Source organism: Crotalus tigris, unplaced genomic scaffold, assembly GCF_016545835.1.
Source record: "Crotalus tigris isolate CLP2741 ecotype Arizona unplaced genomic scaffold, ASM1654583v1 scf7180000017987.690289119674:8195010, whole genome shotgun sequence".
Classification (NCBI taxonomy): domain Eukaryota; kingdom Metazoa; phylum Chordata; class Lepidosauria; order Squamata; family Viperidae; genus Crotalus; species Crotalus tigris.
This window is the reverse complement of record NW_024096758.1, coordinates 5307748-5431115: the sequence shown is the minus strand read 5'-3', so window position 1 is coordinate 5431115 and position 123368 is coordinate 5307748. Positions and strand designations below refer to the sequence as shown.

The following is a 123368-nucleotide window of genomic DNA, read 5'->3' as shown; positions in this document are numbered from 1 at the left end:
AAGAACATCGCCGCGTATCTTAGAGGGATGTTGCCGATGGCGACGAGGTGGGAAAAGTCGCTATACCGGGGGCCGCCGTCTTCCCTAGAAAGGGCGGAGAAGATGAGGAATACCGGCTGGACAGGATTAGCTGTTAAGCTACGCGTCTTCTCACTTCCATGGGAACCGCAATCGGGAGCCACAAAAGGTCGCTGCCCGAAGGAAAAGCCAACGGAAGGGCTAGACGAGCTTTGGATCGCTGTGGGAGTGAGAGGTAGATCGCTTTTTATATAAATAAGAGATAAATCAAGGGGATCGGGAGTTCTTCAAGTTGAGCCAAAAAGGAATTCGCCGGAGGTGCCCTGTGGCACAGGAAGATCCAACTTCTCTTGTCTCTAAGCGTTCCGGATGTCAGCCCTGCGAGGTAGACCAAGACACCGTCTGCACAAGTTTGACTAGAACTATAGGCTACGCAGGGGTTCTCAACCTTGGCAACTTTAAGACTTGTGGACTTCAACTCCCAGAATTCCTCAGCCAGCTTTGCTGGCTGAGGAATTCTGGGAGTTGAAGTCCACAAGTCTTAAAGTTGCCAAGGTTGAGAACCCCTGGGCTACAGTAACAGAATTATGAAAGCTTGACTGCGTTTGCCTTTCCTACCTCTGATGCTCCAGTGAATTAGAGTGAAAGTTCTATTTCCGGGGCTTAAATCTGCCTTTGTTTTTGTCACACCTCTGCATATTTACAGTACTTCAGGATCGTCTCTGCGGTTCTCTACACCAGGCGGCTGGGGCAGTAGCCCTTCCCCTCCAGGACAGAGCTGCCAGGCCGGGCTTCCCTTCCTGATGGGCCCCCTTGGGTCCTCTACTTCTAGCTTAGTAGATCCAGAAGCCCCCCAGCGTGGTCGGTTACAGTGGGACGCGGGAAGGACAGGCGGTGGATGAGCAAGGCTTCATTTGCTCTCTGGAGGAAGGCTGAGACGTGGGAGCATTTTGGCACTGGGGGGGGGGTGCTGGCAGATGCAAAGTTGCTTTGTGGTCTCCCTTGACAGCTGCGAACAAGAGACGCGGATCGTCGGGCACCCGAGAGCAGGATTTCCATAAATCGGCCCCTTCTTCCAGGACTCGGAGCATCGGGTAGCCGACCAGGAACGGCAAGCGCTGAAAGGAGAGCCGAGCATCCGAGGTGAGTTAAAGGCTTCTTGCCGCAAAAAATAGAGCGGTCGATCTTGCTGGGAAGCTGCTGAGCGATTGCCGGCACTTGGGGCCGAGATGCTTTGACGAGCCGGTTCTGAAACTATCGGACTCGGGCGGGGACCAGGCGGGCGAAGCCATTGGAAGCAGCAGGGCTGGGGCGGTGGGGAGGGTCTGGTCATCGGAGGACTGTTATGCTTTGCTTAAGATAAGATAAGATAAGATAAGACCTTTGCACAAGTTCGCCTGTTGCACCAGTTGTGACCCTACCTGGACCGGGAGGCTCTCCTTACAGTTACTCATGCCCTTGTCACCTCACGTCTGGACTACTGCAACGCACTCTACATGGGGCTACCCTTGAAAAGTATTCGGAGACTACAGTTGGTCCAGAATGCAGCCGCATCGAGTGATAGTGGGTGCTCCTCGATACACCCACGTTACACCTATCCTCCGTGAGCTGCACTGGTTGCCTATTGGTCTCCGGGTCCAATTCAAGGTGTTGGTTATTACCTTTAAAGCCCTATATGGCTCAGGGCCAGGCTATTTGCGAGACCGCCTACTACCTCATAGTTCCCTACATCAGGTTAGATCCCACAGGCTGGGCCTCCTTCAGGCCCCGTCGGCCAAGCAGTGCCATTTGGTCGGGCCGCGGAGGAGGGCCTTCTCTGTGATGGCGCCCACGCTTTGGAACCAGCTCCCCCCGGAGATTAGGACCGCTCCCACCCTGTTGGTCTTCCGTAAGCTACTTAAGACCTGGCTTTTCCGGCAGGCCTGGGGTTTATAAAACCTGACCCCTGGATGACTGTCTTTGTACTGTTTGTTATGTTTTATGTGTTTTTTATTGTTAGCCGCCCAGAATCCTTCGGGAGTGGGGCGGCTTATAAATTTTAAAAATAAAATAAATAAAAATAAATAAGATAACCTTTATTATCATTTTTTTACTGTGGGCACAACGGCACACATCAAAAACGAAATTTAGTTGCCCAAAGTGAAACACATACATGACACACACCTAAACATACTATGTACCAGATATGTATAGACCCACACCCCATACATATACATAACAAATAAATCTTAAATACTGTCCATCTTGAATATATGACGGAAGGAGGAAGCTTGAGAGTTCACAAGGTTAATGCTGTATGGAATGAAACTATGGCCGAATCTGGATGTTCTGCTACGGATACCACGAAGCCTCCTCCCAGCCGTGGGAGAAGGCATTGCTCCGTTAATTGGTTGAGTTAATGGACCAAGAAATCTTCCACTGACCGGAGCCCTCCTTCGGCGAGGCGGCCGCGCTGGATGAAGCTGAGCAACCGACGCCTCCAGGGTGGCTGTATTCCCACAGCAGGCTCGTCTCAGTCTAGGAAAGACTTACCAGCCTTACTGGCATAATATGGTGAACTTGATTGGTATAAGCCATGATTATTATTATTTATCACCCTCGTCGTCATCGGTGCTTAGCATGTGGTGCGAATCCAGTGTGTGGAATTTGTAACGGTCGAGTAAATCCAGAGGTTGAATTGGTGCAATCACCAGGAAAATCGCCTTATGCCACCGCACCCCAAGAGGCTGTGAATAGCGCGCAGGCAGGACCGCTCCCTCTTTCTAAGGCAACCCTTAAGGCAACCCGGACTCGCGTCTCTCTACGCCCCGCAAGAGAACCGGAGGCCGACCCGCCGGGAAGGATCGGACTCAAAGGGGACCAGCCGGTGAAAATTTAACCCAGCTTGGCAGACAGAAACCTTGGGACAACTCCGGGCAGCGGTGCCCAAGCCCCAGGCTTCGGGCTTTCAGCTGACTCCTCTTGGACTCTACAACCTCTCGGTCCGATTGCACTTCGGGCGGAGTCAAGCCGGCCGGCGCGGCTCCGCCGGGCGAGCGCCAGGAAGATTCGGGCAATCAGGTGCTTACTCGGGCCGTCTGTCCAAAAGAGGCTTCGCAGTGGAGAGAGAGCCAAAGCCCGCCGGGGACTAGGAGCACAGCCGCAATCGAGGAAGCCCGAGCGCCTGGAGACCTGGCCGCCCGGGACCGGAAGGCATTTCCAGAGCCTTTCGTGGCGCGAACGATCCGGCCCACCTCTGCTGCGGTCACGGGCGACTGGGCTGCAGAAGCGCCTCGGAGAAGGAGCGCATTGCATTGTCTTTGGCACGAAAGCCATTGTGGCTCCCTGCGCCGGCGAGGGCGAAGGAGCCGGGCTCTGGATTGCAACCGCCGGGGCTCGGTGCCTTTGTCCTCTTCCTTACCTGGTGAAACCCGATGTCCGTCGCCATTGGATAATAATTCTTTATCAATGAGGAAAAGAACGAAAAGCTATTTCTCCAAAGAGGAACGACTTGCCCTTCTAAAGCGGGTTTTTTTTCTTGTGACCGAATAACGTAGGGTTTTTTTTATAATACCTTTTTCTTAACGAATAAAACCCCACACGCACAAACTATTATATTCCATCTGTAAAAGAATAATTTAACCCAGCTTCTTCCAAAGGGGTGACAAAAATCATACCTTTAGTTAAATAATCTGTTTAAACAGTTTTAGTTTAATTCTTCTTTTCCGTAAATGTTTCTAGACAACAGATCTTGTTCTTTACAAGCGAGTTTCAGATAATCTTTTTTATTAATTTAAAATATTAGAAAAGTGTATGACATAATGCAATTTTAATTTTTATCCTAACATTTGTTAGGGTTATTAAATTAATTCAAGAACTATTGTTCAGCTTGGGAATACTTTTAGCAGGGAAATGTACCTCTTTTTGTTTCTGAATACTTTTGAATATTTTTATGTGTAATGGGGAGCAGCTCCCTGGAGAACCTCCTTTGGTTCTATATTTATTTTATATATTGATATTATTACTAGTTTACATTTACCTAGATATGCAATCTTTTCAAAAATTATCAGTGATCAATTAGTATTTATACTTCATGCAACATTTTCATATAATATCTATTTTTTACATTGAGTAATAAATGGATATATGCTCTGGTTGTATGACAAAATTATATCTTAGAATGTGACCTTCCTAAAAGAAATAATGACAATTCTTTTCTACAATTATTGAAACCTCTTTGGTCTCTTATTCTTTGAATTTCTTTTCCATTTAGAGTATTAGTGACCCAAGGGGAATGCCTGGCAGTTATATTCTTTGTGCTTGTAGCAAATTGGTTGCAATTATATTTTTCACCTCATTAATTTGAAGTCTTTAAATATCTGACAATTCTACTGTATCTAGTCCTTTTTGTTCTGTAGTGATATAGCCTGATGTAGGTAAGCTATTCCACCAAATTTAAAGACCATATGATATTTGGTATTTTTCTCTTATCCCTGGATATTTCCTGTCGGTGATTTTGGAACTGGAATTCAGGATTTAAAAGTTCAGTACCTAAGCAATATTTGACTGGTCTTCATTCAATGTCTCTGTGAAAAGTACTGTAAGAGAAATAGAAATATTATTTTCAGGAGCACTTTCATTGGGATTCAATGAGATCCTAGTTATGAAACCAGCAATAGCCCATTTTAAAATAACGTAGAAGTCTTTACTCTAATGATAGACGAAGCTAGGAAAAACGTCAAATAAACCCATTCTAAATACCTGCATTTATGGTGCCAATGTTCAGGATTGCTCTAAGACAAACACTGATCTTAATAAGTGATTTTTTAGATTTTCCAATTTATATCCAGAAAGCTTGCTGAATATAACTGTTTTCTCTATTAGGTTTGTAATCAAGGATACTATCCAAGTAGACAGTTTATTTTTTTACATCTTTAAATATGAAAATACTAAAGCAAAATGTATTTAAAATATCCCTTAAAATTACCCACTTTAAATATTCCCCCGATTTGGAGTATGCATTCATTTGAACACCAAAATCAGGAAGGAAGAATAAAAGGACCAAACAGTGAATTCTATTATGAATGAAGGGCAAAACATATATCCATTACATCAGTTATACAGGATTTTGGAGGAGTATTGGACTGCCAAATCAATTTATGTTGATGCAAGCTCCTTCTTATTACATGATGCCTGCTCTTTTAATGAATGATAGAATTGCTTTGTCTTGCTCCAAACAATAGTCAGAATACTGTACAGACAAAATAAGCATAAAGCAAAGGAGGAGGCCATTTCACATCAAAATTATAATTCACACCAGTTCATGGCTGGCTGCCTAACCTTATTGGAGAAAGGCTTTCAAAATGCTATGGATAATAATTCATTTGGAAAAGGTCAGTGCAGGATAGCAGAAGGCATCCAGCTGGGAACAGAGTCCAAACTTTGGACAGTAGTGACAGATCTACCCAGGCAATGGAACTCAGTCAGTTCTCAACTCTACAGAAAGATCTACTGACATACTTAAAGTTATTTTTCCTTCTGCAGGGATAAAACTTGTCAGATACCAGATAGATATCATGAGATTTTATATCTTTAAAATAAATTTTAACAATTATGTATTTAAAATAAATGTCAGGATGGGTGAGCGTTTTCTAAGTAAACAACTGACAAATGACAGAAATATAGATCCAGAGATAATCAAACAAGAGCCAAAGTAAATTAATAATAATGTTTGCAAGAAGAATCAAAATATGAATGAATTAGTTAAAATAAAAAAGTCTAGGAAGTAGGAAAAAAGATAGGTTAGAAATATATACAATATATAGGGGACCGGAGGCTAAAACATATGAAGAATGGTTGCAGGAATTGAGTATGTCTAGTTTAAAGAAAACAAGGACTGGGGTGACAATAACAATATTCCAATATCTAAGGGGCTGTCACAAAAAGGAGGGGGTCAACTTATTCTCCAAAGTACCTGAAGGCAAGACAAGAACTAAGGAGACATTTCCTGTCAGTTAGAACAATCAGTGGAATGTCTTGCTTCCAGAAGTTGTGGGTGCTCTTACATTCGAGGTTTTTAAGAAGAGATTGGACAACTATTTGTCTGAAAAGGTATAGGGTGTCCTGCTTGAGCAGGGGGTTGGACTAGAAGACCTCCAAGATCCCTTCCAACTCTGTTATAAGTTAAATTAAAAACATCACAATTCACTTAGTGGTTTCATTGTGTCCTGTCTGCTAGGGCACAAAGACACTTTACTTTACTAAACATTTCTGAAGGACCCATCTTTGTGCTGTTGTCTTCTTCTCATTCTTAGCCAGCTGCAGAGTCAGTCAAAACTGTATTTAGTTTTTCCACTTTGGATCCCTATTTTCCTTCTTCTCCCAACACAAAATCTTCCATGCATCATCTTCTGAAACAGGGATGAACTTGACAATGTTGCAGCCATGGACAGAGATGTGCTCAGCTCTTATTTATGCATTTATTCATTATATTTATATAGTTGCCTATCTCGCAAGTGTGATTCTGGGTGGCATACAATAAAAGCAAATCAAAGAAAAGAACAGCCTTTTAAAAAAAATACACAATTAAAAAAATCATCAACATTATTAAAAAGCTAGCAGAGAACATATTAAATGTTACAGGCAATGTAACCACCTCACCAATTCACCACTCCTTTGAGACTCTCAAACCCTTTTGAGACAGCAATGTTCTGAGGGACTTCTGGAAGGTTCCTAAGGATGGTAGTAGAATATAGTAGACGGGGACAATGACGTTTTACAGGGCAGGTGCCATGGCAGAGAAGCCCATCTCCAGAGTCCCATCAGAGGTAACTCTTTAACAGGTGGGACCTACAACATACCTTTTCTGCTAGACCTAAGGCAGTGTTTCTCAACCTTGACAATTTTAAGGCATGTGGACTTCAACTCCCAGAATTCCACAGCCAGCATTGCTGGCTGTGGAATTCTGGGAGTTGAAGTCCATATGCCTTAAAATTGTCAAGGTTGAGAAACACTGACCTAAGGGGATGGGCAAATGTAACTGGAAAGAGGCAATCTCTCAAATATAATTGGCCAAGAAGACTGTGGCAGAAATGCCTTCAACCTGTCTAGTTGCTGAACACTAAAGCTGGGGAAAGTATAAAGTGTGAAGAGTGTTTGAGGCATACAGTCAGATGCAAAATGTGGGTGGATGGGGGAGGGGGAGAAGAGGCTTTTTTCCCTGACCATAAAACAAAGATCCCGGAGAGCTTCCTGTTCTGGGCTTCTATGCTTTACATTTTAAATCAGGCAGGTTTTTGGGGCGGCGGGGTGGCATTCAAAACAAATATATTAATCTTCTATTTTTCTGACTGGACTATCATATGAATCAAGCCAGCAGGAATCTATCATTGGCAGCAGTCAGCTGGGTGATTTTGGGTCAGTCATGCTTTTCACAGCCCAACCTATCTCACAAGATTGTTGTGGGCAAAATAAGAGGTGGGAACATTTTATTATTTATAATTTATATGGCCACCCATCTCAAAATTTATTATAATGCATTAAGTATGTATAGTATGCCTTGAATTGGCCAAAACCAACAAAGAAAATAAAATACAGTGCTTTATGAAATCTCAGGAGTCCTATCAGAAGCAGCAGACAGTAACTACTTTCTTAAAGCTAGATAATTTTTTTAAAAAAAGTTGAACCCTCAATCTTACTCTATCACACACTGAAGGGAACAATTAATGACTGGTTTTCCCTTTGGCAATTAATGCTGGGTTGGAGGGTAGAGGACAACAGTGACTCCATCAATTGCTACTGTGAAATTAAATTGGATGAGTTTAGATCATTGGTTCTCAACCTGTGGGTCGGGACCTCATTTGGGGTCGAACGACCATTTCATGGGGGTCGCCAAACAATGCAGTCCACCATTTTTTCCCCCTTTTCCTTAGCTGTGCTACTCCCTTTTATTCTATTGGCTTTTGAAAACCAATAGAATAGACTCTCTTGAATAGAGTCTAATTCTATTGGCTTTCAAAAGCCAATAGGAATTGTCCAGGCTGTCTCTGCCCTGCTGAGCCCGTCAAAAGTCCCATTCTGCAAACGGTGCTGCACCAGTTGAGTAGTCCACGACTTACGACCGGTTGAGTAGTCCTCGACTTATGACCGGTTGGGGGGGTCATGGCATTAAAAAGGTTGAGAACCACTGGTTTAGAAACACTACTTGGCTTGATGCTAAGGTGCAATAAAGATTCTGGGGTGCAGTAATTTATGCCAATATAGTTTTTTCTTGAATGAAAGATGGAAAAAAACACATTAATCTGACTACGAGGAAAACCCCACTGTCTTGTTTCATTCATGCTCAGATGAAATACTGTTACTTATTTCTTTTTTAAGTTCATTATACAGTGACAGACAAAGTGAACCTTTAGAATAGCATCCCCCATCCCCAGGCATTAAAGATCAAGTTTTTTTCCCCCAGGCATTGTACCTGACCTTGACATGACCTGTTATGGTTTTTTCCTGATACTTTATGTATTCATAGGTAAATACTTAATAGAATACCATTAATAACAATAGCACCCAATTGTTAGAAAAAAGGATTTGAATATGTATGATATGGTAAAGATTTTTGTCCAGAATTACTTTTTTAATACAGAATTCAAAAAATGTTGCCAATCAGTGTTTATTACTCTTGTTTAGCCCTCAAAAAACCATATCTAGTGACGCTTAAAGTGTCAAATTTAGCAGAAATGGCGAAAATTTCTGCTTACTTGAAGAATCATTCACAAGAAAGATACATTTCGGTCTGGAGAAGATGGATAGATTATATTCAGAATAAATATGGGACTAAAAAGTTCCATCTAATTTATGAGTAAATTTTAGAGTATTATTATTATTATTATTATTATAGTAGAATTTTTATTAGTTTTATTATTAGTAGTAGTATTGTTAACAATTTGGATATTGTATTGTTTAATAATATCGACGTGTTTATGTTATGTTTATTTTTAATTTGTTTATACCTATGTTAAAGGGGAGTTAAAGCGCATTATGGACTTGGTTATTTATATAGTTGGTTAATGTTAATTAGAGTTTGATTATTATATTTGTAACCCTGTACTCAGCTCTGGGAAGTGGGGGAGGGAGAGGGGGGGTTTAGGGTAGGTGGGTTTTGGGGTGTATACTGTAATTTTTATAAAACCTTTCAATAAAAAAACCATATCTAGCGACTAGCTTCAGATAATACACTTAATCAGATCGATACAAAACCTAATAATTGTGTTTGCATTGTATCTTCACTTGGTTTTAGCCTTCTCATAACAGTATCCCCAAATTTTTTACTAGACAGGCAAGTCACTATTCAATTATAGACCCACTGATCTGCCTCTGTATGTTGCTGATGATCAAATCACTCACAACAAAAGTTCTTCGCTCCATTCTGAGTATGTATAACTGCAAATGGATTCATCCTCCAAAGCTCAATTCCTTCTATAGGAACCTCTGAAATGATTTCTTCTCTGGATCTCACCCCCACTCCTATTATTCTTAGTCAATAAACATGTGGCTGCTAGTTTACCAACCTTGAAGACTTTTTCCTGTACCATCTGCCCCTTGTTTACAAAATGGTTGTCACTGTTGTGAAAATTAAAGACTTCTACCTAATCAGCTTCAACATTAGAGGAATAATAACTTCTTTCAATATATTCAAAGCATAAAACTAGGCAGAAAAATGGGTTAGATACCAGATGCTGCCTGTGCCTTCAGGTCAGTGCTGAATCCTGGTGACTGCCTATACTAGTCGCTGCAGTTTTGTTGCAAGATTTCAGAAGTGGTTTGTCACTACCTCCTTCCTAGGCCTGAGAGAGAGAGTAACAGGCCCAAGATTACCCAGCTGGCTTTGTGCCTAAGGCAGGACTAAAGGACAACAGCAGTTGAAACAGGTATTTCCATCGCTAAACAACCCCTTCTAAAGTGTGATATCCTGTGATTGCATTGCTTACAAATAACAATCCCTGCAGTTCCTGTTGCTACCATTAAGCGAATTAAGTGAGGATCATGGTTCATTAAGTAATAAGCACCTCACAACTTTTTGCCATTTGCAGGAAGTTGCTGGTCCGAACAGTTTGCAAGCATTTACCAAGAAGTTCATTATCTTAGTAAATTCCAGCCAAGCCTCTTTCTGGATTGGCACCTACAAGAAATCTTTGGAAGATTATTATTCATAACATGTAGGAAAAGCCACTTGTTCTAGTAACAAATCCCCAATCCCTTTAGAGATTTGTATGTCAAAGCAAGCACCTTGAATTTAATTTGGAAAAACACGTGTAAGCAATATAGCTTTGCCAAAATAAATGAAAATGTTGAGAAGTATCCAACAGATCATGACTGTCCCAAAGGTGCTTTTCAGAAGGCAACTTGGCTTTCCCCCCCCCTTGAAAATGAAGAGAAGCAAAACATTTTCAAGGAAATACACAAAAAAGTCCAGTTGTCATTAAGATCCCAATCAAGCCTAACAACTTCATTTCACTATTAAAAAATACAGAGGATAGAAATTAATCTTGTGACACTTAACAGCTCAATGGATGGAAGACAGCCATAATATTCAAGATGATCAGGAAACAACTTTTGATACAAGAGTAGAACAATAACAAAGCTGTGCCTTCAATCTCCAACTCCTCAATGAGAATACTATGGTTAATGATATAATATGGTAGCTAGACATCTTCTAGAGAAATAAGCTTTGCTGAAAGAAAATTGGAATTGTATCCAGGAAGGAAAAAATCTTGTCTCACCAACTTTTAGAACATTTTGAAACTGTTCCCAGGAATATAGATGAAATGATTATTGCTATTGAGAATTCAATTTGCCTCCAGTTTGATGCCAGCAGGCCTCCCAAACAATTAATTGCAAGGGAACACTGGTGGATAGGGCTATATCTCAGTCTGCTGCTTGCAGGTACTCCAGAGATCATTTGGTTGGCCAATGTGAGAATCAAACCACTGGACTTAAATGGGTCTTGCCCATGTTCATCAGGGATAGCATGTAAGCATATGGAAACTCAAGTCTTGCTTAAGAAGAATGAACATTTTCCAAAAGTATCCTTTCTTGTAATCAATTATTAAAATATCAAAAAACCTGATTGAGATGATCCAGTAAATATTGGATGGGATTATATACTGTGCTATGCCATAATGCAGTGCTGGCTGAGGGATTCTGGGAGAGATTCTGGGAGATGATGCTGAGGTAGAGAAACAACACCCTAATATATTTGCTTGGTGTTAGTTTAAATGTTGTGTAACTTAGGACTTCAGTGATTCAGTGTTTGAAATAGTGCTTTGTCGTTGAGCCAAAATGAGGGTAGACTTTGTAACACTTTAACTATGACTGGATGGTGCTATAAAACACCATAAGTTTCTGGCAGAGAAGTAACCTTAGTTACGTTGTTAGAAATTTATATAATTATGGGATGAAGTTGATGATTAGAAGCTACAGTTAGTTCAAAATGCAGAAGCCTGGTTGTTGCTGGGTGTAAACCACTGCTGTTCAGATTACTATAACATCAATGCTGCAGGCTCTGGTGACCAATACACAGCTGCATACAATTCAAAATATTGATTTTGATTTAAAACTCTATCTAGTTTAGCATCTGGGACTATCTGCCTCAAATAGATCAGGGGAGAGTAGACATTAATACTGTCCCCTAATAGCAACTACCATATGTAACATTTTTCCAATGTAGATTTGGATGGCATAATCCCGCCTTTCAGGAAAGCAGTTAAAATGAAGAGAATGGTGAACATTACTTACTTATACTGATAACGACTTACTTTAGATCACTTATGGCTGTCACTACAGATAATTTTCCCTTCCCTTTTTCACCCTGTCTTCCCCTTCCCTTTTAATACCTACCTATGACATTACACTTTCTTTTAAAAATTACATTCCATGAATTGGACGAAGCGGACGGTGATCCACGAAAGTTACACCATATTTTAATTTGCTACATTTTGGCTGTTACTCGGCAGAAAAAAAAGGGCCAGTTTCAATTCCATCCATAACGATCGACATCCAATTCTGCACGGATCTAAAAATGGCTTCCCCAAGGGAAAGTTCGGAGTCTCGACAATAAGATCTCTCTCTCTCTCTCTCTCTCTCTCTCTCCTTTTATTCTCTATGGTCTTCCTAGAACTTGACGGAACTTGCTGTTTCGCAGTGCAGGGGCGGTGTCGACAATGCCAAAACGTGGTCCTAAGCGCGCCACGCCTCGACGTTCTCCCGGCAAGCTGTGCGGCTGCAGGCAGAGGACTGGCGGGAGCATGTTCGAGATGGCGTCTGCGGACGGCGTGGTCGAGGAAGCTGTCCCGGCTGCGCGGCGTAGCAGGTGAGGAATCGGAGCCGGTTAGAGCGAGCCGGGGCATCGCAGGCGGAGCCTGAGCGAGTTGGCTGGCGTCCCTTGTCCGCCTCACCTTGGAAAGTTCCCCCGGTTTAAAATTTCCTGCCCACAGTCGCGGCCACGTACTTCTTCCGCCTCCCATTGCATTGCTTAGTTCTTCCTAAGCTCGGAGACAACGTTGGAAGCCGAGCCCCGGATGCCTCCGGAGACGGGGCATGAAGGGTGGTGTGGATTGTAGGTGGCTGGGATGACGTGCAGAAGGAGCTGCACCGTGCATGACTTTCTTTGTTGGGCGGGGCGAGTTAGTCTTCCCTAATGTGTTGGTTTCCCTCCGGCTCAGCGGGAGCAGAGGAGCCGCCTTGAACAGCCTTGTCAACCGCTTGCCGCTCACGCCGTCGCTTTCCCCAAGGAAAAGGACCACCAGCCAGTCGAAAACGGAGCCGCCGCTGCTTCGGACTAGCAAGCGCACCATCTACACGGCTGGACGGCCGCCCTGGTACAACGAGACGGGCACTCCCTTCAAGGAAGCCTTTGTCATTGGTAGGAGAATCAGGGCTACTCCTTTGTCCTGTAGATGGGAGGGCCTGTTTGAGTCCTTATGAAATTTATCCAGCAACTGGGAGCTTATGGTCACTCTTTCACTGCCTTTGGATATCTATTTGTTTCTAATTTTCTTTACCATATCCCCCCCCCTCCTTTAAATTACAGCTATTTGCATAGAATGAGATTAATATGCTGAAATAAGGTTTTTTTTAAAATCAGGTATTCTGCTGTTGGCCGTATTAGTAGTACCACGCCTGCTGGGTTTGGTTGTAATGTGTTATGTGAGCCACATCTATGCTTACCACTCTGAGTAATGCTGCTGGTGACATCTGCATGCTGGCTTCTTTCCCACTAGGGAGATTGAAGTGGAGATCATTGGAAATCAAGGCACACTAGACAGTAAAGAATAAGAGGAGAGGGAACATCTTAGGGCTGTTCCTCCAGATTATCCTCTTTTCATTAGCTTGTGTTAGTGGTGTTTTCGTCTTTCCCAGGCTTGTGTGGTGGCAGTGCATCTGGCAAGACTACAGTGGCCAACAAAATCATTGAAGCACTAGATGTGCCTTGGGTGGTGCTGCTCTCCATGGATAGCTTCTACAAGGTGGGCTGGTTAAAATATCTTGGCCCAACTCCCTCAACTCAACCCCTCTCAAAGGTAGAGATGGGAAGAAGTGAGAAAGCAGCATCTAGAAAATCACCTCTACAGTACTGATCCAGTCTGTCCTCTTCCCTGTTTTCTGATGTCTTTGGTGCTCTTCCAGGTACTGAACAAAGAACAGCAAGAGCAAGCTGCCCGTAATGAATACAATTTTGACCATCCTGATGCCTTTGATTTTGACCTGCTCATCAGTGTCCTACGAAAGCTGAAAGAGGGCAAGAGCGTTAAAGTTCCTGTTTATGATTTTACCACACATAGCCGGCGCAAGGAGTGGGTATGTTGGTGTATGAGAATGTTGCGCTATTCATAGCAATTAAATAGAATTTAAATTAAATGGAAATTAAAATGCTTCCCTTCTACCCTTTTCTGTGAGGCTGTATTATCTCCATAAGGTATTCATGATCTGGTATTCTGCAATTGGCTAAAACTGCACAAATACATAGACTTTGTTGGCTGGAGGGGTTGTTATAGGCCAGGTTGAAAGCCACCCAAGCTTCTCTAGAGAGTGCAGAATCAGCTCCAAGCATGTAGCAAACATGGCCAATAGTGTAAATTTCTGGGAATGGTTCACATGTGGAAGCCTTAGATTCCTCATTCCTGAGGTAGGTTTTCTATTCTAATGTGAAGCTGAAACATTTCCCTAAAATGATTGTATATTTTCTACATAAAGACATTAAATTGACCTACCTTAATTTTCTCAACTGTGTGGATTTCAGCTCCTAGAATTCCCCATTCATTCCACACATCTTCAAACTGCTGAGGTTGATTCTAGCCCTGTTTTTATAAAAAGCACTATTCGTGCACATTCATTTATTTGGTTACAACTTCTTTCAATTGGTGAAAACAATGCTGCAATATTTAAATTAAAAAGATTTTCTTTATCTTACCTACTATGTTTGCCTGAATTGGCAGGGATTTCTTCTTTTGGAACCAGATGAGGTTCAGATGCTGCAGGATCTTTGGAAAGAAAACTGCATTTGACTAACAGTATAAATGGTCTTCACAGAATGTCTCATTTTGTATTTTCTGTCCTAGTTCATGTAATGAATTCCATTTTGCTTTTTGAAATGCAAATTTTTCTAAAGCAGTTTCTAAGTAAAATCAAATAAAAGAACAGAATTGTGATATGATCTGAAAAGAAAGGTCACCAATATTTTTCTGATGTTATTAGTTGATTTTTTGATGTCAGCGAGAGTCCGTCTGGGGTAGGCTGTGCTGTTTTTGCTACGGTACTATAGTATTCATTGAATGCCTGATTGGTTTCATTTTGGGGACTGAAGACAGGTAATAAAATTATAGTTCTGCTCATTAGGTGTCTTTTTTCACCTGCTTGCTAGTGTAGGGGTCTGTAACTATTTTTTTAGATGGATGTAGTTAGGAGACTGAGGATGAGTATAAGAAAATGAGTATATTCACTACAAGAAAATGGCAAATAAAGTCAATAAATAAATATTTCTGGAATACAATGGACTCTTCCTTTTTTTTTTAAGGAGAAATGACTATCACTTTTTCCTGAAAGCTGATGGTCACAGGTTGAAAATGGTGCTGCTAGAGGCTTGTTTGTCTCCATAAGTGATTTGAGGGCTATATCGCTACTCCATTGGCAATTATTTCATTTGAAAGCTTTGTTAGATTGTGGAGTCTTATAATACGAGAAAGAACTTAATGTGAAAGAGAGGGCATCATATTGGAATTGACCTTGGTTACTTGTTAATGTACCCAGGAAGAACGTCTTAGATTTGAGTTTCTGGTGGGTCCTGACTTCTCTCCCCAGCTTTAATTGACACATTATTTCTCCTTTCTTTGCAGAAAACTATCTATGGGGCCAATGTAATTATATTTGAAGGTATCCTGTCATTTGCCAATAAGGAGCTTCTACAGGTATTGAATAGAACAAAGGTAACAAACATGAGTAGATGGGCTCCCTATTTAATCTGTGTCACAAATGCTTTGTGGGAAGTAACTTGTAAATGAGCCCCTCAAAGATGCAGACATTTGAATAAGTTCTAAGATAAGACTTTGGCCAGATGCCTTTGTCTCTAGTTTTTCCCTTCCTTGTGACTTCTGCAGCTCCTGGACATGAAAGTTTTTGTGGACACAGACTCAGATATCCGGCTTGTGCGGCGGTTGAAGCGGGACATCATGGAACGAGGGCGGGACGTGGCAGGTGTCATCAAGCAGTACAGCAAGTTTGTGAAGCCATCCTTTGAGCAGTACATTGAACCTACAATGCAGGCAGCAGACATTGTGGTGCCTCGAGGTGAGAGGAGGAGGAAAGGCTGTAGGTTTGTTCAAGGTGCAACTTTGGGCTGTGTTATGTGTCAGTACTCATTATAGGATACTCAGGAATTTTGAGTATGACCACTGAGACAGAATGCCTGCTTCATGTCTAAATATGACTACAATTTAGTCTCCTGGTTTCTAGTCCAGCTCCTTAGCCACCACACTAAAAATGGTTCTCATAAAAGATCTGAAAACTAACTAGATATTTAAAACAAAGATTAACCTCTATGACCAAGAGAACCATTTGCACCAAGATCTTTAAGGAACATTTAAAAAAACAGACTGATTGATTTATGGGATATAGAAAATTTAAAAACGCTGAGTCCTGCCACTGAGCTATGAATGGGAATGATGAAATATTACCTGAGATGCAGACATCCCTATTTCAGAATCTCTTTGACTTTTGAACCTACTCCCTAATTCAAATGACTTTTTTAAAATAGTGATCTGTTAATACAGTTAACAGAGATGGAAGGGACCTTGGTGGTCTTCTAGTCTAGCCCCCTAACCAAGCAGGAGATCCTATATCATTTTGGACAAATGGCTGTCTCGTGTCTTCTTAAAAACCTCCAGTGATGGAGCACCTACAACTTCTGGATGCAAGCTGTTCAACTGATTAATTGTTCTCACTATCAGGAAATTTCTCTTTAGATCTAGGTTGGATCTGTCCTTGATAGTTTCCATCCGTTACTTCTTGCTCTGCCCTTGGGTGCTTTGGAGTAGAGGTCCCCAACCTATGGTCTGCGGCCTGGGAAAGGGCTGTGGGCTCTTGGCCAGCATGCCGCGGAAATGGCTGGTTGGTGCATACACACATGGGTGCGCATTTTCCCCCACTCGCTGTAGCACCCGCGGGCCTCTTTGCACATGCGTGTAGACACAAACGGAAATGCTAGTGCGGGGCGGGTGTCCACAGTCCATTTGCGCATGTGCTGCTAGCCCGGGCGGTTTGCGCAGCCCATTTGCACATGCGTGAACAGACTGCTAGCTGCCGAGGGGGTACGTGGCTGTTTGTGTATGCACAGCATCAGCGTATACGCAAATGGGGCTGTTAGTGCCACGCCAGTGTACATGGCCCCATGCGTGCGCGGACTCACACACCAATTTTGAAGCTGTTCCTTCCCTTTGGACCTCGAGCCCGGAAAGAATGGAGACCTCTGCTTTGGAGAATAGGTTGTCCTCCTCTACTTTGTGATGGTCTGTCAAATATTTGAAGACCTCTGCCTGGTCATTCTATCCCCCTATCTATTGTGATGGCCACCCAGGGACATTATATTCAAATCAAGTACCATCTTGGTACAGTATTTAGAATTAAAACAAAAATTATGTCTTTCAGTTATAGGCAAAACTGCTTTTATTTATAGGGCAAGATTAAAGGAGCTTTCCTCATCTCAATCCACCATATTCCACAGTGCATGTCTGGCTTTTGAAAGAAAAAAAGTATGCTTAATTGCTTTGACTAGCCTGGATCTTTCTGATATGGTTGTGTAATGTAAATGAAATTCCCCATTTGCTGTGATGGGCAAGAAAATAAAATTAGATCTAACCAACACTATCTACATTTTGGTAAAGTTTTAAAACATTGAGTTTTACCAGTTACATAGCATTGTATAGGTAGGTATGAAAAATTATTCATAATTGCTTTACTATAAATCAAGTATTGGATTTCCTCTTGATGGTTTGACAGTCCCTTATGTCCCTATGCCAAATAGGCAGCAAGATGAAATAATTATTCATAGAATACATTTGAGATCTGGAGTTTGTATTGCCTTGGCATAATTCCCCCAGTTCTTGTGTCACAGTTGATGTGGCACACAGCTCTTACATATGCACAACATAGCAACGTCATAAATCACATTCTCCAATCAGTTTGAAGGGCAAAGTTTCCCTTCCTTCTGTAGCCTTTCTTATCTTAACTAATCCCCACATACATTCTTTCTCCTCCCCTCCCAACATCATCTAATTTAACTGTAAAAGTACCACACAGCTTATACAGAGAGAGTGGCTGCCTCTTCATATTTTGTCAGAGCAAGAACATTCAATGTTAGCAGCGTTGACAACTAAAACATTGCTAGGAGTGGAGAGAATTTATTCTCCCACTTCTTAAATTGCCCCCATGTTACAAGTATAGTTTAGTAATTATAAATCTGGTTAACACAGGCCAAAAAACCCGGACCCATTTTTAGGGGCCTCTTCTCCAAAGACCAAGAGCTAAATAAGTAGCAGAGATAAGTATGTGCAGCATAACAAGGTTAGTCTACTTTGGGAAAAAGCCTTAGAAGTGAAATGCTTAAAACACTCTGGAAACATGTAATAGTTATTGCTGTTGCTGCTGCAATGATAATTACTCTTAGCGTGGTTTTTCTTAACCTCGGCAACTTGGAAGATATGTGGACTGACTCCCAGAATTCCCCAGCCAGCCATTTTGGGATTTGAAGTTTACACATATTCAAATTGCCTAGGTTGAGAAACGCTGCTCTAGCAGTTGGATCCGGCTCCCATGGCTTGTTGGAGTGAATGACCAAATCTGTGACTGAAAAACATTTTTTTTCCCAGGTGGAGAGAACTTTGTGGCTCTGGACTTGATTGTTCAGCATGTTCATAGCCAATTGGAAAAGGTGAGGAGAAGTAGTTTTGGGGAGGGAGAAAACATCACTGCTGCAGAAAGCCCCATTCCCACATGATTACCCCTTCTCATTGCCCAGTATCTGCTTCTTGTTATAGCCCTGCCAAGAATTTACCCCTTTCCCATATCCTGAAAAGGCATCCAATTCCTGGCCATTGCTCCCCTATATAAGCCACAAAGTAAAGATTACAGTTCATGGGTGTTCCAAGAATCCTTCCACTCCCGATGGCCCCATCTACCACATTATTTTTGTCCCCAAATTAGTAAGCAATAGGGAGATGGGGAAGAATGGCGCCACCATTATATTATTTTAGGCTTGGCCTCGGGGCAAATGTTGCTGTGTACAGTGACCGGCTGTTCTGTTTTGTTTCACTTCCCACTACTCCCTGCCTTGTAACACTGCCTCCCGGTGTGGGTTCCTCCTCCTACCGCCCAGCGTGAAATCACAGTCAGGTATGGTGGCACCCTTAAAGAAATAGAGCTAGATCCTCCCTCCTCTTCTCTTCTCTCCCCCACCTTCTGCATCTTAGTATTGTTCTCTGACACACCCATCAAGCCAGCCAGTGGGAGAGCAGCTGGGTGTTGGGGAAGATTTGCTCGTACTATCTGGGGGGAAATAGGCAAGGAGATAAATATAGGCAGTTGCTGAGGCTGAAGATTCCTTAATGAGCACGTGCAAAATTCTGACCACTTTGGAACCTCACTAGAGCATGTTAGATTTGTGCTCTTTTTACAGAGAGTTCAGCTTTGCTGTCTTTCTTTACAATCAGATGTCTCTCTCAGGAAGGGTGCTGCTTGATAGTCTCACTTTCTCCTCCATGTCAAGGAAGTATTTATTGCCAACACTATTATTTTGTGTATAATAATATACACAATAATATACGGGACTGTACTGAATGGAGTTTCAGTACATTTTACATCCCAGCCACATTTCCACAAGTGTTATTTGCATACCAAAATGTACTTTTCAGCGAGGTTGGGATGGGGAAGTTCATTCAGTCGTTTAAGATTACTTTCAGTGAGCTACTGGGATCCCAGCTGCTCTCCCTGTTTTGGTACTGTGGGAGCATTCTGCTGTTCCTCTGCCCCATGTCTCAGGCAGGAAGCTGCTGCCTTGTTGCCCTCCTAACGCACTCTGTCTATCTGTCTCTCTTCTGTCCTGCTGGGCCTGGGCACCTGCATCAGAGGAAGCTACGCTGGCATATGTGAGGACACTTGGTCTCCTTTGGCTATTTCCTGCTGCACCTTCCTCTCCCTGTGTACTGTGTTCCATTTTGAGGGGATAATGGGAACGGAGCAAGGCTGGGGGGGTCTTCCTGCTGATATCCTGTGCTCCTGTTTTTTTAATCCAATAGTAGAAAAATAACTTACCTGTGCCTGATTTTCATGGGTGGGCACTGGAGACTTTGGTGTGCTGTAGTTGCTGGGCAAAATTAGAGCAATTTATAATTGCTCATAAGAGGTTTCGTGTCCTAGGTTACACTATTTGCCTTTTTAGAAGCAGGGAGAGGAGCTTGAATTTCCAGAATTTACTTTGGATCTAGTTTTCTTTCTTTGTGCACAAATGTTGGGGGGGAGGGACCATATGAGCAGAAATGATGTTTTGCATGCAGAGCTGCTATTGTAGGGCCAACATATACATTGCTTCTTTCTTCCATGTGACTCATCATTCTTATTTTTGCACAGAGCAGCCTTGGCTTCTGCTCATCAGGGACAACCATTGCCAACAACCTTAAGTGTCTTGGAGAGCACACCGCAGGTTCGGGGGATGCACACTATTATCAGGTACTAGGCAAGATATGTCAGTGGGGGTATGCTTGTCTCTGAGACAGCCTATAAGCCTTTGGAGAGGAAAAGTCCAGCAGTTTGTGTTTTAGCAGCTACAGAGGAACATCAGAGCTGCTTAAGGAAAAGATGAAGGGCTTGGGTTTTATAGGCAAATTCAACGCTGTCAGGTTGCTTTCGATATACATTTTCTGGGATGGAATCCTAGCATGGAATAACATTTCTTTTGCTTTTGCAGGAACAAGGACACCAGCAGGGATGAATTCATATTCTATTCCAAGCGTCTCATGCGACTGCTGATTGAATATGCCCTTTCCTTTCTACCACTCAAGGTATGTGCTTCTCCCATCATTTAACACCACACACAAACACACTCCACTTATCTTACAATGCCAGCAGAGATGCTACAGGCTGTCTAGCCTTCTATCTGCATATGGAGTTATTCTTAGGTTTTTTGGTTCAAGCATGCCTCAGCAAATAGCCTTGCATGATTGCTGATTTGGCCTTGTCAGCTCTTTCTATTCCAACCTGCAATTGTCTTAACTTTTTCAGCCAGTTACTGTAGAGACACCACAGGGAACAATTTATGATGGGAAGAGATTCCATAGGCAGCGGGTGAGTGATTTTTTTTAATTGCCTCAGAGGGGTTTGTGGGATAGTATCTTTGTAGGACAGAGAATAGGGGAAAGGTGGTGAATAGACTAATAATAGTAATAATAATAATAGTAATAATAATAATAATAATAATAATAATAATAATAATAATAATAATAATAATAATAGAATAACAGAGTTGGAAGGGACTTCAAGGTCTTCTAGTCCAACCCCCTGCTCAAGCAGGAAACCCTATACAATTTCAGACAAAATAGTTGTCCAATCTCTTCTTTAAAACCTTCTGAAGGCAAGCCATTCCACTGATTAATTGTTCTCACTGACATAAAATTTCTCCTTAGGTCTAGGTTGGTTCTCTCGATTAGTTTCAAGGAATTGCTTCTTGTCCTGCCTTCAGTTGCTCTGGAGAATAGGTTGACCCCCTTTCTTCGTGGCAGCCCCTTAGATATTGGAGCACCACTATCATATCACCCCAATACTTCTTTTCATTAAATTGGTGAAGATCAGTCTTGTTTTCTACAGAATAGGCCTTTCAGCAGTCTTGTTGAGAAAGGTCTACTTTGCTTAGTAGCTGCTGGAGATGCAGCTGGGATTTTCTTCATGCAGTCAAGCCCTCTGTCACTGTTACAAATACAGAGCAATAGATTTAAATGATTGCGTATTGACAAGGATCTTGGAAGAAAACTGTTTTCCCCTTTTATAGATCACTGGAGTCTCCATCCTGAGAGCAGGCGAGACCATGGAGCAGGCTCTTATAGCTGTCTGCAAAGATATCCGCTTAGGAAAGATTCTCATCCAAACCAATCATGACACAGGCGAACCTGAGGTGAAAAGGGGAATTGGATCTTTTGGAAGGGAGGGAGTTAATTTTGAGATGGGGCTGAGTTGTGGATAAGATTATTTTTCTTACATCTTTTCTGCTCTTGCCAGCTGCATTATCTCCGGCTGCCCAAAGAGATCAGTGAAGACTACGTCATCCTGATGGACAGCACTGTGTCCACTGGAGCTGCTGCCATGATGGCTATTCGGGTGTTGCTGGTATGTTGAAGCCCAGTAATATGAGATGAGTGGTTGTTTGGTTGGAATTTTTCTGTTGTTGATGTTGGTAAGCCAAGGCAGACTGATGAATACAGCTAATATGGAATGGGGTTGCAATCCATGACAGGAATTGATGGTTAAAGTTGTCATTGAAAATAGTTCGGAGAACTCAGAATAATTTTACCTGCAGTCTGGATGGAGTCTCAGGATCATATAGAGACTGCTCACAAGTGCTGTATCCCATAGGATCATGATGTACAAGAGGATAGGATCTTCTTACTGTCTCTGCTGATGGCAGAGATGGGAGTCCATTCTGTGGCTTATGCTTTTCCCCGTGTACATATCATCACCACTGCTGTGGACAAGAGAGTCAATGAGGAATTCCACATCATTCCTGGCATTGGTAAGCAGTTGTTGTTTTCTGACATTTTGTTTTGCTTTGGCCTATTTGGTGAGCCTGAGTGGTACAGATCAGGCATTTTCTACCTGTAGCATTCATTTTCTGATAAGAGATTTTGACCAGCTGATTTAACAATATTTTTTTTGTCTTAGGTGAGGACATTGTAGTTTGTAAGATTAACACTTATTGTTTGATGCAATGTTGTGGGTATTTCCATGGGCCGGAAAGAAGTTCCTGAGCTGCATCTATTACAAGCATGTAATTCATGTTTTACTAGGTAACTTTGGAGACCGTTATTTTGGCACAGATGGCACTATCCCCTGGTATGAGAATGACGACATGGATTGCTGACCTGATTCTGCTGGACAAGGCTATGTTTCTTGAATATTGGGCGTTTCTTCTTGGCTTGACTATGGGCATAATGCTATTGCCTTGGTCCTTTCTTTTCATAATTACAAGCTCTACTAGACTGCTCAGCAATGGTGCAATTTTGATAGCACTTCCTGCTATAATACACCAACTGGGATGGAAACATTTCTGCTGCTGCTACCTTCCCATTCACAGTCTCCATATTTATTGGTATTTATTGGGGCACACATAGAACTGTAGTACTGCTTCCCATCCTTTCAGTGCTGATTAGCTTCAGCAGCATCTTGTCCCCTATCAAGGATGCTGTAAGAAAGTGTATCCCTGCAAATCCATTGGATTTTTCACTCACCTAGTGACCTATTGTGCCCTTTTATATGTGTTTCCTGACTGACTGAGTGCAATGCAAGCAGGCTTCTGCACTTTGGCCTGGGGTTCCTCTATAAAAAAATTTGATGCTGACTTATTCAGGATCCTGTGATCTTGATAGCTGTGTGTAAATTGCACTTGTCCTCCCTAATTTGTGACTGCACAAGCATTTGGGACCATAGCGTTGCAATAAGAGACCTCATACTAGAAGTAAGTGCTCTACGCCCCCAAAGTCAGTACTACTATTAGGGAAAGCCAGAGCTACATTTGCCTTCCAAACTAAAAGTAACTATTGGCCTAACATTAAGCCCCCAGCCTGCATTCCCTTGTCCTGATATGTTTTTCAGTACTGTACTCAGCTGACTTGTTTTTTTTTAATGCCATAATAAAAAATTACAGTGCTAGTTGGCTTTATCTTTTTGTAATGGGGAATGTCTTAGTTGGATGTCTTTCAGATGAAGAGAGGGAAATATGGAGATGTCATTTGCATCTTATTTGCTCAGTGGTTTAATTTCAGGAAAAAATTGAATCATAGTATCAGAATAAAAATTAAACCACGCAATACAACTGAATTATAGAATATCTTGGAAAAACTACAAATTATAATTAGCGCCTAGGTGAAGTGTTGTACTATTGTCCAGTGACAAGGCGTTGAGCTCAGCTCTATGGCATCTAACATTGCTGCCTATATCCAAGGTTTGGTAAACTGAGGAGGATAAGCACCTGGTTACTAGATTGGAATTGGCAGGATCTGTTGTTCAGTAGGAGCAAAACCATTGCAAAACTATGTCCCCAGTCCCTACCTTCTTGGTCTAGAAGGAAGTCATTGTATGAAGTGCCATTGAATTGTGCCAGAAAGGCAACATCCTCTATTCAAGTCCAGACAGGGGTAATTCATTGGAGCAACAAATATTTTCAATTCCCTATCCAAATCAGGAAAGGACCAAGACAGTCCACTTCAGGATTATTTACAGATGCAATTTCTATGACTTCAAAAAAAAGAGACTTTCAAAGCAAAAGGTAGTGTCTTCGAGAGGGGGTGAGGGATTCACCACTGTTGTTCTCAAGACAAGTAAATTCTCTGAGGTATTTAAGGTAAAAAAAGGTAAAGGTTTCCCTTGTCCAGTTGTGTCTGACTCTAGAGGAATCTCCATTTCCTAGCTGAGGGAGCCAGCATTGTCTGAAGACGAATCCATGGTCATGTGGCTGGCATGACTACTATACACCAAGGTACATGAAATGCTGTTACTTTCCCACTAAAGTGGTATCTATTTGTTTACTTGCATTTGCTTCCTTTCAAACTAAGGTATTTACCACCTCAAATTCAATACACAGCTGCCTGAAAAAGCCAACAGAAGCACAGGTCCATGCCACAGTAGCAAAGCTGTTACTGCTAAGAATCTTGTCCATAAGATCTAAAGAAGCCAAAGTAACTCTACAAGGTGTCCCAGTTATGCCACTTGTTCCTGCCAAAACAAGTGATTTTGACAGCAAATAGCATGCAAAAATGTCAAAGCATCTTGAAGAGAGATTGGTCACCACCCATTCTTTTCTAGTAAAGCACGGGATATCTTGATGTGATCAGATGGCATTCTACCAGAGCAGTAAATGGAGAAGTACTGGCATTTCACAAACATACCTATATGTATGTTTAATCAAATTCCAGTTTCTGCCAGCAATGTTCAATGCATCATCTTTCAATATATCCCAGAGCTGCTCAGTAAAACGGAACCTTCCAGGATCTGCAGTTAGAAAGGCCGCTTGGGGGCAGTTGTATTCACCTTCTTCATAACCACATTATAGAGACTGATAAATCTTGTGATGGAACTACCCAAAACTCAGCAGCACTTTTTCGTGCGGCTGCTGATAAAAACAGGATCGCCAACGTCCGATAATGGATATGGCACAAGAAGAAGATATTAAAAAAAAGAGATCCATAAAGTGACTAGAACAAATTATCCATCCTTTGTCCTTGTGAACTCAGTGATACTGGTAAGATGGATAAGACAAAAGTCAAACCCGATTCTGCCCAATTCCATCAGATGCAAATTGACCCACCTTGCCCAAGATAAAAGCTCCCTGCAATCCCATCTAACCAAAGAATAGAAGCCTCCTCGCCAACTCGCAGTACAGCCGAGGAATAACCCTTAACAAGGGAATTGCAAGGTAAAGAAATCCCAACTGTTAATGACCTCAGCATTCCATCTCCTTCCCAATGGACTTCCCTGGGTGTGTTGCCCTCCCAAAAGGCCCGCTTTGTCTAATAGAAGACCTAACTCCATGGACAGGATAAGAATCTACCCAGTTTTCCAAACTGGCCAGCCAAGCAGATCTCAAGGATTTCCCTACTTTCTTTAATACCAAGCAATATACTTACAGTTATAATTTATTGCAGATAATTGTTTCCTTTGGGTTGTGACTGATCTATTTTGCTTATAAGAGATCTCTAACATAAAGTAAAAATGTTGGTGCAGGCAATCCTCGATTTATGACTGCAATTGAACCCAAAATTTCTGTTGCTAACTGAAAAATTGGTTAAGTGAGTTTTGCCCCAATTTACAACCTTTTTTGCCACAGTTGTTAAGTGAATCACTGCAGTTAAGTTAGCAATCCAGTTTTTAAGTAAATCTGGCTTTCCCATTGACTGCTTGTCAGAAGGTCACAAAAGGGACTCACATGACTCTGGGACACTGCAGCCCACATAAATATGAACCAGTTGCCAAGTGGCTGAATTTTGATCACGTGACCACAGGGATGCTGCAACAGTTGTAAGTGTGAAAAACGGTCATAAGTCATTTTCTGTGCCTTGTACCTTCAAACAGCCACTAAATGAACTGTTGTAAGACTACCTATATTCTGCAGTATTACAAATAGGCCCACAAAGTTATAATCTAGAGAAGCTGCTCTCTGGAGTAAATTGAAACTTTACCCCGTTTGGATTGCAATTTGTCAAATCCGAATAGTTTTGATTGTTCACATTATGCTAAACCAGGATTTTAATCACGACTGAATAAACCACAATTGGTTGAATTCATACACCTCGATCAGTCAAAATCAAATACCTATGATACCTCATAACAGTGCAAAAGCCACCAAAAGCAGTCTCAGCTGTCTCTCTCTCTTTCTCCCTCTCCATTTCAGGAAGGAAGAAAGATCTCAAAAGACCTCAGATATTCGTGGACTGTCAAAGCTTCTTACCGAACTCTTCGATATGAACTCCAGCGGATTCTTCCCGCCGCGCAAACTCACAAGTTGCAGTTCTCTAATCTAAACACTTCCGCGTTTGCGCAGTGAGCACCCTGGAGGCCGGTCGGCCGGTCACTTTCTGTGAGTGGAACAAACGAGCAGCGGTAGGTGGGCTTGAGGGCCGGTCTGGGGGTAAGCGGCGAGTGGCGGAGGGAGACCTTCTGCGCTTGAGCGTCCTGCGGTTTTGCTCTTTGGCCTATCTGAGTCTCCGTGAGGGAGGAGCTGTTGTTTTTTTCCTTGTCCGCCGCGAGACGCGCGCCGTGCAGTTTAGGGAGTTGCAAACTCTCATTAAATCGGTAGGATTGACGGGCGGAAATAATAGGATTTTCTGAAAGTAAACTGTTAGGCCCAAGAGATTAAGCGAGCGCTGTACGAAGGAGTGACGGCAGCGGTTTCTATACTGTAGGTAAAAGGTAACAGTGGACTTTGAAAGGACACGACTGAGGAGGGAGGAGAAACGGATCCAGGGCGAAACCGAAGAAATTCAGGTTTGTAGAAGGATGGGGAATTATGGGGATAGATTCTCAAAAAGAATGAAGGGCGGCTGGTTTTCGCACCTATGGCTGACGAAAGCAAAAATGGGGAATATATGTCTATGTATGTATGTATGTATTTGATTTCTATACCAATAATTTGGCACTAAAAGAATGTATTTAACATGTCAGATATTGTGAAAATTAAATGGTGCCATGCAAGGAAGAGAGAGACCTGTCAGAGCATAAAAACAGGAATCGGATGTGAAAAGTTAATGAAGCTGGAAACAAGGAAGTTTAAGATATCCAGGTGGCAGAAGTATAGAATCTGGTAAATCAGGGGTATTCCAAAACTCTTTTTAGGTTGGAGAACCTGTTTTGAAAAAAATTCCCAGAACTCCTGATCAAGAAACAAATAGATAGAAAATTGATAGAAAATTGGCTGTTTCAGTAAACGTTTTTTTAACCTTAGTCTTCTAATGGAATTGCCACGGAACATAAGTATGAAAAATTGTACCATAAATTATGCCCTGGACCATACTTTAAATAGTTTTTGACATGGAGAATGAGCCAAGAAGCAGGTTGTCCAGGAGGAATAGGCACCAGAGACCTTCCATTGCTGTATAATTTATTTTAAGAACAACAGTTTTATAGCTCATCTATTTTCAACTTCTTATGAGTCAAGCCATTGCCTATTTTGCTATCCAAATATTGGAGCATTCTATGGAGTCAATGTAGCAAATAGGGAACTTTGCATATTTTTATCAATATAATGGATAAACCTTTCCAGGCTGTAATTACAATTTAGAAGCTAATCACAGTTTAATTATAAAGGCTGCATAATAACTAATCAATTTGGGATATCTAGAACAAGCAGGTTAATCATGGAATGTCTGATTCCTTTGGGTAGTGCCAGCAAGAAAGGAAATAAGGATTCAGCTGGTTTGGTGCATCCTCTTTTCTTATCAGACTAAGGAGGGCTGATAACAAAATGTTTTGTTTTGTGTTAATTTGACCCTTTAAGAAATTCAGCTATGAAATGTAATAATAGTATTAGGTAAATTGGGCATTATTTAGATAATAGAAGATTGCGCTTATTTCTGTTCTTTGTAAACTTATTCAGGGAATAATGGAAGAAAATACCTTGTAGAGAGGTTGTTGTTTGTCAGTTTTGGATTTAAAAAATCTGTGATTAATATTGAGAATGGAGTGGTTTTGGGAAATGTGATATACAGAATCCCATGTAGTGAGCACTTGCTATTATTTGTTTAGATGCTAGAAACTTTAAGTTTGCAATTCAGACAATTCAGAAATCAAATTATTTTATTACCTGAATAGGCAGGGCCTTCTCCAGGAATAAATGCGAATTGTATAGCAGGAGGCAGGAAATATTTTTGGATGCAGAATGCAAAAATAAGACTCTTGAATTGTTATTGAAGTTTAGCCTTTAGAGAAATAACATATACATACATACATACATACATACATACATATATATATATAGTAGGTGGCAATAAGGTTTACTGTACATTGACTTTGCTTCTGAATTAAAGAGGAGGAGAAGGAGGGGGAGGAGGAGGGGGAGAAAAAGGAAGAAAGAAGAAAGTTCCATAACCCTATGTGGAGATCTCGTGCAGTAGGATGAGGATGATTTCATCTTGACTTTATCTTGATAATGTCATTTAAAGCCCCTGAAGTGACAGGGTTGATTGTATCTGTTCAGGACACACTAAAGCCCCCAAAACACTGCATTCCTTCTCACGTTGCTAGTTGTGTTTTTGTTTGTGGTGACGGAGCAATTTGAGTTGTGCTGTGTCTTTTGTTGTTGTGTTGTTAAGATAAAGTAAACTCTTGAAGTTGAACACACACACACACAGGATGGGCCTAAAGATGTACTTTTCCTTCTCTGTTTTGAAACTGGAGCTGTTCTGGAAAATGAAATCAACTGGAAAGTTTGTAACCTGCAGATCTTGAATTTATCTCTCCACAAGCTTTTGGAACCGAGCATCAACATTTTATAAGGTTGACTCTAACTTTGGTTTGAAGAAGAAAGGATACCTTTTTTCCAGAGCCTTTCTGTTCAGTTACCATAGTTAAATGGATTTCTGCCTATGAATAAATATTTTGTGGCCCATAAATTAAAGGAAACAAGCAGCTTACAAATAAATACTGATTAACAAGGCAACTAGCAAAATGTTTTGAAAGTTGCTAGACATATATACTGCAACCCTTGCTTGGGAAGTTAAATAATAGGATCTTACTTTCCTTAACTTCTATTCAACAAACACTCACTGTTTACTGTCCTTTTGGCCAGGAACTACTAGTAGAGTTCAGTGTTGGTTACTGCAGAAAATTCACCCAACCTCTGCCTGGTGCAGGACAGCCTCATTCCATTGGCATTTCAAATGAAATGACTCAGCCTTTGGGGGATTAATCTGACTAAGACATTCAGTCTTGCAGAGCCTGCTCAGGCTGTCTTAACTTTGCTCCCTGGTAGCACAACAGGAGGGTCTTGCTGTGTACTAAGCGGGAGGCTGGGCTTAGAGAAAAATCCTGACTTAAAATAGGTAAATCTGCAACATAGTACTTGGAGAAAAGCTGAGCCACTGACCTGCAGTGTTAACAAATAATATCCATTTTGGCTCCAAATAATAACCATTGCCATAAATCGGATCAGCTGCTTCTGTTGACCCAGATGGCCATGTCATTATTTTCTCCATTGAGCCAGTTCAACTGAGGCAGAAGACCAAGGCTAGAAGCAAAACTGAATCTTGCCCAGTTTTGTCATCTGATTCCATGAATAGGCAGCCTCAACGCACCAAGAAGAGCTGAAGCCTTATTTGAGGATTAGGCAAGGAGTTGAAGGTTTCTGTTCTTATAGCTGAATGAAATGGGACTCAACGTGCATAAGTTCTGTGGCTCAAGGCAAATTATTTACCAAAGACGGAGGGCAAAACCCGTCCTCCATCCTATTGGCCTGCATTGCTTTATACAAACAGCAGGGCAAAACCTGGCATGGTGGTGTCATTGCTTCATATTTTTCTTCACTTTCTGATGAATAAAAGGTATCTGTTTATTTGGCCCCTCCCCTGTTTTTTCTCCTCATACCAGGACAGTTTACTAAGGGCCACAGAATTAGGATCTGTTACATAAGGTTTCTTATCTCATCCTTTTAGCAGACTAAGATATAATCCTCAAGCAAAGGACACGAGCAAGAGTTTTCCACAGCACAAGATGCGTTCCCTGAATACTACCCAGATTCTGCTTCCTTCACAGTGGGATGTGGAGCAGGGGTTATCTGCACCCCTGTGTAGCAACAGACATTCTGATCTATAGGCATTTACTCTCTTCTGCAATGACTTCCTCTTCTTTTTGTGCTATAGCTCAGCCCTTTGTATTGCTGCTTAATTTAGAACAAGATGGCGGAAGGAGGCCGGCCACAGAGGAAGATGTCACGGGCTGGAGAGAGCTTATATCACATCCTGGGCTTGGAAAAGGGTGCTTCCCCAGAAGACATCAAGAAAGCATACAGGTTGGGTACCTATTCTGTCGTTCTCGGATTGGATTTTAAGTTAGCTTTCCCTATTTCCAAGATGTTTGACTTCACAGGAGTCCCCCTGCTTTGGTTCTTGTGATAGTTGGAGGCAACCAGAAACTTCATATAAAACAATAAACAGATTGTACACAAACAGAGATACAGAATGCTTTGCCTCCTTCTGTGCCCTAGAAAGAAGCCAAGCAGGGGATCATTTATCACCTAACATCAGAGGTCTCTGATAACCCCTTAGCAGGCTAGCATTGCTAAAGTTTGTGGATATATTTACAGAATTGACTAGCGTACCTTTGGTTAAGGTGTTAAAACAGAAATCAAGTTTCTGGGATTCAGAAAATGCATTTTCTGCTATTCTGTTATTAAGGATTACACTTTGGAACACGTTAAATTATTCTACAGGCTGGGCTTATGCAGAGTAGCCTTTCATCTAGCAGTCCTGGGGTATCAACTGTATGACGATGCAAAATACAGCAGCACCAGCAATTATCTGTATCCCTAGAACGGCACATTTTATATACCTTTGCTCTCCAAGCTGTGTTGGTTGCCAGTTTACTTCCGAGTCCAATTCAAGGTGCTGATTTTAACCTTTAAATCACTTCATGGCATGGGAGTGAAATATCTGAGGGACTGCCTCTCCCTGATCACCTCTGTCTATTCCAGTGATTCTCAACCTTTCTAATGCCATGACCCCATAATACAGTTCCCCATGTTGTGGTGACCCCCAAGTGGGTGTGGCCACCAATAAGAGGGAGTAAGACAGCTAGGGAAAAGGAAAAAAATGGCGGACAGCGTGGTTTGGCGACCCCCGTGAAATGGTCATTCGACCCCAAATGGGGTCCCGACCCACAGGTTGAGAACCACTGGTCTATTCCATCAGATTTGAAGAGAAGACATGCCACAGGTCCTGTCTATTAGAGAACTACAGGCCTTCTCTGCCACGGCACCCTTATGGAATCTTTCCTCATCCCTCTTAAGTATTGCACCAAAAACCACACTGGCAGCCGATGCATCTCGTAGAAAGTAGATGTTGAATGCACAGAATAACTTGTGCTGCTGCATTCTGCACCACTTGAAGCCTCCAAATGTTCTTCAAGAGCAGCCCCATGTTGAGGACATTGCAGTGGTCCAGATGGAAGATCAAGTTGCTAAAACTGAGAGACCCTGTCAAGTGATGGTATTTGAGAACTCTGCTTTTGCCCATGATGCTTTTTCCTAAGCCATTTGTCTAGAGCCTCTTTCTGTGACTGGGAGACAGAAGGAGAGACTGAGCCCAGTCAATAGCTCTTACTATAGAACAATGGTTCTCAACCTTTTTAATGCTGCGACCCCCCAACCGGTCGTAAGTCGAGGACTAAACCGGTCGTAAGTCAAGGACTACCCAACCGATTGTAAGTTGAGGACTTTCCCTGCCCAAGAACGCCACGCATGCATGGTGCTGCCCCCTGCGCTGGCCGAGACGTAGCTGGCAAGCGACAGAGATGGAGCAGGCCGACCACCAGCTGGGCCACCAGCTGGCCCAGCCCAAGGGAGGTAAGGCACCCGCTGGAAAAGGGGGAAAAAATGGCGGACAGTCTTGCTTGGCGACCCCCGTTAAATGGTCAATCGACCCCAAATGGGGTCCCGACCCATAGGTTGAGAACCGCTGCTATAGAAGGAGCTGTTGACTTCCCTGAGCTTTGAGGGCTCATAATCTATTAACACTATGGAGGATGTTTGCTGATGTGACTTAAATATGTAAACCCACACCTTTCTCCCCAGGAAACTGGCTTTGAAATATCACCCAGATAAGAATCCTGATAATCCAGAAGCAGCAGAGAAGTTCAAGGAGATCAATAACGCCAATATAATTCTCAGTGATGAGAACAAGAGGCGTCTCTATGATGAATACGGCTCCATGGGACTCTATGTGTCTGAGCAGTTTGGGGAAGAAAGTGTGAAGTATTACTTCCTCATGTCCAAGTGTTGGTTCAAGGTAGGTGGCTCACGGAAGAGGAACAGACAGGGTTTTTTTTCTTTTCTCCAGAAACCAGCTTTTGCTGTGACAGTGTTTGTTATTGACTATTCTTAAGAGGAAGCTAATTTTATCATTTGTACTGTTTCTCCAGACATTAGTAGCATGTTGTGGCATCTTTACATGTTGCTGTTGTTGCTGCTGCTGCTGTTTCTGTTGTGGGAAATGCCGCCCACCTGAAGATGATGAGTCCTACAAGTATGTCAATCCTGAAGACCTGGAGGCCCAGATCCGTGCAGAAGATAATGGTGAGATTGTTAGGGCAAACACTGGGATAAGGATGGAGTTCAGTTTTGTGCACTTGCTGACCCTCCAGAGCCAAGGGAAATGCTGGTGGAGGTTTTGGCATATGCACCTCTTTCTAGGATATGTCAGATGCACCCTGTATGTCACTTCACATGCACAGAACATGTTCACATGAGTTCTGCCCTTTTGTTCCCTCATTTCCTGTCTTCCAGAGATCTCTTGCAAGTGCTGACTTCTTGCTAGCTTCTGATCTCCAGGAGATCAAGTAATTAGCTGGCTGCTTATTAACAACAAATTATTTAGCTTCTTCAATTAATAATAGGAACAAATTAATAATCTTTTTCTGCTGGTTTTTCTGTGGTTTCTGATCTAATAGGAAAAATGGGAAATATTCCACACAGACTATGTTTCTTATGATTGAAAGTGGCATACAATGCTAACCCAAACAATTTTCCAGTGATTTGAACAGGAAATACACAAAAAAATATCTGCATTCAGACAGATGTGTAACAAATGCAGTGTAAACCCTCATGGTTTGCTCATACTTTTTACATTTCCTCAGAATGTTTTGATAAATATTATTTTTTACTTAAAGAAATCCTGGGGGCTCCTGGGGGGGATAAATCTATACAACAGTACAACAATCTGGCTACTGACATTGTGGGTTTGCCATCCCTGAAGATATTTAAGAAAAGGCTGGATAGTCATCTCTCAAATATAGTTTAATTGGTTTTCCTACACATAGCACAGGGTTGGACTAGATGATTCATGTGATCTCTTTAAAATCCACAACTGTGTGATTCAATGATTTTTGGAATTTGGAGAATTTAAGGGAGCTAAAAAAAGCAGAAGTGTGCAGCATTTCACCCTTTAAGAAATGCAAAGAATTTAGCATAGTCCTTGAGCCAATGGAACTTGCACACACTAATCTTAACATAAGCCTAATACAGTTTTTTAAAAACAGAAGAGCCTGAGGGTCCTCACAAAAACTATAATAAAATCCCATGTGCGATTTGATTGCATCCATTGCTTTAGTCAACTTGAAATCATGTAATATGGACACACTGAACCAAATGCGCACTGGCTATGATAGATGTGTGATGCCCTCTATAAGTGGAGTAAAATACCATCAACAAATTATGATTGTGATGCCAAAAAACAATCTATCCAATATAGTGACAGTGCCAAAATAAAGCCTATAACGGAGACTTTGCTGATTTCCTGGCTGTGACAAATGAAGCAGGTTTTTTTTATCTGCAATCTAGGCATATGCTTATATTTCATATTTTTATCTCTTACGGTTTTTGTATCACGTGTACAGTAATGTGAATGTTCCAGACGATAATAACCTGAAAGCTAAGACCCTCAACCCCCCCCCCCCACGACCTATTAAGTTTAGACCCTCTCCCCTCCCCCTGTAAGGCAGCCAATCTCAGGTCTAGGGCATAGACAAATAATTACTGTTTTGGAATATTGAGAGTTGTGTTTTCCCCCTGTTCCTCTGCTTCAAATAGATGAAACTGCTGCTAATGGACGTGATATACTGTGTGTCTTCTCTAGGTGGCGATGCTATCCAAATGCAGCCAACAGCAAATGCAACATTGCACACTACAGATGAGAATCAGTCCCGCAAGCCATGACCTTGTAAGCAGGGCGAGATCTCTGGTGTGTGGTGGGAAAATCACAGGGAAGCTACAGGAGACTTTTGACAGCTGGTGTCTGGATTCAGACGGGTCTAAAAGAAGCTTTGTGCTGCTGGAGTTTGTGGCCCTTTTCCTGACCATATCCTACTGTGCAGCAGTCCCTTGAATGGAATCCCCTTTGTTTTCTGAAATGTAACACACCCTTGGCTAGATCTAAGATCTTTTTCAGCAAGGACAAGGTTTTTACAGAATATTGCTGGTCTATGGAAGGGCTGGTGGGTTAAAATCTGCTGTGGAATGGAATGCTGCTGCTTTCTGTACTAATACTACAATCTGAGGATACACACTCAGAAACTTACTGTTGTAATGACTGGGCTTGCTATTACACATTCAGGGAACAAATTCCTTGCCAAGCAAAGGGCATGTGGCTAAATTGAGTTGGCTAGTTGTTGCCCAATTCACAAAGTGATAGTTACATGCCTGAGATTTATCTGGATGATTGATGCAGATGACTGAATGTGGAGATGGGCGAAGTAGAAGACAAGGGAGTCATGGCCAAGAATACCTTCAGCAGATGCAGTCATTCTGCATTAGTAGCAATATCGATACCTGCTTAGCTGAAAATGCTACTCCAGATAAATCTCTAATGCTAAGGCCACCCTGAACAATTGTCTTATTTTATGTATCTGTAGTTGCTTTGGCTTCCTCTCAGTCTCATCTATTTTAGTGATGGGTCCACTGGTTAGCACTGGAAGAGACTATTCAGAAAAAGGAGAGACATCCTTTTCTCCAGATCCTGAATGCTGTGCACAGATCAACAGTAGACATTTGCTAATACAAACATCTGTCCATTTCTAGTAGGCAAACTTGTTTTAAAGCTTTGTATCTTGCTCCTCCTTTTCTAACCTCACTTTCCCTTTCCCTCCAATAGAGTTCAGTTTCCAGGCACAGCACAGTTCCTATTCCTGCAGCCATTCCAGAGATACCCTGCCCAGGCCTGAATTACCAATCATTTGGACTCTGGACAAAGAGCTCCCTCTCCAGTTGTGATGCTGTGCAGTGACTTTGGTGAGGGTGCCTGAATGCCTGCTTCAGAGTCATAAATCTTCTCAGGGAACATGGCCACGGGCATACTCAGACCTTGCAAGGGGCTGGTTTGAAGGAAAGAGAGACACTTTAGCTCTGCCTCTTTGGGCCCAAGGAACAGCCCCTTCTCCTGCAGCAGAATGGTTCTTTCTTTCCCACAGCAGTGGAGGAAAAGAAAATGGATGAATGTTGCCAGCCCAGCAGTCTTTGCCCCAGTCATTCTTTCTCCTTCCAATCTTGGTATTTTTTTTATTTTTTTTTTAGCCAGCTATACTGTGCCCTTGTCAAAGCCCAACTCATGATGGAGGAGGGGATATTGAGCTCCCCGCCTCCCAGTGCCAGAGAGGCCAACTGCCCTGCTAGGGCTGTCCCCTAGTAACTGGAACTGCCCTTTCTGACCTATGCGTTGGTGCCAAGCTGCATTTCAGGGTGTAGTGTGAAACATGGCAGGATTTGGAATGCCTGTCTGGTAAATTGGTATCACTCATCATCTCCCGTGATGAACTGCTGCTCCAGAGAGCTTTAGTTGCTGTGTAGCATCCTGCCTCTTGAGCTGCCCCGAATCCTTTTCTATGGGGCAGTACTGGGCAAGGGCATTTTTCACACTGTGATAAAAAATATGTTAGGATTTTATCAGCACAATTAAATATTTCTGAAGGAAAGAGCTGTTTTTTTTTTTTTTTGTTCATGTTTCCTTAGGATGTATTCCTTCCTTCCTGGGAGTATTGGGATAGGTCTTATGTATTTTCCATGCAATCTCTCCTTGGCCTTTCAGAGGCATCCTAGTTTTCTCTATATGCTGAATTTTTTAGTAGAACAAGGCAAGAAATAAATTACTATTGTTTATATATTTGTGGGCTAGATTATGCTATTTAAGGCTCAATATCTGGCCTTGCAACCATACCAACAATGAATATTTAATTTGCACATTAACTTGGATGGGAATGTGTGACGTACGTCAGAGTTCTGATATAATCTATCCTATTCAGCATTTTTATAAATAACTCTAGGCCTTAGAAAGGAATAAATGTTGAGAGTACCTTGGAAAACAGAATCAATATTTAAAACCATATTTAAATATTGATATTTAAATTATCAAGAGTGCTAAATCAAATCTACAAGAAATACATATAGATCAAAATGTATATAACTGGTGGGAATGGTCATCAGCTATAAGATCAGGAAGTGATACTATAGAAATTTGCTTTTTTGCTTTTTGATCTTTTGTCATTAGACAACACAGGTTGTGAGGGCCCTTTCTCGCACACATTGGGGTGGAATAAGGTGCCCACAACAGATAAATAATGGCAGCAGGAGCTACCATATGTAAGCCAGTATCAGCATGTAAAGATTAAGGCTTCTGAGGGAAGGCTTGACTTCCAGTCTTCCATGTCTGACTTGGTTTGCTATAGTCATCTTTTATATTTTAAATACTTCAGGTTTTTAAAGGACTGTCACATAGGTGATGGAGTTAATTTGTTGTTTCGTTGCCTGAGAGCAGTGTTTCTCAACCTTGGCAACTTTAAGATATGTGAACTTCAGCTCCCAGAATTACGCACATTTTGGAACAGACAAGTTGAGAAACCCTACCCCAAAGAATGTATCTGAATGTTACAACTTCTTAATCATATGAACTGTTTGACAACAAAACAGAAGCAGAGGCTGAATATTGTCAAGAGTAATATAAGAAATGGGTATCTGTATCAATTATGAACTTTTGAAATCGTATGTTTTTAATAATTACAAAAGTTTCCTATTCTAGAACTTAACATGCTTGATCTAGCCTTGCCTAAAAACTGCATAGTCTATTCAGTCTTAATAGTATTATATGGCTTAAGAATGATTACTTTGGTACTAATTTGGCTATATCTCCTCCCTGCTTTAGCAGAAAAGTAAGTATTAAGAAGTGACTATTCTCCACAGTTGGAAGAATAATATATGGCTCAGTAAGGACTAATCAAATACATATTTTTGCTTTAAGAATCAGGTTTAGGTCCAAGCTACTGTGAAGAATGTTTCCTTTTATATATAATTTTATTAAAGATTTTTAAAGAATATAAAAAACTAATACAAAATAATATAAAGAAAAAGAAATCAAAGAAAGGTGCAAGAAAGAAAAACAGAAAAATATAAAGCAATAGCTTCCAATTTTTTTTACAACAATTAGAACTTTATTCTGTGGTTACAACTTCCCTCTCTTCTTTCTATATCCTGTTTAATCATCAAAACCATACATCATGTCCATGTTTTCTATTTCATGCAAAATGTCTGTAAGGGATTTCCAGTTAGCAATAAATGTAGATACTATTTTTTCCTTAACCAAAGAAATGAATTTAGCCTTCTCAGCAAGTTTCATCATTTTTACCAGCATTCCTCCATTGGGGATAATGCTGAATCCTTCCATCTTTATGCATACAATAATCTTTATGCATATAAAAAGTTCCATTACTTTTCCAACTCTTTGTCCAAAAGAAAAATTGCTGGGTTTAATTGTATATTAATCTTTTAAAATGATCTTAATCAGTGTGTGTATTTTAATGCAAAATTTTCTAGCTTTTTCTTGCATATCCCAAGCATATCGCAGGCTCTGTCCATTGCACCAATATGGTATATTTTTTAATAGTGATCATTGGTAATTTTTGTTTTGTCCTGGACATCAGTGATAAAATATTCTGTTTCTATTGTAAGCTAAAAGCCTTTTAGCTACTGCACTAAGTCCATACAAATCTTTTCTAAGAAGCCTTTCCAAGTATTCTGATCTCATGTAGCATTTCAATAGGGTGAATTCAGTCAGTGATGAGTGCTTTTCCTGCAGAAGCTACCAAATTCATCTTTTGGCATTTCATTTGAAAGGATAATAAGTAGCAGGGCTGGAAAACTAAAATCCTGGAGAACTGTGATCCATTTGAAGAGACAAGAATGGATGGAAATGATCTGTGTCAACCTAAGGCAGTTAACAAATATTTCTATAAGTGTTAATGATTTTTTTAAAAAAATATGCAGAAAAAAGAAAGAACCTATAAAAAAATAAAATTTCCTATACTATACATAATTACTCAAATGTTTATTCCGTCCACCCATCAGGCTATACAAGTGAAGTCAGCTTACATTTAAGCCAATTAGTAATAAAAACATTGGGAAATATAACTTGCAATATATAGCCTGAATTTCTACATAATTTTCCAGTAAAAAGTTTATTCAAATAAAGAGGCTTAAAACTATTGTGTAATTAGCAGAGAATACTTTCCTCCCAAACTACGAAGTATCCATTTTAATGAGTAAGAACACAACAATATTGATTTCTGTTTCTTTATCCCAAAGATCCCAAATATTTTTAATCAGCCTTCTCGCTCCAACCCCAGTTGGGAACCATCCAGATCTGGATTTCAACTTCCAGAAATCCTATTTAGAAGGCTCCAGGATCTGCAAGGCTGATTTAGATACTTACATTGTTAAGACTAGTTGGTGCGATTCAAAGTGGTGGCTTTTTAAGTGTCCTGGGCTAATGGCTATAAATTGGTTTAAATTTATAGTTGCAAGACTTGGTTTTTTTGCAAAGTATTTATGAAGGTTATCTTTAAGTCTATTGCAATTTTATATGTTTCCCTTTAATATTTTGTTGATTGATTTTGAATGTTGAGAAAAGTATGCTGCTTAATGTGTCAAGTACAATCAAACCAGGAGCCAACAGCTTAATTGCACTTGCAAAAAAAGAGACTGAGCATATTTTCACAGCATTCCTTAATTTCATAATTGCAAACTCAGCTTGTAGTATTTCATGAAACCTGTCTGAAGTAATGCAAATAAGAGAATTTATTTTATTCCTTAGTAGATGCTTGCAATTTGAATTATTATCTGATCCCAGTCAGTTACATAACATCCAGTTATACTTTAGTGGAAGATCTTTATTTTTATCCAAAAGATTTAATTCTTTTCCCCAGCAATACTTGAATCTTACTGTTTTGGATATAGCATAGGAGTATGCTACTGGTTGCTCCCCCCCCCTCAGTCTGCCAGCCATCTTTTGAAGGTATCATCGCTTGTTGTGGAATAGTGACTAAGTGTCACCTGATCTCGTTGACAGCTGTTGCTTTGCCCCCGCACCATTTACTGAGACAAAAATGGCAGCTGGGATTCCATTGGGGTCACGTGACCTACTAAGAATAGCCTTGTAGGCTCAGGACATGGAATGATGTCAGAAAGAATTCAAGATCTGGACAGCACACTAGAAGACAAGAAGCAAGCTTGGTGAACAGAGGGAAATTTCCCAAGTGGAAATAAAACAGGAAGAGACCAAGGTGTAAAAGCCAGAAAAGAGGCCAGCACTGCCAAAGCAGGGGAGCTGGAGCAGGCAGGCAGAACAAGGCAGAGGGAGCAAAGACTGGAAAAGCAGGCATTGGGACTTAGGGAAAGCTGAGGGGGGTCATCCATCCAGCCTATTGGAGTGTGCTGTGGGCAAGAATTGGTGCTGCGGGGATGAACTTTGCCGTGGGCTTCAAGCCGATGCTGGGGACTTCACAGAGCATGGATAGCCTGGAGAAGCAACTTATCTGCCCCATCTGTTTGGAAATGTTCACCAAACCAGTGGTCATCCTGCCCTGCCAACACAACCTCTGTCGCAAGTGTGCCAACGATATCTTTCAGGTGAGCAAGAAGCCCAATAAATGCTCTGGATAAGCATAACATGAAAGGGATTCTGGTCGTTCTAGGTGATGCCTTTCTAAAATCTGAGCCATTTCTGATTGAAGGGTAATTTTTGATAATTATGTAATATGTATTCTCTGCTTATAGATAGCCATTAATATTCATGATATTTCTTGAGTAACATCAATAAAGGGAAATATCTGCCTCCCAAAACTTAAAAATGCTAATGAGAGAAGGGGATGGAGGAGCAATAGAGAACTTGGAAGTATTGCAGTGCCAGTTACATCTTGTTTTGTGGGAAAGGACTGAGGTATCAAGGCCAGTGTGTTTATAGTTTAAGGGAGAGTTTGGAAAATGGGATAAGAAGGACATTGTGTGTTGTGTTGAGCAGGAACTCCAAAAATGGGAGGTGTACTAGATTAGCTATGAGCTTCGGGACACGATGGCGACACTTTGCATTCAGCCTGGCAAGGCCATTACAGCAGGCCTGAAAGGGGGGAAGGTCTGTTGCCTTTATATGTATCATCAGTGAGGAGAATGAAATTGATGCAATGAAATGCTTCTTTCTACAGAGCATTTTCTGTACATTGCCACCTTCTGGAGCCAGTAACAATGAGATAGTCCCATTTACCCTGTACCCACATGGCTAACATGAAAAAGAATACAGCAATAGAACTTGAGAGCTGGATTATAAAATGTAACATATATGGGGAAAAATATCCTACTGATTTAAATAGGATTTGTGTATGATGATTTTTGTGAGTTGTTTAAATAGGAGGCTGCTGTGGTTATAATTTGTTTTGTTACACAGTTTGGCTAGGATCTAAAGAAAGTGTAACACAAAGTGGGAAATGAAAGTTTTAACACAAAGAAAGCATCTTAGATCTCATTTAGTTACATGTTGATTATATTTATACAGATATGTTGAATTTATAGCCAGTTTGGTCTAGTGGTTTTAAGGTGCCAGGCTCAAAAGCAGGACGTCTTGAGTTCAAGTCACGCCTCAGCCAGGAAACCCAGCTGGGTGACTTAGAGCCAGTCATTCTCTCTCGATCCAACCCATCTCCCAGAGTTGTGGGGAATATAGAAGAAGGAAGGTGTGCTGGACAAATTTGCTGTCTTGAATTATTTGTAAAAATAATAAAGACCAGAGCCATCTGAACAGGTTCAGCTGCTGTGTATAGTAGGAGTAAAGGCATCTTGTAATCAGATTTAGGAAGTTTTATGCAATGCAGATATTCCTCAACTTACAAACATTTGTTTAGAAACTGTTCAGAGTTACAAATCACTGAAAACATACAACTAATCCTTGCACTTATGCCATAGCAACATCTCAATGGTCGTGTGATCAAAATTTGGAACTTTATTTATAACGGTTGTAGCACTCCAGGGTCATCTGATTGCCATTTCTCACCTTCTCAGTTGACGTCCAACAAGCAAAGTCAATAGGGGAAGCTGGATTTGCTTAATGACCATGCAATTCACTTAACAACTACAGTGATTTGCTTAATAACCATGGCAAAATGAGTGATAAAATTGGGTATTCTCACTTAACAATCACTGTCCCAATTGTGGTTGCAAGTCAATTGTATCCACAGTAAAACAGCCAGGACTTTTCTTCCTTACTTAAAAGGGAACACTCTACTTTAAGCAGAAAACAACAATTTAAATCTGCCTTGACTATGGGTGGTGTATGAGATGAAAGCCACATTATGGGGACACAACAGAAAAAGAGGTTACCTGGCATTGTTTATGGCCAGATCCTAATGAGGAAAAGCCACCCTTACCACCATTGCTAGGATTTTGTATCTCTATGGACAAATTCTAGAAAATCTAAATCTTGATTCTTTAAAACCTGTTGTGTACATGTCCATCAACACCACCTGAATTGTGGGATCCCTTTAAGGCTAAAGAATTAAATCCCTTTGTGAGAAAACTAAGCAATCTAGAGCCTAGACCATATCTAAAGGCAAGACACCAAGATATAGTCTTTAAATTCACTAAACAAAATGACTTTAACAAAACTAACAAAAGTGCATGTTTTGCACTTTTACAAAAATAAGAAGGAAAGAAGTGGTGTTAATTAGAATGAGAGTAAGGCTACTTCTTTGCGAGGAAGAATAATCTGTGCATGACTGGTGCCACCTAGAGGCCACAAATAAAATATATTGTGTAAAATTTTTCACTTTTGTTGAGTTCACTCCACAAATAAACCATGTAAGAATCCAGTGTGTTGCAGGAAACAGTGCTAGCTTTTTAATTTTATTTGCTTCCTGTCTCTGTTTTTAACCTATTCAAATATGCTGCCTTTTGCTTGAAATGTATCCCAAGCGACATGGATTGAGTAGTGCAGAGCAAAGTAGAACTGGTCTGTGATCTGGAGACAATAATCTTAATTTAAAGCATTTTTTTTTAAGCAGCTATGAGACTTTACTACTCATCTTTGGTACTTTTACCAAACTAAATCCCCATTTTCTTATGACTTTATTCCTTTGCATGTAAAGATCTGTCGAATTTCACTCTGTTGGTTGGGACCTTAATTCCTCGTGTATGCGATATCTCTTTGAATCAGAATTCTACTTTCTCTAGTTCCTTCTCATTTTGTGTAAAGGTCTGCTTTGATGACCGTTGTTCCTCGTTCAAACTCTAGGCCTCCTGCAAAGACTTTCTGAATGTTCCTTTTTTAATGTAACAAGGGAAAATTGAATATATGGGACACTTTTAACTACATTGTGTAGTTCTGGTATAGCATTCACAAGTAAGGAAAATCCACCCAAGATTTCCATGCACTTAAATAGGCCCTCAACACATTAATTTATAAAAAAAAGATAGAACTGCATATTGCCCAGAAGAAAGTTCTACAGCACTCTTTCAGTATCTTTCCCTCAGAAGGAAAATGTATTAATTTGTTCCTTTGAATTAAATGGTGTCTTATGTATTTTACCCAAAAGAATTTCTTTCAGACCTCAAATTGACAAATCAGTGCTTTTGTTCTGCTTCTTGGCTCAAATTTCGATGCTATTTGCTCTAGTATTGGAGCAGGAGAGTCTACTGAAGCCAACTGACCCCTGAAGGCCTTGTATGGCATCCAAGAGTTTTCAGTGTAAACAACAACAGTTGTGATTTTCAGACTAGGATTTTCTTTTTTAAAAAATACAATTTATTACATTTCTTCAAAAGCTAAAATATAAAAAACAAATAAATTAAAAATTGTATTAAAATATTTCTCAGGATGTTCTATTTTATTTTAATTTTATTATTTACTTTACTTTATTATTTTATTTTATTATTTCATTTTATTATTTTACTTATGTGCTGCCCATCTCACCAAAGATGATTTTAGGCAGCTTGCAGTCACTGAATAAAAATGCCATGTAAAACATTAAAACAATAAATAGATATCTTAAATTTAAAATTCAGCTAAAATTAAAGTGACCAGGATGAAGAGGGAGGGAGCAAAGTGCCCACAGGGAAGAGATGGGATGTTATCTAATTTAGATATTTATTTTATTTATTTATCAATCAAAGGAGCTCTCTCTTCAAGTGGCCACATCTTATACCAAATTTGTAAGACCCTGTTGGAGGAGTGAGGTTGTCCCATTTAGCTTTTGCACTTCTTAGTCACTAGACCATCATTCAACTGTCTGAATATATCCTAGAACTCACATGTGAGTTGGAGAATGAGTTACCGTGCTGTATGTATGGTGACTTACTCTGACAAGTGGGACTCAGGCCAGGGGATAGCTGAGAATAATCCTTTGCCAATGTCTGCCTATAGCAGTGATCTCTGCAGTTGCCAACTCTTGTAATAGTAGATGGTGGAGGACCTATTTGCATGACCTGTCCTGGGATCGAGGAATGTTATTGGTGTTCAGAATGCTCTCCTGGGTTTCTGTTACTGCTTCCTAGCAGAGCCACACTTTTAAGAAATGGGTAAGTAAGCCATACTGAACCTCAGCAAAACCAACTTTCTCATCGCGTCCTTGCCAGGCCTCCAACCCCCTGTGGCAGTCTCGTGGATCTACTTCAGTGTCCTCAGGAGGCCGATTCCGGTGCCCATCCTGTCGGCATGAAGTCGTGCTGGACCGGCATGGAGTTTATGGCCTGCAACGCAACCTTTTGGTGGAGAACATAATTGATATCTACAAGCAAGAATCCTCTCGGTAAGTTACGTGTAGAGTCCCGTGATTTCAACACTGGTGGTAGTCGTCCTGAACCTAAGATATGCGTGTTGTGCTCACACGTTTCTGTTGCTCCAAAATCTTCGTGTTCCAAATAAAGGACTAGAACCAGAATTTTCCTTCTGATTACTTCAACTCTCTTTCCTCCTTCAAAGCCTGTCAGAGATTGAATCCTTGGCTGGGCCTCTCAGATCATATCCTTCCTACTTCCACATCACCTTCCTTCCTAAATGCTTTTCTTGCTTTCATATGCATTTTTCTACTTAATGCATCCAGATATGGGTCAACCAGTACATCTAACACACTGTTGGCTCTGACAAGAGCAGAGTTCCTAATCTGTGAAGATTAGACAGAGCCATTTCCCCAAGCTAGAACTTGTTTTTCAGAAAGGTATGCTAATATTTTTTTTTTATTGAAAATTTTTAAGTTTTACAAAACAATTCCCTTCCCCAAACCCTCCCAACCCTCCCCTACCCTCCCCCAACCTTCCCAGAGCTGAATACAGGCTTAATTAAAAAATTTTAAAAAAATCTTAAGACACATATAAACCATAAGCAAATCTAAATACGTTAATTAAACAAATTATAAAATAGTTGACAACAATATATATATATAAAGAAAAAATACAAGAAGGAAGGAAAAAAGAAACAGAAAAAGAAGAAATCAAATGAGAAGAAAAATAAAAAGAAAATTAAAAAAAGTCTATAAAATATCTTAAATTTTAAATATAAATTATTCAAAAACTAAGTAATATTTTTTATATCCAACTTATATTGTATGAAATCTATCCATTTTTTCCATACCAAAAAATACTTCTCTTGCAATTGATCTTTCAAGAAAGCCGAAATCTTTGCCATTTCCGCCAAATAAGAAACTTTAAGAAACCACTCTTGCAAAGTAGGCAAAGATTCCTTCTTCCAACATTGCCCTACTAACAACCTAGCCGCTTACTGCTTCCTAGAAGAGCCACACTTTTAAGAAATGGGGGTCCCCAAACAACGCAGTCCACCATTTTTCCCCCCTTTTCCTTAGCTGTGCTACTCCCTTTTATTCTATTGGCTTTTGAAAGCCAATAGAATAGACTCTCTTGAATAGAGTCTAATTCTATTGGCTTTCAAAAGCCAATAGGAATTGTCCAGGCTGTCTCTGCCCTGCTGAGCCCACCAAAAGTCCCATTCTGCAAACGGTGCTGCACCAGTTGAGTAGTCCTCAACTTAAGACCGGTTGAGTAGTCCTCGACTTACGACCGGTTGGAGTCGCGGCATTAAAAATGTTGAGAACCACTGCTCTAGTGTCTGTCAAGTTTCCATTTTATTATATTTTCTTTTAAGAATTCAAAACAACAACATTTTCTCATGGGAAAGATTTTTATAATTAATTTCAAAATCTTATTTCAAATACACCTGGACCTTTAGTCCATTTACTGAGTAACATTCTAATTGCTCTTCTGCTGATCATCCTTCCCCCACACAGACATAATTTTTATGTTCTTAAGTTTATCGTAAAACTTATTTTGCTGAGGATTAAAGGGAAGTCTCCCAGTACATGTTATAAGACTTGTCAATTGGAAGGTTCTTAATAGTTGAAAAGCAGTAAAAAAGCAATTTCCATAAGTGTTTAAGAAATGAGACTTGGCAGAACTTTGTGTCCGTAATATAGGCTATATAATGGCTGTGAGCTTGGTGGATTCAATTGTCAGCTGTTCAACTTGTGAGCTAACTGAAGAAACCTTAATTGCTGCAGTTTACACATGAGGAGCAGCTGTCCAGAGTATTACTGGGTAATGTTGCAATCTCTCTTTTTCTCCAGAGATATTTTGTTGGCCAGAATTCAACCTCTGGCTGCTGATCTGCTGCAATATCATCTCTGATCCTTCAGATAGATCTAGTTTGCTATGTCCTCAATGGAACTCATCACCTACCACAAGGCTTACATAAAATGCTGGACAGGGAGGAGAAGAGAGCCCCTTTGCATGGGTGCTTCTTCAAAAAGACTTTGTGTCCACCCCACACACATTGTGATTTTCAAAACTGCTTTGGGATTTGGTTCTTCTTTATGCACTGAAAAAGAATACAATTCTTTAAATGCCAAACCCAGTGATAGCGAACCTTTTAGAGACCGAGTGCCCAAAAACTGGCCCCGCCCCTGCTCCACCTCCGTGCTCTGCTCCTGCTCTGCCCCCCATCCCCTGCCCCGCCTGCCCACAGGACCACTCACCGCCTCCAGGGCCCGCCGCAGATCGCCCAGGTAGCCCAGCAGCGCTATGGTGGCCATACCCTCTGCCCGCATCCTGCAGCATCAACTGCATGATGGGGTGTGAGGGCAGAGTCTTGTCTATGCTGCCTGGCTGCCATGTCCTTGGCTGCGCTGCTCCATATGGGCCACGCTCAAGGGCGACTCTCCTTCAGGGGGGCTGCTGGAGAGGAGGGGATTGTGGTGGGAGGCAAGGCTGGGGCAACGGCACGTGTGCCCACAGAGAGGGCTCTGAGTGCCACCTCTGGCACCCGTGCCATAGGTTCGCCACCACTGGCCTAACCTAATCTAAACACCGTACCAAGAAAATGGTTAACCTCATCAATAATTTGAATCACATAAAGCTATCAAATATGCTGATTACACTAACATTGCATTGCTATCATCAACCAGAGGAAGGATCATGGTAGCTAAGCATTGATGGTAGAACCAAAACACTGCATGTTTTTCATGGAACTAAACTGAAATCCATCTCCATCTCAGATCCTAAGGTTTCCTTGCTTCCCACCTTTACCTGAATGTCTGTTTGGGACACAAAGAGCTAAAATATTTTCCTTTGGAAATAGAAATTGGACCTCTTGGCATGTTGCACTATTTCAAAAAGGAGCACCTCTGTTCTTATCTGACATGATGACCTTAAGAAAAATAGAAAGGTTTTTGAGCTAAGGTAGATCATTCAACATCTCTCTCAATCTCTGTTTATGCTATGGCCAGGCCTCTCCATGCCAAGGCAGAGCAGCAGCTGATGTGTGAAGAACATGAAGATGAAAAGATCAACATATACTGCTTGAACTGTGAGGTTCCAACCTGCTCTATGTGCAAAGTCTTTGGAGCCCATAAAGACTGTGAAGTGGCTCCTCTGACCAACATTTATAAGCGCCAAAAGGTACAAGGAGTGGTGATGGGGAGAGAAAGAGGGGAAATGAAAGGAGAAGATCCTGTCTTCTTTCTACTCATTGTTTGCTAAATTGGGCACCAGCATCTAACATGTGTAACAGTTTCTCCCCCGCAAGACTCAGACTATTTTTGCTCTTGTCCAAAAGAGCAAAAATAGTCTGAGTCTTGTGGGAGAGAAACTGTTACACATATTAGATGCTGGTGCCCAATTTAGCAATTAACAGCACTGTGATCCTGGGCTGATATTATGTCTTAAAACGTTGGTTTCCAAGTCAGCTGTCACATAGAGGAATTTCCAGGACCACAAATAACCTATTCAAGTATCAAGGTATGTTTATGGATATGGAAGAAAATACCTGGATCATGAGCACCCAGGTAGTGTTGATTGGGGTTTTTCCTCTTCTCTGCCGCTTCCCTTCCATACTACTTCCTTGTTTTCCTAGACAAGAGCCCATCCAGGATGGGGCTTTCAGTTGCCTTATGACTTGCATCATCCTCTTCCTTGATCTCAAGAGGGAAGATTCCCTAGAATTACTCCATCTGACCTGTTACTCATTATGTTGGCCGCACAGTCATGCAACAGAAGCAGAAACATGTCCACAGGCCCTGCACTGTAATCTTCCTGTCTTCTTGAAGATATACGTAGAGCTAGACTTTGGGAGAAATGGACTCTGAGACTAAGCCCTGATGAGCCATAATCTACGTTCATGCAGCATATTAGTCTATGGCTCATCAAGGCATAGTCTCAGAATGTAGCTTCTATGCATATCTTCAAGTGAGACATTTCAAGTCTCAAATGAATTTGAGTAATTTGTGGTTTGGAGTATTGCCTTAATGAGCAATATGAACTAGGCCATTACAATATGTCTATTACAGTAAGCTTGTATATTTGCTAGGGCGTGACAGGATTTATGAATACCTGTTTTATTCCTTGCATTTCATTGAGTAGTGTGAGCCAAGCCATTAAGCTTCCCCTTCCTATGTCTGCAGGGAGAGTTGAGTGATGGCATTGCCATGTTAGTGGCAGGGAATGACCGTATCCAAGCCATCATCACCCAAATGGAAGAGATCTGTAAAACTATTGAGGTGAGCATAAAATCATTCAATTTACTTTTTGGATGCTCTCTAGAGATATTTATTTCTGCACGACATGCCAATACAGGTAATCCTTGACTTACAACTATTCATTTAGTGACTGTTCAAAGTTACAATGGCACGGGAAAAAATGACTTATGACTGTTGCAGCATCCCCATGGTGACATGATCAAAATTCAGGAGCTTGGCAACTGATATTATTATTCACTTAACAACTGCAATGATTCACTTAACAACTTGCCAAAAAAAATGCAGTGCAACTTACTTAACAACTGCTTTGCTTAGCAATGGACATGTTGGACTCAGTTGTGGTCGTAAGTTGAGGACTACCTGTAAGCTTCCTTCTTTCTCCCATATGAAAGTTGGAGAAAAGTTGGAGCCTTTTGGGAGCAAATAAGAGGAAAAACAGGGAGATGTACACTTGTAGTATTTATTGACCTCATTATACCATTTAGTTAACTTTAACATGTGGAAATAGAATTTTTAAAATAATACCTCATGCATTCCATCCCTGGTAGGATAATGCTCGGCGACAGAAGCAGCATCTTGGTCTGCGCTTTGACTCTTTGTACAGCATCCTGGAGGAACGCAAAAAAGAGCTGTTGCAAGAAATTGGACGAGAGCAAGAGGAAAAAGTCCAAAGGGTGCGGGGGCTCATCCGGCAATATGGCGACCACCTTGAGGTCTCCTCTAAGCTGGTTGAGTCAGCCATCCAGTCCATGGAGGAACCCCAGATGGCCCTCTACCTGCAGGTGCATACAGGTGTGGCAGGACGGGGGGGGGGGACCAGGGCAAGCCTGGAGCCAGTTTAGGTCAATCAGCAAGAAGCAGGATATACTGTCAGCTTTCTCAAGAATGAACAGGTAAGGGAAGGGGAGAAGCAGGACCGTACTTGCAACTTGGAAGATTCATTGGTTTAAAACTTGGGGATATAGTTGTTTTCTGCTTCATTGATGCTGAAGATTCTCTCTTTCTTCCTGCAGCAGTCAAAGGAGCTGATCAAAAAGTGAGTAGAAGCAACAGGAGCAAAGATCCAGGCCCTGAGCTTTAATATCATCCTTCAGTGGCCCAACTGGCACTCAACAGTAACACTCAAGATATTAGAAATTCACTTTTTTTGCGTACTTTTTTATTTTATTCAGAAGATTAAAATACAAAATTAAAAAAAAAGATTAACAAGGACAAAACAAAACTAGACAATTAAAAATCGGAGTTAAATGGACAAAAAACAAAACCACATATTATTCCCCCCTAGTATTACAGTGACAAATGTATTGTAACAATAATAGCTTTCCCGCTTACGAAACAGTTCCAAGATTTATAAACTGCTGCATCTAATTGCAACCCTGTCTGATATGTCATACATTATATACATGAAGAAAAAATAGTTAACAGGTTAATCAACAGCAAAGTTAAACATTCTTCTGTTCTTTGATCCAGTTAGGCTGGTGTCTGTCTCTCCGAAGCCCACAAATTTGTGATTTGTTATTTTAGGCTCACTGGAATCTTCCTCTCCTCCTTAAACAACCCCAGCAGTGGGATTCCTTCTGGATTCAGGATTAGTCAGTGCTATAGATTTTGCAGGTTGATATGTTAACTTTATTCTGAATCATATCAAAGCTTACAATGCTGGAGACAGCTTCTGAGTCACACAGGAATCTTTCTCAACATAGATTTTGGTAACTAAGTATTATGTCTAAGGCTGAAGAAACTTTGTCAACTAAATATTAAGCCCAAAACTGAAGAAACAACTTTGCCTTCTGTTCGCTTTCAGTAAGATGCTGCTGTATGTTAGTATTAACAGTAGATCAAACCACACAATTTCTCTTTAGGACAGAGCAATGAAAACAATAGCAGAAAACATATTTTCTTATAGCTTTCAAATATTTGTTTCCTACACAAAGACATAAATGTATACTTCATATGTTTTGAAATAATAGAGAGCTCTTCCTCGTGCTTCTCCCCTACCTAAGTATAACTTTACTTAGATTTACAGAGCATTTTGATAGAAGTTACAATTGGCAGCAGTAAGCCATGATACCTGGCCTTAGAAAAATGCTATGCGCAGCTGGAAACATACTTTCCAGGGTCTTGGTGGGGACAGTTTTGAAGCCATTTCAGCTCATGTCGTTAGTTCATTATTTGCTGGAAGCAGAATAGAGAAAGAAAGTAGGAGTCAAAAATAGCCAAACACATTCACACTGTTGTGTCATTTTGGAGAGAAAGGAATCTTCTGCTGCCCACTGCCAGTTCCTATCTCTACTCTTTTGGTGGAAGGAGATATGCATCAGATAGACTTCACCATGCCTCTTTTCTACAGGATCACAGATATGTCCAAGGTATCCATGAGCAGCCGACCTGAGCCTGGCTATGAAAACATGGACCATTTCTCTATCAATGTAGATCATGTTGCTGAAATGCTGAGAACTATTGAATTTCAGACAGGTGAGAGTGGCTGGACTGAAACATCTTGCTGCTGTCCCTCCATTTGAGTGCCATTCTATTTAGTTTTTCATTAAGTTACATGTTTCCTGTCTAAGAAGTGATTTGTCACGGAGGAACTGAAACCTTAACTCTAACTCTCTAGGGTGAAAAAGCCTGTATATAAGGAAGGGGCATTGCAACGATCAGTGATTTGAAGAATGGAGAAGAAGGAGCCATGGGATTATTGATGTGTGTGTGTGTGGGGGGGTATAGATGGAATTTTTAGATTATTTCAAAGAGAACCACCCAAGCCATTTTGAACTTGACTTAACAAAATTCCTGAGGCTTCTAAACAGAAATAGCATAAAATGACAAGTCATTGTCTGCAGCACTCAGTAGTTCAACAGCAGACATTTGAAAGCAAGACTGATGTGTACGGTAATCAGGTAATTCTGCAGACCCACAACATCATTTATATGGTTTTGTGGTTTGAAGGAAATAGATATTTGGCTCATGGTGCAAAAATCAACATCAACATCAACCCAATAAAAAATTTTGTGGCTGGTTCAGACAACATACCTGAGTCAGCTAAAAGCCTAATGTCTATATATGCACAACATATAAAGCTAGCATATTATGTGAATCCAGAAAATGGATCAGTAACCAGGTGATACACGCAGTTTAAAGCCTTAGTGCTGGTGTATTTGGGAAAAATATACAAAAAAGTTATTTTTCTTTAACCCTTTTCTTTTGTAAATCTGCATCACAACTCTTTTAAAAGTGAATTCCTGCATGTCATGAAAGGATATTATTGAGCTAGACAGGATATTAATTTGGCCAACAAATTTATACTAGAACTAAAGGACTTTCAGAAATATTAAAATATTTGATCTCCCTTTTGCTTTTGTTTGTGGTTGTCTTCTGAAAAATGTATTTAGAACAAGTACGATTTAGGAAGGAAATTATACAAAACCTATGTAGTAATTATGCATCATGTGTGCGGAATTGCATATTTTTGAAAGGCCTGTCTACATAATGTTAGCATTCAGAAAGCATGCTGGAAAATCTATGTTTAGAGATTCAAGGTAGATGAATAATAGAAAGTTGTTATTTTCATATATGCCTTCTTTACACCCCCACCCTGCTTCCCTCTCAGATGTTTCTGGGGAGGAAACTGAGTCTGAAGGAATTATTCCAGAAGGAGGTGGTGAAGCTGGAGAGGAAGACCATCCAGAAGGATCAGAGGCTCCTGAAGGAGCAGAAGGTGAGTTGAAAGGCTGAAATGAGAGATGGGTAGAGAGTAATGAGTAGCTCTGACTGGGGCTGCATTCAGATTTTACCCCTCGCAAGACCTTTATCAGAAAATCTAAATGATTCTTTCTTCCTACCTGTCCTGTTTGAGCCACAGTTTTCTTAGAAATGTCCTCATTATAATCAATATTAAGAACTTGAAGAGGAAAGGAATTATTTTAATATATTTAGCTCACAAGCATAGGTGAGATAATAGATTAAAATAATTCTGAGTGACGGAGTCACATATAATGGAAATGGGGCTGTTTCTGCCTGTGATTTTATAATCAGAGGTCTGAGTACTTCTGTCCTTTCCTGTTGAGCTAACCTCAACCTTAGCTATGAAATGCGGAATCCTAATTTCATGCATCTCTTTCTCTCTCTAGATGGAGAGAATCTGTCTCGATTCAGACCAAAGCCACCTAGTGTACCACCTCGGGGTAAGTCTCCTCTCGGACAGCTTCCTTAATTAGCAGAGAATAAGAGGACCAGGAGGGGTATGAAAAGGAATCTTCAGGAATGAGCCCCAACAACCAGATGTTCTCTTGATGGGATGCTTACATAGGAAGTTTCTAGGGATGCTCTGAATGGAATTTTCTGCCATGTTGTTGATTCCCTTGCATACTTGCCTGGCACTGTGCTATAGAGAAGACAATAGCCAATAGCCTTTTATCACAATCTTTTTCAATGACATGTAAACACAATGAAAAGAAATACACCATCAGCCAGAATTGGAGGAAGGGAACAGAGTAGGTTCTACTGTTTCCAAAGCAGTGGGAAACATGTTTGCTTCCTAACCCAGAAAAAGTGGGTAGAATTCTGGCAACTTATGGCTGTTGGTCTTTGGCTATTTTGGATCTTCTTTCCTGCTCTTTTGGCTTTGGGTTTTTCTTGGCAAAGTTTCTCCCAGCATTCACCCTCTGGTTCCTTCCCCCAACTCTTAGCTTTCTGAGTGAATAAAGGAATTGAAAGAAGAGGATTTGTTACCAGGAAAGGATAGTGTGCCCATCAGTGAGCTTTCCTGCTTTGACTTGGACATTCATAAGGCCTGGATCAGCTGGGAAGCACTCTGGCACATTTTATTTCCCACTGGATGTGTACCTTGTTTCTTCCATCAGGCCAACACTGAAAAGTCACTTTGAAGACAGAAGCAGCTGGAGAAGTGTTCCGTTCAGCCCCATCCCATACTTATCCCTCCTCACCACCAGACGTTTTTATTGCTTCCCACTAAGTTTTCTTTCTCCATGCATCTTTTTCTTTCTTCCTTCTATGCTCCTCTTCTCCCTATACCATTTGGCTTTTTAATTTATGAAGACAATAAAGTTGAGACTTTATTTGCTAACAGCAATTCTGGCAAGTTTAATTGGGTGAGAGATTCTGTTCGACTCCTTTCTTTGGAGAAAGAAAATGAGATTCATAGGCATAGATGGTGAAATTTTTTCAAAGGGTGCTCATTCATACATTTCTGCATTTATCATTCACAGAGGCTATCTGCAGTAGTTCCTCACCCCCTCTCCTACCAGAAGTGGTTCTTTCTTAAACCATAACAGATTTTTCCCAACTCATCAAGGGCTGTCTAAAACGTTTTCTTGTGCTGGGAAAAAGAGGGTCAGCCATAGGCATGGTTTTAGCCTGGTTTAGAAACACTTTACTCTCAATCCTTCCATCCTATTTCTGGGTTAAGGAAGGGGTAACTTGTTCCATCCTTTGAACATGGATGAATCTAAATGTTACTTTGACCAGTTTCAAATTTACACTGAGGAATAGTGGCATCTCTATATTTGAAGTATGTTGGAGCAGGAGGACATCAAAAGTGAAACTCCATCTTCTGTAAGATACAACTTTAGTGAGATGAGTGGCCATTTACATTATTTACAATTTTTAAAAAATTACGAAGGAAGTCTAATCTGCCTTCCTGACCTGCTGTTTTCGACTGATCGGAGCACCCTCCAGTTGGGGAAAAGGCAAAACGCTGCTCATTGTTAGCATCAGCAACCAGCTCCAGTGAAAAGATTGGTGTGGAAGGAGCTTGTGCTTTTTAGGGGGTCTAGTCAGTGCCGCTGTCCATGGTGCTACTCTTGAAGTTGGAGAACAGCAGGGAGTGCTCCAAGGCAAAGGAGTCATGAGCATTTGAGAAGGGCGTTTGTGGAGGGGGAGGACCAATGGGGAATTGAGACACCCCCTATAGCTGGCATACATAGTGCTTCTATCTCCCAGTCTAGTTGACATGAAAATGCTCAATTCTCGCCTGTATTTTGGGCTGCAATACAGCGGTTCCTAGATGGAAAGAGTACCCTTTTTTTGAAAGCATTTGGATTTTACTTGAGTTTAGCTTTGCATAGCGTCTGACCAAGGCTGACCTGGAGAATCAATGATCCAATTCAGGCTTCCTTTGGCCTCAAAACCCAAGTTCTGCCTGTATTAGCAGATCAAAAAGAGGCACATCTGAATTTGTAGATCTGGGAAGTTTCATTATCAAGGCTAACATTTTACTTTCTTCCATCAGCATTACTTTATCCCTCCAAAGGTGATTAACTTTTAGTAGAGTTGACCTACAGAAACAGGAGATCTGTTAAACTTCATAATGCATGCCCAGAATGGCTCATTTAATTTTGGTTTGATTGGTGGGTTTGCCATATTCGAACCCAGATGATTCGTTAACATCAGTTATATAATGTGTGGCCTCAGAAAGTAAGTTTTCAATAAATAAGTGTGAAGTAATATGATGTAAACCCTTCTACTGAACTGAAGAAGCTTCTTGGATGAGAAGCGAAACATTTTCAAGGAAAAGAACCAAGAAAGTCTAGTTGTTTTTTTGGAAAAGCCCCTTTGGGACCTTCTACTGAACTCAACAGTTTATATCAGGATAGCAAACCTTGACACCTCACAACTCAGGTAGGACCACCAGTGCAGCCCAGGAAGCAACCTCACTCTCCTCCCCCCCCCACCTCCAAATCACCAGCCCGCACTCGGAAATCGTTTGACGCCGAAGAAGTTTTATTTTATAAACAAATGTCTTCTGCGAAGGCGCCGGAGTTGGGGCAAGCGATGCCTAAGGAAGTGGGGGCGATTCAGTTGCTGGATCGGCTCACAAAGGCGAGGATCTCTGGCGCGCCCTCGCCGACGGCTTCACTTGCCTACCGAGTCCAAGAGTTGACGGTTCAACTCTGCCTGGGCTTGCTGGCTCTGCGCCCGGGAGATCTCCATCATGTGGCGGAGGAGGTGGAAGGTGAGGTCGATCGAGAGCGGCGGCTCGTGGCGTTTGAGTCGGTCGCTCAGTTCGGCAAGGCGTCGACGCAGTTCTTCTCCCTCCGGAGATAGACGGTGCAGAGATCGCAGCCACAGGCTCGCCCCGTCTGGCTCGGGAACAGGTTGCAGCGGCTGGCGGGATCCGGCGCGATTTTCCTCGGGCAGCCGCAGCCGCAGGGTCAGGTCGCTTTCTGCACTGCCCTCGAGGTCGGCCGCTGGTCTGGCTCCGAGGGACACTTGCGAGACCAGAAGGAGCAGCGAGGCCAGGAGGCTGGGCAGCTGCGCCCGCCTCATGCTGAGGCGCTCCGGGCCTGATAAAGGAGACAGGGAGGTCTTGGAGAGAGCGAGACCCGGGTGACCCAGCACAGGGAGCAACGCCGCCGACCTGCTCCCTAAAGTTGAGGAGAATCTGGGGAACCTGGCTAAAGTCTACTTGAGATGCTCTCCTAAGCAATCGGACGGAGGACAACGTCCCGAGGACTTCTCCAGCCCTCTCTTGGCGATCCAGTGCCAGTAGGGGGCGGCACTGAGCTACTAGTCGCAGCACCCGAGGGCGGAGGGGGTTGCCTGGAGGATCGTCTAGCCTCCGCTTCTTTTTCTCTCCCCCCCCGCCCCTCCCCCAGCCTCAGCCTCAGGTGGAAGGGAAGCAACTTACCGCGATGTGTCCTTGCGGAGCCGGGAAAAGGGTGCTCGGAGCCGCTGGCGGGTTCTTTATATATAGCAAGCCGGGAGATCCATTGACGTCAGTGAGGAACCTGGACTGATTGCTGATGGTGCGGGCGGTGTCCCCCGATAGACCCTTTTGGGACCTGAACTGGTGTCTGAGTGGGAGAAGGTGTCCTTGTGCTTTGTTACTGGATGCCTGCTTCCCCCCCCCCCCGGATTATTTCAGCACTCCCGCAAGTCGCCTCAGAGTAAATTCACTCTTTGCAGACCTAGTTTTTCTTACCTACTTCCGAGGTCCGAACAGACTCGGGTCCTACGAATGCTGAAGCGACTCTCAAGGCACTAATGCCAGGGAGACCAGCTGAGCCCCCTGAAAGTCTTTGTGATTCTCTACCCCACTCTGTGTGTGAACTCTGTCATATAGACCAGCTTTTTGATGTTTTCATGTTTCTTCATATAATCAGTCTTGATTCAAAGCCTCTACTTTCAAACAGCCACGAATCTCAATCTTGGAAGATGCAGCCTCTATCACTTAAAGAAATTAATATAAACAGAAGCTATGATGAACTTCAAAGCTGGTTGACAGACAGGTAATTCTGATTAGTCTGAGAAAATTCCGTAGGAAAGGATCAGGAAGCAATGAGTAGGAATGGAGGTAAATATGCCAGCTTTAGCTGGTAAACAGCATCTTCAAATAGGAAAATAATAGCATCTTAATAGACCAGCCACAGCCCATACAAGATAGGAAGATGTTGTGACTGGTAAGCAGATTTGAAGTAATGGGCAGATTTGGTTAGCCAGTTGAGGGGCAGTAAGGTAGGAGAGGGCAACAGGTGAAAGAGGACAAACACCAAAAAAGACACCAAACTATGTCTGGAATTTTAATTATTTAATAAATGTATTATTTAATAAATGTATATGACTATCCACTTGCCAGCGTGACTCTAGGTAGCTAATAAAAAATAGACATACAATCCAGTTGTCAAAACCACATCTTGCCTCTTCAAAATAGGCACATCTAACATCCCATCCCAAATTTATAGAGAAAAAAACAGTTAATACCTTACGGAAGGTAACAAGAAGGGGAGGGAGGAGAGGAGATTACTCCAGTAGAAAAGACTGTTATGGAAAATACACAACCGTGACCTTGCATTGCATCTTGAAGCTTATTAAGAGATAGTGCAGTGCACAAAATAGTAATGTTTAAATGGGCATATTGTTGTACATACATCTGCCCCACTGCATTTTGAACCAGTTAGTTTCTGGATATTCTTCAAGGGCAACCCCATTTAAAGTTCATTGCAGTAATTCAACCAGAAGATACTAAAATCTGAATGATCAGGAGCAGAGACATCTGATCCGAGGGCAGAAACAATTGACACATCAATTGAAAGTCAAAGACAAAAACCCTCCTGACCATAGCTGTCACCCATTTCTTGATCAGGATCTGGAAATGCAAGAACAATTGTCCCGTGAGTTTATCCGAACAAGCTAACAGTAAACAATCAGCCAATCAAGGAACCACCGAGACCATTTCCACCAACATCGACAGGACAAGTCACTAGTATAGAAAATGAGAACAAATCCCGCTGTCTATTACTGATGATGCTACCTAGTTTGCTAATGAAATGTCTGCAAGAAAACAACCAAGCTCAGAAAGCACGTAGGACAGGGGTAGGCAACCTTGGCTCTTTTATGACTCGTGGACTTTAACTCCCAGAATTCCTGAGCCAGAATTCTGGGAGTTGAAGTCCACGAGTCATAAAAGAGCCAAGGTTGCCTACCCCTGTCCTAGAATGCCATCTAGATATAGGTCCAGAAACCACTATATGGATAAGACATGGTGAAACAAATTGGCTCCAGGTTCAATCTATGTACCCTCTTCCATTGGCTGGGGCACCCAGACGGCTGATTTGGGACTGCGGCACTGATCCCGACGATCCGAGCTTAATTAACTTCTTTCCACGTCCCCCTCCCCGCTTCCCATTCATCTCCTCGGGCTACTTGGCCCCAATAGGAAGACAAACATCCGCTATCGAATGCCATCCTTTGGGCAAATACCAGCCAGGTCCGCCGCGAAGCGAGGAAGCCGTGATGATTGGCTGGCGGGGAGGCCGTACAGAGGCTGGACGGCGGGAGCGCGAGCGAGCCCTTTCAGCGTCCAGTGTGCCCTGGGCCTGCGTCAAGAGCGGAGGATGAGAAAGAGCGCGCTCTTGACAAACTTCAGCTCTGTGAGGAGAGGCGCGGCTCTACGGAGCAGCTTCTCTCCTCAGCCTCGGAGGGGAAAGCGGCTCTGGAAAAGCGGCGCAGCCTGCCACCTCCCCAGCAAAAAAAGGGAGAAGCGCTACTTTCTTCTGGACGCTAAAGCAGAAGAAAGCGGTTATTTCATCCCGAGTTGCTGTGGAAGCAGAGGGGAACTATTTACTAACTGAAGGACCTGGCGACAGCCTATTCCTCTCTTGCCGCAGTCAGGCAAGCAGGGGGCTGCACGAGAGATTGACTGGGTCGCCTCGGTGCTGGGCTGGGCGATTTCGTTTTAACTGCAGGCCCTCTGGAATTTTGGCCTGTTCAAGCACCATGTATTAGCTGGCAGTGAGGCAGTGTTCTACTAGCAGCACTGATATGGCTCTCCATTATTAACCCCAAATAGAACCATCAGTGTTTCTCAATTTCAAAATCTGTGGGCTTCAACTCCCAGAATCCCCCAGCCTTTTTTTGAAATCGCTGAGGTTGAGAAATACCCATCTATCAGAATGAAAAGTGAATGGCCATTCGCCATATGGTTTCCTCCATGCATTTGTTGCATTCTTTTTAAAAGTCTGTTTTGTCAGCAGGATAGTACCTTCCACACCAACAGTACATTAATTCATTCTGAATCAATTTTGAGTCTGTCACATTGGATAATTAGAAGTGCAATTGTCATTATGCTACCAGTGCAGATGCACCAATTTGGCCTTGTAACTGGGTGCTCCAGAGTTTGCAAACATCCCTTGCTTCTTCAGGAACAGCAATATCCAGGATTTACTAGATCTGACTTCATTGAAGTTCGAAGTGAAAACATTTATTTTGATTTATATATCACTTTTGATTATATATATTTATTCATTTGATATATATATCACTATACAGAAGCTCATGATAGCACACATAGTTCTCCCTCCTATTTTTCTCCCATAACCACATCCCTGATCAGTAGATTGGCTTGAATGAAAGCAACCCGACTCAAAAATCACTCAATGAGCTTCCATGGCTGATGGCAGACTAGAACTGGGTCTCCTTGATCCTAGTCCAAAACCTTAACCACTGTACCATATATGTGTTCTATATGTTCGCCTACTTTGTAAGAACTGATTCCAATTGGATTGGACTAAGCATCCTATTTTTTGTAGTAGTCATTTTAATTCCTTAGAATCAACCAGAACCTAAAAATCAATCATTCTTATATGATACTCATTAACAATGGATGTTTTATTGGCTACAATTGTGGACCCTGGATCTTCCCTCAAGCTTTAATCTGTTCCTTGTCAGCCAAATGAGTCTCTTGTAGTGTTATAACATCTATCCTATTATCTATGGCCAGTCTGCTTAAGTACTCACATTTACTTCTACTTAAGCCTTCTATGTTCAGTTGCAAAATATGGATCTGGGGTCCAATATATTGCTGATCCTTTAAACTAAATGTGTACATCAGTGATTGTATGATCTCTGTGGATGCCATACGCATCTACATACAAATAAATCAACAATGGAAGCTTCCTGAGAGACTGGTTCAATATATGGAGATACCCTCTAGTTATCATGGCAAATTGCCACTAATATATCTCTCCTTGATCAATTTTCCAAATTTGTTCCAAAAATTAACTTAGCTATCAATTGGACCCTCCAGTATCCCACTATTTCAATGGTGAATTCAGCAAACGATCCCATGCTTCGCATTCAGGTGGCCTCAAATCTAGTTTTTGATATGCCAAAGCAAGGGCAGAAAAGTAGCCTTAAAACACTAAAAAACCGCTACAGTAATTACTTACAGTTAATAGGCAAAATGGAGCAAATGTCTTATTCCATGGCTCAGTTACACAGAATGCTTGGTCTGGTTACTGAATTCTCACTGGGTTAAAATAATGCATTAAACCATAAACTAATTGAAGATTGGGTTACATGACACAATAAGATACCAAAGGGAGTTCTCATTTGGTCCACACTTGGGACTGGCCACTTGATTAAGCAAAGCAAATGGTAGTGAAACCGCAACTGTAGTTATGATCTTACTTCAGCTTTCCTTTGTTTTATAGACCTGTGAAGTTCATAAATGCAAGGACTGGTTGCAAAGTTACTTTTTCATCATTGTTATAACTGCTAATGGTTACTGTATAAGGCAGTAGTTAAATGTGAACAGAGAACATTAATCAAGCTTATTTATGCTAATTGTATCCATTAGTACAGGGGTATCAAACTGCTGGCCCACAGGCCGGATACATCATAGGAAACTGCGCTCATCCCGTTGCTGGCAATGGCAAAAAAGTTGTGATACGTTGCAACACATGTGACGTTGCGAGGTTGACACCTCTACATTAGAGCCAAGTGTATCCTGGCCTGCAGGTGTAAAAGAGCTTTTTACATTCCTAGAGAATAGTAATCACAGCTCAGAGAAATTAGTTTTCCTACAAACACCCTACAGTCAAGTACCTAGATGATTGCAGCAGTTCCTGTGTTCCAAAACACAGTATATCTTCAGTTTCTTCGGGCAGCTGTGATAGCTGGTCTGATTCTTTAACTGCTAATAGTATGCAGATCAGGGGTTTATTTTGTCCAATTCTCCTCTTCAGGGAATACTTGGGGCTTTTTCATGAATATATCTTTGTGCAGTTGCATATGCTGGTTTACTGGGCTGGTGGCTGGTTTATGGTATGCATCCTGGGTTGGTCATCTGTTTGCAATGCATGAAGAACAGTGAGTAAAGAAAATCTGCAGGTGTTCTAATAGCATTAAGCATAGTTCTCATGTCTTCCCATGCCAGATTATAGTTTATTGGCTTTCCAGGAAAGATAACTGTTCCAGATAATGGCAACACACTGAACCACAGGAAGTCTGGAGACAGAAAAAGAAGAAAAAGTCAAGGACAACAACATAGCTAATTATGGATTTGAGTGTTGGTGCATGTGCATGTAGGCAGTGTCAGAAGTAAAGGAATTTAGGCAAGAAAGGCAGCTTATACCTGTAGTTCAAGGGGATGAAGTAGAAGTTGGCAACCTGCACTGCTGGCCAAATCTGAAAGACAGAGGCAGCACCATTGGAAGAGTTTGATGAAGAGCAGCCACCATATCTGCTTCATCCCTCCCACCCAATAGGAAAGGAGAAGCTGAAGTTTGAAGCAGCCACAACAGGGCTGGATCAACTGAATAGCCAAGCAATTCTACAGGGTCTCTGGAAAATATGGAGGAAGTCTCTTCTTCCACCAATCCACCTAGACAATCCCTCTGCAAGGCTATCCAGAGGAAGACTGCCAAGTCCAAGCAATGGTATCTTAAGGCCACTCACATAATAGTTGGTGATCAGGGCATCAGGGTAGTCCTGCAAAAGGAAAGACAGGTAGATAGAATTGCTGTATGTGTCCAATTTTGAGGGACTTATACTAATAGTCCTAAAAAAGGAGGGGGAAATCCCAGGGAGGAGTTTTCTGAGGCTCTAAGATCAGATGATAGTTCTTCCTAAACTCAAGTCTAAATCTGTCACCCTGAACAGTTTCGCACTGCCTGGGTTCATACACTGCATTACCTTCACACACTGTGTTAAACTGGGGTTTGTTTTACCTGTGATTTAAGGAATAACTGGCCTTACTCATACAACATACTGACAAGGCATGCTTTGGGTCCCATCAATAAAACTGTATCATCTGATGGGTCCCAGGAATGTGCCTTCTCTTGTCATGGTGCCTGCTCCCTGGAAAAAACATTTACATGGTTTCCACCCTAACCTTACTTAAATAAGCCTTTAGAACTTGATTCTACTGCAGACTTTGGGCCAGAACAAGTAATGCCCCTTCATGGGATGTTTGGTGCCTTAAATATATTGTTCTTTTTCTGGACTTTTTTATTCTCAGGTTATGTATAAACTATTTTTATTTTAGAAAATGAAGTGGTTTGTAAATGTCTTGAAGAAACAATCACTAATCCAAGCAAATGTGTTCATAACAAAACCCCATCCACATGTTCACAAACCACAATGGTTGGGGTTTCTTTCTATCACTTTTCCACCATCATCCAAAACATCTCAGATAGATTCCTATGTGATTGGGAATGAATTCAGGAAAATAGAAATAAGAGATGTATCTGGGGTAATTACTTCTTTTAGATCCTGCCTTGATTCAATATTTCTAAGCTACAGGCGGTCTTTCTCAATCAGCTCTTTCCTTTATCTCTAAGAATGGGTTCCATCAAACTTTTTGGCAATATATTCTTCATGACTCATCATTGCTTAGCAAACAAAGTGTTATAGTACATGCAAACATAAGACATGAGAATTCTTTGCTGAACAAGGAAGAGCAAACAAAAAGCATCTTGCTAAGACATTGTACTGTTTTCATAACATGCTGGAGATGCGTGGCCCCTTAACCAAACCTGCACTATGTGACTCAGTCACCCTGAGAGGGATAGGCAGGCATCTCACGGCAGAATATGACAAACCACTAACCAAGGAACAAAAACAGACATAAAAAAAGCCATTCAAGTGTGTGACTGAAGTTGGCATAGTTCAAAAGACAGAATCTTGTCTCTGAGGCAGCTTTGTGGGAATAAAGGTGCTAGAGAAGCTGTGCATCTCTGTCTTTTTTGAATTTCTTTCCATTGGACACAAAGAATGTGTACATAACTGATTTTTTTTTGTAGCTGTTAGTACATAGTGATTACTGGCAACAGTATTTTCTTAAGTTGTCCAGAAAGCTTTTCAATGTAAGAATAGCATTGATTAAAAAAATATTTGTCTAACTTTTTGCTTCTACACCTAATGAATTAAACCATTTTGAATGAGAGGATAAAGATCAGGACATGAATATGTCACTATAGTCTACTAACAATTTGGAAATTCATAAAAGAGAAAGCAATTCCATGGCTGTAGAGGAAAATTAAACTGCTTGCTCTTCTATGAATTGAATTCCACAATTTAATATGCTCCGTCTTCATTAGTAGCTTCTTTTGTCTATTTGAAATCTCCCCCATTCAATGTCACAGGATGATAAAGTACTATGAGAGAGAAAAACAGCCTATCTGATGGCCCAGTTTTCCTCTTCTTGCTACATTTCTGTTTGTGACTACTCTGCAGTAAGTTGGGTGGTGCTGTCTTTGAAAAGGTGATTGGCCTAGAGCAGTTTTTTTTTAAACTTGACAACTTCTAGCTGGGAAATTCTGGGAGTTGAAATTCACACATCTTAAAGTTGCCAAGTTTGAAAAAGCACCGTCCTAGAGAACTTCTTCTATATTCCAGATGAAGGATAGCTTACCTACTCTTGTAGCAAATTTAAGAGCAGCAACTTTCTTTACTAACTCTGACCATGACTGATCATTTGCATGGATGGGCAATCAATTCAGTCAGCCAGAGTGAATACAGAACTACAGGAGGATTAGTTTGTTACATGTTCTTGGAAAGCTGTTTGGCAGAAGCCTAATCAAAAGAGTATGAAAAGTGACAATGAGACAATGTTGGGGAACTGCAAAGTAGCTCTGCAACAGGGACACTATAAAAAACAGATTTTTGCTCTTCAGAAAGTCACTAAAAGATGTATGAATGTGACAAAGATATGCTGATTTAGAGAAACTAAATAGGCTTGTAGAATGTTTTGCACAAAAACATAAGATGGTTGCTTGCTAAATACATAAGATTAGTATATGATGTGAATAAACCATGCATAAACGTAAATAAGTTGTCTGGATATGTTTTGTTTATTCCTTTACCATATTGTATTGCTATTTATTTTGTTGTATTAGCATTTCTTGTGTTTTATATTGTGACTCTTCCAGAGTTGGCCTGGAGTCAGGTTGCACCAAAGTATGTATGTATGCCTTGAACTGTGAGATGGGAGGCAAATAACTTTGATACTGTAGGTATGAATAAATACATAAAACTCTTCACCAAATACATTTAGCATAAGATAAAGATGTGTGATAACCCCTTGGCTGGAATGTATTTATAGATACAGATAAATGCATAAGGAATGTTTGTATCAAGGTTAGATTTAATTACAGTATATTTTCTTTGCTTTCCTCTCAACTCCAATCTTTAGTTTATTTTGCAAACTACCTCTTACTCTTTTCCTGCACTTCGTCTAATGTTGTTTATTGGCAGTGGAACAGTCTGATGGATAAACATGCATGTTTTTGCACTGATTCTTTAAGGCAAATTGGCCGAAGAAATGGTAGAGGTTTTAAACCCAGTAAGCAACGCTTCTTCTGTTTTTTTTTAAAATCTCTGTACCCACACATCTAACTTGATGCTTAATTTGGAATTTACCTTCTTGAGTTTGCTCCAGTTCTCTTTCAAGGATAGGCCATTGAGTGTTCCCGCCACAGTCAGAAAACAGGCCAGGAAGCAGGGTGCAAATCCAACCTGTGTGAAATATAGATAGGAATACAAGAGAGATTTAGGGAAATAAGATGAAGTATTCTTGGTCTATGAAACGGAAAGGAGTAGAGAAAAGATCTCTCAAGGTGGAAGATATAGCTATCATGGGACTCCAATAGATCTTGCTCTTCCCCATCAAGTACAACAAAACCAGACCCAGAATGGTGATGATGGTGGAGAACCGCAGCTTTAATACTTGACATACAGCGTTTAGTAAACAACACTCTAATGTAGGAGATGGAGCTATGTGTGTATGTATCAAGCAAGAAGGGAAATTGTGCAAAAGGTAGGTTACAAAAATGTAGAGACTGTAATTCAGGCATGGTTTAATTCTCAAACTCTACAGCAAAAGAATTAACAAGCAGTTAGGCAGCCATTTTTGGGAAGGATGCTTATGTGCTCCCTTCCCACCACTTGAATTCATGAGGATTTCCCTAACCTGATCCAGCAGCATCTTCTGGAGTGCAGCCACTCTGGTTTTGCCGAGCACTAGACGATCCAGGACTTGATACCATTTTCCAATGACTGGGCCCTGAAAAAGTTTGATGGATAGCCATCAGAGATGATATTTAAGCAGCTTCTGCTCCCATGCTGAGCTTAAGTATCCTACTCCTGTTTTCCATATGTCTCAGAAGAATCAACTTTATTAGCTCAAGGAATAGGTCTGGTCATTGCACTTATATCAAGACAGCTGGAGCTGATGTGTCCAACTGAGCTATGGGATGAGTTCCCTTCCCTCTCAGTACTCACAATTTTCACTTACCACAAAGCAAAATCCAATGCTCATCATTTTTAGGGTCCGCCAGCCACTGTGCCCAGACAGCCCTCTTCTTTCAATCATCTGCTGTGAAATCACATCTCCAGCACCCATGAGGGTCCCTGTAATACAACATTAATTCAGTATTGATCCAATCAATATTCTGAATGCCAGAGGAGTTTAAAGCTTAAAGTAATATCTGATTTCATTTGTTGTGTATGTGTGTGTTTGTGTGCGCGCGCATGCGTGTGCATATGCATGTGTGTGTATGCTTTTGATTCCTTGCAACTACCTGGCCAAGTTCCTGCAGTTTTCTTGGCTAGATTTTGGACGTGGTTTATCATTGCCTCATTCCTAGAGTTGAGAAGAAGTGACTGGCCCAGAGTCACCCAACTGGCCCTGTATTTAAGGCAGACTAGAACTCATAGTCTCCTGGTTTTCAGCCTGGTGCCTTTAGTATACCAAACTGGGTCACTGCACCAAATTGACTCTGACCTTTCCTTTACTTATATTATCTCTGCTGTCTTCTCATTTCATGTACTTTAATTCAATTAGTTGCTTCTTGCTTTGGGCAAACCAGAATGTGCCAGTACCTTTCAATTTTCCAACCTGAATCCTAACAGAAGATTCCTAATCGTACTTTTGTGAGTTCCTAACTATATTTTACTCTTCATGTTTCCAAGTCCCAGACACTGCAGTCTTCTAGACACTGCTGAATTCTTATGCCTAAATAAGAAAATGGGAATGTGTAGCTCAAGCATTTTCTTCTTGCTCTCAAAAAAGACATTCAGTTTGTACAGTTGTAGATTAATAGACGGGGGACGGGGTGGGTGTTCAAGATCCTACCACAAAAATTGTTCAAGACTATCTGATTAAAGCAACTTTCCTTTTGCTTTACCTAAGAGAAATTAAAAAGTTCTTGCTAACACCAGGACTAAATATGGGAAGCTACTCATTGCAAAAGTTGAGACAATAGGCAACACGGGTCCAAATCACGTCTTATATTTTTTTTTTACTGAAGTCTGGTCTGGGGGAGGGGGCAGAGCATTTGGTCCACTGACTTCCAAAAGTCTCTGCCAACAACTCTTGACGTCAAGCCTCCTTCCTTCAGTGAGACCTAGCCAGCTGGCAGAGAAATAAGCCACAATGCTTGGAAGAGCTGTCAGTCTCTCCTGCCCTTGGAACTGAATGAAAAGGTGCAGCCAGTGCTAAGAGTCAAGGGCAGAAGAGGAGATCCAACTAGAGTAAGTACCACTTGTACAGAAGCTGTCTCAGTTTCTTCTATGAGTTTCCAGACTCTCAGGAATCTGCCAAAAATACAAAGTAATTTATTGGCTTTCCAGATGAATGTATCTGTTTTAGTTACTGATCAGCTCCATTAAATGAGAGCCATCACATTGCAGAAAAACAAACCCAGAGAAAAATTGTTGGGTAATACTTCAGAAAACCTTGTCCAGAGGAAGTAACACCATGCACAATTTATACCACACAGGGAAATGACACCATGCGTAACTATAACTGAGTACTATGAAACCATTAGAGACAGTCAGGGCAAGTTTCCTCCTACACAGTAGAAACATACAAGGAAGTGGAGTTAAGTTGAGGAAGAAATCATACACTGTTGGGTGAAAAAAATGAAGACAAGACAGATACTGTGGAATTTGATTGTTGATAGGAAACTAACAATCAGTCTTTCAAATACTGCCCACACGAAGGACTAATTCTTGTTCAGATGCGCAAATTTCCTTGGTCGAGATATTCCTCCCCAAAAAATAGGAACCACTATCTTTAGCTGAAGTATCAGAAACATCATAGCACTGGTTCAGCTTCCAACTCATTGATAAATACACAGGAAGCAAATGCACTTTCCCTGATCCATCCGTCCATTCATTCATCTATATAGGCTGGGGGGTAGCACCTGAATGATGCAGTTGGCAAGCCTGCTAAGTGTAATGGGATGAGTCTCTCTCAATGCCAGGTACATCACAGAGATTGACGACTCTCTGGGCGATGACTTCACCTACATGAAACTTTGGAGAGCTGCCAACTCTGCTTGCTAGTTTGCCTACGACAAACAGGCAGATTCCATTACACCTGATGGATGGCCCTGGGATGGAGTTGTCAGCAAGAAAAATTAGGGAGGGGAAAGATGCAGGGACAAGTACACAAGCATTAGCACAATGGTTCCAGAACTTGTTTAGTAACAGCAAATCCACAATAGCTGTGTATGTTCACATTTAATGAAATTAAATGTAGTAAATTAAATGTGCAAATTCAAAGCTAATCAGATCAGGAAAACATCTAATTTAATGAAATTAAATGTAGTAAATTAAATGTGCAAATTCAGAGCTAATCAGATCAGGAAAAGACCAAACACATTGCTCTATAAAATGCTAATTTTTTAGTTAATTTAACCTTGGTTACTTGTTTTTGCTTAGCATACTGTGGGAAATCAGTTCACTGGTTAGTTTAGAGTTTAGTGAATCATACAGCTCAGAAGTCATTAACCAAGTTTGCATGTATATAGCCACTGAGGAACCAACAAGTGCAATAAACTAGAGTTGAGGACTGACCCTACTGTGTAACAAACTCCGTATCTGTCCCAAAGGTGCTTTTCTTCAAAAGGCAACTGGACTGACTTTTTTTTTCTTTGAAAACATTTCACTTCTCATCCAAGAAGCTTCTTTATTCTAACTGGTGGGGAATGGAATGGATTTACATTTTTTGCAGTCATCCAGTTATTAGCACTTTGAGAATTGTTGAGGCCACATGGGGGTTCAGGGTTTCCAGAATCAGAATGTAAACAAGTGTGAAACTTTCTTGGGACTGCTGAAAGGACTGCATTGTAAACAGGAGATAGGTGGTATTGTATCACTCCCTCTCTGTTGAGGGAGGGCTGTCCAGTTTTAATATAGGTGGCCTCTATGATCCCTCTTTTAAATCAGTGGTCTTCTCTGTCCTGAATGTGAACCTTGAGCTTGGTCTTTAGATGCTGAATTAGAAAATTCTCTAAAAAAATATCCATACTGGGGATATTTCTTTCAATCCCAGTTTTCTGCCAGGAGCAAAGAGGGCTTTTGCAAGGGGAATATGAAGAACGGCATCCTTGACATAGGTCAAAGCCATTTATGCAATGTACTATAGAAATGTGGTCCCAACAAAAGACATCAGAAGCTCTCTCAAGAGACAAATCCTAAGGATTCAGTAATTTTCATTTTGTTTTCATACAATACACTCAGCCATAAACTAATAAAGAATGATGAGCCTACAAAGCACGGCATGTGAAAGAATGAAAGAGTATTAAACTAACCAAGCCTTCCATAATATTTACAAAAAGCTGCTAGGATTTAAATGACCACATTAAGTATATTCTTAAACACAACTAGCAAAAACCTAACATCAATTTTGCAGAAGCCATAATCAATTTCTCTTGGGTTAACTTAGTTTGCAAGATTGTAGGATAAACCAACACATATTGCCTTGACTCCTCAGAGGAATGGCAGGAAATCAATGTAATAATTAGAAAACCCTCCTCAATTTCAAGATCCTAATTTTCAAGTTTCAAGTCCTGCCAACCTTTAAGCTCTGGATAAGCAGTGAAGTGAGATCCCATCCTGAGAAAAGAACATTTAGGTTTTTGCAACAGCAATGTCTTTTTATTGGCTCTCCACAATTTGGTAGTCATCATTAGATGAATTTTGAAAATTGTTCATTTTATTGGCTTACTATTTTAAGGACTGTATTTGCCTATTATGACAGCATTGTGATCTCCAGTTACTGACATAATGATTAAATATATGATGTGATTACATGCCTTTCTTATGCTTTTTTTCAAAAGGCAACTGGACTTTGTTTTTTCCTTGAAGACATTTCACTGAAGAAGCTTCTTGGATGAGAATTGAAACCTCTTCAAGGAAAAAAACAAAATCTGGTTGCCTTTTCAAAAAAGGCACTTTTGGAACAACCATGACCTGGATGACTGAAAATCTCCATAGACATTATTTGTCTTCTGTAACTCAGTTAGTAAGAAAGACATTCCAAAACTGAATATAAATGTAAAAACTAACAAAGGTATTGTTTGTGCTGCTGCCACTCTCTAGAAGACAGAAGTATATGAATCTTTAAGTTGATACACTGGAGGGACATTTATGTATGTTAGATTCTTGCTATGAGAACTGCCACGAAAGGAAGTGGCTGTGATCAACACGCAGTAGTGAATAACCAGAGGAACAAAGGAAGACAGCAAGCAGCCAGAGAAGTAGGGAAGTGCCCTGTTCCTTTCCCAGGGCTAATGTGCCTTAGCTCCTCTTACCAGCTGTGATGATTTGCACCTTCCAGGGGTGCTGGGCCATCAATCTCTGGTAGGCTCTCCAAAAGGTTGCCATGTCACCTAACACAGCTTCTATAGTATAGAGAAGTGAAAAATATATTGGAGCACAAGTTCTGCCCAACAGTGCATTATGAGTACCATTCTCTACAGTGCTGCAGTGAAGAAATATTAGATGATCCAAATATCATAATGGCCTGTAAAAAGCTGTCTCTCTTTTTTTCAGAAGGCCATATATTACTTCATATAGGTTGTTGGAATATACTATTGTTGGAATAGTAAAAATGACAGTGGACAGTGGAACTAATGAGCACAACCAACGAGGACCCAAGCAAAGGTCAAACAGTTCAGTCCGGATTCTTCACTGAGTACGTCATTTGTTACAATGACTCAAATCTCCTTCCAACTCTAGGATTTTATGAAATACTTCTATCTGTAACTCCATGCTGTGCGGTTTACATTTATCTAATAGTTACACTAGTGCAAATATTCCGAGTGTCTGCACTTTCCATACATTAAATGTACTTAAACAGCACTATTATCATGACTCCATACATAAAGAGAAAGTGTTATTCTTGTTCTCAGGAAGTGAGTTGATGGTATGTGTATTTACTTGGGAATATTTATGTGTTTATTAGAAAATAAATTACCATAAGAAAAGACAACTATGATATGAATTATCTGACCGACCCGGTCACTGATGCTCCATCGGCTTGCCTCAGTAAGTCAGCTCTGCTTTGCATGCTCTCAAACAAGCTTTACTAAGAGAAGAGACTATTTGTAACTTAGAGTAGAACTACTGGGGTCCTTGGTGCTCTAGGTCTAGGAGTTTGGTTATTAATTAGGTAATTAATTAAGTACCTAGCTGGGTAGTGAAACATCAGGAAGAAAATAGCCAAGCCCCGACAGCACCAAGGACCCACAAACAGGCCTTTAAAAAAAAAAAAGAAGCATCTCACGTTATTCTTATTTTAATACATTTCACCGGAACATACCAACTAGAATGCCTTTTTATGCGCACACTCGCCTTTTCTAAGCAAAGGAAAACATCCAATCCCTGCCCGCACCTCACAAAATCTGCCGCCGGAGGCACCACAGATACCGGGTATATACTTCCCAACTTCACGTATACTTAAACTTTTGTCCCGGCTTCCTGGCTTTGAATGATCCCAGTTCGGGCAGGCACGTGGCTCTACCGACCTCAAGGCAGCAAGAGATGACGCGCAATATTTCTGAAGCGTCTATTGGTAGAAAGAAACGGAGGGGCGGAGGAAAGAATTTACGCACCTCACAACCCGAGTAGAACTACGAATGAATAGAGTGTTCGTTATGGGGTTTCGCTGCAATTGTTTCAAGAGGACCGATCATGAAGTTAGAAAAAAATACAAAAGACGCTTTAAACGCCCCAGGCTGTAAATATCAGCGATTTTTGTATTCCCCTTACTAAAAATAAGTTGTTTGCGTTTGCATGGGTTGATAGTGCAGGCAATCTCCATGTTCTGTTTTAATGGCAAGCACAGTATAAGAACGTTCTAAATTGGAAGAGATCAATCAATCAATCAATCAATCAGACTAAAGCTGGAAGAGACCTTGAAGGTCTTCTAGTCCAACCCCCTGGTGAAGCAGGAGATCCTATATCCTTTCAGACAGTGCTTTTTTTCTAAAAAAAAAAAAAAAGTGCCGGAACTCACACATGTCATACAACCTGCCTTGCCTACCCTACAAGGTTCCATCCAAAAAATGGTACCGGAACTCCATTCTGGCCATTCTATGAGAAAAAAAGCCCTGCTTTCAGATAGGTGGCTGTCCAATCTTTTTTTTAAAAAAACTTCAGTGATGAAGCACCCACAACTTCTGAAAGCAAGCTGTTTCACTGGTTAATTGTCCTCACTATTAAGAAATTTCTCCTTAGTTCTAGGTTACTTCTCTTCCATCGTTTCTTGTCCTGCCTTTTGGTGCTTTGGAAATAAGTTGACCCCATCTTCTTTGCAACAGCCCCTCAAATACTGGAATACTGCGATCATGTCACTTCTAGTCCTTTTCTCTAGACTAACCATGCCCAATTCCTGTAACTATTCATATGTTTTTTAACTCCAGGTCCTTAATCATCTTAGTTGCTCTTCTTTGCACTTTTTCCAAAGTCTCAATGTCTTTTTTTGTAATGTAAACTGGATGCAATATTTTGTAAACTGGATGCAATATTCCAGGAGTGGTTTTACTAAGGCTTTATAAAGTGGTACTAATACTTCATGTGATTTTAATTCTATGCCTCTGTTTATGCAACCAAGGATTGTATTAACTTTTTTGGCTGCTGCCACGCATGCTGGCTCATGTTTAAGTGATCATCCAGTAGAACTCCAAGGTCCCTCTCACAGTTACGGTTTTGAGCCAGGTTTTGCCTAATCTTTACTTGTACCTTTGGTTTTTCCTGCCTATGTGTAAAACCGTGGAAACATGCAGAACTGCTCTGTAGAAGATGCACTTTCCTGTGTGCTTCATCTTAGCTTGATGCATCTGGAGGGGAAGAACACTTGTGCAAATGCTGTTTGTGGATTTTAGTTCAGCATTCAACACAATCATCCCTCAGCATCTGGTGAACAAACTGGGCCAATTAGATTTTAATACTCCTTTATGTAATTGGATACTTGATTTCCTTATTGATAGGCCCCAGGTTGTGCGAGTTGGAAAGAAAGTTTCCAATTCCATCTCTTTTCCAATTCTCAGGTAATTCCCCAGTGTTCCAGGATTTTTGAAAGATATGATACAATGATTCTGAGATAACTTCTGCCAGTTCCTTCAAAACTCTGGGAAGTAATAAGTGTTCTCTTACCATTTTGTTTAAATTTTTATTTCTAATCTGTCTTTTACAGTACAATACAGTTATGCTTTTGGTAGGTTGGGCTATAAATGCCCCAGGCTGTGATTTTTGTATCCCCCTCACAAAAATAAGTTATTTACATTTGCATGGGCTGATAGTGCAGGCAATCTCCTTGTTCTGTTTTAATGGCAAGCACAGTGTAAGAACGTTCTGAACTGGAAGAGATCATTCAAATAGGCTGGCCTTTGATAAAGACAGAAAAGACTTAGAATTTATAACTGAGTAAACTGGACATAATGACACAATCAGTCTCCTGTTCCCAAATGCACCATGCACCCTCCGCTCATTAAGTTTTCTCCATTTTCCATTTACAGTTTGCATTTTTGCCCTGAATATAGCTTCTTCTAAGGCAGGGGTGTCAAACTGCCGGCCCACGGGTCGGATGCATCATCCAGAACCGCACCTACCCCATTGCCGGCAATGGCAAAACCGTTTGACATGTCTGTAAGGAATTAAAAATTCTCTAGTCAGAAATTAGGGCTCTTGAAACATTTTTTAAACTCTCTGTGACTTGTGATTCCAGTAGCAAAAATACTTCCTGTTATTCCTTTGAAATGGCCACTCCTCACGTCACTTCTTCCCAGCAAGACTCCAGATGCTCGGTCCAATACTGTCTGCTAGATGAGAAGGCAGGTGTCCAGCAAATTGGCTTAAGCTGATAGTGTTTTAAAAAGCACCAAAACATGACCAGAGCACATGCACAGAGATATGGGACATTTCCAGACAAACCAAATATCTTGGGTTTTTTTTCTCTCTATATCAATTAATTACATGTTTTAAAATTTGCTTTGAGATTCAAAAGCCACTTTTAGTCCCTGGGTGTTTATAAAAACAGGCAGTAGAGACTGCCTTGTAGCTTGCTGTCACTTTTCCAGGGGGCAAGAGATATATCATGAGGCAGCTATGCATGGACACACTATAGGTGATTAGAGACAATGCTGGAGTAGAATAGTATGAGTCCTCACTCATACTACTAGCAGCTTGGAAGATGCAATTGCATGGAAGTTGCAGAACTACTTGGTTTCTTTATAGACTCCGATGAACCAAGAAATACCCAGCCCAAGAGTACTAGCTTAAGCAAAAGCTCCATTATGTTTACATAGCAATTAAAGTCAACTGCTGCATTTGTAGTGTGAAGCTTGGGTAGAATCAAGGGTTGGAGGAGGCAATTTAAACTACAGTACTGAGTCCATTAAAGGAACCTAAATTTAAAGCACCCAAAAGAGATGGCTCTCTTTCTTCTGCCTAAGCACATCCCAATACAGAGGAGCCCACCACATCTCTAATTGTTTCTGTCAGATTCTGTCAGATTGCTCTGTAGCAAGTTTTCTTAGAAGAAAGATTCCATTAGAATCTCCCTTGCTATAACAGAAACCCATTTTGTGTCCAGTATCTGGAATGCTACTTTCAGCTACTTTAAATATATTCTCAGTTGTCTTTTATCAGGGTTAAACTTAGGCCCAGATAGAGTGAAATGATAGCTGTTGGTGCAACCAAGTGAGAACCATTAGGATTTTTGACCAATTTGATCTAGTGGTTAAGGCATCAAGCTAGAAACCAGAACACTAGGTGTTCTAGTCCTGCCTTAGGCATGAAAGCCAGCTGGGTGACTTTGGGCAAATAAAAACAAATAACATTCCTTGGTAAATAATGGGAAATATGTTCCTATAAAGCAGTCGTTCTGAATCTCGGTAACTATAAAATGCCAGGAGAATTCTGGTAGTTGAGGTCCACATCTTAAAAGTTGCTCAGGTTGAGAAACACTGCTGTCGAGGAGTACCATATTTTTCCATGTATAAAATGCTATTTTTTCCTGCAAGCACCCTGTTCAAAAATCAGGTGTGTCTTATACAAGTGCAGTGTCTTATACATGGAAAAATAATGGTAACCTCTGCAGCCCAGGGCATGCCTGTGTGGGTTGCCATGCTGCCTGGTGCAGGTGTCAAGCCCCTGTGGGCTTGCCACTAATGGGGTGGGGAAGGGGGCAAGATTGGCGGCCGGCCAAACTTCTGGATTTGCCGGCTCAGCTCAGCGCAGAGAAACTCACATACCAGAGCGTCTTATACAAGGGTGTGTTTTATAGACGGAAAAATATAGTAATTCCTATTGCCATCACTAAGTCTTCTTCTGAAACTCTTGATTTGTCTATAAACATCACTTAGTGGAATATGTGGAGAATATAGCTACAATTCAGTTGATGGGTTGTTTAAAAACAAGAATGAAATAATATTGATTGTTCAAAAAGATCATCTAAAATTACCATTTTTTCTAAATCTTGTTTTTGAAAAAAAAATTCAACTTTGATGCAGCTTTTTAACTTTTCCAAAGAATCTTTGTCATAATAATATAGAAGTATTCAGATTTAGCATTGCATTTGTTGTTATTTAAATTGCTTAGTGTTACAATATTTTATAATATTAAGTAAATTCTTGGAAATGTCTCTCCTAGCCAAACTAGCTATATGGTTCTCATTTCCAGCAGTCTTTCACCTAATTAACTCGGACCAGGAACCCAAAATTAAACGTCTCCATTAGCATCATGAATCACTTGCAGTATTCTCCTTTCCCTATGGATTGAAGGATGGATACTAACTGAATCCCCAAGACTCTGAATTTCCTTCCAAGATGGTTAAAATATATGGTGATTTTATAGTTAAAATCAGTTTTATCTCTTTTCATGCAGTATCATGTATTCATATGTGTTAGCACAGGGGTGTCAAACTCAATTTCATTGAGGGCCGCATCAGCATTGCGGTTGCCCTTGGGGCCGGGTGGATGTAGCCAGGGTGGGTGCAGCCTACTGGGTGGCCATAGATGGAGTGGGTATGGTCTTCTGGGTGGGTGTGGATGGAGTAGGTGTGGCCTTCTGGGTGGGCATGGCCAGCTCTACATCATTCACGTCAAGGGTGCCTGTGGGAGCCTGGGCAGGAGTGGGACAGATCTGAGGGTCTCTGGCAGAAGGGGATGGGACCAGGGCAAGTGCCAAGGCATGGTCCACTGGAGGAGCCTCGCTGTTCCTCTTAGGCCATGCCGGGGGGGGGGCTTATGGAGCTAAGACTGAATGCGTTTCAGCATAGATGGCCACCACAAAATTGCACATTGGCTCCCAGTTGGCCTTGGCCAGGGCCAAGGCAGAGGGGGCCGTTCCCTCACTGTTTCCAGGATGGCTTCGCGGGCCACATGAAGGCCGCAGGCCGTATCCGGCTCCTGGGCCTTGTGTTTGACATGTCTGTGTTAGCAGGATGGGATTATAATCATCAATAGACTTGATAAATCTTGAAAACTGTCATACTTTTCATATTTGTTCTTGGTTAACAGCACACCTTTAGGAACAAGTGGATTTTGTCAGCATGTTGTGTTTCCTTTGCACAGGAACTCAATGGGTACTGTGGGCCAATTATTCTCTCTTAAACCAGCCTACCCACCCCATATGGTACAATAGTTATTGTGGGGAGAAATGAGAGGAGGGAGTCCTTGTATACCACCTTCAGCTCTTATTTGGAAAACAGCATATGCATCTAATGAATCAATCAGTAATACATTTGCTTCTGTTTCTTGCATCAATGAGTCATCAATTATGATTCTTTTCTTTTTCTGCTTATAAGGTAAGGCTATATCTTGTTTGCCCTTCAGGGATCCAGTATGCTGCTGTCCATCCAGCAATGCCTGCCTACCTTTCTTTCTTTGCAACAGTCTCTTGGGGTATGAAAGGGTTACCCTTCCCCGTTCATTGATTTGCAGTAGGACATATATCCAGTTTCTTTTTAAATAGCTCCCCAAAATACAAGCAATCAGCACAGGTTGTATTCAATATTTTAATTTTTCTTTAAAAAAAATCCCAAAGGCATCAGCTTGATTCACAGATGAGAAGAATGCTCATGTGACAGCCAAGATTGCTTCTCAGCCTTGAAAAAAAATTGTAGCGGTACTCTGCATAGCCACTGACAAACAAATAGCCCACCCCCTCCTTTTGCCTAATGGATGGGATCCAAATGAGAGGAGCAGCAGTTTGAGAGAACTTGGACCGAACAAAAGTAGAACTAGAACAAGGGTCTTCAAACCTGGCAACTTTAAGACTTGTGGACTTCAACGGCCAGAATTCCTCAGCCAGCCAGAGAATGAGAATTTGTATCAGACAAAGTATCTCCCTAGTACAAATTCCAGAAACAGGACTGCGGAAGACAAGAACCAAAGAGAAAGGAAGAAGCTACCTTTCCTGAGCTCCTGCTTTTTGCTCTGTCACTCCTGATGTCCCTGGCAGAAAGCCTGCCTCACCAAGAGTATTATTTGGTCTTTGGTAGCACAAAGTGAGCATAAACCCAGTCAAATAGTATCAACTTGCAGATGAGGTGAGACAGCTGAGTGAGGGACCAAAATTTAATCCCTCTTCATGTCCAGTCTGGGCTGCAATAGACAAGGATCAGTACCGACCAAGCACAGTGGCCAAGAGTGCCATGCGGATATACATGCCGTTCTCTGCTTGCCGGAAGTAGGCTGCACGGGGATCCGAGTCCACCTCCACACTAGAAAGAGTTGCCAAGATAAGGATTATCATTTACCACCCCCAAAATCTGCAGAAGCTTTCCCTCTCCTCCCATGCACAATCTCCTAAAAGAGACCACTGCTTTATTCAGTAAGAATGGTAGTTTGATCAAACAGAACACTTGTTTTTGATAGGATTTTCTGAGCTAAGAGTTTTGATGTCCATAACAGAGGTCCCCAAGCTTTCTCGGTTGGCGGACTGAAGGGAAAGGCAAGGGGAAGTATTTTACGTGTACGCGTGACGCAAACGGGGTGACGCTACTGCCCACATGACACTCACTAGCCCTGCCCCATTTTTGCCACATGGGCACTAGTGCTGCCCTGTTTTTGCTGCGTGGAGCCCCGTTTAATCCACATGGAACCCCGTTTAGGCCAGGTGGAGCCCCATTTAGGCCGCACAATGCCCTCTTTAGGCTGTGCGGCTGTGGCACTAGCATGAATGGGGATGAATGGGTGCACTGGCCATCCTGTTTGATGGCCCAATGGCCAGCAGGCCACGGCCTGGTAGTGGGCTACGGCCCACAGGTTGGGGACCCCTGGTCCATAACAATCTTAACAACCCAGGAGTTTTAACTTGATCAGAAGTAACATTTTGTTCTACTTTTCAGATGGAGATAATGTGAGCTGCTGCTTACCATTCCTCCAGCATCAAGGATTGAGCCTTTTATGCATGCAGGCTGGGTGGAAAACTCTTGGAAGAAAGTCTTACCCAAGAGCAGCATATTTTTTATTCCAGCAGAACATAAATGAACTGAGCTAGGATTAGCTCCTTCGCACCTGATTTCATTGACACGGGGCATTGGATGCATCACCACCATCTTCTTCTTGGCCCGGGTCATGATATGCGGTGTCAAGATAAACTGCCCAAAACACTAGAGAGAAAAGACTTGAATGAGTTCTTAGTTGTTAGCAGCTCTATCCCATGCTGAAGGAAACTGCCCATTTCTGCAAATGCCAATTTTCAAGCAGTTTCAAAATACTCAGCCCTTGTGTTGCTCCAAGTTGTCAGGATCCAGAAAAATGAGTTTAGCTAGAGATTCCACATTTTGAGCCCTTGGAAAACATGGATTCAACCACTGAAGTGAAGAGACCAAGGCCAGGATTTGCCAAACTGACATACAAACTAGGCGATTTTGTATGTTTCTCAAATAAATTAAAAAATAAATGATGTCTGAAACAATAAACTGAACCAAATTAGCCCAGTATGTGATGTGAATCCAACAAGTGTGACCTTAGCTAGAAAGCAGGGTATCTGTCTCAATAAAAGGGAAGAACAGAATCTTCTCTTTTTTTCTAGAAAGAGAATATATACTAGAATGTATTTTGATGGTGAGGGGAAACAAAGCATCTTGTGCTGCTGGCTGGGACAAGAGACTCATACACATATTTATTTTCTGAGGTTCAGAAAATAATTCTGGGAGCAACTTAATTATAGCTTGTTCAAGAAATGAAGGCTGAAATAAACCAGGACTTAGGGCAATGTGTGAGTCAGTATATTTGTGTGAGTCAGTACATTTGGTGTACTGACCTGGAGGACAGTTCATCTGCTGCTTTCACTTACCATCTCATATTCCTGGACCGAAGCAAAGCGCTCCTTCTGGATGCGAGTCATGTAAAGAACATCTGTGTCTGGTAGAGCCTCTTCAATGTTCTCAAACTCTTCCTGGGAAAGAAGAGTATAAGGAGGAATGAGTCAACATCAAGATGCAAGCAAGAACCCATGATGGTAAACTTCCCTCCCACCCATCTTCACCTGCTTGATTCCCTTGGAGGCTACGAAGTCGAAGATATCAGAGGGCATGCGCAGGTTGGGTGGAGTGACATAACGTAAACTGACACGGTACAAGGTCAGAAGGCGGGCGAGAGAATGGACTGTGCGCCCATGCTTCAGGTCTCCCACCATGGTGATCTGGAAAAGAGGGAAGAAGATCATGAGGTTTTCTGATCTGTGGAAAGTAGGCATGCAGACAAAAGTATTAGCATAAGTCCACAACTTCCCTTACCGTCATGCCATTGACAGTGCCCAACTCTTCACGGATGGTGAAGATGTCCAGCAGACCTTGAGTGGGGTGTTCTCCAACTCCATCACCTGCATTAATCACAGGTTTGCGGCAATGTTTGGCAGCCAGCTGGTATAAAATGAGAGGGGAAGAAGCCATTAAAGTTAGCATTTGACTCATGTCTTTATTCAGTCAGTTCATAAGCCCTTTGTGGCTTCCATATAAATTGCTGTTAATCAGAAATCAGCAAATCTGATGACTTAACTGGAAACCAGAAGGTGAGATCAAGAAGTCCAGAGGAGTAAAAAAAAAAAAAAAACAGCTTCTACAGAAGGTGTTTTTGCAGGCATCCTGAGAACCAGATGCTTGAATTTACAATCAATAAAATTGGCCATGGATTTCTGAGACCTGTTTTTAAAAGTTAAGAAAATGAATGGCCTTTATCATGTAGGCCAGACATGTCAAACACAAGGCCCAGGAGCCAGATGCGGCCCGCAAAGTGCTTTCATGTGGCCCGCGAAGCCATCCTAGAAACAGTGAGGCAACGGCCCCCGCTGCCTTGGCCCTGGCCCAGGCCAGCCGGGAGCCAATGTACAATTTTGTGGTGGCCATCTTGGCACTTGCCCTGGTGGGCCATGCCTTGATACTTGCTCCGGTCCCACCCCCTTCTGCCAGAGACCCTCAGATCTATCCCACTCCTGCCCAGGCCCCCACAGGCACCCTTGACGCGAATGATGTAGATCTGGCCACGCCCACCCAGTAGGCCACATCCACTCCATCCATGCCCACCCAGTAGGCTGCACCCACTCTGGCCACACCCACCTGGCCCCCCAAATACAATTGCAATGCTGATGCAGCCCTCAGTGAAATTGAGTTTGACACCCCTGATGTAGGCAAAAAAATCCACCCCCCCAAAAAAAAACAGGTGAGAAAGGGAAGACAGGATTGCTAGTTTCTCTGAACTTGTACCATACCATGAACATAACCCACCATCATGCCTTCATCATGCAACCTCTTCTTTAATCCATTACCCAACTTTACCTCCACTGCACCTGGCTGGGGGTGCCTTAGAACGACGACGTCGGCGTAGCAGCTCATGGTCTGAACTGAGTCTGCCAGAGATTCTCCCTTTTGGCAGGATGAGGTGGCTTCAGAAAAGGGGAGCACAGAGCCACCCAGACGGTACATGGCTGCAGAAAAGGAGCTGCTGGTCCGTGTGCTTGCCTCGTAAAACATGGAAGCCATCACCTTCCCCTGTGCAAACGTAGCTCTGGTTTAGTATTGCTGTTTTTCCTGCCTTCCCCAAATCTCATTCCCATTGCCCCAATTCAACGTTTTCCTCACCTTGAGGATGTCAAGACTGCGCTCTTTTTGCACCATCATGCGCAGATTGTGTGCGACATTAAACAAGTGAGACATCTGTACAAAAAAGAAGATCATATTGTGAGGGAAGGAGCTTAGGAATTTTGAGTACAGGAATTCCATGAGCACAGACACCAGAATGTAGGAGAAAAAAGCTAGTATGCAAATACCTGGCCCTTTGTGAACTGTTTGACTGACAGTATATGTTGCCCCACAAGAGGATGAAGTAATGGTGAGGTTTGAGGATGTGGCAAACTCTGAGGAGATGCCTGTCTGGGTAATGGGCCAGCAAGGTATAATGGGCCATCCTGGACCATGGACAGGTCTAAAGAGGTAAAGAAAAAAAGATCAGCTCTTCAAGTAGAACATGCAAGAGAAGATGTGAGGGATCTATCTCTGTCTCTCTTTTGCCTTTTTCTTATCCTGCTCTCCTTTTGGGTCTGTTCCTCCAATTCTTTCCTTCCATAACCTTGAAAGCCTTCATCCTAAGCTATTATCATTCATTAGCGTAACCAGGATAGAAGCAACTGTTTGCCCAAACACTACATGGACAATACAGGTCCCCAGCCCAAAAAAAAGAGAGGAAACGTTTGGAGGAAATTTTTCGGCAACAGGACAAACACAAGCAGAACAACTCTTTAGAGCCTGAACTTTTAAAAAGGCAGAACCAAATGGTGTTTTGCCTACATTCAGATTATGTTCAATTAACTGATGCAACAAGCAAAGTCTAAGAAATAGTCAATCCTGAAATAGTATTTTAAAAGTGTCAATTTTGAGATTTGATCATGGTGGCAAAACTATCTTTGTCAAATGAGATAGTAGACAATGGGATACATTCAATGGATTTGCTTCATAAGAAGAGGAATAAGGTTGTTTTAACCAGGCCAGGATTAAAAGCATTGTTCTAAATTTACAGAAGTTTTTAGTAAATTGATGGTTTTGAACTGCTTTGTCTCTCATTAGTTGCTATGCAATGTTGCAGAGATAAAACATACTTTACTATGTTATAATCAACATTAAACAAATATTAATGCCATTGGCCCTTAACACCTTGGCCCTCCTGCCTCACAGAGTCCCATCTGACACAAAATCCAAAGCAGAATCCCTTTCTGGTCTTGCTGTCTACAGCAGTGTTTCCCAAACTTGACAATTTTAAGGTATGTGGAATTCTGGGAATTGAAGTCCTCATGCCTTAAAATTGTCAAGTTTGGGAAACACTGGTCTACAGCAACCAATTTTCCCCCTCCACATTTCTCCTTCAACAAACTTGCCCATGGAGAAATGCTGTAAAATGCTGTAAGAGACTAGAAATCTACATGGCCATATCTGAATTTAAACGAGAAGCTCTTTCTACAAGGCTACTTAGAACAAAAAAACTGATTTGAAAAAAAAAAAATCACAGAAGGAATAGCAGCAGTCTGAATCTGGGGGGGGGGGGAGAAGAACTCACCTGGCTCAGGTGCTTTTTTGATAGCTCTTTCTCTGAGTTCATCAGCTAGTCAAAGGAAAGGGACAAGAATTACAGTCTAATAGAGACACCTTGCCATGGCTCCAGCCCTCCTTCCCTAAACATCTGCCCCAGAAAGGAATCCATTCCAGGTAACCTTTCATCCATCACCTGGCAGCCCAGGATCTGAAGCACGATGGATGCGGGGGGCCAAGTAGAATCGTGCATCTCCCACTGGAGCAGCTCGCCGAGGACTAGATGCACGGCCACGAAAGATCTCTGTTTGCACAGTGGCATGAGGACGCTCAGGTGTCTGCAAGATGAGAGGAACTAAGCAATGGAAATTTAGGGAATAATTTCACTTTTCACTAACAGCATCCCCCAACTTTCCCACCTTTATCCATTTATCCATCTATTCCCAAGCATTCTCCTCCTTTGTTCCTTCTTAGCTGAGTTTCAGCACCTACCTTCAGGATCTCTTTGGCTGGTGCTGGGAGAGGTACTGAGCATGGCCACTTTCGCACATCCTGCCCATAACCTGGGGATACGAGAACCTATACAACACAAAATGTTCACGTCAGTCCTAACCCCCCTGGCATCAAAACGTCATAAAGGGGAGGTAGCCAAAAGGGCCTCAGAGGCCTTTAATTAGGTAAAAGACATTTTTTTTCTACACCCCTTCCTCAGTGCTCTGTATTTACCTGTCCGTCAATATAAGCCACTTCTCCACGAAGAATAACACGACGTACAGTCCCCTTCACTCGCATCCCTTCAAAAGGTGTCCACTGGGATTTGCTGAAGGCTGTATGGGTTGGCACCAGCCACTCCTGCTCCAGATCCACCTGCCAGAAGACATAACAACTTAGAACAGCTGCTGGTACTGACAGTGGGAAGTCCACACCATTGAGTGGGCAGTTATGGCTTTATGGCCGAAGAAAGCTTTCTAGCAATAGTTTTTCTGACAAAACAGAGTTAAGGCAAAGATGCCAGTTTTGACAGGGCTCTACGTTTCTCCCCTCAAGGCCCTTTTCTTGCAACAGCAGCCCCACCTCAATGTATGTATCTTCCTGCACAGGCAGTCCAAATATGCGCAGAGGATTATCATACAGGCGCTTGACAATATCTTCCACAGTGAGGCGCCCTTCAGAAACTGCTGTAAGCAACAGAGGCAGCATAGTCTCCAGACCTGGGAAGCCTGGGGGAGGGTCCTTCCCAAGCTTCTCCTCCAATGTGTGTGGAGCTGGAAGGAGAAAAGTAAAAATATGGCAGAGGAAAAGCTTTCATACTACAGCTCTGCCAACTGGTACTGGGTATAAAAGGCAGACTTGCCTTCCCTGTTTCTAGTCCCACACATATTCTTCTAAACTCTCGGAAATAAAGAGGATGGGGCTATCAATTGTTGAAACCATTTGGGGACATGTCCCGAGGCTGAAGATTTCCAGCAATCTAAACTAAAGCCACACTTGCCATGGTCCGTAGCAAAGCAGTCAATGGTGTCCAGGTTGTCCCAAAGGGATTCCATGTCTTCGCGGGTGCCCAACATGGGGCGCACCTGACCCCGGCCTTCCCCAATACGCCTCAGATCTTCCTGGCAGAGGAAGAGGTGATGGGGAGCCACCTCACAGGTCACCTCAATGCCTTTCTGCTTTGCTGCTTTGATGATCAGGATCTGTGAAGAAATGAAATGTGGGAACCTGCCCTTCCCAGCATATATCCACACAATGTTACCCCCGGAATTTTCATCCAGGTTCATATCAAGTATTTTAATAAGGATACAAGAAGTCTTGCAAGTCATTTGGTCTCTAGTTATACCAGAGATTATGCATTGTTTGGTTGGGAGAAGAAAAATCTTGTTTTCTGTTCATGGATCTTCCCTGAACATACAACCTTATCCTTTAAGCTTATTTGCAAAAATTGCCTACCTCTTCCTTGCGGGCCACATGGCAGATGTGGACAGGACGCTGGTATAGCTGTGCCACCATCAAAATGGCTGCCACTGTCTGTTTCTCAGCATGTGCTACAATTGGAAGGTGCTTGGGCCACTTTTCAAAGTGCTGAATGGTTTGGAAAGATCAGAAGAAGATTAAATACAGAGGATAGATATGCACTGATAACATAGGCCAGAGGTTGTTTGAATGCCTTCTAATAGCCTACCCATTAAATTATTGAAATATTGGCAGATGGGGTACTAGAAATTCTATTTCAGGGCTCCAGTAAGAGAAAAGCATAAAACCTTCCACATCAAAGCAACTTTCCCTTACTTGCTAAAGAAACAAAGCCCCAGAGATCGAACAAAATTAAACCCACCTCCATCCAGAGAGAAACGTTGTCCATCTTGAGGTCAGAGAAAGTGTCATTCAGGTACATCTTTAGACCAGCGGCAGCTCCAGCCACTGGCCCCAGAGAGCCGGCATTCTCAGCTGAGGCGCCAACATACAGTGCAAAATCACAGCGGGCTCCAGCCTCAGCCAACTAGAGGTAGGCAAGGGTGCAAAAAGAAAAAGACAGTCTCAAAAGGTGTGACAAGTTCTTTCCTTTTAATATTTGGATTAGCCACTCTTATCATATACCAAGCTGAGAACTGCCAGACTCAGAAGAGCCTCATCTTGACCAGAAGAGCATTCAATAAACAAATACATAACAAAACGCTTGCTGAAATGCTTGCTGAGACATGCATTAAAATATTTTCATGCTGAAATTTTGCTAGTTTTAATACGACTACAGGTTAAGTGTCCTATATCATAAGTTGTAAAGACAACTTTTTTCTTCTAGATGTTGTGAGCAACATGGTTTTAATAATTAGTTCCAGGTAGCAAGCAAATTATTTTCTTGACTGGTATTGTCTTTACATTTGATTACAAACTGAACTGATAACATTCCACTAATTTAATAAAAAGAACATCAGAAGTAGCAGCAATGTGCACACTGAAGAACATTTCCTAATACAAAAGGCAAGTAATAGAGGGCCAGATATCTTTCTTTGGAAGTCTTTTGCTAGTTTGGACACCACTATCAAAAAAGTCTGATCCTTCCCTTGCCCCCATTAGTCATGATCCGGGCAGTCCTTACCTTCTGCATTAGGGCAAAAGAACTGGCATCAGTGACAGCAGGTGAGGTGTTTGGCATGGCACAAACCATTGTGATGCCACCAGCTAGAGCAGCTGCTGTACCAGATTTGAAGTCTTCTTTATGGGTGGCTCCTGGTTCTCTCAAGTGCACATGGATATCTATTAGACCTGAAGGAAGAGAAAGAGGAGAAATCAATAGAGGAAAAGGACTATATTTGTTTTTGATTACACAGTGATATTATGCTCACAGTCAATCTCATTTTAGCCAAATCTAGTATATTGTACAAACTCAGGCATTTACTGCAGAACACTGCAAATGTGAACCCAGAGGTGTCATTTTCATTAAGGCTCACGGCTGAAAATGCATGTACAGGGCTGCTCCTTGTATATCCCTACACACATAGTGTGAATGCTGAAGTTTATGTGAAGTGTGAAGTTTCTGTATATCTCATGTCCATAGTATAGGTGTACCCAAACTGAAGCCAAAATTGATTACGGCACCCTCGGGACCAAAAAATGAACACTCTGCAGCTCTCAAGTATTGAAAGAGCCAGTTTGATCTAGTGGCTAAGGCAACAGGCTACAAAGTGGGAGACCGTGAGTACAAGTCCCGCCTTTGCCATGAAAGCCAGTTGGGTGACTTTGGGCCAGTCCCTCTTTCTCAGCCTAATACACCTCACAGGATTGTTGTAGGGAAAATAGGGAAGAGAAAGATATGTGGGATATGTTCCTTATCTTATTTGTAACAAATAATAAAGGTGGGCTACAAATAAATAAATAAGAATAAAGTTAAACAAATTAAATTCTCACACTTTCAACAACTAGGAAAGCCATTTTCTGTTCAACTCTTCTGAGGTCATTCTTACTTTTTAAAAGGGTAATAAATGAACTCAACCCACAGTCAATGGATAAATTGTGATAAACTGCATCTGCAGTCAATGGATAAATCAGTATGTCCAGTATTTAGAAGCTAGTCCCATTTTAGGCATGAAAGCTGGCTTAATTTGATTTGCTTAATGACTGTGATGAGGAGTCCTTGTTGCTCTCTGAGCTTGCTTGTTTTCTTGCACACATTTCATTACTCAAACTAGGCAACACCATCAGTGCTAATAAGGACTCCTTACTAACACTGATGATGTTACCTAGTTTGGGTAATGAAACATCTGCAAGAAAACATGAAGCTCAGAGAGCAAGAAGGATCCCTCATTTTAACTTTATTCTCCTTTATTGGTGACTATGGTGACCTACTTTACAACTATTGTAAAAAGTGCTATAAAAATGAGTCTGGTCACATAGTGATTTGACTTATGATCACAATGACATAATCAAAATTCCAGGTTCAATTGTAATCATAAATAGGTGATCTGTCTGTCAAGCTCTGGACCTGGACTCAGCTATAAATCACAGATCCCCAACTTTACATGGCTTAACTAGGTTGTTAAGCTTGAAGTCAATAGAATCTCTTAAGACTCTCATCGCAGCACACTAATATTTATTGCAATTAGTCTGAAGCCATATTAAATAGCTCATAGCTATTTTGTCATATATCCCCTCTCCTTGGACTCAGGAACCTTTTTTAATAGCCCTGCTCTCCACTCCATGTTCTCAGGGCTCCAAATTCAATAAGTGAGCCTGTCTAAAAAGGCAAAGACCAAGTTGGACCAGCTAAGTGCATTCTTTTCTGTAGATAAATCTTCCCCCAATGTGCTCAAACTTTGATCTACCTGGCAAGCGGATGAGTTTCTGTGAGGTCATACAGTCCACATGCATCTTCAACGGAGGAGGCCCTCCAATTTGCCCAAGAGCCTAATGGAGAACAGAAACAAAGAAAAAGAGGAGGACTCAATCTCTCAGAATAGCAAAGGACACCCCCCATCCAACATACACACAATGCACACTGGAGATCTCAGCATTCTCCTAAAGCTGAATCCCATGTTTCTCTTCATCACTGCCCAATCCTTCTCCAATTCATTTGCCACCCCTCACAAACCTCAACGAAAAGCTTGGTGCACTTGATGTCTATGATGAGTGGCACTGAGTAGTCAACTGCCAGCCGTCGTGTTCGGTAGCCCTTGGTGACAAATGAAGAGAGCCTCCTCCCACCAGAGTTGCGCATTGACAAATTGATCACTAAATCAAAGTGATTTTCAGCCAGATAATCCAAAATGCTGCGCTGTTGGTTCTCCTTGCATGGCATTTCATTGCCATCTGCCTCTTCAAAATGCCAATCTACAGCCATCACCTGCCACAAAAGAAGCAGCAAGTCCTTAAGCCATCGAGATACAAAACACTCAAGATAATGCAAGAATGCCAGTCATGGTCTTGGCAGATTAGCCCAAACAATTGCAAAATAGACACAGAGTCATTAGAACCTTTTGTGAGTCACACATTCCATAAGTTACATAATGCTGTGGCTCTGAAGTACAAAAGTGAAGTAGGTTGGAAGAAGATGCAAAAATTGTTGCTTAAGCAAAGGGGGCCCAAAGCATTTTTAAGTCCAGAATGCTCACAGAACCTTTGGAAGCAACTCAATCCGCCCCCCCCCCCATTCATTAAACTATCAGGAGGAGGAGATATAGCATAGACCTGTAAGATTCTGCTATTTTATTTTAGCCAATCTCAATAAAAGTAGCTTTAGGCTTTCTATGAAGTTGATTTCCTGGTCTGGTCTATTTAGTGGGGCTGACAATATGTAGCACTGGGTTACATCAGGAATCATCTTGTCAAGGTCAATTCTGCCCATCCATCTGAACATTACAAAAGGTCTACTTCTTGGGAAGTACACAAAGCCTACATGAGGCAACAGGCCTTCTCTGGAGCAGCCTATATACTGTGGGATATACTTCCCTGTGAGGTACACGTAGCAACTTCTCTCCTTGCTTTTCTTTCCACTATGAGTTTGATCTTAAACCAACTGCTTGATGTATGCACTCCACCTTGTATGAATGTTTTGTTCTGTTTTGGTATGCCTGTTTGTTTGCTTGTTTAATTGTTTTATTTGCTCGCCTTAATATATTTGCAGAGTCTTACAACTGGGGCAGTGTACTATTATTGTAAAGAAATAAACATCCAGAATTCTCAACCAGCATTCTGGGAACGTATTTATTTATTACATTTCTAGGACACCCAACTTCAGAACAACTCTGGTTTCAAAAATTAAAAATAATATTTAAAAAAAGGCAACACTCATCTGATGGACAGCATAATTTTTCTTCCATACCATCCCCCAACTTAAAGGGCCTTAGATTTCACAATTCTGGAAAGCATCAATTTGGGGAAATAGGGCCTACAGATAAGAAGGATGTGTGTTCCTGGGAGAAGACCCAGAAGTAAGTAAAGGAGAAAGCAAACCTCTATTAAGCCCAAGGCTAAAATTGGAAGCCATCTCTCTTTCTTGCTGTTTAAACAGCTTCACCGTGGTGCTAATTTTTCCCCCCCAGCAACCTCCAGCATTGGAATAACAAAGAATTCCTATTCCTGCTCTCTTCTTCTGCACTCCCCCTTAATTGTTTTCATCTTTCCTCAAAGGAGAATAGCACAAACTGCACTGGAAGGCAATAATATATATATACATTGCTTACTGGTGTACACCACTTAGAGAGTGCTTGCACTTAAAGCGGTATATAAGTCTCAAAAATAAATAAATAAATAAATTCACTGCAGTTTATTAACCTAATAATTATTAATCTAATTAACCCGTCTTTGTAAAAAAAATACCATATGTTATCATGACCATCTGTGTACCTACCTTAATGCCATGCTCTGTATAAAAATCAGCAGTGCCCAGACTGGCATAGAGATTATAGCCCAAGCCTTCCAGGGTACGTACTGTGGACAGCAACTCACTCTTGTTCTAAAAGAGATGTGAAGTAAAAAGGAAAGGCACACCTATTCAGACACATCATAAGCATGTCTGCTCTTACTGCAACCCACCTTCCCCAATCCTTCCCATTGACTTTCTTACCCTCCTGTTCTTCTCTCTCTCTCACCCTATTCCCCAAATCCATTGTTACCACCATTTATTACAGCAAGAATACTTGGCTTATTTTTTATTCCATATAAACCCTTAAAAGCAAACCTCAAAATAATCTAGAAGGGTTGAACAATGAAAACTTTGTAAGAAACATTATCAGTTGTTCTGCTACTACAACAAAAGTATAGGAATGTTTAATCTGAAAAAAGGCTTTGAGGTGGTGACACCAACAGGACTGTTCTGCTTTTCCTCCTGACAAATGCGTCACCCTTTCCCACCCAACTGACCTTGTAACTCCCAATAGTCAGCAGAATGTTCTTCTTGGGAATCTTGAAGCCAGTGCTCAGCATGGCTTTGAGGTAGGCTTCACAACGATTCTCCCCAAAGCAGGCCACCTCACCTGTGCTGGTCATTTCTACCCCCAGCACCACATCAGCACCTGCCAGTCGTGAGAATGAAAACTGGGGCACCTGAGCAAGAAAAGAAGAGCCCAAAATTAGATGGTCAAATCAGTCTATATCCCAAGCTGTGACTGGTCTAAGAAACAAAGAAAAGGTACATTAGGGCTCAAATCTTCACTATGTGAATGTGATTAAGCTATTAAGCTATTCAGCTGCTTACCTTGACACCAACAATGCCTGTGCCTGTCATGAGTCCAACGGACTCCACCTCTTCTCCCATAATCACTTGCGTGGCCAAAGCTACCAGGTCAACGCCCAGCGTTTTGGAGACAAACGGAAAGGATCGAGATACTCGCACATTGCATTCAATTACCTTCAGCTGGTCATGCTGCAGAAAAGAAAAGCAGGTTGGCAGGACAGCCAAAATAAAGGATGTTAGCTCCAAATCATGCCAATCAGAGACTCTGATCTACATCACATTGTTCACCTTAACATTACAAGATATACAGTGCCTCTCAATTAAGTAAGATCGATCCCTGTTATCGTCAATGAATAAAGGAAAGTCAAACACAGACAGCATACGTGCACACTAGAGCTAGAAATCTGATTCAATCCATGAATGCCAGACTCACTGACTTCTTGCCTCCCCTTCCTGTTACCTTGGCAATGAGTTGGAGGTTGAAGGGTCCTGTGACCTGCAGTTCCTGTCCAATGGCATGCACAATCGCCTTAATCCGCTCCAGTGTCTTGGCTGTAATGTCCTGTGGGGGTGTCACTAGTGTGGCATCCCCTGAATGTACACCAGCATTCTCCACATGCTCAGAAATGGCAATAGCCACCACTTGTCCATCACAGGCCACAGCATCGACATCTATCTCCTGTTGGGAGGCAAATACAAGAGCCTCAACATTTGCCAATAATGCCTCCCTCACGCGGGTCTTCCTGAATGCCAAAGAAAGCAGAGACTCCCCTTTGTGATTTGCTTGAGCACACAAATAGTACGCCCCTATTTCCCCTGTGTTCAAAGGATGACAATCACGGGGCTGCTTTCAAGGGTGACCTTCTGCAACAGTCTTGTGCTTATTCTAATCAGTCGAGCCTATCACATTCTCCAGAGTGACTGTTTGGCATACAAAACCCACCCATCAGCCCTGCCCACCTTGGCCTCTTGGATGAACTTGGAGATGACCACAGGCTGCTCCTTGGAAACAGCAACAGCATTGCTAAGGAACCTCTCCAGGTCATTATCTGTGTAAGCCACGTTCATGGCCGCACCGCTAAGCACGTAGGAAGGACGCACCACGCAAGGGTATCCCACCTTGCAGCAGAACTGCTTGGCTGACTGCAGAGGAGAGATACTGTAGGGTTACAAAGGCTATATCTGAAGAAACAGCTCTCTGGCCCCATCTTTGGCCATTGTTTCCTTTGCCACTTTGCCAGGATGCACCAGAAATTCCAGGCATTAAATTGTCCACCTCCTCCTTTCCCTAAAACATGCAACAAGTTAGCACCAATGACAAATGGACCTTAATTTCCCCTCTTACCCTAAAAATGCCAGTCTGCAGTTCATTAGCAACTGGGGAAAAAAATAAAACACCCAAAGAGAAGTGATACTGGGAACTTGCCATAATTCCTCATACACCCTCCCATGACAAAACCAGCTCTACAGCTTCTGGAATGGAAAAAGAGACCTAACCAATGATGGTCTCACTTGGGGGATTTCCCTCCCCTATTCCCACCCACTCACTCTTTTTAATTGTAGCACCTTCTATTCACCTCCATGTCTGAGAGCTCCTTCCAGAGGGGCTGGCTAATGTTGATGGTGTCCAGAAGACGGGAGAACTTGAAGCGGTTCTCAGCAGAGTCAATGGCTTCAGGGGAAGTGCCTAGGATCCGGCACTGCTGCCGATGTAAGGCCATGGCGATATTATTGGGAAGCTGCCCCCCCATGGACAGAATTACACCCTCAGGGTTCTCCAGCTCATAAATATCCATCACCACCTGAAGAGCAAAATTGAGAATGAGGAAGAGAGGTAGAAAAAAAAGAGGATGCTGTATGATGCTTCTTAGAATGGAGGACGGATTCTCCCCTCTCCCAACAGATCTTTGATTTGGCTCCAGATACCTTTTTCTTGTGGCAACCAAATAAAAAGATATCTCCTGCCTCCCTTATCCTGTCTATTTGCTGCAATCACACCATCTAGGTAAATTACACTCCTTTTAAATGAATCATAACTAACGGCAAAAACTCAGTCCAGTGGTACCAATAATGGAGTTACTGCCAAGTGAAGAAACTTTCTGCTTTTAACTTGACTATGGACTTTAAATGTGCACCAACTTTGTTTCTGCTTTTATTATAGCCTGCCTAAAGGGAAATTATCCCAAGTGACAACTTATAAGTAATCTGGAAGGCAACATGTTGATCCTATTTATTGGCTAAACAACATAGAACATAGACCTGCAAGAACAAAACTGCATCTGCTTCTCAGGAAGATGGCCATTAACAAGGGGAGGAATGGTTAGAGGAAGCTTTCCTTGCTTCTCCCTGCCAGAAGCAAAGAGATCTCTGAGCTTCAGTTGACATTCAGTATATATTGATTCATTTTGGTCATCATACTACAAAAACAATGTTGAGATGGATGGCCTCTTATTTCTATACTCTAACCATCCCCAAGTATAGAAGAGTCCTTTCCCTAGCCTGTTTCAATGTCTTGCCCTCAGTACTACTCGACGGGCGATTCAAGAGGCTCCCGTTTAGTGATAGGGCTGAAGTTGAAACTGTGGAGCATGTCTTATTATACTGCCCTATGTATAACACAGCCAGAATTAAACTATTGCCTCTCCTTGGAATTGATCCCTCTGGTTCTAATGTTAGTAATTTGGTCTTATATTGTCTAGGGGATGGTTCCTCCTATATTACTTCTCAGGTTTCAAAATTTCTTTTAAGAGCCATAACTATTTCTTTTAAGAGCTGTAATTCCTCTTAGTCAAGGCTTCTGGTGTTAATTGTTTGTGATTATATTTTTCTTGTGTTTTCTTTTGTTGCACTTGTATTTTGGTCTGTGACTGCAAAATAAAAATTATTATTATATCTTCTCTAAAAAAAATGTTGAGATCTTGGAAAAAGAAACAATGGTTGGAAACTGATCAAAGACAGAAGCAATCTGGAATTACGGAGAAAGTTCCTAACAGTGAGGACAATTAACAAGTGGAACAGCTTGCCTCCAGAAATCGTGGGCACTGGAGGTTTTTAAGAAGAGACTGGACAGTCACTTGTCTGAGGTGGTATAGGTTCTCCTGCTTGAGCAGAGGCTGGACTAGAAGACCTCCAAGGTCCCTTCTATTCTATTCTATTCTATTCTATTCTATTCTATTCTATTCTATTCTATTCTATTCTATTCTATTCTATTCTATTCTATTCTCCACAATAATTCTGGGCCAATTATTTGAAAAAAGGACCAAACTGCTGTTCAGGCAAAAACTCAAAGAAAACAAAATAGCCCATCAGGAAATGCAGTTGATTGTCACCATATTGCAGGCCATTGCTTCCTTGCCTTGAAGACTATCTTCCTATTCCTTCTTGAACCTTATGTGACTTATTATTTTTAGGCCATGAGCAGGGTCTGACCCTTTCTGTGGTCATAAACTGCTTGAGAGAATAATATTGTCTAAAAAGCAAGGAAGAGGATAGATGTAAGAAAAAGGCTGGTATACTTGTGGAAGCACCTGTGTGAATGGAGACACAAGTGCTATCCTCAAGGAAAGAAATGGCCATGTGAGTAATATCTGGAGTAAATGAGTTTATTTCCACCTCGTTTTTTCCCCCCATAGCAGCAGACTGAGAATTCACTCATTTGAGATGCGCTGGTAGAATCTCCAGATGTGCTGATAGAATCTTTGATGACCAGCATTAAAGCCCTTAGAGCTTAGACTAAGATTCCTAGAACATTTGTTAAATATACATAGTTTAAAACTCAAGAGGAGACCAATTTATCCTAGAGTTCCCCTACTGCTTAGTACAGACACTTCTATTTCAAAACAGAGAGCTGAAAACATACTTCTGATCCCTTTTTAAAACCAAATCTTAATGCAACACCATATAGGACCCACCTCAAAGGACATTTCATCAAAATAGAGCCGGTCACACATGTCGTAGTCTGTGCTTACTGTCTCAGGGTTGTAGTTCACCATGATGGTTTTGTAGCCCATCTGTTGGAGAAAGGCACATAGAGCTTACATCTTCTGAACTCACACCTCTAGGAACATCAGCCTCATCACGGCTTTGGGACTCAACAGGTGATTAACAATCCACAAATTGGCAGGTATATTGGTGACCTGCCACTACTTAAGAGTTATCTGGAGCCGATATTTCATGCAGTCATTTGTATGTTGGTTGCATGAAACATTCCAGTACCAGACCACGTGGCCTTCTTGCACATCTGTCAGACTTCCTATGACCCATTCAGACAAGAGCAATGAAGTGATTGTGAATAGTGGAGGAGAAAGACATAAGGAGGAACTGAAAGCCCTCTGTGACACAAGGTGAACAAGGAAAACTCCTGACATGTCTAGGAAATGTTTTTGGAGAAGAAGCATCCAAGTACTCACCTTGCGCAGCTCCTGGATGCACCCAACGGCACACCAGTCAAATTCCACACTGCTGCCAATACGGTAGACACCAGAACCGATGACCATGACGTGTGGCTCATGGAAAACCAGGTCATGCTCAGTGCCATTGTAGCTGAGATACAGATAGTTGGTCTGGGCTGGCCATTCTGCGGCCACCGTGTCAATCTGTTTCACCACTGGTAAAATCTTCAGGTCATGGCGCATCTTCCTCACTGCCAGTTCCGTGCTGAAACACAACAAGCTTTTGTTTTTAATATTTTAGTATTTTAATTGGTTTGGTTTTATAGTTTTGTGATTTTATGTGGTTTTTATCTTTGATTGGGAGCCATCCAGAGTTGGTTGAAAGATGGGTTGCTATATAAATGTTTAAAATAAAATAAAATGATAAAACAAAATAGCTGTCTTTTGCTGGGTCAGGGTACTGGCTCCAACTGATAGCTGTTTTCCACGACTTCAGTGAGATTTCGTTTTCAAGCAGAGACTGAACAGTTTTTACACATAACTGCTAACATTCACTTAACATGATAGCTTATGTGAATTGCATATTTACTGTATGTGAATCAGGCTAAAACTATGGCTGGGTTCTCACAACATGCTAATCAAAACTAACCACCTTATTTCACCCTGCACTCAGCATGTTGTCAGAAAACAAACAACCAAGGGACAAAGACTGTGGTATCCACTTTGCCACAGTCAGCATTATAGCTTTTCCCCCACACATCTCATCCCTCTTAATGGTCTCCATCCCTACAACCTGTTCTTAGTAAGCAGTAGGTATTACTTTGCTTCCAGTTTTTGGCTAATGGTCAGGACCGCCTAGACTTGAATCCTTTGGGCTGCTTTTTATTTACTCATAGAATAACATAATATAAAACAACAATAGTCAAGGAGCCAAACCAGGTTAGACAAATAATAACCACACTGATGCTTTGATCTTGTACCTGAGCACAGCCTGAGCCACCTGCTTATCTGAGAAGCCCAACTGCTTGGCCAGCTTCAGGACATGAGGTGGCATGGATCCCGGCTCTGCCTGGCGATATGATTCCAGGCACAGTGCATGATCAGCTATATTTTTCATCTTGTGCAGGAACCAGCGATCAATCTTGGTGAGCTCATAGAGACGCTCAATGGAATAGCCGGCCCGCAGTGCAGCTGCTAACACAAAGATCCGCTTGTCAGTGGGAGTCTCCAGCTCCTGCAGTGATGAGGAAGGGACAGAAAATTGTGGACAGCACAGCGCTGAGTGTTAGTCCAATGGGACTGGGGACAGCAGCTCCTGGAAATTCAGCATGCTTGGTCACCTCACCAGGAATGCCTACCATGTCAGAGACTGGTTTTATTGTGGGATCAAAGCCCACACAATTCTCATCCACCATGCGAAGTGCCTTCTGAAATGCCTCCTCAAAACTCCTTCCAATGGCCATGACCTCACCTGAAAGAATGACAAGAACAACAGTAAATTTACCCAGGGGAAAATTATTAAGTTTAGATTTTTGTGCTAAATAAATAAACACGGCTTCTTTCAAAGCCAGATAAAATCAGCATGTATCAAGGAATCAAACAAGATTCAAGCATGAGGAATGAGCAGACCATAACTCAGGGAAGGCCAGGTTCACTCAAGCATCGTCTTGTCTTGGTTTTAGAGACACCCACAATTGTGTCTGCATTATAGTGTCAAAGCCATCCTAAATGTTTTGTGTGTGGCAAAAAAGGGAAAGTAGCAGAAGTAGTGAATACAGTCTTGCCCCTTTTCGATATGCATGTGATATTGACACATGTATAAAAGGGGTCCAGTTGTTCTGGAATTTTTGAATGCAAAAAACAGAATACAACTTTCAACATCAATTTATACTTAGCAATGGAAGAATAGCACCAACTTGATAACTTATATAACTACATAGGCAAAGGATAAGAAAGGGGGAGAAATAGAAGATTTTCAGCTGATGGAACAGCCAAATCATGGTATCCTAATACCTGGTCTGCTGCCTATACCACACAAAGCACAAATGAAAATCAAACTTGACTGCAAGGTAGGAGCCTGACTCCAATATGCACTTCCCACCATATTCTTCTTTTCAACACTCACCCACACTCTTCATGGAACTGCCAATTTTAGTGCTCACACGCAGGAACTTGCTGAGGTCCCAGCGTGGAATCTTGACTACACAATAATCGAGGCTAGGTTCAAAGCAGGCTGTGGTGGAATTAGTGACTGAGTTCCTGGGTTGAAGTGAAGGGAAAGAGAAGGCTAAGATGGAGAGCCATGGATCTCTTATTGAATCTATGATCAAAAAGCTATAACAGCAGGCACAGTTGCCATTCCTTTAGAAAGACTGTATAAGATATGGCAAGAATCCAAGGTGGTAGCAGTTGCTAAGACAAAATTTAACAGTCACGTTTTAAACAAAATAAAAAGTACATAGGGGACTGGCTCCATAAAAGGCGAAATAATATTTAAGCAAATAACCCATTGACACAATGGGGGCAACGAGTAAGCAGACCCCTCCCCAGATAGTTCTAGCAAAGCAATGCATCCTGCATCCCAGAGCATTCAGGTATTACCTGAGGATAGGCAATGGGATGCCCAAAGCCAACTTAGCAGCAACATAGGCCAAGGGGTAGCCAGTAGCCTTGCTTGCCAGAGCTGAACTCCGTGAGAGCCGAGCATTCACCTCTATGATGTAGTACTGTGGGACAGGAAAGAGACAGATGCAGCCCAGCCAATATTTCCACCATCCGTCAGTATAGCAAGCAGAATGAGAAAGTTTCCATATTTCCTGGGAATGAATTATAACTCAGGACCGAGCATATGGTTAATATGCAGAAGGTCCCAGGTTGAGTTGAGCTAGAAAAGATTGCCTTGAAACTCTGGAAAGTCAATCCTATTCTGTGTTGACAAAAGTGCACTAGGTGAACCATGACTTTATTCAGCAGAAAGCTGCTGTAAGCAACTGTGAGTAAGTTCACAGTATCATCATACACTGCTCAACAAGGGCAATCATAGGTTGCCACGCATTTGTAATGTCAACTCAAGAGCATCTCACCTGCTCAGACTCAGGATTCAGTGCATACTGAACATTACATTCTCCAATGATCCCGAGGTGACGAACCACTTTGATGGCTGTAGTGCGCAAGAGATTGTATTCCTTGTTGTTGAGTGTCTGGCTGGGGGCCACCACTATAGATTCACCAGTGTGGATGCCCAATGGATCCAGATTCTCCATATTGCATACCTGTTCAGGATTGGGAACCGAGAAGATCAGCTAGATAAGAAGGCGGCCATGATCACTGCAAATCGATGCCTCCAAGTTCTTAGATCCTAAGTTAGGTCTTGTGCCTCACTATTGTTAAAGGACTTTCACTTAAGCAGCTTATGTTTATTTTTAACTAAAATAAGTGTTTTCTCCTTGCTGCAAATCAATTCCTTGCATAGATATGACTTGCAGTGTGCTTGTTGGTATAGTCAGAGGTTGGGATCTGTCTAGCTACCTTGGACACCCAGCAGCAAATAGCAATCTGCAATCAAACATTTGGCTGCTTAATTTTATTTTAAAAATCCTTTTTCTGGCACCCAAAACAAGCTTAAACTTGCCCTTTTGGTGATGAACCTCCCTCTACCCCTTTAACCCAATTGGCTTACCGTGACACAGTTGTCATAGGCATCACGCACCACCTCATACTCAATCTCCTTCCAGCCCTTGAGTGACTTGTCCACCAGCACCTGTGAGGTGTGGGCAAAGGCCTGGCTCACCAGTGCCATCAGCTCCTCCCGCCCATTGGCAAACCCAGAGCCCAGCCCGCCCAATGCATAGGCTGAGCGCACAAGCACTGGGTAGCCAAGTCGTTCTGCAGCAACCTGTGCCTGTTGGGAGAAAGCATTTAGGAAGTCCATGATCCCTAGTGGTGGTTATCAGAAAACAGATCATATCTTTGGCCAGCAATTCTGGCAGATCCAAGTGGACTAGATGAGGTTCACATCAGAAAGCCTGATTCTTTTCTTTGTCAGTCGGAGAAAGTTCCTAACAATGTTTCACTGAAGAATGAACTACTGATTCTATCCTGCAAATCTAGTTCCCGTCCCGTATATTCTTGCATGGATTCTTCTATTTAAAATTCTTCTACCATGTTTAAAAGCACGCTTTGTTCAAGATCTGGGTCCACTGGGACCTGAAGGAGAACTCTATCTCCACTGTCTTGGGTTCCCCCAAAGAGAGGTATGGCTATAATTAAGCAGAATGACATACTTGTTCAATGGAGCAGGCAGCCTCACTAGGTGCCACATGTTCCCCTATCTCCTCCATCTTCTCCACAAAGACTTTGCGGTCCTCTGTCATCTCAATAGAAGCCACGGGAGTGCCCAGCACACGCACATTGTAGCGCTCCAGCACCCCAGCCTTAGTCAGCTCCACGCCACAGTTGAGTGCTGTCTGTCCTCCAAATGTCAGCAAGATTCCATCTGGGCGCTCATTCTTTATCACCTGATCATAGAGAAGACAGTGGAAGGCTAGGAATGTCCCTCTGCTCGGTTCTAGTCATATCCCACCCCTGAATTCTGTAAGGAAAGTGGAGAGATTCTCCAATTCCCTTAACTGTACAGGTAATCCTTGACTTACAACCACAATTTAGCCTAAAATTTCCATTGTTAAACAAGGCAGTTAAGTGAATTTTGCCCCATTTTATGATGCTTTTGCCACAGTTGTTAAGTGAATTGTGTGGTCATTAAGAAAAATCTGGCTTCCCTGACTTTGCTGGTCAGAAGCCAGCTGGGAAGGTTACAAATGGTGATCACATGACCCCAGGACAGTGCAACTGTCATAAATACATGCCAATGTAGGATTTTGATCACGTGACCAAGTGTGAAAATTGATCATAAATCACTTTTTTCAGTGAAGCTGTAACTTCAAATGGTTACTCAACAAATGGTTGTAAGTACCTGCATGTTAGGACATTCACAGTTTCCAAATAGAATAGGAATACTGAGTGGCAGATGAACAAGGAATCTGGGAAAGGGAAATAATAAATTCACCTGGGTAACATAGTCAGGAGTAATGGGCAAGAAGTAGACCTTGTCAGCCAAGCCTTTGGAGGTCTGAACGGTGGCAATATTTGCATTGATGAGCACTGTCTGGATATTCTCTTCTCTCAGAGCTTTGATGGCCTGGGAGGATGGGAAGTGAGATTATGACTGAATAAATTGTCATCCTTGCAACACAATACCAGTCGTGTCAAAATATGCACATAGCCCTCATAACAGAGGTCTTTAAACTTGGCCCTTTTATGACTTGTGGACTTCAATTCCCAGAATTCCTCAGCCAGGCACGTTGGCTGAAGAATTCTGGGAGTTGAAGTCCACAAGTCATAAAAGGGCCAAGTTTGAAGACCCCTGCCTCATAATGTAATAAAACCACTCACAAGGCAACACCATCGAAACAAAAAATTGTATTACCCAAGTCTATTAAAGACTTAGCAGTTGAATTTGCACAGCATGAAAAATTTGGCTAATGTGAATTTGGGCCCAGTGTGTTGGGCAAACCCAATCTATTTGGTTAATTTACAGTTACTTTATAGCTAAATATATTATGCAAAACTAGTAAATTAACTGTGGTAAATTGCATAATCAAGATAAATATGTGAATAGTTTTAGAATAGTTCTCTTTTGGGCAAATAATTTCCTGAAATAGGCCATGATTAATTCTGACCCATTGTCTTCTCCATGTTGAACTTTTTTTCACTTTTATGAATGGACAACAATTCCGTTGACCAAATTGTTACTGCCTACTTATCCCCTTTTCTTCCTTTTCCTTGTTCCTATTGTCTTCTCTGCCATCTTTGTTTTTAACAATTTGTAAACCATCTAAAATCACTGGGGGTTAAAAAACATATTCATTAAATTAATACTGACTCAATAGTGGCTAAAAATGCCAAATCCTGTGTAAAATCTGGCTGATTGTGCGACCAACCATAATAATGATAAAAAAGCAAAGATAATACTAATGTCAAAGCAAGAATATACAGTATACAGAACCATAACAACTAATAGTAATGGATGCCTTGGGTGCAATCCCCAAATGTCTAGAGCACTACTTGAACACCATCAGCATTGACAAAATCCCCATCAATCAACTACAAAAGGTAGATTTATGTGGAACAGCTTACATCCTGCAACGATACCTTTAACACCATCAAAACAACTTCTGCCTATCCCAGATCCTTGGGAAGGACTCAACAGATGGATAAAAATATCAGATCCAGTCATCTGGATGACTGTGCAACCAACCATAATAATAATCTTTGCTTCTCTGTGATACAGCCCAAGGTGAGCTGAGTTCAGCTGCTGCCCTGTATCACTACTAAAGAAATGATCTCTCCATACCGGATACCTCAAGCACATTGGTGACTTTGCCATCAGCAAAAACCCTCAGTCCTTTTTGCTTGTGTGTATTCTACCCAACCCCCTCCCACTTTGTAATTTTCCCCACTGCCTTTTGACTTCCATTTCCTCACTCACTCACCTGGGAGCCAGAGTAGTCAAACTCACCTGCCTGCCCTATAGAAAGACCCCCTGAGCCCAGGATGAGCACCTTGTGAGGGCGGGACAGGTTGCTGGCAGGCAGGACTTTTGAATTGTGCAGGCAGTCCTGCAGGCGTTTATACACTAGAGGTGGGAGGGAAGAGAAAGAGATGCCTGGATGATCACTGCAGTAGTTAAAGCCCATAGGTGGACCCAGCAAAGCTTCAACCCTGCCAGGAGACTAGCAAGCACCCTATAGCAGGGGCAAAACCTGGTGACCATACGGGGTAGCATGGAGGTAAAGCCAGGCCTCTATCCAGGCTTTCAGAAGCCAACTCAGTCACAGAGCTCCCACCTGTCTTAGGGCCCTGCCCTCCAGCAACAGTGTCCTGCACTGTCTCCAAGAAGACATCAAAAAGACATTCAAGATCCATCGGCCCTGCATTGTGCTCTGGGTGGAACTGCACACTGGGATCAGACAGGGGGAGAAAACAAGGAGGGAAATGTTACGGGCGCAATTAGACAATGCAACACAATACCATTCTCTGGTATTCTATCAAAATTCTTAGAGCAGTTATTCTGTAAGGATAAAATCTACAGCAGTTGGGGCTGTTTATTTCAAACAAAGGCAGATAAGGGGAGACATGATAGAAGGCATACAACAGTGTGCACATTATGAACCCAAGGTGAGAATTCAAAATCTCAGCAAAACTAAATGAAAGGAGATTTTTGGCTGATAAAAAAACCTGGAAATTTTTGCCATCTGATGGACAGACGGGCTTAGACTGGAGAAGTTGATGGAAGACTGGTCTACTAATGGCAACTACATCTGGTAGCGACTTCCTGTCTTTGATCTAGTGATTAATGTGCTAAATCATGAGTAGGGAAATCTGAGTTCTAGTCTTCCCTTAGGCACATAAGCTAGCTGGATGACTTTGGGCCAGTCACCCTTGCATAGCCGTAGAAAGACAATGGCAAACTACTTTTGAAAACATTGCCTTGAAAACTGCATGTAGTTGCTAGGAGTCAAGGGTGACTTGACAACACACACACAAATCATAACCAGCATACTTTAAACACCAAAGTTTGGGATGCAACAGTGGAAAAAGTATCACATTCCTCATAATCCTTGGAGCTTCCTGAATGCACCAGGTTGGTCACTATACAATACAGAAGCCTGGACGAAATGGAACCTTGAGCTGATCCAGAAAAGCTCTTCTTAGGTCTTCCGTATGGTTCCAGCAAATCAGAATAAAGAAGGGCACCCCAAATCACTTGTTTACCTCCCCATCTCTTGCTTTTCCTTACCTGAAAAATGGCTTTGACTCATGCACAAGTCCCTCGTTAGAGTGATCATTTGCATTGGTAAAGAGAGGAGTCCAGCCGGATGGCAAGCTAGCTGGATCTACTGCAAAGCCATGGTTCTGTGATGTGATAAAGCAGCGCTGGGATCCCTCATGCAGGCAAGGCTGGTTGTGTCCACGGTTTCCGTATCTGAGGAGGAATTCGAAGGCTTAGCTTGTGAGGAAAAAAAAAATCCTCAGTTTCAAGCTATAGGTCAGTGGTTCTCAACCTGTGGGTCGGGACCCCATTTGGGGTCGAACGACCATTTCACGGGGGTCACCAAACAACGCAGTCCGCCATTTTTCCCCCCCTTTTCCTTGGCTGTGCTACTCCCTTTTATTCTATTGGCTTTTGAAAACCAATAGAATAGACTCTCTTGAATAGAGTCTAATTCTATTGGCTTTCAAAAGCCAATAGGAATTGTCCAGGCTGTCTCTGCCCTGCTGAGCCCACCAAAAGTCCCATTCTGCAAACGGTGCTGCACCAGTTGAGTAGTCCTCGACTTACGACCGGTTGAGTAGTCCTCGACTTATGACCGGTTGGGGGGGGGGTCGCAGCATTAAAAAGGTTGAGAACCACTGCTATAGGTAGTCCTCCATATACAACCAGAATCTCAGTTGTTGAGTGAAGCGGTCATTGAGAACCACAAGACTTCTTCGCTCAATGACTGCAATCCCAGTTCTCCCAGTTGCAGTCATTAAGCAAACATGCCGATCGTTAAGTGGAGGGATGCTGGGGAGAGAGCCTGGGCCTGCTGGGCGTGGTAGGATAGGGAGAACAATTGTGAGAATGATGGCGTTTGCTAACATTTTCACAAGATTTGAGATCCATTCCTCCAGTGTGCCGAGGAATTTCCAGAGGAGCCTTTCTGAGTGGCTGTGTTTCTGCCCCTCTGGAGGGGAAATGCCAGTATCCTAGGCCTTTCAGAATGCTGGCATTCACTAGCATTTAACCTGCTGGAGGGGAAAACATTAGCAAATGCCAGTGTTTTCAATAAATTTGAGGTCTGGTCCTCCATATGTGTAGTCATGTGACCAGGGCAGTAGGTGTACTGGTGTGATATTTAACAATGGCCAGAGGTGCTTTATGTTAAATGACCAGTCATAAGTTGAGGACTACCTGACATTTACTATAGTGCTGAAGAATTAGACTGCTCAACATCATTGAAGAGGTATCTATTGGTTATTTAAGAGCCGTGATGGTGCAGTGGTTAGAATGCAGTATTGCTGGCTAACTCAGCCCATAGCCTGGAATTTGATCCTGACGGGCTCGTGGTTGACTCAGCCTTCCATTCTTACGAGGTTGGTAAAACGAGGACCCAGATTGTGGGGAGCAATTGCTGACACTGTAAACTGCTCAGAGAGTGATGCAAAGCACTATAGAGCAGTATATGTCTAAGTGCTATTGCTATTTCAGATATTCACACAAACACTTACTTCATTTTATAGGTCTTAGCTCCAATGGCCAAAGCCAACAGCTGATGACCCAAGCAGATGCCAAAGACAGGCTTTGGAGTTGGCAATTCCAGCATACGGTGCAGATTGGAAATGGTTTCTTGGCAGAATTGTGGATCTCCAGGACCATTGCTAACAAACAACCCATCAAATTCTGGGGGAAGAAATGAGGTATCAGATGGCATTATCCATTTATTTATTTCATTTTTATCCTGTCTTTATTACTTTATAAGCAATTCAAGCTGGTGAACATATGTAAACCTCCTTCCTCCTCCTCTTTTTCCATACAACAAGCCTATGCAATGGGTTGGGCTGAGTGTGATTGGCCCAAAGTCAGCCAGTTGGCTTTCATGTGTAAGATGAAATTAGAACTCACAATCTTCTGGTTTCTAGATCAGCACCTTAACCACCAGACCAAATTGGCTCTCTTTATGACCTTAATTATTATTACTCTTCCCCTTGAATGAGCCACCTGGGCTCCACATTCGTTGCTCCCAAGCTGAAACAAACCACCTGTTTGGATCTGTGAACCCCTTACTCACCACTCAGTTATCCTACCTGTACTGTCCAGATGATGGTCCCAGGGCACCACAGTAACAGCTGCCCCACGAGCACACAGGCACCGGATCTGGTTGTATTTCAGGCCACAGTCAATTGCTGTGATTCTCACAGACCCATTAGGGTTGAACAAGTGGGGCTCCTGTGGAGTCATAGTGGAGAAAGTAGTTATGCTGAAGTTTATGCACAGTAGCCAATAAAACACACTTAATCCTATATCACTACTGTTAATGATACAGAAGAAGCAAGAAGGAGTGATGGATAACCCAAGGTTATGCCATATACGTTATGTGTCTATAGCAGTGGTGGCGAACCTATATGGCACGTGTGCCAGAGGCGGCACTCAGAGCTCTCTCTGTGGGCATGCATACCGTCACCCAGTCCTAAGCCTTCAACTGGGTTTTATAAAACCTTTTTGCTTTAGGCCTCCACTGCCGTGTGCAAAAAAAAAAAAAAAAAAAGGTTCAATCAATCAGTCAATTTCAACTTCTTGCGGAGAAAAAAAAGATCTTGCAAAGTTGGAATTGATTCATTGAACTTTTTAGTCCCATCCAGTGTGCCGTTACGACCGCAGCCACGCCCACCCAATGGGACACATCCACCCAACTGGCCACACCCAGCCAATGGGCCACACCCACCCGGCACCTGACGATGCGTAAGTGGGTTTTGCGTTGCAGTTTGGGCACTCGGACTCTAAAAAGTTCGCCATCACTGGTCTATAGAAATCTTATAAAATAATAACTTTTTGGTGCAGAAAGTCTCTATAAAAGAACTGAGCCACTTGAAAGTATGGAGTGTATATTCTTAGGCAGAAGGAGGGACCACTGAATCAGAACTGCTTCTCAAAATAATGCATTTTTCCAAGCTATGTATTAACAGTTAAGGAAATCCCTCTCCTACTCTGAATATTATACAGTATATCCATGGCTATTGCCTGCCATCTCCAATTTGCTTAACCCAAGTTGTCTTTTTCCTCTCAACCCTATTTTTCCAACCTACTTTCAGTGAAACTTCCTTCACCAGGTTCCGTGTGTTTGGATCGTCAAATGGCAGGGATGAACTATGGATGCCATCTGGTACCAGTTTGCCCAGCATACTCCCTTTTTCCCGGATCCACTTGGTTAGTGCTCGTGTGTCAATTCCTGCAGGAGAAATGAACTATTAGAAAGGATAGACTATCTCACTAGACCAGGGGTGTCAAACTCGCGATGTATCACAACTTTTTTTCCATTGCCGGCAATGGGGTGGGTGCAGTTTCGCCATAATGCATCCGACCCGCGGGCTGGCAGTTTGACACCCCTGCAGTAGACTATGTGGTTCTATGACAGTGTTTCTCAACCTTGACAATTTTAAGGCATGTGGACTTCAACTCCCAGAATTCCACAGCCAGCATTGCTGGCTGTGGAATTCTGGGAGTTAAAGTCCACATGCCTTAAAATTGTCAAGGTTGAGAAACACTGTTCTATGATCATTCAGACAGGATAATCTCCATTTCTATCTATGCTGAGACAACCTGAACAAGCTAACTATTTTCATATTTTGCCTGTTATCAGTAACGTTGGTTCTATCACGATTTTGCTTCCCAATATTTCTGATTAAATACAGTTATGTGGCCATGTGTACCATCTAAGGTGTAGATTTCAGGCAGGGTGATCCAGTTCAAGTCTTCACTCACTCATGGAGTTCAGTGGGTAGCCTTGGGTCACTTAAGTCTTATTCCCAGCAAAAAATCAGGAGGAAACCAGCAGCACCTTTTCCAAATAACAGGTGTTCTTAAAAGCCATAAGCCTTCCTGAGCTGCACCTGCCTTCATTGCAGAGTGGCTTCATGGATGTAGGTAATCTCTTTCACATGTAACCTCATCTGCAGAGCCAACCTGTCTTCTCCTCCCAATTTAAATCCTACATCAATCAAGTCACTCCATGCATCTGAGTGGAAATGTCAGAAATGCTTATGTCTTTTAATAGTAGTTGGTAATTAGAAAAGGTGCTATTGTACTGCTTCTGATTTTTGTTAGTACAGGTAGGCCTCGACTTACAACAGCTCATTTAGTGACCATTCAAAGTTACAATGGCATTGAAAAAAGTGATCATTTTTCACACTTAACAATTGTTGCAGATCCTCATGTTCACATGATCAAAATTCAGATGCTTGGCAAGTGACTCATATTTATGATGCTTGCAGTGTTCTGGGGTCATGTGATCACCTTTTGCGACCTTCTGACAAATAATGTCAATGGGGAAGCCATATTCACTTAACAACCATGTCATAACTTAACAACTGCACTGATTCACTTAATGGCATGACAGGTTGTAAAATGTGGCACAATTCAGTTAACAAGTGTCTCACTTCGCAACAGAAAGTTTGGACTCAATTGTGGTCATAAGTCAAGGTCACCTGTAGAAAATGACACAACTTCTCCTACAATCTCTCAGAATAACCTACTTCCCCAGATTGGTGTTGCAGAGATAAATTTCTGTCTGTGTAGAGAGAATGGAAGATTACCTCAATGGATATGTGCAGAGGCTGTTGCCTAGGCAAAATAGCATCCAATAGCCATATTAAATGAGAAGGGAGAAAGGATTGAGCCTTGAGGCACCCCACTATGGCTTTCAAGGAGCACGTAAGAGAAACTTGCAACTTGCACTTCACCAGGTTCTCTAGAGCAGTGGTTCTCAACCTTTTTAATGCCGCGATCCCCAACCGGTCGTAAGTTGAGGACTACTCAACCGGTCGTAAGTCGAGGACTACTCAACTGGTGCGGCACCATTTGCAGAATGGGACTTTTGGCGGGCTCAGTAGGGCAGAGACAGCCTGGACAATTCCTATTGGCTTTTGAAAGCCAATAGAATTAGACCCTATTCAAGAAAGTCTATTCTATTGGCTTTCAAAAGCCAATAGAATAAAAGGGAGTAGCACAGCTAAGGAAAAGGGGGAAAAAAATGGTGGACTGTGTTGTTTGGCGACCCCCATGAAATGGTCGTTCGACCCCAAATGGGGTCCCGACCCACAGGTTGAGAACCGCTGCTCTAGAGGCAAACCCTAGCACTTTGTGATAAGCTTACCTTCCAAACCAGGAATCCCCTTTTCCTTCAGCCAATGATCCAGTGAGCGTGTAGCACTCCAGTGGCTGGGATTTAGAGAGCATTCATCCACAATCAATGCAGCTACATGAATGCCACTAGATTCAAACCACTGGAGGTGAGGAAGCAAAGAGTTAATAAAGAAACGTATCTCATCATCACAAACATTTCCTAACCCCCTTCTATTCAAGCCCCCAAAATATTTTATTTATTTATTTGAAATATGTACATTATATATATATATTTATATCCATCACTTGTATCAAGAATCTCATTAAAAGAAATTCTGGTTCCCAGAGAGAAAGAATGTATCTGTTTCTCTCCTGTTCTCAGAAATTCTCCACAACCTCAGGGATATATATAGTTAAGAAAGACTACAAACTGATCTACTTCAGCAAGCAGATTAGAAGTGCATGAACTTCTAATCCAGTTCATTTCATCCAATCAATTCAAAGGTATCCAATGTATTTTGATTATTTGGTATGAATCATCAGTTTAATTCAGGACACTGGATTATTCTGGACAACAAGCTAATCTTATCATATACGAATCAAATCAAATCTCTACATCAAAGATGCAGATAACCCAAATTTAGATATGCTGTCTGTCCATTTTATAGCATTGCACTGAGAGAGCAGATGAAGTATATGAACACCAGGCTGGTTGAGCTAGAAATTCCTAGAACTCTTCAATTAGGCCAGAATAATTTTTGATACTTGGTCTCCAGGCATCCAGAAATCAAATTTCAGTGCTAGGTCATCTGAAATCTTTACTGCAACATGTAAGAATGGGTTTCTTTCTGCCAATGTTATACTTACCCGGTTGAGACCGTACTCATCCAATTCATCTGGAGGAACACCATAATTCCCGATCAGTGGGTAGGTCAGTACTAAGATCTGGGATTTATAGGAGGGATCTGTCAGTGCTTCAGGATAACCCACCATGCCAGTCTGGAACACTGCAGATTCCAAGAAATGATAAAATTGGATTAGTGACCTCGGCAAAACCCCATATTGGTTTTGGCAAATGACTCTGGATAAATTAATCTCTCCTGCAAACCAGGCCTAAGCACTGAGTAGTCTTTCTCCAGTCCATTTGTAGTTGTTACTCCAGTCCTTTACAGCTCTGCTGCATCTGGCAAAATGAGCATTTTAGGGAAAGAAGTCAGATGTGATATCAGCAGCCTTTCCAGAAGACTGAATAGAATGGACTGCTGATCCCTCTATCAAAGTAAATGCAAGGATCGTATACTGAGCTTGTCACCTTTTTATCTCTGTTTTTAGTTTACCCAATGTGGAATTCCAGACCATATCTGTATATTGACTTCTACAGCTGCACAATATTCCTAACATAAAAAAGGTAGAGCCAAGATAAACAATTATCAGCAACTGCCCCATCCTCACAATTTCCACATCCAGAAAACCCGTCTTGAGCACACATTGCTTGATCTCCAGTCAGGATGTTTGTCACATGGAGCAATCCAATACCAGGCTTCTTCTAGTGCCATAGACTTTTCAAAGACTGAGGGAAACACTATTACAGAAGCATTAAAAATGCTGCTGTTTCTGTTTAGCACAAGGATTTTTTCATTAAATAAGCTGAATGCTCATGATTGTAAGAACTTGTAGAACACACAGCCTTCTCAAATCACCTCTTATCATTTGGCATTCTCTTTTCTATCCACTTCTGCTTCTTCCTCATCCTATTCCTGATTGATTACCTTATTGATATTGGTCACCATATCACAAAAAAGATGTTGAGAGTTTGGAAAAAATTCAGAGAAGAGCAACTAAGATGATCAAAGGCCTGGAGATTAAAACATACGAAGAATGGCTGCAGGACTTGGGTTTGGCTAGTCTAAAGAAAAGAAGAAATAGGGGAGACATGATAGCAGTATTCCAGTATCTGAGGGTCTGCCACAAAGAAGGGGGGGGGTCACGTTATTCTCTAAAGTACCAGAGGGCAGGACAAGAAACAATGGTTGGAAACTGATCAAAAAGAGTAGCAACCTGGAATTAAGAAGAAACTTCTTGACAGTGAGGACAATTAACCAGTGGAACAGCTTGCCTCCAGAAATCGTGGGCGCTCCATCACTGGAGATTTTTAAAAAGAAACTAAACAGATACTTGTCTGAGATGGTATAGATTCTCCTGCTTGAGTAGGGGGCTAAACTAGGACTTCCAAGGTCCCTTCCAGCTTAATTCTAATTCTAATCCTAATCTGAACTTTCTACTATCAGTACAACTGTCTCCTTACCAGAAGAGAATGTTCACCATGCTATAGTTTTTATTAATAAGACAGTGGTACATGGGAAGTTCTGCAACTGGATTAAACTAGAGGCCTAACTAAGTCTTATTCTCTACAAGTACCAATATCGACTATTCTTACAGCAATCTGTGACCCTCCAAATAGTGCCGAATTTTTAGCTAACATGAACATTGGCTAGAATCATGATTGTAGATCAACATTCAGGGGCTGCTTGTTTCTCATTTCATCCATGCAAAACTGCTTTAAGATTACAATTAAATAAAGCATGTGATGTGCTTTGACCACTCCAGACTACTACACAAATGTTTATTATTTTTGTTTTGTTATTATTGCTGAGCCCTATGAAAGCTTGGGTTATTTTCTTGGTAGTGACGTTCTCAGATTCTGGACTTGCCCTCTTCAATAGAAAGGGCATGAGGGGAAGATCCACTTTGATTCACTCGCCTCAAGAAGATATTTTTTACTTTTAGCAATCAGCAAACCACTCAGCAATAGAATAACCATTCTATTGGATGAGAACATTGATCTGTTCTGTCCAGCAGCCTGTCCACAAAACAGCTGATTCAATGTCTTCTAAAAGTCTAACACAACAGTGCATTTCCCTTGTGTTATCCATCACATGGCAATGTTGTATGTTGCCACTATTCCAAAGGCCTAATTGGCATAATTTGAAGACAGCAAAAGCCTTGATTTTCAAGAATTAGCAGTCTCTTTTCTAAAAAAAGATTTTTTTTTCTGGAGGGCCATTACCATCGTAGGGCATAGAATAAGGAGTGATAATTCCTTATTTGCTCTTTTGAAACCTTTCAGCTGATCATGTTTCAAAAACACTCCTGGGAAGTACTGGTGTAAGCAAGCAGAATGATGAACACAGGACAGGATGATACCTCCTTACTTCTAATTTATCTGACCTGGGAATGGGCCTGACCTAGTTCCAAGATCAGCAATGTGACACGCAAAGAAAGTCTAGAAGTCTGACCACAAGAACAGACAGCTAGCTGTGCTGCCAAGTCTGGGCACGTTCAAAGGCACTCCTCTACAAGTAGCCCTAGGCACATATGGGGATCTAACAACGGTCAAAGGCGCCTGCTGAGCAAATGAGCATAATGACAGCGAGCAGGACCATATCTCGACCTTCCATATCTAGACGGAGGGGAGAGCACCTCTATCCTTCCTTTTGCCGGAAGGCAGAAGTGCAACCGGTCAACCAAAGAGCTTTCCTTTTCTTCCTCCCCCACTTCGGTCCTGGACAGAAACTCACCGACTTCACCCGCAACTGGAGTCCCCACGAGCCCAAAGGGACGCCCACGCAAGACCGTCCCATCCTCCAGCACTAGGCTGCCCATAGCTCGCTTTAGCACGTGGAGGACGACGACGGGATGGGATGGCTTGGAACTCCCGGCCGGGGGCGGGGAAGCGACAGAGCGACACCGAGAGGCAGAGCAGAGCAGGAGGAGGGAAAAAGCAGAGGATGTGGCCGGCGCCAAACGCACGAGGGGGAGGTGATGTGGCCGAAGCGGTGAAAAGCGCGTTAGCAGGAGGCGGAGCCGAGCTGGTGAAGAAGGGAGGAAATGACCTGTCGATGGGCGGCGCAGCACGAACCGAGCCGGCCACGTTTTTTCAGGCTCCGCCCTGGTGGGTTTCCTCTGCCACCGAATCCCTTTACTGTATTACCGGTACCTGCGCCTCGCCAGGCCCGATCGTTATGTGCTGTAGTAGAAGGAAGGCGATTACGAAAAAAAAAAAAATGCATTCCATGGGCAGATTTTTGCCAGTGGGTAGTTGCATTTGGCACACTCAAATATTAGTTGCAGGAGGACAAAAGGTACCGATAGAAGAGAATATTTGTAGCTCGGGGTTGAACTGTGAGGTCCTTGATGCTCTCTTGAGCTTGGTTGTTTTCTTGCAAGACATTTCATTATCAAACTAGGTCTAAGCACTCATGATAACACAGATGTTACCTACTTTCTCAGAGCACCAAGGACCCCACAGGACAAAAATGCCGAGTCTTGGTCGCCTGAACAGTGAAGTTTGAATTTGGGGATCAAAATTCATGTTTTCCTTCTAGATTTTATTTATTTAATAACTCACCTTTATTATTTTTACAAATAATGAGGGAGCAAGAATACATTATTAATAAGAACACATTAATATTCCTTCCTCCTATTATCCCTTTCAACAACAACCCGGTGAGGTGAGTTGGGTTGAGAGAGTGACTGGCCTAAAGTCACCCAGCTGGTTTTTCATGCCTAAAATGGGACTAGAACTCCAGGCTCCTGGTTTTTATATCCAGGAGGAAACCTATGCAGAGTTCAATGTTTTACACTCAGTTGAAATTAAAATTCCATTCATATGTGTAAGGCTGCTGCTTAAATAAACTACAAGATTAAGGATGACCCAGTTTCATCAAGTAAAGGGGTTAGACTAGAGTTTACCTTGTGATGTCGTAATACAGACTGGATCAGTTGCCTTTTGTTCATAGGTAAACTCTGAGCCTGGTCATATTCCCAGCCAACCAGCATCTGAGTTGAAACCTATATTCACAGAGGTAAGACTGAGTTTTGGGCCTATAAATATAAAGAGTTTCCCTGTAATCCATTCTTCTGCCTGGGACAAAGCTTTGTCTTATAAAAGAAAAAGGGCAGAATTCTGGAGATGCAGGCTAGAGAAGTTGCTATGCCTAATCTGGGAGAAATACTGTAAAGCTAAAAATAATTCTGATATAAGTTTGAATTTATCCCCAGAAACTAGAGGAGATCTACAGAAAATATTTTGTTTCAAGATTCAAATTATTTGTATATAAATAAATGTTTTTAGCTAGGAATCTTTGTTAGATATTTGATTTATTTTGTTGGTATATTAGAAGCCATCTGATTTTTTTATTTCTGTGCAAATTCATTACTGATGCAGTGTCTCTCAACACAAATTATAGTACTCCAGCTCCATCTTGTGGCCTAAGGAAGAACTTTGTATTTTTGCAAATTCATGTACTGTTGCTATTGAAATTTTTTTTTTTTTTTAAAAAAGACTATCTTTTGCATGATTTGTTATCTTCCAAAGAATGGAAGAATAGAAATCTCTAGACACCCATGATTATGCCACAGTATCAGGGACCTGTATTATAGAAAATATTTCATTTTTTTTTCAATTCTTTTATTTACATAACTCCATACTAGTTATGGAGCAATGATGACCAAGCAGTAATGCCAAGGCAAGGAGACAGTGAACTGAAGATCCAATATATATGTACATTACTTGTCCATTGCCTAGAAAGAGCCATCATTTCACAATCTCCCAATTTCTAGACTGGTGCTTTTACCACTATACCAAACAGACTGTCTTGACAAAATTATAGAGTATTAATAAAGGGAAAAGGGAGAAAAAGACAATTATATTTCTAGCTTTTCCCTTTTTGTACATTCCCTATCAATTACTTTACAGCATTTGTGAATATTTAGAAGTCAGACTGTGATATATTTACCATGATGTGTGATATATTGTATGGAAGTCGTTCTTGTTTAAATTCACTTAAATTCTATTCTGCTGCTAATTTTGTCATTAGTGCATATTCTTCAAGTTTAAGTTTCCACTTAAATATTGTCAGGATTATCTTCCTTCTAGTAAATTTTGGACAAAATTTATTCTTGCTGCTGTGAGCTTATTTCTCATTAAATTGTGATGCTTCTTGTTTCGTGAAATTATGTCTTTTAAAAAAAGTTTCATTTCGGAGTAAATCCAAATGTTGCTAATAGCTGAAAAGCAGTTAACAACCAATTTCTGAAAGTGATTAGAAAAGGGAGTATGTGAACCTGGTGCACTTTTTAAAGGCACCGTCCATGGTTTGAGCAAGATAGTCTCCCAGAGCTCTAAACCCACAGGAGAGACTGCTTTGAAGTCTTCTCACAGGGAGGGTCTACTTGCTGGCTCGTCATCCTGCCATTGTTGTTGGTACTGAAGTATATTCTTTTTCATAATTGTAATTGATTCTACCCAAGATACTATCTTCAGGGTTTGATTTCTTGCCAAAATTTAACATAGTTATTTTGTTATATTTCTTTATTTTGTTGACTTTTAAAAAATGACTATCTTGTACATCTGCCATTTGTCTCTCAGTACAGATTACTGACCTTCTCTGTACATATTTAGTGAAACTAAATTCCTTGTTTATCTGAGCACATTCCTAAACTTCAAAACTGACTGCATGGAATGTAAAACAATCAAGAGCAGACATGCTATGAAATCTTCTCTGTTTTATTGATTAACTGAAGCTGCTTCTTCCTTACAGTGCTGATGCTTTGATTATGTAAATTTCTGCCTAACTTAGCAGTCTCGAGACAGCCAAGTTTGGATTTATTTTTGCAAATGGGAAGTAGATGTGGATCAAATCCTTGGAACAATGTGTCCCAGGAAAATCTGATGAGGTTTTTTTAATGTGATTTTAAATCAGTTATTAAACCGATCAGCTAATGGTTTAATTTAAACAATCATAGTTACTAAACCAACAAGCTAATTGTTTAATGAAAACAATGGTTTAATTAAAATAATTACATCGGGTGCTTTTCAAATACTTAGTATACAGCAATGCTTATTGAGCATTGACCTGATTTAAAAGCTTAGGGAATCTTGCATGAACAGAGGACAGTGAGCTGACTGAGTAAACATAAGTATTTTAACAATGAAGGAGAAAGAAGCAAAGCTTTCAAGGGTGGGTATTGTTCAAACACAGAATCACATTACCAGTTCAACTTTGGCCTGGAATGCAGGCAATTTTTTCAGCTGCTTCATGATTTGTAGAAGATATTTGAAGAAAGAAAGAGGGCAAACTTGCAAGCTTTCTGTAACAGGCGTAGGGAAAAAGAGCAGAACAGATGTTTTGCAGTAATCAGGTCCCAGAAAAGAATAAAGGCTAGGGAAAGAAATATGTTTTGGTTATTTATTAAAATAAACTCTTAAATTTTAAGGCAGGAGAACATTAATGGTAGAATCCAAGAGGTGTCCTGAAGTAACAGGAGTAAGAATGGGGTTGACTTTCTCGTAAGTTTTCTTTTGAGCATTCCAGATTCAAAACTTCCCTTAAAAAAATCACCCAAACACAGCTTCTAACTAGCACTTTTTCTCAGGTGCTCTGCTTCTAATAGTAAAAGAAAGGAATCTGGATTAAGCCCTAAGGAATCAGTAGTCACACAAGCACTGGTTTTCGTCATATCCAGACACAACCCTGATTAGTTGTATTTACTTTATTAGAAACTGAATGTACAATCCAAAGAATATCTAACATCCAATAAGACATTAATTTTCCCCACTTCTTTATATCTTTTATTGATAGCCCCAGTTTCTATGCATTGGCAAGCCAACTGGGCTAGCTGAAAATAATGTGTTCCTGTACAATAACTGCTACAGTGTTCTCCCATGTGTCCGAACATGTAACAGGGTGACAGGCTCCAGTCCAAGGAATTATTTCCTCCAGAAAAATTGAGAACCTCCAATTCCAAAACCAAACGGTAACAACAGACAGCAGACAAGACTGTAGACTAGCACCTCCTTTGTGTACTGTGGGTGGGCCAGGAGAATGGAGAGGCCACTAAATGGTTTTGGCTTTGTGCCGCTGTGTAGTCCAAAGGAAGGTGGAGAGAGTGATAGTGATGGCTCCCAAAGTTCCAAAGAACAGCAGGTATGGAAAATTGCCCTGAAAGCAAAAAATAAATTAGAAAGTTTTTTCTAATTCGATTAGCTCCCAAAGGTTCCTTTTAATCAATCTCAAAGGCTTGAATCAAATGGGCTAAAACCCAAGCATAGCCTTTACTAAACTGAAGTCCTCCAATGCTGTTGGATGTTAGTTTCCAATAACCTCAGCAAGTAGAAGGCAATCTAGTGCATAACATAATGATTATTCCCAGTTGGAATAATCTATTTCATTTAAGAGCGTTTACTTTGGATTTTCCATCCCACCATCCCCAAAAGCCCTATCTCCTTGTACCAGAGAAAAAAAGCACATGGAACATAAATCCCATCATACTCCAAGAGCAGCTCACCTGGCGCAAGCATTTATAGCCATGGTATGGATCTACACAGAGGCACTGGGACAAACCGGGTCCATCAGAAGTACAAAGTGATCCCTCTGGGCATACCCAAACTGTAGAAAAACAGAGTGGATGGAGGAGGGTGAGGATATCCTCTCACTTTTCAAATCTCACTCCATAAACAGCACAATTCACAGTTTCTGATCTTCAGTTTTCTTTCTATATCAGTCTCTCCCACACCATTAATATGTGCCATCCATTTGCACAGCTGAGCTTATCCTGCCCACCTTAATCCTTTCTGCCAAACCCATCTATTCTTATCTTCCTAAGATTCAGGACGTGAGGACCTTGCTGCCCTCAGTTCAGGTCTTTTGCCTCCTACTACCACTGATATTTTATTGTACAAGGTGTTCCACTTAGCAAATATTTTGCTCAGTCGACTCAGGATAAGGACCAGCCCATAAAATGCTAAAATCAGAAATAGATTCCACTGGAGAAATGTATAGAAAACCCACCTCCTTGCCCAGCTGCAGTTCATTTCTGAAAAATATTCATCTACAAATTTCAGAAATAATAGCTAAGCAAAAACACTGATCTCATGCAAAAGAACTTCCTGCTGGATAGTCCTCCACTGCCCTTAACAGAACAGCCCAAGGCAATTGTGGTACTTCTATGTAATAGTTATTAAGTGTTACATGTTATCAATGAAGAAACTCAAAAATCAAAACCTCAACAGCCAAATTCAGAACTCAGATTAATATATAGTATTTAGCTACCTCATTGACATCAGCATACAAAGAGATAGCAGAGTGGGAACATGAAATGTGAGAGTTCCTTCTTATTTCTGTTGGCCTTCCTGTAGCTGTTTCACTGCAGCTTTTCACTCTAGACTTTATTTTATGTTTGTAGACTGCGGCAAAACATATAGTAAGAGTGATTCACACCTTTACCAACTGATGGTTAGACTACTGTAATGTAGTAGTTTATGGGGCTGCCTTGGAACATGACCCAAACTGCAGTGGGTCAAAATGCATTGGGTAGGTTTTTAGCAGATAAGAACCATTACTGCAGAATTAACTCCTATTCTTCAGTTACTGCATTGGCTGCTAAGAGGCTTCCAAATCAATCTTCTGGTTTTGACCTTTTAGTACCATCTCCTCCAATATGATTGTGCCTGTCTCTCATGCTCTTTCAGGAAGTGGATATTAATGGGCCACCCGATTCCTGATAGAGTTTCAATATGTCTAGCTCTGGAGACAACCATTCTCTGAGGGTCCTCAATCCTGCGGAACACCTTGGCCCCGAAGGTCCAACAGGCAGCCACTTTTATTTACTATTTTTTCATAAGACTGAAAATAATTTTGTTGGAGTTTGGGGGATAAACAACTTACTTTTAGGGGTCCCCATCACCAATCCCCACCTTTCTCCACCTCTTCTTAGGTGGTTACAATCCAAGCACACAAGATCTTGCCTACTATATCCATACCAAGTCCCAATGAGCCATTGCAGGAGTTCCTCTGGTCATGACAGATACGATTGTTTCCTTGGATGGTGACATTTTTCCATACTTCACTGCCTCCAGGACAGTCCAGCTTCTGAGGCAAAGCACTGAGGATCAACATAAATTATATCAGAAACAGGTGAGAGGCAAATTTAGTAGGGTCCCCCACCCGCAAATAAAATTTCAAAACCACATCCCAAATGCCTAATGTTATGAAAATGCACATAGCCAAGAAAAGCTTTGGATTTCTATTGAATCCTTTTATGAGAATGTGGCAGTAATGCATAACTGGCAAGGTTATGCTGCAGTTCTCATCTCCTGGTAAACTTCGTTTCGTGGGCCCCAGGAGGTAGGCCTTCTCTGTTGTGATGCCCACACCTTATGGATCATTCTCCCCTTAAGGAGACAGTTTTGTTCCTCCTTATTTTCTGGAAGTCCCTGAAGAGCACCAGTGAGATCTTGAGGTGGCTCTGTGGCTGATCAAATCTCATATTGTGTGTATATGTTTTAATATGTTTTTGTTTAAGTTTTTATACTTTTTTGCTACATAGCCAGAATCACTTCTTGTGAGGTGGACGACCATATAAATTTGACAAATGAAAAATCAGCAGCCTCCACTGATTTTCCATTTGTTGTCATGTACAAATACTCACAGGGTCTGCAGCTGTGTGAATCCTCGAAAGCGGTCTTCAGGGAGACTTTCCAATGGATTGTCAGTCAGATCACTACATTAAGAACAAGATAATGAAGAAAATACACATTCAAGGCCAATGTTGTGCTTCCTCTGTGCTGTGAACAATGTTTAGTGTAATCCATCACTCTGATGTCATGTCTGCTGTGGTGGGACAATTTACATTTAAAAACAAGTATCTCACATTGAGGCTTTCCTTCTTTCCAGCTTGAAGACATATTACATGTGCAATTCAAATGCTCAAATATAGAATTCAAGCAGTCTCCATCAGCTGCTTATACAAAAAGCTGTTTACATGACAAATGTAATGCATGTATATATCAAAGACTTGCATGTAAACCATTACTAGGCATCTGAGCACAAATTACAATTATTGCTAGTATTTCAGAGAGGGAAATCAGAACTCAGAAACTGTCTTTTGTCTCCTCCAGCCTCAGTGTTCAAGGTGTCTAACGAACCCTAAAAAGCTGTACTATCAAAAATAAAAACTCTTTCAGTTCTGTACCTTGTATGGGGAATTATGTTCATAATGGTATCAATAATTCTGTCAGCTGCCATCTTATGCTTGCTTGTGCTTCACTGCAGTGACAGACTTCCATGAACTGTGGGGAGTGGAGATGAAGGGGGGAATGCTTTGGGAAATGAAACTAAGTGCAGCATTTCCACAAGATGCTGTCTCAAGGTAACCCAGCTGGAAGAAGCAGAGGGTCACATACCAACCTGCACTTGAACTGACTGTTAGGAAAACATCTTGCCTGAACCAGATGGTTACACTGGGGGGAGGAGTACTGAGAGACAGTTAAGGGGAGGAAAGAGTAGAGGAGAACTTAGGGATTTTGGCATGCAATTTTCAATTCTGGCTTTGCATTATGGCAATAGACCTGGTCTCTAATAAACTATCCTTTTCTTAACAAATGGAGTCAAGGATCATTTCTAATTAGAGGTTTAAGCTGCGGCAGGTCCAACAAATTCAACTTACATGACAAAAGCTGTGTTCACTTCCTGGAAGCCAGAGCAGAGCTGATGCAATGAGCAATTCCCATAATCCAACCTACAGATGAAGAGAGATAAGCAACTATCTTACTTCTGTTGTAAAGGACTGGGTAATGTTATTTTTATATTGGCAGTAATAGAAAACATATTTAGATAAGACTAGATAACATAGCTAGATAAGACTTATCACAAACCTCACTTATGGAATGTTATACTTCTGTTGGTATAACACCTTTGGAACAGATGCAGCAGTCAATTATGCTTGTTGACTGGGTTCCCACAACATTTTTGATTCTTTTGGTACATTTATTAATTAAAATGGAACAAAGAAAGAAAAATAAACTTGCTGAATCCAACAATCCTAACATGCTACACAAATCCAGATTGGGTGACATATCAAATTGTTTGAAAAAGTTGGTTGTTAAGGGCAGGAACTTCTCCAAGAATAAAGGGGGAACTATCACAATGTTCTTTATGTGTCATGGCATCTATTCCCCCCCCCCTCCCGTTTTATCCTTCGCCAAAGTTCTGATCCTATCTCCTAAGTTTTATCCAACAAATGATGTTGGAGAAAAAAATATTCCAGGATGATACTATATCATGAAGTTCATTTATACATTAATGAATCGAATAAATCAACTTGGGAAAATGAAGTGATAAATAAGAGGTATATTACTTAAAACTTCAACTCACATTACTCTGTTAGCATAGCCAATACTAAGAGAATGTGGAAATTATCATTCAGGTTATAATAGTACACATATTTTGTTCTAATTAATATTTTTCATATTACTATCCTAGGAATCATGCATAATGAAGTGCCCAGCCATTCACGAAAGATAAAATTAGCATATGTTAAATAACTATATATTTAGAATTCTTAGTAACCAAAGTGTATTTACTTTATTTTACAGAAGTAAATTCACACATTCACAAGATTCAACTCCTAACATAAAACAATTACAATCCCATCAATCTCACCCCCATTATAATCATTTTAAAGTTAAATTAAAACTAGATGCCCGTAGAAATGTAATGCCAGAACTGTAAAAGGTAAACTATACTTAAGGCAGCGTTTTCCATGGAAAGGGAGGACCTGCCTTCTATTTCACACCCCTTAATTTCTGGGAGAATTTTTGCAACGTTGTCATATTTTCTCCCATTTAAATAATATTTAGCTAAGTCACTGTACTCGCCTCACCACAGGAAGGAAGGAGAAAGAAAAACTCATTTTATACGTTCTCATAATATACTTTTGTTTTGTTTTTTTAAATAAATCAAGTAAGCCTACTTAATCAGATCACGATCTCTTGAGGGCAATGGGACATTTTAAATGAATTTCTGGACAATGCATCATGGAATCCAAAACCAGATACAATTATCAGATGCCAGGGGCTGCACTTGGATTGCCTTGTTACCACGGTTAAGCAAAAGATAATGTACTTGGCTGTATTACAGATCGTATTTTTGTTAGGCTGCCAGCTTGAAGTCTTGCGTCATTTTCCCCATAAGCGAAAGTGGGAAAAAAGCCTGCAATTCCGGGGTGTAAGTTGGATCACCTCAGTCGGGAGAGGAGGAGCCCGGATAAAGGTTAGAAACTGATCATGTCAGTTCGAATTGACTCACCCTAAAATAATCTTCTTGTTTCTCTCTAAGCAGCAGCGGCCCCGCCGTACCGTACCCATCCGGGAACCGCAGAAAACGGCTGCTGCGGATTCATTTCGCATGGGCCCGGCACAACAACCACAGACCTGCAAAGACAAGGTAGACAGAAACTATGAAAGACCCCTCATATATCTCCCTCTCCCGGAGTTCCCAGGACAAGCTTCCTCCCCCTTACCTGCTCTAACGTTTCTACCAGGAGCGCGGCGGACGAGGGGAACACCAAATACAAGAATAGCTGTGGAACCCAGAGCCAGCTGGGCGCAGCCATGATGCATCACATGATCGCAGACTTACAGTCACGTGAATTTGAATAAAAATAAAAATGAAAATCATGTGCTCTCCCGTGAGAGAATAAAAAAGAGGCTTAATAACGATACCTTTTATGAATTTCGAAAAAAAATCCATAACTGGAATATTCGTCTTTGGTTATTAGATTATTTTATTGGAACGTATAAACTTATAAGTTCTAGAAAAAATTAATTGGCTATTTTATTTATATTTACATTTTTATGTATATATTTATATACCCATGTGGGGAAAATCTATGTGGTTCTAGGAGTGGGAAACAACTTGATCGCACAAAGTAAATTAATACTGTATATAAAAACACATGGGGAAAACATTAGGAATAGGGCTTCGGGGATTATTTCCAACCCCTTGTACCAGCAGTGGCCAAAGAAAGTACTGTACTTTTATTTTCTTCTACATTAACAAACTTACATGTTTATGTGTGTGTACGAGAGAGAGGGGGAAAGAGATAATTGTGAGGAAAGTGTGTGTACTACACATTAAGAGACTGTGTGACTGAAGATCTAATTGGGGTGGTTGCATGTTAGCTGGGTGTTTCGGCTCTTCCCTTGCATAGTATCTATTGTGGAGGCTATATAGGAATATTGCAGAACAGGCTGCAATATGCTTTGGTCTTGAGCCACTATCAGTTGCCTCTCTTTGGGTTTTTTTTCCCTTGGATCTTCTCTGTAGCCTCTGATCTTACCCAAGTCTATTTTCCAACTTTATCTTTCTCTTGTTACAGTGTCTCTCAAACCACATTTGATCTCTTTCTTTTCAGTTTTGGAGAGTTTTCCTATTACAGATAGAGATAGAGCTCTGAGCCTCTTTTTACAGTTTCTTTGCTATATTCTGTTTGGTTGGAAAGCATAAAAGCTAACTGAGGGAAAGTAAGTAGAGCATAGATAGTTTTACCTACCATAGCAGTGGCTATAGAATGTTTCTGTATTTTCCTTTGTGGAACAATGTAAGAAGTTGCATCTTTGGGTATATTGAGAACAGGCAAATTATGCTCCAATCTGTGCCAATAACCAGAAAGAAGATGACTTAAAATGGAGGAGGAGCAGCCTTTCAAGCCTTTGTCCAATTCCCATGACCATGGTCTGCATTTTTCTCTTATCCAGCCCATTTTTTTGAACTTCTTTTTTTTTGTAATATATTGATTTTTTAAAAAACATAAATGACTTAATAATTGGTGAACAGTGTGTTGTCTGGGTTACATTTGTAAAACAATCACTAACAATTGATTTCTATAATCTATAATCCACATAATAGTTTTAGTTGATTTCCTCTTTTCCCAAATATCTTCTTTTGCAAACATTGAGTTAATACAATTCTTATTGTTTTGATAAACAACAATTAAATATATAATTTTTCCCAATAGTCCTAAAAATAATAATCATATCAATATAATATTTCTTTTCTATCCAATCATTCTGGCTGCCTTATCATAGATCCTGTTACAGTCCTTATTTTAATTTGTTTTTCCCAAACTTCTTTTTTTTGTTGGCCACCTGGAGCCCTAAGCAGAACAATGGTGTCCTTTGGCCCTTCCATTGGTTAACTCAAGACATTAAGATCCACTCAATAAGTGCTGAAGGTGAAATAAAAGATTAAAAATTCAGTTTTATTCCAGTTCATGGGGGAAACAAACAGCTCTGTGCTCCCCTTCCTTTGGTGCCCCAAGCATTTGCTTATTTTGCTTAATTGTTAATGCAGGGCTACCACATCAGACTTGGCTTAGGTCTGTTCAGTTTATGAACGGTTTATAAAGGGACTTAGGAGAGTTTTATTTACTTTCTCCCAACATTTTGTCTGTGCATCCTGACATGAAATAGCTTTTATTTTGTGCTTTCATCATTCTAGGAAACAATATTTCCATTCTTGAATTCTGACTGTACTCTGCTACCAATATAATCAAACAATACCTCTGCATTCTATCTATAATCTTTACTTTCATGACTGTCTTTGAATTGCAGAATCTAGGTCTTGAACATCTGGCTCATATTTTGGCTTTCTTGCTTCTTCACATGCCTATTAATTAACATTTTTCTGATGAATTGCTTTGAAGAACTTTCATATCCTTTTGAAAAAAAATGGGTTGGTTTTAATATTACATAGATATGGATTTTACGATTCCCCCTCCTCCATACAGCTGGTTGCTATTTATGAGTCTGAAGGACATTCATGTAATCCCTCTTTAAAACCTTCTGAATAGAGACTTCAAGCTCTTATGTGTGTAGAGTGTTATACAAAAAATATTTAACAAACTTGCGTGTCATATTTGAGACATGAAGTTAAATGCATAAAGTAAACCATATATTTTATTTCCAAGAAGATCATAATTTTATCTCCTTGGAAAGTATGTGGATAAAGCATAAAGCATAAAATAATTAGCACAGCACTTACTCATAGAATCTGTTAAAACATAATGGATCTTTTTTGGTTTAGGCCTAGTAAATTATATAAACTCAGTCTTTGTGACTTGTAAATCACAGTTTATAGCTTAGTATTTTATGTGCACTTAGCTTTAGATTTATTCAATACATCATGGTTAAATTAAGCTTGATTAGAACAAACCATTCTGATTCACTGAAGTCAAAATTAAATTTTAACGTACAAGGTTTAATCAAGCTGTTTTTTGTTTTCAGAAATACACTAGTGGACTGATAATCATTTTCCCAAGGATGTCTCCCTCTCTTATAAACAACTGCATTTTATCACTTTAACCTTGAATGCCCATATAATAAACTGTTAAAGATACATAATTGCACCAATATATTTTCCAAATTCCGCAGGATGATTCCTTGGAAAAGAGAACACTAAGTCCAGACCAAAGTGCATCTGATATCAATTCACCATTTCAACTCAGTGATCACAACAAATTTTTGAATAATAATGTTAATTGGTATCTCATGCTTCTTTTGTTTACTATGTGAAGCCATCTACTTGCTCTTGTATTTTCATTTGCATTTGAGGTCTAAGAAAT

At 41.4% G+C, this 123368-nt stretch overlaps 7 protein-coding genes across 16 annotated transcripts; 3 read left to right on the top strand and 4 right to left on the bottom strand.

The window, feature by feature from the left end:
* The first annotated feature begins 12126 nt into the window (after positions 1-12126).
* Positions 12127-23454, top strand: LOC120309171 (uridine-cytidine kinase-like 1). 2 transcript variants are annotated; one of them, XM_039346120.1, is made up of 15 exons: positions 12127-12361; positions 12714-12913; positions 13411-13517; positions 13678-13848; positions 15384-15455; positions 15645-15834; positions 18411-18472; positions 19666-19685; positions 20167-20265; positions 20504-20597; positions 20818-20880; positions 21581-21703; positions 21808-21915; positions 22162-22318; positions 22593-23454. In XM_039346120.1, exons 1-15 carry the CDS (start codon positions 12213-12215, stop codon positions 22664-22666), a joined length of 1689 nt encoding a protein of 562 aa, XP_039202054.1. In that variant the 5' UTR covers positions 12127-12212; the 3' UTR covers positions 22667-23454. The 2 variants fall into 2 exon arrangements, with proteins under 2 accessions (XP_039202054.1, XP_039202056.1); XM_039346122.1 differs by lacking the exon at positions 19666-19685 and adding an exon at positions 18917-18933 and having other exon boundaries at positions 12190-12361.
* A 2672-nt stretch (positions 23455-26126) lies between these two features.
* On the top strand, positions 26127-35970 carry DNAJC5G (DnaJ heat shock protein family (Hsp40) member C5 gamma). 5 transcript variants are annotated; one of them, XM_039346118.1, is made up of 7 exons: positions 26127-26377; positions 26703-26784; positions 30183-30301; positions 32081-32294; positions 32428-32581; positions 34140-34223; positions 35154-35970. In XM_039346118.1, exons 3-6 carry the CDS (start codon positions 30189-30191, stop codon positions 34217-34219), a joined length of 561 nt encoding a protein of 186 aa, XP_039202052.1. In that variant the 5' UTR covers positions 26127-26377; positions 26703-26784; positions 30183-30188; the 3' UTR covers positions 34220-34223; positions 35154-35970. The 5 variants fall into 5 exon arrangements, with proteins under 5 accessions (XP_039202052.1, XP_039202051.1, XP_039202049.1 ...); XM_039346115.1 differs by having other exon boundaries at positions 26128-26400; XM_039346119.1 differs by lacking the exon at positions 26127-26377 and adding an exon at positions 26432-26592.
* Positions 35971-37490: 1520 nt separating this feature from the next.
* Positions 37491-53440, top strand: TRIM54 (tripartite motif containing 54). Of its 2 annotated transcripts, none has more exons than XM_039346113.1 (10): positions 37491-39952; positions 43943-44115; positions 47101-47272; positions 48274-48369; positions 48897-49130; positions 49362-49384; positions 50699-50823; positions 51959-52066; positions 52479-52532; positions 53211-53440. In XM_039346113.1, exons 1-10 carry the CDS (start codon positions 39785-39787, stop codon positions 53219-53221), a joined length of 1164 nt encoding a protein of 387 aa, XP_039202047.1. In that variant the 5' UTR covers positions 37491-39784; the 3' UTR covers positions 53222-53440. The 2 variants fall into 2 exon arrangements, with proteins under 2 accessions (XP_039202047.1, XP_039202048.1); XM_039346114.1 differs by having other exon boundaries at positions 39785-39952; positions 53037-53440.
* A 941-nt stretch (positions 53441-54381) lies between these two features.
* On the bottom strand, positions 54382-56021 carry UCN (urocortin). The gene is made up of 2 exons (XM_039345899.1): positions 55997-56021; positions 54382-55652 (listed from the first exon to the last, which is right to left on the bottom strand). The coding sequence occupies exon 2, from the start codon at positions 55633-55635 to the stop codon at positions 55222-55224; it is 414 nt and encodes a 137-aa protein (XP_039201833.1). The 5' UTR covers positions 55636-55652; positions 55997-56021; the 3' UTR covers positions 54382-55221.
* A 3025-nt stretch (positions 56022-59046) lies between these two features.
* On the bottom strand, positions 59047-71058 carry MPV17 (mitochondrial inner membrane protein MPV17). Of its 4 annotated transcripts, none has more exons than XM_039346110.1 (8): positions 70700-70924; positions 69690-69779; positions 65384-65499; positions 65060-65152; positions 64510-64605; positions 61546-61578; positions 61223-61275; positions 59047-61095 (listed from the first exon to the last, which is right to left on the bottom strand). In XM_039346110.1, the coding sequence occupies exons 2-8, from the start codon at positions 69760-69762 to the stop codon at positions 61026-61028; spliced, it is 534 nt and encodes a 177-aa protein (XP_039202044.1). In that variant the 5' UTR covers positions 69763-69779; positions 70700-70924; the 3' UTR covers positions 59047-61025. The 4 variants fall into 4 exon arrangements, with proteins under 4 accessions (XP_039202044.1, XP_039202043.1, XP_039202042.1 ...); XM_039346109.1 differs by having other exon boundaries at positions 70732-70921; XM_039346108.1 differs by having other exon boundaries at positions 70772-70920.
* Positions 71059-76382: 5324 nt separating this feature from the next.
* Positions 76383-110775, bottom strand: CAD (carbamoyl-phosphate synthetase 2, aspartate transcarbamylase, and dihydroorotase). The gene is made up of 44 exons (XM_039346107.1): positions 110483-110775; positions 107772-107911; positions 106936-107065; positions 104870-105012; positions 103871-104012; positions 103295-103466; positions 101823-102008; positions 100870-100982; positions 100516-100658; positions 99030-99161; positions 98248-98481; positions 97644-97865; positions 97048-97236; positions 96566-96690; positions 96090-96223; positions 95323-95435; positions 94945-95198; positions 93983-94229; positions 93485-93583; positions 91151-91375; positions 90534-90716; positions 90034-90252; positions 89595-89762; positions 89261-89443; positions 88749-88853; positions 86991-87242; positions 86725-86806; positions 85002-85168; positions 84240-84404; positions 83855-83986; positions 83400-83601; positions 82982-83172; positions 82634-82774; positions 82400-82486; positions 82104-82245; positions 81936-81980; positions 80656-80810; positions 80468-80542; positions 80165-80377; positions 79127-79252; positions 78877-79032; positions 78685-78786; positions 77901-77995; positions 76383-77104 (listed from the first exon to the last, which is right to left on the bottom strand). The coding sequence occupies exons 1-44, from the start codon at positions 110565-110567 to the stop codon at positions 77002-77004; spliced, it is 6717 nt and encodes a 2238-aa protein (XP_039202041.1). The 5' UTR covers positions 110568-110775; the 3' UTR covers positions 76383-77001.
* A 3637-nt stretch (positions 110776-114412) lies between these two features.
* Positions 114413-120404, bottom strand: ATRAID (all-trans retinoic acid induced differentiation factor). Its single transcript, XM_039346106.1, has 7 exons — positions 120267-120404; positions 120053-120177; positions 118413-118484; positions 117396-117467; positions 116728-116849; positions 115254-115354; positions 114413-114907 (listed from the first exon to the last, which is right to left on the bottom strand). The coding sequence occupies exons 1-7, from the start codon at positions 120357-120359 to the stop codon at positions 114803-114805; spliced, it is 690 nt and encodes a 229-aa protein (XP_039202040.1). The 5' UTR covers positions 120360-120404; the 3' UTR covers positions 114413-114802.
* Positions 120405-123368: the final 2964 nt, after the last annotated feature.

Coding starts and splice junctions, on each gene's coding strand:
- CAD (XM_039346107.1), bottom strand. CDS start 110,567: ATGGGCAGCCTAGTGCTGGAGGATGGGACGGTCTTGCGTGGGCGTCCC. Junction 95,199..95,322: donor TAAAACCAGTCTCTGACATG/GTAGGCATTCCT, acceptor TCATCACTGCAG/GAGCTGGAGACTCCCACTGA. Junction 78,787..78,876: donor CCTCCAAGGGAATCAAGCAG/GTGAAGATGGGT, acceptor CTTCTTTCCCAG/GAAGAGTTTGAGAACATTGA.
- MPV17 (XM_039346110.1), bottom strand. CDS start 69,762: ATGGCAACCTTTTGGAGAGCCTACCAGAGATTGATGGCCCAGCACCCC. Junction 65,500..69,689: donor GGTGCAAATCATCACAGCTG/GTAAGAGGAGCT, acceptor GTTGTATTACAG/GGACCCTCATGGGTGCTGGA. Junction 64,606..65,059: donor AGAAGATGCTGCTGGATCAG/GTTAGGGAAATC, acceptor TATTTCACACAG/GTTGGATTTGCACCCTGCTT.
- DNAJC5G (XM_039346118.1), top strand. CDS start 30,189: ATGGCGGAAGGAGGCCGGCCACAGAGGAAGATGTCACGGGCTGGAGAG. Junction 30,302..32,080: donor GACATCAAGAAAGCATACAG/GTTGGGTACCTA, acceptor CTTTCTCCCCAG/GAAACTGGCTTTGAAATATC. Junction 32,582..34,139: donor GATCCGTGCAGAAGATAATG/GTGAGATTGTTA, acceptor TGTCTTCTCTAG/GTGGCGATGCTATCCAAATG.
- TRIM54 (XM_039346113.1), top strand. CDS start 39,785: ATGAACTTTGCCGTGGGCTTCAAGCCGATGCTGGGGACTTCACAGAGC. Junction 49,131..49,361: donor AGATGGCCCTCTACCTGCAG/GTGCATACAGGT, acceptor TTCTTCCTGCAG/CAGTCAAAGGAGCTGATCAA. Junction 52,067..52,478: donor GGCTCCTGAAGGAGCAGAAG/GTGAGTTGAAAG, acceptor TTCTCTCTCTAG/ATGGAGAGAATCTGTCTCGA.
- ATRAID (XM_039346106.1), bottom strand. CDS start 120,359: ATGGCTGCGCCCAGCTGGCTCTGGGTTCCACAGCTATTCTTGTATTTG. Junction 116,850..117,395: donor TTCACACAGCTGCAGACCCT/GTGAGTATTTGT, acceptor GTTGATCCTCAG/TGCTTTGCCTCAGAAGCTGG. Junction 115,355..116,727: donor CAATGGCTCATTGGGACTTG/GTATGGATATAG, acceptor GTTTTTCTACAG/TTTGGGTATGCCCAGAGGGA.
- UCN (XM_039345899.1), bottom strand. CDS start 55,635: ATGAGGCGGGCGCAGCTGCCCAGCCTCCTGGCCTCGCTGCTCCTTCTG.
- LOC120309171 (XM_039346120.1), top strand. CDS start 12,213: ATGCCAAAACGTGGTCCTAAGCGCGCCACGCCTCGACGTTCTCCCGGC. Junction 15,456..15,644: donor CCAATAAGGAGCTTCTACAG/GTATTGAATAGA, acceptor TGACTTCTGCAG/CTCCTGGACATGAAAGTTTT. Junction 21,916..22,161: donor TGGCTATTCGGGTGTTGCTG/GTATGTTGAAGC, acceptor TGTATCCCATAG/GATCATGATGTACAAGAGGA.